At 43.4% G+C, this 122,502-nt stretch overlaps 2 protein-coding genes and 1 long non-coding RNA gene across 27 annotated transcripts; 1 reads left to right on the forward strand and 2 right to left on the reverse strand.

Annotated features, from left to right (window-relative positions):
* Positions 1-12,585: 12,585 nt before the first annotated feature.
* Positions 12,586-20,709, reverse strand: LOC135407226 (M-phase inducer phosphatase 2-like). 5 transcript variants are annotated; one of them, XM_064642107.1, is made up of 15 exons: positions 20,322-20,709; positions 19,969-20,096; positions 19,431-19,482; positions 19,179-19,220; positions 18,844-18,880; positions 18,599-18,706; positions 18,404-18,523; positions 17,988-18,062; positions 17,678-17,851; positions 17,465-17,560; positions 17,040-17,102; positions 16,839-16,937; positions 16,339-16,521; positions 16,117-16,228; positions 12,586-15,880 (listed from the first exon to the last, which is right to left on the reverse strand). In XM_064642107.1, exons 1-15 carry the CDS (start codon positions 20,429-20,431, stop codon positions 15,621-15,623), a joined length of 1,659 nt encoding a protein of 552 aa, XP_064498177.1. In that variant the 5' UTR covers positions 20,432-20,709; the 3' UTR covers positions 12,586-15,620. The 5 variants fall into 5 exon arrangements, with proteins under 5 accessions (XP_064498177.1, XP_064498179.1, XP_064498180.1 ...); XM_064642108.1 differs by having other exon boundaries at positions 15,631-15,880; positions 16,339-16,472; positions 20,322-20,708; XM_064642109.1 differs by lacking the exon at positions 17,678-17,851 and having other exon boundaries at positions 20,322-20,705.
* A 2,044-nt stretch (positions 20,710-22,753) lies between these two features.
* On the reverse strand, positions 22,754-84,442 carry CAST (calpastatin). 21 transcript variants are annotated; one of them, XM_064642106.1, is made up of 30 exons: positions 84,306-84,442; positions 79,436-79,501; positions 68,266-68,337; positions 52,123-52,179; positions 47,798-47,848; positions 47,416-47,472; positions 47,146-47,262; positions 46,281-46,373; positions 45,625-45,723; positions 44,754-44,837; positions 44,614-44,661; positions 43,944-44,039; positions 43,702-43,797; positions 42,930-43,028; positions 41,704-41,787; positions 40,881-40,928; positions 38,321-38,425; positions 37,937-38,038; positions 37,489-37,590; positions 36,418-36,492; positions 35,691-35,738; positions 35,434-35,529; positions 34,812-34,910; positions 33,529-33,630; positions 32,646-32,738; positions 32,109-32,162; positions 31,567-31,656; positions 25,163-25,237; positions 24,113-24,181; positions 22,754-23,975 (listed from the first exon to the last, which is right to left on the reverse strand). In XM_064642106.1, the coding sequence occupies exons 1-29, from the start codon at positions 84,345-84,347 to the stop codon at positions 24,131-24,133; spliced, it is 2,301 nt and encodes a 766-aa protein (XP_064498176.1). In that variant the 5' UTR covers positions 84,348-84,442; the 3' UTR covers positions 22,754-23,975; positions 24,113-24,130. The 21 variants fall into 21 exon arrangements, 20 of the variants coding, with proteins under 20 accessions (XP_064498176.1, XP_064498158.1, XP_064498159.1 ...); XR_010426770.1 differs by lacking the exon at positions 46,281-46,373 and having other exon boundaries at positions 25,163-25,242; positions 31,567-31,616; XM_064642088.1 differs by lacking the exon at positions 46,281-46,373 and having other exon boundaries at positions 25,163-25,242; positions 52,123-52,176.
* LOC135407227 (uncharacterized) lies at positions 63,368-67,689 on the forward strand. The gene is made up of 2 exons (XR_010426772.1): positions 63,368-63,456; positions 67,559-67,689. It is a non-coding gene; the product is annotated as an uncharacterized LOC135407227 (long non-coding RNA).
* Positions 84,443-122,502: the final 38,060 nt, after the last annotated feature.

Raw genomic sequence — 122,502 nt, forward strand, 5'->3', positions numbered from 1 at the left:
AACCATTCTACGAATCTTTGAATTTGAGCAACGAAAGACCTACTAAGAATATTTTCTTTGTAGTTGCTTGTGTTCTTTTTTTCCACGATGGGAGATTTTTAAAAGGGAAAGGACTGATAAGAAGAAATACTTCAGATGATTAGAGTTGGTCCTAAAGGAACCTGTAATGACTTATTGCTCTCTTATACACTGGGAAATTGGGGAACATGACAGGAACATGTGCGATTTCTTGGAAGCCCTTGGGAACCTGGATCCTGGACAAGCAGATCGTCACTGGTCACTGAACTAATGTATGGGCAGAAACGCTACTGGCAGGATGCTAGGGGACAGAGAGTATCTTATAAGTTAAAGCTGTTAGCATATTTTAGGCCAAAAAAAGAGGTACCACAGAAAGAAGACTCAAAAGAAACAACGGCAAGAAGTTGGAGAAGGGGAAAATACTTCAGGTCCCTAAAACAAGAATGGATCAACTTGGGTAATTACAGAATAACTAGAAGTTGCATTTAAATTGTGTCCACAGAGAATGGTGAATTGGGTGCATCTATTTGTCAGTTTTCTTTAAAACTGAGGTTAGAAATGTAAGAAAGGACTTTTCTCCAAAGCTATTTTCTTCTGGCACCAAACATACTACTTTCTTACATTTAACATCTGAAGCATAAACCAAGATTCAGCCCTACCTAGCCACCTCCTAGAAGCACTTGTTTCCTTGAGACTCATGAGAATTAGAAAGTTAATATCTTATTCTTCTTGCTCCAGGCATGCCATTGTTGTATTTTCTTCAAACAATAGTTGGACCGCAGACTTGCACTCATTTGCAGTGCCAGATAAATCTATGTATTGTGAGAGGAGGAAGCAGCAGGTTGTTGCATTTCTGTATGGATGAAGGCTTGAAAGTAGTTAAAACTCTGTCTGAAAAACCAAGCTAACTAAATAATAAGGGAGGAAGGAGGCTATGGATGGCCTTTATTAGTATGTTTGCTTTGAGAAGGGATGGACCCTGTGACAACTGCCTACAGACACTGGAGTTGCTTATGTACAACTCAGTGTGGCTCTGGCATCAAGTAACCTTTCTTCTTGTGCAGCTCAAAGTCACTGTGACTTTGAAGAGGTCTTTTTTTGGTGTTTAAAAAAATCCCACAGGGCCACTCACTCCCACTACTGACTTGGAGCCCTTCTGTGTTTTTTGAGGGTACATATGGACATGTACAAAAGCAAGGAGCAAGTCCCAGACAAACTAACCCAACAGGCTTCTCACTGATGCAGACTTTTCTTCCTGCATCATTTTTCTTTTTTTTTTTTTTCTCTCTTTGAGAAGAAGGTCAGAAACCATCAGCACAACCAGTCAGTTAGAGGGGAGGTCAGTGGAGCAGCAGAAAATCCTTTGTGCCTCGAGGTGCCTCGATGTATGGGATAGGAAACAATCAAAAAACAGCAAGGACTTCCCTGGCTTTCCTGCAGGAAACTACCTGAAAATAGCTGAGCTGGGTAGCAGCTTTTGTGGGCCACGCTCAGGGCTTCCTGGAAGCCACTGTGGATGGGCTAAGAGATCATGACAGTTCTTGATTATCGCTTCGTTACCTTGATGAGCACCAAAGCCTCAAAATTCAGTCTGATGATGGCTCGTTATACCAAATGCAATTAATGCAGTGTTTCTATCATAACTCAAGAAAACAAGTTTTGTGAAATTTCCTTCTCCCCTCTGACAATTTCTGTCGTCTCTCTTGGGGTGCTTTGCTGCATGTCAAGAAGAGATGACAGTGGGCAGACGAAAACAGGCTTTCCCTCTGTTCTTTGAATCAGTCACTGTGCTGAGGGAAACACAGTAAGGTTTTATTTATGTGCATGCAGAGAAGGCTGTGGCTATCAAATCCTCTTTATTATTTATTTTTATTTATTCTGCTTTATTATATTATTTATTTCTACAGGCTCTGCAACCATTTAAAATTAAAATCTACACAAACACATTGGTTTGCTGTAAGAATTGTGTGTTGTATACTTACTGTAGCAGAGCTTTGGGTTTTGGTGAATTTTCTTAGTAGTTCTTCCAGTTACAAAGGAAGGAGAGTAAAATCTGTTCTGCAACTTGAAAAACTGCTTTTCCTGCCCTGGAATGCACATTAAAATCTACTGCATTTCTGCTTTTATACACATATTGTGGTTTAACCCCAGCTGGCAACCAAGCCCCACACATCCACTCTCTCATTCCCCGAGCAGCAGGATGGGGGAGAGAAACAGAAGGGTAAACATATTAGTTTGGATTTGGTTCCCCACCAAGTCCTCAGGACCACAGCGAGACCTTTCCTCTCCTTTTTCAAAAACAGGGAAAGAGGGAGAAGGGAGAAAAAAAAGAACCAAAGAACTGAAAATAACAGAATTAAAGCAATATATATATATTTACACTTAATTACAGTTACAAAAACACTATATACATATAAGAAAAGAGAACCCCAACCCCCAAAAACCAGAAAAACAGATATGCCCAACTAATAAAGAACAAACCAAAATTTTAATACTTTCCTTAAGAAAACGAGAACCAGTCTACTAAATCTCTCGGATCAGAAGAACAACAGGCCTCACAGGCCTCACTCCCACACAAGTGAGACCGGCTGCAGGGAACCTACTGTCTCCAACTTCACAGGAAGAAATCTGACCTCTAACTTTCTTCCCCCTTGTATTATAACTTCTGCTTACATAAAGAAATAGAATGGAATACTGGGACATGGATATTTCCTTGGTTTCGACATGGTTGCCATGGAAGGCCTAGACTAAACCAGTACAGTAAAAGTGAGAAAACTTGTGGGATGAGATAAAGACAGCTTAATGGGTAAAGAAAAGGCCCTCACACAAGCAAAGCAAAGCAAGGAATTCATTCAGTGCTTGTCATGGGCAGGCGGGTGTTCAGCCATTCCCGGGAAAACTGTGTTCTGTCATGGGTTAACGAAGACTTGGGAAGACAAATGCCATTCCTCCAAACGTCCTCCCCTCCCTTCTTCTCCCCCCAGGTCAATATCCTGAGCCCAACATCATGTGGTCTGGAATATATGGTATATTGCTTTGGTCAGTTGGGATCAGCTGTCCCAGCTGTGTCTCCTCCCAGCTCGCATGAACCGTCCCACCCCCTTGGCATCAGAACAGTAGGAGAAGTTGAAAAGGCCTGGATGTTGTTCGAGCACTCTTTAGCAACAGCAAAAGCATCTCTATATTGTCTTGTGTTTCCAGCACAAGTTCAAAATACAGCCTCATACCAGCTACAGTGAAGCAAATTAATTGTATGCTGGTCAAAACCAGCATAACACACTAAGGCACTCTTTTTTTAAAAAGAAAAACAAACCCTAGAACTAAAACCAAACCAAACCAAAACAAACAAAAAAAACCTGAGACTTGAATTGCTCTTCATTTAGCGATACCCTCATGCCAGTATAAATAAGGCTGCAGAGGAAACTAAACAGAGATGGGTTGTGCACATTTTGGGTATGCCTTCACCTTCAATTTCACTTAACTAGTGTGAATTTCTTTCTTTTCTGACCCCTCACACTGTCTGCTGTGAAGAGGCTTCAGTTCCAGTAATTAAAGTCTTGGGTAGTGGCTCTTGGTGGCCAGACAGGCAAATTTCCTCAATAAGTGCTGAGAGAGAGAGAAACTCTTCAGGACACAGGATATATCTGTATAAGTAGGATATACCCATATACACAACTCAAATTAAGCAGAGCCAAAAAAGTTCTTGGGAGCTGCTGGAAAGAAACAAAAGACCCGTTACATAAAAATGTGTATATTGCTCAGGAGTCACCCATCCATGAAGCTGAAGTCTGAGTTCTTCAAATCACATAATTTTGTCAGTTTCTAAAGTTGCTCCTTTCATGCCAAAGCACCTGTTGGAACAAGCTTTGACCCATGTCAGAAAGCAGTGAATAAGTACATTTTCTCAGCCACTGCCTGTGAAGGCCTGGCCCGGAGCCATGCAGTCCTGGAGATTTGAGAAGCCCTGCAGCCAGCCAGCAGCAAAAAGAAGACAGGCAGCAAGGAGATAAACTGGGGAGGAACAGAGGCAACAGAAGGAGACAAAGCAGAGAAAAGAAGTTTTTTTTACATGGCATAACACCAAGCACACCTGGGAAAAAGGGTCTGCTGCTGTTCTTCCAGTAGAGAATGAGGCAGCAGGAGGTAAGAGGAGAGGAGGAACTATGAGTTCTCACCTTCAGGGAGAGATGTGCTGGTACACTCCAGTGGAGAGGCCAGTTGCAGTTAGGAAGAGAGGGAGCATAATTAATAAGGTTTTCAAGTCTCTCTACACTTTGCTGGGCTGTACAGTCGGCTGCACTCCTCTGGCCATTAAAGATTATGGAATACCACTTCTCTAACTTGCCACCTCCCTCTCCTTTATAAGAGGTTCCTAAAGCAAATTGTGGGCAAAGGCTTTTGCCTCTGTGGCAGGGGCACTGCTGGTGCCATACTGTTGTGGTTTAACCCTGTCCAGAAAGGAGCACCACACGGCTGCTTCCTCACTGCCCCACCAGAGGGATGGAGGAGAGAATTAAAATGGTAAAAGTGAGAAAATTAATGGGTTAAGGTAAGGACAGTTTCACAGGTAAAGCAAAAGTCATGCACACAGGCAAAGCAGAACAAGGAGTTTATTCACTGCTTCCCATGGGCAGGCAGATGTTGGGAAGACAAATGCCATTGCTCCAAACACACTCTTTTCCTCTTTCTCTGCCCAGCTCTATATACTAAGCCTGACACCATATGGTCTGGAATATCTCTTTGGTCAGTTGGGAGCAGGTGTCCTGGCTAGGTCCCCTCCCAACTCCTTGTGCACCCCCAGCCCCCTTGCTGATGGGTTCGTGAGAAAAGCAGAAAAGGTCTTCATGCTGTGCAACCCTCTTCAGAAATAAAAAAAAATCACATTCCTGTATTATCAGCACTTTTTCCAGCACAGATCCAGAACAGCCCTGACTACTCTGAAGAAAATTAACTCTATGTCAGTCAAATACAGCACACACTCCAGGTAGTGAGTGCTAGTGGATGGTGGGGTGCACCATGCGAGATACAAGGTCCCTAAAGCTGCTTCAGAGCCAGGATTAGCCGCTATCCTCTTAGTGGGCTCAAGACCTCCTAATCTCGATTTTGTGCTGCAGACTGGTTTCCCCTCCTCACCTGGGGCAGACCCATGCTCGGAGTGTACTGTTGTCTGCCACAAAGAGCTTTTCGAGCACAAAAGATGTGGTTATTTGGAGCCCTCCCCCCCCCCCCCTTCTGGTCAGACAGCTCCGAGCAGGTGGCTGCAAGTGCCCAGCTGGTGGCACTGTCTCTCCATCAGTCTGCCTGGTCGGAGGAGAATTCGCATGTGCCTGGCTGGAAAAACCTGCCATTTGCCGGCCAAATGAGTCACTTGCTATTCACTGACGAGAATTTATATTTAATAGTGGTTTTACCGGATCTTCCTGGGGGCATGTGCTCTTTTGAAACACCTGCAGTTTTGCTCAGCTTCAAACAGAAGTTTTTTGGGCACATTTGAAGAACTTTGCAAAAGATTTGAAGAGCAAAGACAAGGCAGAGAGATGGAAGATGTGAATTTGCCATGACCCACGTTATCCCAGGACTTCTGCCAGATCCTTACAAGCTCCCCCAGGCCTGGGTGTCAGCAGCACCTGTTGCTGTGCTCCCTGTCCCCACCTGTGCCACAGGCTCCCTTTTAGTCCCTGCTCTTGCAGGCATGTGTCTGGCCCTGTGCTCCACAGACCTCATCTCCCAGGAGATGCTGAGGTTCCGTATGGAAAAGACATCATGAGATCACCTGGAATCAGAAGAGCTTCCATGTATGTTGGCCTGTGTGCCCAGGATCATGGGGGCAGTGTGGAGTGTGTAACTCCCTCCTGTCTTCCCGAAGCGAGCACTTCAAATAAATTATTTAAATTATAACTGACCCCAAGGCAAATGCACACTCTAAAGCAAAGTTTCAGGGTTGTTTAGGTCTGGGTCTAGGTTCTGTCTCTGAATGAAATGTAGGCAGATTGCTGCTTGTATTTATGGTTTTGTTGCCTTGTGGAGAGTGCAGTGCCAACAAGGGACCCTGCATCTAGCACTTTCACCTTATGCTACTTGAAGAATGGAGTTCAAACCCACTACACATAAGGTATCAAATCCTTGTTCAAATAATTTTAGGGTGAAGAGGGTTAAAAGTACTTGAAACTGAATTTCTGTCCTCCTCTCTGCTTTTTAAGGGGGTCAGAGCCAAGTGCAACTGAAATTCCACCATGACATTTTGTACTGGAGTAGGACTCCTGGTTTACTACACAGAGAGAAGAACTGCAGTGTGGATGTGCAAGGAGGTAGCAACATATCCACTCTCTCAGCTGCCTGCAGTTAGCTAGAAAGCAAGGAGATTAAAGCTTAAAATAGCAGCATAACTACATGGTCATCAACTGATCCTGTAAAAGGTAGGGCAGAGATCTGAAGCCATTGCCCATCTGCCTACCTTAACTGAGGTTATTGAGGCAAGCCAGAGCTGCAGAATGGAGACAGCTTCCATTGCTCTGCCCCCCAAAGGTGGTTTAATCTGTGAGAGAGACAAATTTTATATCTAGCTTGACAAATGACAGAGTGAGAAAGGTGGAAAGATGAGGAACTTTGTCTCAGATTTCAGGAGCAGCCATGGCTGTGTGACACCTCAGTATCTGAGACAGAAGAGCTGTAGAGAGTCATGGAGGGAAGGTCTGGGTGGGGATCATACGTGGTGTATGATGTATGGGGGCTGGGGGCTTGATCTTGGAAAATAACAGGACAGCAGAAAATCAGAGGGAGGCACAACCAGCCAATGCTTGGGTGAGAGTGTGGGGGAGAGAAGGGGCTTAAGGCAGATAGTGGGGAAGGAAAGTGTCAGCAGAAGCACAAACTGAGTGTTACATGTGGTATGAAGCTCTCCCATGTGTTCAAAGAAAAGAAGAAATTAGGAATGCAGTGATTGAGGTGAGGTAAAAAGGGGAATCCAAGGTACATGAACCTTAAGGACAAAAAAAGAATTATAAAAGGGTTGAAAGCCACATTTCTGCAACTCTGTGAAGGCAGTGTTGCATATGCTTGTGTGTCCCCTTAGGAGACCAGCAATAGATGATGGATCTGACCCCTTCTCAGATCTTGCAGGGAATTCTAGCTGCACAGCAGAAGAAGATTGGCAGCAAGAAAAAAAGACACAGTATGGCTGGGCATGATAAGCCACTGACTCCATCCCCCTCTACCCCCACCCCAAGTGGGGAAGAGATCAGAAAGATCTTGTGGGTTGAGATAAGAACAGTGTGATGATTGAAATGCTATTAATTCTACTAATAATTGTTATGAAAAGGAGAAAGGGAGAGGAACAAACCCCTAGAGAAACAAGCGATGCACAGTACAGTTGCTCAGCACCCACTGATCAGTGCCCAGCCCCCAGCAGCAATCAGGCCCTCCCAGCTAACACTCCCCAGTTCATATACAGAACATGATGTTCTCTGAAACACTTGGATTGTTCAGCTCACCTGTCTGGGCAATGCTCCCTGACAGTTTCTTATCCACCTACCACTGGCACAGCATGGAAAACTGAAAAGTCCTCGATTTAGGGTAAGCACTTCTCATACTGAATCCAAAACACAGCACTACACCAGCTACTGAGAAGAAAATTAACTGTGTCCCAGCTGAAACCAGGACATTATTCACCCTTATTCCGTACCATTTATGTTATGCCAGGTCTTACACTTCCCAATGCATCTTTCCTGTCTTTTGATATATGTATATACACAGCTATCATTAGTCTGTGGACCATCTCTGTAAAATCCACTGAGTTCACTCAAGTCTGTCACCTTGGGCTCCATCTATCGTAACTGTTTCAGGGTAGGAAAGATGGTGTGGATTGTCATATGTTGATGCCAGTTCTGTTTCCATCACTCTTATCAAAATTCATTCTTCATTAATGTGACAATCAAAAGGGAGTCAGGTTCAGATCCCCAAATGTGGAGTGGCAGAGACAGGCATTGCAAGGCACCCAGGGTGGTGATGAGCATATGAGTGCCATGGAAATCATAATATGCAGTATTATACAGCAGTTAACATCACACATTTTGATTCATTGCCCATCCTTACCCAGAATCAAATACCCTTGAAGCACACACTGGACTTCCCCATCCTCCCACATGACCCACCAACTGCACCCACCCAGGTCCTTGAGCAAAAGTAGTCCTGTGTATGGACTTGCCTTTGCTTGAGGCAGGAATAATCCAGGTTGTTTTCCTCAGTATATTTTTAATGTGCACAACAGGAACTTTATTCCCTTCTGTGATACATAAGGGTTTTGATGGGGCAGAGCCAGCTTGACTGCAGATCCCACAGGCCTGATTCACCAGGTGGCTCTTGCTAAATATGTATCCCAGTGTTTGAGGATCCCATCGCCCATTGCTCTCCATGTAGCCTTTCACAGTTCCTTGATTTTCAATTTTCCTAGATGCTGATGCATGTGATATACTGATAAGGGAAAATATTAGTCTGCGTAACTTAAATAGTATAGTTTTGCCGTTCGTGTGCTGTTGCTAAGAAAGCAGCCATGTTGCTGGTAAGCAGCCAATAAGGAGCTGCCAATAAGCAGCCAACGGGAAAGCTGCATGATGGGGGAGCCAATGAGAGGGTGTGTAATGTAGCAAAATGCAGCAAATAAGCAGCCAATGAGGTGCTGAGCAGATGGGCAGCCAATGAGGAGCTGTCGCTGTGAGACGGTACTGAGGGACTGCGCGTGCTCCGAGAACAGGGTGAAAAGTTCAGAGAGAGGAAGAGTTCGAGCCTTCATCCCCACGACCACTGGAGATGACCACCAGAGACAAGTGCGCAGATGCCAGAAGGCGCGTCCCAAAATTTAAATAAAACATCACCCACTCTCGGAAAGGTCATGAATATGTAAAATATGCTATGAATACATGAGCTAACTGTATAAAGGAGAAGTTGGGAAGGGGGAGCAAGTGTGTGTTAGGCAGAGCTATCCCCCACAAATCTGGCACTGAAATAAACAAATACCGGCCTAATAGCACGTGTGCTATTGAGTTTTACCACTGCCACTTTTTCTTGGCATCAACACCCACTCCAGCCACTTTCTTTGGCCCAAGCGTCTATAAGATTGTTTTGGAAATGAGTCCTGTTGTCTGACTCAATTCTTTCAGAAATATCATGTTTCAAGACCCAGGACACTGTGTTTCCGACCATCCAGTGATTGCTTCTGCTATTTCAAGCATACGGCACTTGCTTTGGTGGGTTTGTGGGAGTGTGAGATAGTCAATCTGCCAGGGCACCCCATATTTATATTTCAGCCATAGTTCTCCATAGCAGAGAGTCTTTAAACACTTGACTTGCCTATCTGCAGTGCATGTTTCACATTCATGGATAACTTGCTGTCATGGGTTTACTCTAGCCCAATTTTTCAAACCCCCACAAAATTGCTAAAAGGTTGGGAGAGGTCCACAACAGGCAAAACAGACTCAATGTGAGGAATAATATTAAAATTTATTGCTAACAGAATAGAAACTAAAAAGTCATGAAATATACAGTATTAAACACACTTTTACCACCCCTTGGCCCCCTGGCCAATGCCGAAGGAGAAACTCTCAGGGCAATAGCTAAAGTCTCTCTTCCAATAGGGATGCAAGGGGTCTCCGCACCCCCCGAGGTCCTTTCATGGGCTGCAAGGGAACAACTCACTACACCATGATCTTCACCACGCATTACAGGGAGTTAAAGCTCTGAGTCTTCTCCCTGTTCCATGGGGTCCCTCCCAGGGGAATAAGCTCTCGGAGGACCCCTCCATGTCAGGTCTGCCCCTCCCCTGGGTCGCAGGTTCTGGGGTTTGCCACAGTCTGGGGTAGGAAGGGGATTGCGACAGCCAGTAGGTTCAGCCGAAGTAAAGGATGGACACGCACTGTCACATGGTGGAGCAATCACGATGCTATCGCACTTTATTGAGGCAGGGGTTGAACTTATATAGGGTCAGGATGGAAGGTGCTGGAAAGGAGGGAGGAGCATGGGACTGGCAAGGGAAACAGCCAATCAGGGAAGGAAGGAGGGAATATGGAATCAACAGGAGCCAATGGGGAGAGTATCTGCAATGCTGCAGATGGGAACCAGTAGGAAAAATGGAGATATTTGTGAGGGGAAAATACATTGAAATTGGAAAAACTTGGAATAAAACTGTCCAAACAAGTTCTTTGGTAAAACCTGGTAACAATAAAACAGTCCTTTTCTGTATTAGTCGTTGGTAACAGTGTCGCATAGTACCAATCCCAAGTAGGTGCTTGGCCATTTCTGCTTCTTCTGCACCTGCCTCAGCTCCTGTTGCCATCTTTCCAACAGTTGTTCTTCTCAGCGAGTGCCTTCCTCAGGTGTTCATCTCAGTCTCTTTATACCCTGATAATTTTCACCAGAGTTCCACCCAGAATAAACCTGCTCAGCATGGCTTCTTTCTCTCTCTCTCTCTCTGTTGCAAATCCAAGCGGTGGTGGTAGCTGTGCTTCTCTTCTTCGTTCTGCTCTGCTCCGCTCCCGACATGCTCCGTGCCATGCACTACTGCCGCTCTGGGCCTGCTCTGGGCTGCTCTGCTTCGGGTCGTGCGTTGCTGCTGCACCAGGCACCACAGAGCCCGGCCAGGCTGCCACCACCTCTCCCCGCAGTGGGGGGAAGCAGGGAGGCTGGCCGGAGAACTCCTGGGCAGTTCTCTGGAATTTCTCTCTCACTCTCTGGAATTTCTTCTCAGCTCTGTTGCACGTCTGAGCCAGGGGCCCGGCTCGGCCTCAGTGCCACACCTGCTCCTGGGCCAGGGCCGGGGGGGGGCGGCCCCCACGGGGCCTGGTGGCCCCTCTGCCAGCTTAGTGGCTCTAATTTCTTCTGCACCACAAGCCTTCTCTTCCGGCTACTTAAATATGTAATTTGCAGAGGCATTACTGCAGCTTCTCATTGGCTCAGCATGAGGAAATCCACCTGGAACTAAGCATCTTCAGTTCCAGGGGAGGGCTAATAAACCCAAGACACCAGTGTGATAGTGTCCATGGTTAAGTCCACCCCTCGATCATGAGACCATTGATATGTTGCATCTCCTCCTTGATGGCCCAAGCTGTCACAGGGCCCACTGAGACAGAAATTACTCATCCTTATGTTGCCAATCCAAATCCACTTCACTGTTAGCAGCAGGAGACACCTGTTGATTAATCGGGTATTCTTCATTGACTCAACTCTCGTGTACATGAACATGATTCACCTTTACAAACAGGTTCTCCACCCAGGCAACAATATCATGCCACAATGTGCCAACCCAGATGCATTTACCCCTTGTGCTGGTTTTAAAACTCAGTGGGAAAACCAAGCCCTCTCAAACTGCCCCATTTCAATACTGGAGGAAAAAATACTAGGAGAGATTATAAGATGGGGTCACAATTTGCTGAGAAAATTGCAATAAACACAACAATAATAGTAAAAGCATTTTCCACAGCTTATACAGCTACTTTCACTCTCTCCTGCTTTCCTACAGTACGAGGATGCGTCATTAAGCAAGGCATAATGTTTCTCACTTTCAGATTATTTATTATATCGGGTGGGTCTTCAGCACTCTCACCTCCTCCTCTGCAAAGAGCACAAGGATGTCATTAGTCAAGTCGATGTCACAAGTCATTCTCTTCCAATCGCTTTGTTGATGCCTGCTTCCCTAGAAAGTGACCCCAGCTGCTTGGCTTCATTATCCTCTGATTCCAAACCACTAGTCACATTATCCCACCATCAGAGCAGCCAGGTGACAATGTGCTTTCCTGGATGGTGGCTGAAATCTTTCCATCTCTCCTGCAGCTCACTCAAGGGTAGGGATCAAATGGATATCTCTTGTTCTGCCTCTTCCTCCTGCTCCTGTGATAGCCTTGCTTAGCCTGCCTTGTCCTCCTTTACTAAATAAGATGCCTTTCATGTCCATTTCTTTTTGTGTACAGAGGCAACTGATAATGGCACAGTGGTTCAGGTGCAGGGGCTGTAGCTGTGCTGGTCAGTTCCAGAGATTTTCCCTTACTCCCACAGGCCCTAAGCGGGGCTGAACAGGACTTGAAAGCCTGGGCCAGGCCCTAACATGGTGCAATGACTTGTGTGCCTCTGGAAGTGCAGTTGGACTCAAAGCTCTTAAGGGTCTTGGCCAACCTCAATGATTCTGTGGTGTTACCTCCACTTGGGACCTCAAGCCAACAGGAGACTTGACACAGACCCACTTACTGACACTCACACACCCTTTCTGCCTCCGGAAGGCTTTGGACAAGTGGATGTACAGTTCTGCATATGCTGAACTGGCAGAAATATGGCCCTTGTGCCAGGCTTGGTGCATTTGCATGTCGGAGTAAGAGAATTCCCAAAGCAATGCTGTAAAGACTGTCTGTGTAAATTCACACAGCAGAGAGCTGGGAAAGAAAACTTCTGTTTTGGTAGCTAATATGCAAAAATAATTTTGCCAGGCAGCTGAATGAAAAATGACCAGACAATTGGCTTCATAGCTCAGCGATGGCTTTAAAAAATGTTAAGAGGTACAAATAGAGAGACACAATAGACAAAAAGTTAAAAAGAATGACCTCATGATTTTTATTAGAGGTTTTAAAAGGGTTAATGGAGTCAGAAACAGTGTGTGTCACACTTGCTGGGGGGAGACGATAAGGAAAAGAAAATTACTTCAAAATAGAAAGTGAGTACTACCAGCATTAGAAATTCATCCTTTTAACCTCTGTAATGAATACTTCGAACACTTGGGAGGGTGGGGCTAAGTTGATTTTGTGGCCTGACATTATGTTTTTAGCCATAATAGCTTTTTAGTCGTTCCAGCCTGGAATTGGAACTAGATATATCTGTCCAAGGATGAGGTGATGTTTGGTTCCATCACTGCACACTTTCATGTCATGAATTTGTGTTTGCAGAATTCACTTCTGCACTGGGTGCACAAAGTCACCTAAGCAAAAAATCACTGTGCTGCTCACAACAAAAATGTGCCCCTGGAGTGAAATGCAAATGGTCAAGTATAAATTGCAGTGGTTAAAGGTTCAAAGTCTATGAATATCTACGGCAGGGAAATTCTACTGTGCATCTTGAGAATGAAGAAACATTTGTAATTTTAAGTTTCATAATGCTGAATTAAGTTTTATTACCCATTTCTTGTGATGTTACATATTTTTCTGTAATACAAAGTATTCAGTGATATTATCACCCTTTTACTACAGCAGAATATGCAGCTGGACACTCTGAGGAAGACAAAAGCTTAATGAGGCTTTAGTATAGGCTGTAAAGACTCCTGGAGAAAGAGTCAGGCTTGGTGTGTTGTTACTTTGCTGTAGACTCAAAGAATATAGACCCATACTAAAAATGAACAACTAAATAACTAATCCTTCATAATTAGAAGAGTGGAAATGTACTGTTTGACAGCCAAACTGGTGTGGTAACACTGACTTTATTGAAAGTTAATTCTCTTTGATATTATCTTCTTTTTAATCCATATTTTAACAGATCATTAGGTATTGTATATAATTGTATTGTATAATAACCCTTAATATTTAAGCAGTGCTTTCAGATTGTGAACAAACAGCAAGTTTTCTTGTAAATGCCCCTGGCCTTGTACATTACCATCAACTGCTTCTAAAAGGGTTAAAGATCAGTGTGAGCAAGGCTTTGCTGATGATTAGGACACATTAATGGAAAACAACCATTATCACCTCTGAAATGTACCTCTACATCATACTAATGCATTGTAATTAAGTTATACGAGCGGAAGATTTTCAATTTTATTATAAACATCCATTTTAGGACGCTGCTCAGCAGTTAAAAATGAATGCTTGCATATGAAAGTAATCAAAACCCATAGGCTGAATCCTGGAAATAAATTCCAAACCTGAGCCCTAGTTCCATTCCATGGTATAATCAGAAAGCTGACAGATGAGGTGCAAGGCCATGCAAGGTGGGAGGAAGAGGAGAAGGTTCCACATTATGGTATCAGAGGTGGATTTATCTCTCCTGTGGAACATGTCGGCCTCCAGCTATGATGCAACCCCAGGGCAGTGCTGTCTCTCTTATTTTTTTAAAGTCATAAATATAATAATAATAAAAAAGAAACCCATACAGAAAAATAAAATTATTTTCTTAGGTGTTTATAATTACAATTAGTTTCTTTCAATAAATATTAAGGCTACTGCAAATCTTATCATCGACATCAGCCTGAAGGCTTTGACAGAGTTATTGTAGCATCAAAAGTTTAACAATCCCCTGCTTGGCTCTGGGGAAAGCACTTTCCAGGCTGGAAAGATGCGTACACTGCTTTTTGTGAAGGAGAACCTTTTCTGGGCTTAGTGCAGCTGGCTGGCACAAGAAAGAGCAATGGCTACACTCTCCATTATTTAAACCATTCAAGGCTCTAATCCAGAAAGCAGAATCATTTGTTTCTTCATGGTATATAAACATATACCATGGTATATAAATCAAGAAATATGGCTTTTGTATTATTCCCTGTGCATATGAAAATTGCTTGATGCCTGATCATTTTGTAGTTCCTGTCTGTGAAATTAAATCTAAAAGTAGTTGAGTTTTATTTGAATCTATGTTGTTGTTGTTATTAATATAAAGGAATCTAGTTGCTAGATGCTTAAAATTTGTTTCTTGTTTGAGAGGTTTCTTTTGATCATTTCTTTGTTTGTTTTTCAGGGAAGCTGCATTAATAAATGCTCCCCTAAAAAAAACCCATAATAATAAGATTGAAGCCTAGAACCATATTACCAAAGGAGTGAGATCTAGCTGATCCAGGAAGATCTAACCATAAAATCTTCGTTCCTCTGCTGTTGAGGGGAAGAAATGCATTTTCTTCAGCTGAAAATGTAATCAATTATTTTGAAAAAGAAACTTCTCATACACTCTGTATCTGGTGTATATGCAGTAAGAGCAAAGTTTCTATAGCTTGCTATAGCTGTCCTGCTAGAAGCAATAGCAAAAGTCTTTTCAAAGAGAAACAAAATAAAAATAAATCTCTATTATTATGATGTTTATCCATTCTGACAGTGACATTTTCTCTTATGTTTTGGCTGAAATCATAGTATGAAGAATTTTGTGCCAGCAAATTTCACAGTAAGAAAAAAGCAACCATATTGGAAACCAGTTGTGCTGCTTGTCAGTACCACCCATTTCCTTGGGGGTGACTTTTTATCTCTGAAGGACATGGAGAACCATGGGACACCTTTACTGGATTGTGGTTAAAGTCATTGCCACATTTACAATAAAGGAAGTAATTTGCTGCTATGAAGGTCTTTGTGCATTGATTTTGTACAAAATAAAGTAGTTCAGAAATATTCTATGTAGCTAATTGAGTATCCTGTGTTTTTTCCTTCTTTCCTTCCACCTTAGGAGTTTGATATCAGAGACTATGAAAAAACAATCTTAACAATAAACAAGACACAAACAAAATTCTAACAATAAGCAATACAACAAACCAACCCTAACAATAAAGAAGGCACAAACCCCCAATCTGAACAATAACTAAGACATTAAACCACTCCCAACAATAACCAATTAAACCAATCCTAATAATAACTAAGACATTAAACCACTCCTAACAATAGCCTCTACATTAAACCAATCCTAAGAAACCAGACCAACCCAAAGCACATTGCCCGGCCAAGGGAAGCCCTCGCAGCCTCCAGCTCTCCCATTGCCCACGGAGGGGCTGCGGGTCCCCGAGCGCTCAGCGGGGCAGGAGGCGGCTGCAGAACTCTCGCCGGCTGCGCTCTCCCGCCCGGAGCCTGCTCTGGCAGCGGAACTGGCGCAGCTCCTCCTGGAAGGCCCCGTGCTCCATGGGCCGATAGTCCTGGGGTTCGCAGTGTGTCTGGGAAGCCACGGCCCTGTCACCGACCGCAGCGCAGCCTCCGGCCCCCACCCAGCCCGGGGCAAACCCAGCGCCCCCGGTCCCCCGGCCCTGGAGATCCTGCCCTCCCGGAGGATGCTCAGAGCCAGACCTCCCCCTCCCCGCTGGGCTGGGCAGGGCACACGGGGTTCCAGGGCGTTCCCCTCTCATGTCCCCAGGCCTCGCCCTGCTGACAGGGACACAGTGGGGGCACTCACCGGGTACTGCAGGAAGAAGTCCCGGTACCCCCCCTTCAGAACATAGAGCTCGGGGTAGTGGAGCTGGGGGTACTCGTGACAGGAACGATCCTTTTCCCTGAGGAACCGGCACCTGGGACACAGGGAAAGGCCACGGGATCATCGCGTGCCGGGATCTGGGCGTGCCTGGGGGGCTGGCAGAGCCCAATGCCTTCCCCCTCCCCCCCTCGTTGCCCCACTCACATTTTGGGCCCGCGGTGAGCAGAGAACTCGCAGTGGAAGATGATGATCACCCTCTTGCTGGTGTCCAGGGACAGGATGGGCTGGTCCAGCAGGAATTGCTCCACATCTTGCTGCAGGGGCAGGTTGACAGCACCCTGGGGAGGGACAGGAGGCACCTTTTTCCCCTTCTGCCTCCCATTTCATCTGCAGGGACATAAGGATGCTGCCCCCAGTCTCCCCCCACCACCACCATCCCCCAACCTATTTGGGCACCATCCCCCTCCTCCTTCCAATTGAGGATCAACCCCTCCAAGTGGGCTTGGCACTGCTGAGGGGCCTACTCAACCCCTCTGGGGAACCCTGGTGACCCCTGGGGGGGCTCTTTAACCCTGTTGGGGTAGTCTCAGCACCTCCTGGGGGGACTGCTCGACCTTAAGTGGGGGTCTCAGCACCTCTGAGGTTTGGTGGGTTTCAGACACCCCCTTCCTCCCAGCCCCAGGGGGCACAGGAGCCATTCTGACCTTGATGTGGCCCCCCTCGTACTCATAGGGGTACCGACAGTCCACGGTGATGCTGCTCTCGATGAAGCTGCTCCACTGCCCAGTCAGTACTGCCACCAACTGCAGGGGGAGTCCGTCACCAAGGGGGAACACCTGGGGGGTGGTGAGGGAGCAGGCAGGCAGCCCCACGGGGGGGCTGGGCAGAGGCTGCTGCCCCCTTACCGTGTCAGGGGAGATGTACTTCAGGCTTGGGTCCTTCCCCTTCACCGTTGGCAGGAGGTGAGCCTGGAGGAGACCATGGGCTCTGTAGTCATATCCATCCCAGGGACACTTCCTAGAGGGTGCCACTTGTTCCCCCAGCCCAGAAGCCCCCCCAGCTGCCAGCTCTGTTCCCAGGGGAGGGGGGCAGTCTGCCCAGGGCAGACGTGCCTGTGGCACTGGGGTGGCTCCAGAGGAGCAGGGATTGGGCTCTTCATCCACTCTGCGGGCTGCAGGCTGGGAAGTCACAGCCCCAAGGCCCCATGTCCCCAGGCAAAGGCCGCCAGGTCAGTTTGGGCTCTTGCACCCATGCAGGGCTCTGATGGTGGTCCCTGTTTCAGATTAAGGTGGGCAGCACCCCCAGACCTGCCCCATCCTCGTGGCCCTACCTTGGAGAAGTCCCCAATGAGCTCCTGATCGTTGCTGTCTGGCAGGCTCCTGATCTCTTCATGCTGGGCAGACCTGGAATGCTGCAGCCCCTCTTCCTGTAGGGATACAAAGCAGAGCCCCCCTGATGTGAACAGGGGCTCCAGCAGAGCCGGGGCATGGCACAGTCCTGGATCCACAGGGACAGGCTGGATCTCCCCACAGGGCTTCCCCACCGGCTCCAGCAACACCTCCTCGCGGGGAGTGCTGGCCACCCTCCTGTGCTGCTTGGCCTTGACAGGGGTGTCCCCATCACAGGGGTGTCCCTGCTTCAGGATGGGCCTGATGGCCCTGCTGGTCCCTGAGGGCGAGCAGAAGAGCTGCCGGCACTTGTTGCACTTCCCTCGACGCTGTGGAGAGAGCACATGTGGCTGCCTGGGGGTCCAGCAAGCCCCCAGCACCAGGAGGGCAGGGGATGAGACCCCACCTGGAGAACCCTGTGGGTGCAGCCTGGGGCTCTGTTCAACCCCCAAGGCTCCCACTTACCAGCTCTGCCTCCTCCTTCCTTGTCATCCTCATGGTCAGCACGTTCTCAGTCCCCTGGGGCATGGTGGCATCACTCTGCCAGGGCAGCAGCTGAGGGAGGGACGGGGGAGAGCAGAGGAGATGGTGAAGGGAAGAAGTCCTTCTGGTTGCTTCCCAGCCCCAGGCAGGGATGGATCCCATGCCCAAGGTCCATCCATCTCCACAGGCACAGGAACTCCGTGAGGAGCTCAGCACTGGGGCCAGCCCCATGCCTGCCCAATTTGGAGACCGGGTGTCCCTGTGACCCCCTCAACCCCTTCATCTCCAACATCCACAGGTCTCCAGGGCAGGTGGGGAGGTTGGAGCAGCAGCTCCCATCTCCAGCCCCAGGATCCCCCAGCCCTTCAGTCCCTCCCAAGCCCTTCAGCCCCTCTCACCAGCAGGCTGGATGTGGAGCAGGGTCTCGTGGCCAGGGAGTCCCTCCTGGCAGCCCCATGGCCGGTGGCCAGCCGGCTCTGCTGATCCAGTGTCGGCAGCTTCTTGGGGACAAAGCCCTCCTGCGGTGGGGGGGCACAACGTTAGCGCCCCTCTGCCCCTGCCCTGCACTCCCCAGGCTTTGCTGCCCCCCTCACCTCATCCTCAGACTCCCTCCGGCCCCTCTGCACTCTGCCTCTGCAGATGTTGAACTCCCCGGAGTGGGAGATGTCCTTCAGGATCGTACTGGATTCCAGGAGGCACGGCTGTGGGACAGGGGAGGGCTGAGAGCTGCTGCACAACCCCCCCACCGCCGGCTCCATCCTGCTCCTTCCAACTCGGCCAGGGATAGAGCAGGATCCGGCCTCCCTGTGCTCAGCCCTGCAGAGCCTCCAGGACTTACTGGCAAGGAGCGGATCCTCTGCAGATGGAGCTTTGTGCTGCAAGAGCAGGGAAAGAAAAGGATTCAATGAGAGCAGGTGTCCTGGACCAGCAGTGTGCCACCCCTCTGCCATGGTCTCCTGTGTTCCCCAGGTCCTCCTAGAGGGGTGAGACCTGCCCAGGACTGTCCTAGCTCCCCAAAGGGACCCTGGGACAAAACCACATCCAGGCACTGAGCAAACACCGATGGACTGACCGGGGCTCCAGGAGGGGAATGGGGAAAGCCTGGGTTTTAGGTCTGGGACAGGGACAGCCTGGCTTTTGGGACTGGCACAGGGACAGAGCCCCTTCACTTACCCTTGGAGAACTCTCCTGGAATTCAGGATTGCTTTCTCGAAGCTGTGGGCAGAGGAGAGCTGGGCTTAGGGGGGGGTGGCACCCCACATCCCAGCCCAAGCAGTCCAGGTTCTCACCCCCCAGAAAGAGCCTGGGGGAGCACAGCTGGATGCTCAGGCCCCCAGCAAGGCTGAGCCTGGGCACTGCTGCCCGTGGGAGGCAGGGGAAGGCGAGGGGGTGTCCCCGGGGGGGACGTGGGGATGGGGCACTCACGCTTCCTCTGCCGCCGCCGGGTCGTGCTGTGTGGGGGAGTCCAGCCCCAATCCTGCGGGAACAAGGGGCAGGGGTAGCCCCGGGGTGGGGATCGGGCTCCTGCCGCCACCCCAGGGCCCTTGGCAGGATCCGGCCGGGCAGGGAGCCCCCCATATCCCAGCTGTGCTCCCTTCTGTTCCAGCTAGGGCCGGAGAGGGACCACGGCCAAGGGCAACGGCTGTGCCCTCACGGGGGGCCGTCAACCTGCCCGCCAGGATCACAAGGCGGGTGGCACCGGTCCCACATGGAATGTGCCGTGTCCTCCTGAGCAGGGACCCCAGTGGGGTGCTCCGTGGCTGAGCCCCAGTGAGCAGAGCTGGCGGCTCTTGCCCATCCTCCCCCAGAAGCCCCCGCCTCAACCTCCCTCTGCAGCCACTCGGCCAAGCCCTACCTCCATATCCAGGGACCCTCTAACACTCCCCCCCGCACCCTGTGCACGACCCCCGGCTCGGGGGGTGGTAGGGGGCCGTTGTGGGGGCGCAGCAGCTCCATCACTCACCGGCATCCGAGGGCTGGGAGCAGACGGAGTCCCGGGCACAGGGCGAGGCCACCGGCTGCGGGGACAGGGTGGGCGAGAGCCGCGGGAGGGGCAGCCCCCCGCCTCGCCGCTTCGAGGTGTCCCAGAGCCTGCGGACGGTCGGGAGGGGAAGGGTCAGTGCCCCGGGGTGCCCGTCCCTTCCCCGGAGGAGTGAAGGGAGCGGGGGTTCCTAGATCCTCCAAGCGGCCCGGCACGGTGCCCTCCATCTCCGAGCCCCACGTGGGGGCAGCCCATGTCTCCCGTGTCGAGGGAGTCCCGCGTGGGGCGGGCGGCCAAAGCCCCTCGCAGCCCCCCAGCGCGCCCCAGCCCCTCACCTGCCCAGCTCCGCCGGGTGTCCCGCGTCCAGCGACAGCGGGGGGAGCGGTGACACCCCCGGGGACGTGCCCACCAGCCCGGGCAGCCCGCGGCCGCCGCATAGCGCCATGGCAGGGGAGGGATCGGGCGAGCGAGTGTCGGTCTCCGGGAGCGCCTCGCCGGGAGCGGAGCGCGGGCTGTGCCGGGGCTGCGTCCGGTCCAGAGCCGGCAGGGGACAGGGACAGCGGAGAGTGACAGGTGACAGGGGAGAGTGACAGGTGACGGGGACAGCTCAGAGCAGGTGACACGCTCAGCTCACACTCCTCTCACACTCGGCTCACACCCCTTTCGCTCTCGTTTGGAACAACAACGAAACAACAACAACGAAATAACAACACCGGGGACGCCGCAGCCAATGAGAGGCCGCGCCGGGGCTTGAGGGCGTGGCCACGGCGGAGAGGGCGGAGCATAACGGAAAGGAGCGTGCTCGGCCCGCAGGGGGCGGGGCCGCAGCGCCGGGGCCCGGCCGCGGGTTCAAGGAGCCGCTGCCGGGCTGGAGCTGCGGCCCTCCCGGCTTTGGGGCTCCGGCACAGCCCTTCCCTGCCCACACCGGTCTTTTCTTCTACTTTCCCACCCAGCCTGGATGTTCTGGGCTGGGACTTACACTAAAAACGCCCCATTAGAGCTTTCCAGCCACGGAAAATCTGTTTTCTGCCCTATGAGGCTTCTATGGCAAAGCTGGTTTTTGCCAAATCCTTCTTGGCTGTTGCTGGTTATTCACAGGGGTTGTGTCTTTCTGCTAGGCATCGGGTAGGCTTGGCAGGATTCCAGTATTCCAGGGAAGGGATGATGCAGGGAAGTGGGAAGCAGGAGTCCTGTACTGGTGCTGGCCCCAGGCAATCCTGAGGCAGCATCATCCTTGGCCTCACGTGTTGCCTAACACTGTAATTCAAGTTGTTCCTAAGGGTCTTTCTATCGCACCTGTTGGATAATAATGAGAAGGTAACTGCTCTGCGAAAAATTTGTATTTTGTCCTTGGAAGTGACTGTTACTCAAGAAAGCAAAGCTGAAATCTTGGAGGTGGAATTTTTTTTCGTGGAGTTTCTTTTTTTGTGAATGGTCTTCTCTGTTTACCTGCAGAAAACTTTCAGTTCTGTTCTAAACTTTAAAAAGAGAAGAAAATCATCAAACTTCCACATGTGCCTAAATGTACTTCATTTCTTTGCTCTTGCTACTGTGCCCTTGACACGAGGCCATGGTGTTTTACTTCCAACCTGCCTCAGTTTCCCCACGGAGATGCTGAAGCAGCTGGAAACTTTTAACAAAGTGAGCAAGTTTGAGCTGGCTTCCCACCAAGTCTCCAAACCTCAGTGAAAGCCCCTCCCCTCCCTCCCTCCCTCTTTGGGCAAAGAGAGGAAAGGAAAAAAAAAATTATAGAAACTGAGAGCAACCCAGATCAACCGGATTATATAAAAAATATATATTTGCAATTATATATATACAATTTGAATATATTATACACAATAGGGAGCTCCCAAGGAGGAAAACAGAAAAGGGAGGGGGAAACAGGGATAAAAGAACTAAAAACAAATATCTTCTAAATATACACCTTCAATAGAGAGCTAGCGAATAAATACAAAAACGAATTAAATACTTCCCTGAACAGGAGAGTAGAACTAACTCCCCACACCTCCCAAATGGAACGGAGATAACGGCAGGTCGGAGCAGGCAGGCTTTGGCCTATACAAGCAAAACCGTCTGCAAGAGGGACCTGTCGTCTTCAGCCACCGGAAGAGCGAAGAGAGTGAAGGTCTCCTATCTGCGCCTTTTATATGCTGTGTTACGGAAAGGAATGATATGGAATACTTCCTTAGATTTCTGACCCCGTTGCCAAGGAAGGCCTAAAAAATCCAAGAAACCAACCCACTACACAAAGGTAAAGTCTTTGGGAAAAATACATAATCTGGAATCAATCCCAAGTATTTGACTGTGCCTAGCTCTTCACTCACCTGGAGATCACACCTGCCCAAGACAGGGGGACACGCTAGTGTCTCCCAAGGGTGATGGTTAATTATTTGTACACTGCACATTTCAACACAAATTCTAACTGGAATTTTCTCCAGCAAAGTAATTTCTTTTCTGAAAACTCTGGGCTTATGTCTTGATCTTTTAGCTACTTCCCTTGCACAGTGGGAGTCCCCAAGTTAGATCTAGTCCTAGTTAACTCAGATACAGCTTTGAAATCCAAAGGAAAGGGGGCAAAAACTGCAGCAGGATTTTGATGAGTTTGTGAAGGCCTTCACAACTCTTCAACACTCAGGGTGTTTTGAATTTTCAATTTTAATATGTCAATGTTTTGGAGTTTTTTGATTATTTCTAGGGGTTTCTTTTGCCTTACAACAGCTGTTAGACACAAGCAAGGGATAAATGAAAAGCTCGGGAACGACACAGCGCATCCTTAAAAACTTTTATTAGTGTGGCACGGTGCAGACTGGAAGCAGAGTCACGAGTCTTAAATATCCCCAACTTCAGTCTCCGGGCTGTCTCTGCCTCCTGGGCCACACCCCAGAGCCGAGTTTTGGTGTTGGTAGGAGACCTTCCTCCGGCAGCCGATGGGAGGAGCTGTAACACGTGTAAGGATGTGCAAAAGGATATTCTGCAGAGGAAGAAGGCAGAGGGAAAGCCACGGAGACACTTGTCATGACAGCCCTGGCTGCAGCAGACCCGTGAGACGCGCCTGCCTGTGCCTGTTCTCTCGCAGGGCAGGAAAATGGGACTGTTCCCTGCAGCGTTAACTTCGGCCCTATTTCTGTATTCCCTGCTGGAGTGCGAGGAACAGACTAGAAACAGTGCAAAACAAGATTTAAAAAAAAAAAAAGTCTGCCTGTGGACCTGAACTTTGATTTCGGCCAAGACTCACTGCCCCTTCTCAATTTTCCCTTCTGTGATGGTAGCAGCATCACTGTTACACTAAGACTTGTGTTTGTTCAGTCCAGGAGACTCCTGAAATTATAACAGTACAGATACAATTGGGGGAATTGGGGGGGGGGGGGAAATAAAAAATTCTGTCCTAGTGTATTTAACTACAGTTAAGGCAGCATCCCAAATACCTGCTTTATTACCAGATGTGCTGGAAGAAGCAGCTAATCCCCAGTTTCTCAGCTTTTATCCAACCACAGATGACCTGTGGTTTTCCTACCAGGATCCGGCCTGAGCAAAGCCTGCCAGCCCCAGCTGAGGATAACTAAAGCTCACTATATTCCAGAACACTTAAGGCATTCACCACAATGTTAAAAATGCTAGCACATACAAACTCTTCAGAGAGTTACAGGCACTATGTGGAGATTATGTGCAAAAGTCTGCAGAATTTTTTTTTTTTTGGCATTGCTCTTCATTGATGGAATATATTTCTTGCAAATAGAAGCATTCTTTCCTTCTGAACACTAAAGGAAATTAAAAACCAGTCAGACTATAATGAACTGACTGGGTAAGGGAAAGAAACAAACCACCCAAGCCTACTACTGGGGAAAAAGGAAAGATGAAAAAGAAGTCCAGCAAGTATCGCTGTACAAAAACCACCCAGAATAACCATGCGCTTTCAGCATCAGCTTTTGTTCTTCAGGAGTAACTATCCACCCACAGAAAGAAGACATTTTACATGATGTGCCAGGATCCTGGGGGGAAGAAAGCCAAAGAAAAGTCAGAGTGCTCATCTTCTGTGACCTGGAAATAAACTTCACAACATAAATCTAGGCTTAATAACATGAACATGAGTTGTCCTTGTAGTAGCCCAGAGAAGAAGAAATCTCACCTGATAATGTTTTAATGTTTAGCTTGTTTTCTGCCTCTCAGATTTGCTGCTGGAGGACTGTCCCTTTGCCTAAAGAGAGGATGAGACAGTGAGGAACTGTGAACTAAGCTAAAAATCTGAAATCAAACAGTGACAGACACTCATCAGAATCACAGTTCAGACATAAATATGATCTCTGAAATACAGAAAATTTAGTCACAGCTCAGAACACCCTCCTGAAGAAGAGTTAGAGACATCCTCCAATTTTACAACCAGAATTCTAAGTCAGTCAGTTCTGTTGTTACACAAAAGACATCTGTGGCGATTTCGCAATAACAATGAGAAATCTCATCACTTGGCATGCGAAACTTAAGATTTCCAGACCAAATCTAACCATCTGGTTCAGGCATCTATCTGCATATCCTTGTGAGAGAACAACGTGATGGGAGAAGTTTCACCCTTACCTGAATCCTTTTTCTGTACTTTGGGATGACAAAAGCCAAGCAACCCTTTTAATCTTTTTTCTCCTTTTTTTCCTTTTTTTTTCTTTGAATACAGAAACAGCTGCCTGCCCTTTCTCATCAGATTCACTCTGCATATTTATTTATGAATGTATGTAGGTCTTCATTAATTTAAAAAAATAAATTATGATAGTAACTTGAGTGTGGTTGCAGGAGTACTTTCTAATCACTTTTGGAATGCTTTTGCTCAGAACTGTCAAGGAAGAGAAGTGATGAGGATCCCACCTGAGGCAGCTACAGGCATGTGAAGTGGGACTCTTAGATCAGCAAATTGGGGAAGGAGAAGCCTGTGGAGCATGCACTGCAGAAGACCACATCCTCTGAAAGATATATATTTTTTTGCCCGTTTACTGCCAACTTCCCTTGAAACACACAGGAGCCTTTCTCCTATAAGCATGTTTACAAAAATTATTCCATTTCGACCTATTGATGTAATATCCTCCTCAGAATAACAGCCATGTGATATGAATCTAAAATCCAGCTGCCCACCTCATATGTTTACAGCGCCTGGTAACCATGACTGTCCACACTATACTATGTGTGTTTATACCGTTTTAGGGTCTCTGGGTTTTCCTTTGTCCTTTGAGGTTGGTTTAGTCGTTGTGGTTTCCTTTCCGCTTTTGTCCTACACTCCAAAGAAAAAAAAGTAATTACAGTTACAAAGAGAATAGAGTATAAAAGCACAGCTAATCATAACCAACACCTAAAAATGGACAAACTCCTAATTCTTGGTGCCTTGCAGTGTAAGCTTAAGGAAGCTGCTGCAGAATTTCACCTGGGAACTGGTTACGTTTCCATAGCTCCATCTGACCACAGGATTTAATTTTTGGATAGCTACTATACTGGTTTGTTCAAAGATCTGTTGAATTCAAGCTTTGGTAATTCTTACTCCTCACAGGAGAAGCAGGAGGTTGTAGCAAGAAATCATGGTAGTTGTAGTTTTCCAGGCTCTGACGCATGCTCAAACAATACTTGATTGTCATTGGTTGGAAGATCATATGACATGTTTAAGTGCTGTATTTAAACCTAAGTGTTTTGAAATAAACCTCAATTCTGCCCTGGCACTTGGTTGTATCACCGGTGGGGTTCATGCCTTAACAACACCTCAGATGGCTGCCCGCATCGAGACTTCACCAGACACCAGGAACCAGGAGCATTAAGCTCTGGGGTGCCTGCCGGAGGTGTCCATTTCACCAGAAGAAAAGGAAGAATTTAGCCTGCTGGTTTACCTCTGCAAAAAAGGGACAAAAAAGGAAGAAAAAAGGACCGGAAGAAAGGACAACAGAGCTTTAGCACACAAAGGTAACCAAAAACTGGCAAAATGGGAGGGATGTTATCCCATAAGGGGAGGTTTCCCTCGGAAATTAAAAAGACAGCTGAAGCTATCATCCATTTTTTAAAAGAACAGAACAGAAATATAGAAAAAAATAGACTTTGGGACTTATTGTATTGGATTTCCATAAATGAACCAGCTCTACCTTTAACTGGCATTCACCAAGTGTTATCTTGGAGAAAAATAGGAAGCAAGTGGTAAATTCTGCAAGGCACGATTCTTTCTGCGTTGCCTTTTCTCTTCGAGAGTGATCCTGTGTGCTTTCTCAAAGACATCAGCAGCGTTATACATGGTGTGTTTCCAGACCTCCCAGTTGGAGGCCAGAGTAGACCAGTTATGGTGGTCAATATGGCCAAGGCTGAGATGTTGTTTCAGGGAGTCCTTGTATCTCCTCTTTGGGGCTCCTCTCATGCGGCAACTGGTGGCAAGTTCACCATAAAGCAAGATCTTAGGGAGGCGGTGGTCCTTCATCCTGGAGACGTGCCCTGCCCAGCGCAGCTGTGTTCTCAGCAACATGGCCTCAATACTTGTGACTGCTGCTTGTTCTAGAACAGATGTATTGGTCACATAATCTGACCAGTGGATGTTTAGGATTGTGCGGAGACAACGTTGATGGAAGTGTTCTAGGAGTCGCAGGTGGTGGTGGTAGATGACCCATGATTCGGATCCATATAAGAGAGTAGACAACACTATGGCTCTGTAAACACTGATTTTTGTACTTTTCTTCAAGTGTTTATTTCACCAAACTCCTTTATGAAGCTTTCCGAAGGCACTGTATGCCTTTGCTAACCTGTTGTCTATCTCTCCGTCAATTTTACTGTCCGAGGAGATGATGCTACCTAGGTAATTAAACTGCTGGACTGATTTGAGCTCTGATTGGCCAATGGTGATGTGGGGATGATGGAAGGCTTCCTGAGGTGCCGGCTGATAGAGAACTTCTGTCTTCTTCAAACTGACTTCCAGCCCAAAGAGCTCAGCAGCATCTGCAAAGCAGGATGTTAAACGCTGCAGAGCTGCTTCTGTGTGGGCAACAAGGGCGGCGTCATCAGCATAAAGCAGCTCCCGGACAAGATGGTTTAAGGTCCTGGTGTGGGCCTTCAGTCGCCTTAGGTTGAATAGGCTTCCATCAGTACATTATTGAATGCAGATACCGTCCTGATCCTCGAGGTCTGCCGTGGCCCTTTGGAGCATCATCCTGAAAAAGACTGTGAATAGGGTTGGTGCGAGAACACAGCCTTGTTTCACACCATTAGTTATTAGAAAGGGCTCAGAAAGTGCATTGCCATATCTGACTTGGCCACACAGATCCTCGTGGAGTGAGATGATCATTTTAAGGAACTTGGGGGGACAACCTAAGCATTCCAAAATCTGCCACAGACCTTTTCTGCTCACAGTATCGAAAGCCTTGGTGAGGTTGACAAAGGTTACATAGAGACCTTTGTTCTGTTCTCTACACTTGTCTTGCAGTTGTCTGAGAACAAATACCATGTCTGTGGTACTCCTGTCGGCTCTGAAACCACACTGGCTTTCAGGTAGAATTCCTTCTGCTATAGCGGGTATTAGTGTGTTCAAGAGTATTCTTGCCAGGATTTTGCCAGCAATGGAGAGCAGAGTAATACCACGGTAACTTGAACAGTCTGATTTAGTACCTTTCTTCTTATACAAAGTGATGATGACTGCATCTTGAAGGTCTGATGGTAGTTTGCCTAGTTCCCAACAGCGCACCACAAACTCATGAAATTTAGCATGGAGTGCAAGGCCCCCATGTTTCCAGACTTCAGGTGGAATTCCATCAACCCCAGCTGCCTTGCTAATTTTCACCTGCTGTATGGCCTTGAGGGTTTCTCCTAAAGTAGAGGCAATATCCAATTCATACTTCACTGGTTGTTGGGTGATGGACTGAATTGCTGAGTCTTGGACTACGCGGTTGGTACTGAAAAGAGTCTGAAAATGTTCAGACCATCGATTCAGAATGGAGGTTTTATCTGTAAGAAGCGTTTGACCATCAGCGCTGAGTAGAGGGCTTTGGACTTGGTACGTAGGCCTGTATGCTGTTTTCAGGGCTTCATAGAACCCTCTGTGATCACCTGTGTCTGCGTATAATTGTGTTTTTTCAGCTAGATCAATCCATCACTTGTTCTGGATGTCACGGAGTTTCTGGTGGAACTTGCTGCATGCAAGACAAAAGGCTGTTTTTCTTGCGTGACAGGATGGCAGTGCAAGGTGTGCTTGGTGAGCAGTTCTCTTCTTCCTCAGCAATTCCTGGATCTCTTGATTGTTTTCATCAAACCAGTCCTTGTTCTTCTTGAGGGAGAACCCTAAGGTTTCTTCAGAGTACTGCTGGATGCTGTTTTTAATATGGTCCCAGAGTGTTACAGGAGAGGAATCTGCAGAATCTATGGAATGGTTATCAAGCCTAGTTTGAAGATTAGCCTGGAATTTGTTTCTCACTGTGGCTGATTGGAGATTGTTAACTTGGGAGTCTCCTCCTTGGAATGCTGCCCCTTTTAGGTTTGAATTTGAGATTGAAGTTAAGTTTACCAGTCGATGGTCTGTTTGGCATTCTGCACTGGGCATCAGATGGGTGTGGTTGACATCGCGGACATCTCTCCATTGCACCAAGATATAATCAATGAGGTGCCAGTGTTTGGATCTGGGATGCATCCATGTTGTCTTCAGACTATTTTTCTGCTGAAAGATAATGTCAGTAATGCTGAGCTGTTGCTCTGCACAGAATTCTACCAGAAGTCGACCATTATCGTTGCAGTTTCCAACACCATGCTTGCCTAATACTCCTTTCCAGGCTTCAAAATTCTTACCTACTCTGGCGTTGAAATCACCAAGGATAATGATCTTATCATCTGCAGGAATCTTCTGGGTAAGGAGGTGCAGGTCGGTGTAAAATGTATCTTTTTCAGCAGGGTCAGCTTGGAGAGTTGGGGCATATATACTGAAGAGGACAACGTGCTGCTTGTTGTGTAGTGGAAGGCGTAGGGAGATAATGCGGTCAGAGTGACCTGTCAGCAGATTTTCGAGTTCAGGAACAACAGAGTTTTTAATCATGAAGCCGACTCCCGAGAGATGCCTTTTGGTTCTGGGCTTACCTGACCAAAAGAGTGTGTAACCGGCACCATGTTCTCTGAGGCTGCCTTCCTCGTGAAGGCAAACTTCACTGAGAGCAGCTATGTCGATGTCGAGACGTGACAGTTCATGGGCAATCAGGGCAGAACGACGCTCAGGACATCCACTATCCGCCGAATCGAGCATGGTTCTGATGTTCCAGCATCCTTGAGTTAATCTGGCTGCACCTTTGGAGGCAGGTGTATATGCCTTTGTCTTTTGATCTTTGTGTGACTGCATTTGTAGAAGATGGCCGTTTGGCTTTGCAAATGTGGGTAAAGCCTTCAAGCCTGTGCAGTGGATTTTTTGGTGAGACACAGCATGCACGGAACTGAAGCCACCCTTTAATCCTGAGGTTCATCTGCCAGGGCCGAGCGAGCTTGGACGGTGGCAGCAAAGTCCTCAGGACGTAGGTTTAATTAGAGTGACCTTTTCTTAGATGGATGGCCTTACAGGGCTGAACGAGCTCCATCTTCCCGGGTTTGGAGATGTCCTTCTCATCTGTGTGTTCTGGGCTCCCCCTCTTGTCTCCCACGATGGCACAGTCCGCACCGGCGAAGTTCCCCCTCTCTCGCTCCTTTCTGCGCCCAGGGCCCAGTGCTGGGCCCAAGCGTCTGGGGCCAGGCCACGCTGAGCGCATGTGCCCAGGGCCAAGCTGGGCGGGCTGTGCCGAGCGCATATGGCTCCAGTGCATTTACATACACTAATAAAAAGCCATATAAACACAGCCTTGCTATATACAAAAACCCTTTCACTAATGGTCAGGACCAGCAAATCTCATAACTTGAGGGAGGATATATGCCTATGTATCCAAGGGTACCAAATTACAACAGATCCCTTCTAAATGTGTCAGGCCTTATATCAGCCCTCCCCCACAACAGAAACAATCACCAGAAAAAATGAGTAAAGAAATTGGATTTGAAAAAACATAACCGACAATAGTAAAAAGAACACATGACACATTGAGAAACAAGCTATAAAACCACAAAAAAGGGGGGGAAGGAGACATGGGTCTAGTCCCTATATGTGTAAATCTACATTAACACTTCTTCAAAACAGGAACAATCACAAAGAAGTAATAAATGATACAAGAAAACCAAAAGAAACACACAAACAGTAACCAATACAAAACCAAAACTCCATGATTCAAACACATTAAAGGGTTTAACAATGCATGTGTGAGGAGAGAATGAAACGGTGGCCACCGGAGTATGAATGAGAAGGTTGAGTGGAGATGTATGTGTGAGAGAATAAAAATACACTTTATGGCAAAACATCTTAAACACTACCTCAAACACAACATTTACAACGCAACACATTTTCCTTTCAAATAAAGATGAAGTCATTACACAAAATCACCCTCAGATAAAAAGTTTTACACATCTACAAACCCTGGTAATTTAAGGTTGCTTGAATATTGCACAAACCAATAAAGTTGTAAACAATTCAATAAAGGCCTTGTGACGATAGGCCCTGGCTTTTATAAACAGTTAAGATAAGATTGGTTACATTAAGAATGCTTAAAAAATGTACTGTTTTACAACTTGTTAATTATTTAGGGAAGGGGGAGATGTAGCAAGGAATCATGGGAGTTGTAGTCTTCCGGGCTCTGACGCATGCTCAAACAATACTTGATGGTCATTGGTTGGAAGATCATGTGACATGTTTAAGTGCTGTATTTAAACGTGAGTGTTTTGAAATAAACCTCAATTCTGCCCTGGCACTTGGTTGTGTCACTGGCAGGGTTCGTGCCTTATTCACCACCTCAGAAGGTACTGCAGCGGGAAGCAGGGAGGGGTGAGCTGGGAGAGGCCAGCAGAAGATGACAGACAAGGGCAGCTGCTTTGCTCAGCAGAGTACAAAAACTATTATGAATAAAAAAAATGCAAACCATTCCTTCTGCCTGCAGGTGAGGGACCAGGGCATGGGCTAGAACACATTACAGACATGCTGGGAGAAGTCTGAATGCTGTTTGTTAGTTGTGTTTAAGAGGATTATATGTCAAATAAATGCTCTATTTCTCATTGCAAGACTTCTCTAATCCATACCTTCTGCATTTTTCTTGACAGCTCTACTGTTTTCCCTAACACACCTAAAACTCTCTCCTGTTTCCAGCATTTCTCTCTACAAAACCCTCTTGAACTGCTGCTCAGCTCCAGCCTACAACCATTGCTAGGTAGTGCATCCCATCACTGATGAAAGGTTTCTTTGCCTCTCTACAGTTGGTGGATACTCTAATCTATACAAAACCTGTTATCCTTCTTCTCTGCTCAACTTACCTCTCCAAGCCTGTCTTACCTCTCTAGAACACTCTAAACACCACAAACCTTCCTTCTAACAAATATTTAGTACACAGCAAAATGCATCAAATCTCCATTTCCAGTAGTAAGACAATCCCTATATCTGCACAGGGCTCCTGTAAACCTAAAGTGAGCTATTGCATGAACAGTGAGGAGTGAAAAACTGTTTATTTTTCAAGTTTTTAGCAGAAAATGTCCTACCTTTGAGTGCTGTGGTGTAGCAGGAGCATTTGCACAAGTGTCAAAGTCACCTGATAAGGCATCAATAGCTGCATTGTCATCTCCAGGCTTCTGCAATAATTTTGAAGTCACACAACATGCAACACTTCCCACAGTCCAATTCATGATTCAGAAATTTATGTCTGCTTTAATTATCCCTTTCTTAAAGAAAAGCACACCTGAACTCTACACATATGTTAGAGAGATGTCTATTTTGAGGATTCCAAAAGGCATGATTTCTCTGAGTACTGGACCTGAACACTCACAGTGAAGTTGTACAGAAAAGCTATATTTATTGTGAAGAGTTGCTCCTCACAAAAGTTTTACTGCCCACAGTATTACCTACTGCATTCATGAGCATTTATGAGTATCTGCAGTGAATCACACCTTAAGCCTACAGTGACGCAACTTTGAAAAAAAATCAGAGCCCACAGCCTGACACAAACACAGAATAAATATCATGAATATATATATATATATATATATATATATAAATCCTCAATAAAACTCATCATAAGTGTTACCTTTTGTCCTTTGTGGTTTATGTCCTCCTTTGCTGTTGGCTTTGCTGGTTTACCCTTGGGAAGAAGAAAGAGTACATCCTTTATTTTGAACAGGTCAGATTAGTTTAAGACAAGTATTTACACACAGCACTGGGTGTTCACAGATTATCAAGAAAGTTGCACCACTCTGAACTTATTTCTGTATTTCTCCTGCCATGTATTCACAGCCAGTTCACACAGTGCTTTCATGGCTGTGTCACTTTAACCCTCCAGGACACTGATTGTTACTGGGTAGTTCAAAGTAATTATTTGTTCAGACTGCCCAATTAAAAAAAAAACAAGAACAAAACAACATTTTTTTGTTGTTGTTTTTAGACTTACATGCATGCAAGGCTAGAGCTATCCTAGCTACAGGATATTTCCATGTTTAGCCCTAATACATAAATACAGTACAGGCACTTACTCACTTATTCATCTTGTAGTTCCAAAGAGGACAGAATGGCTCATAAACTCAAATTTCCAGTGTTGCAAATAAAAACTACTAAGGCTTTTCCTTACCTGATCACCTGACTCCAGAAGTTTTTGATAGTCAGGTGGGATGGTATCATCTCTTTCTCCAAGTTTTTCTCTGTGTTCAGATTTAACCTTTTCCTGAAAGCATTTAAATTTTTTAACAACTTTAATACTCACGTTAGAAATAAGTGAGAGGGCTTCTTAAACTGGGGGCAGATGCCCTTTTTGACTTTAAAATTTTAAAACTACTGGTGAAGAAAGCATATATGGATTTCACTATGAAGTGAAGGTGGTTTTGTTTTCCCTCAGTAATGTTCTTTACCTTAGGTATTGCAGATTACAATTGACTACTACTATTACACAGAAATTTATTTTCTTATTAACAGAAGGGTCTTTATAGAATTTTATGAAGAAAGACTGAATGAACACAAAATAAGCAGAAACAAGCAAGTTTACAAATATGAGTGACTAAATGAACACATCTGTGGATGAACTCGGTATTTGTGGATATAGAAGTCAAAGCCTGATGAAAAATTCAGCCAGAAAATTAATTTTAGAAATGGAGGCCCAAGAAGACACATGAAAAATGATGAGAATAATCACAATAAAAGGCATTGAAATAAAATAGTTTCAAATTCCTGTAACACTTCAACACTTGCCTCCAAGTGGCTGAAGTATGTTAACCAATTCAGTATTTTTCACAAAACCCACAAGTAATCCAGCTGACTGAAGAGTGTTTGGTATGTCTACATGTGGGAAACATAAGAGTATGGAGTTTTTTCTAATAGCCTTACTCTTACTTCTAAAATCCTATGCCAAATACTCCTACAGGTATATGAGAAGTATTTTGGGGTTTTCTTGTTGATCTGGTTTATTCCCTCCCCCACCCCGCCCCAAATTGATCAAGTTTCAGAATGTCTTCTGTTACCTTTACTTTATCCACAACTGGTTTGTTCTCATCAGGGTCAGGCTCCCTCTGTCCCAGGGAATCAGACAGGAGATCCAAGGCTTCATCCATCTCTTTTCCTCCCTAACAAAGTGTAAACACATTTGTGAGTGCAAATGTGCTGCAAAAATAATTTGATTCATCAAGCTAATTAAGTCCTGACTAATGAGCTGTCAACTTCAATGAACAAAGAGCTCTCCCTTTATAATTGCAATGTTGTGCAGTAGCTGGGGAAAAAACCTGCAGAATATTTAGACCTACAGAAAACATTATTTTAAGAAGGGCTTATGGGATTTATTTTAATGGCTTTTGTTATATGTAAGCCTAACCTCTGTAATGAGAACAGATCTATAAAATGATGGTTGTTTGGCAATTGCCATTCACTTTGCAAACATCAGTTTTTATTCAAAACCTAGTCAAGAAAAAAAAGACCATAAAACCAACTAAAACACAGTTACGTGAAGCTTTATATTCCCCCTCCAAATCAGGCTGGAAACATTAGTGGAAGATCCCTCTGCATGGATCAAAATGGAGAAGGAATGAGCAATGTTACAACAAATGGCGGGAAGGGAGGTTCTCTTGGTATTCAAAGGGGGTCATGGCACTGCCTGTTCCTCCATTAACCTTGGACTTCTCCTTTTATAGGCTTGACTTGGCCACTGAGGTGATGACTATGTTGGGATTATTTTAAATGTTCTCATTACCTAGGTGGGCAAGGGGGAAGAAAAGGAAGGAGAAAGAGGAAAGAAGAAAGGGGAAAGAAAGGGGAAAGAAGAAAGACAAAAAGGAAAAGGAAAAAGGAAAAGACAAAAAGGAAAAGGAAATAGAGGAAAAGGAAAAAAAAGAAAAGGAAAAAGAGGAAAAGTTCAGTCAAAGGCTCAAGCCTAAAATTGAAACCACCTGCAAAGAGGTGACTGCCTGCATGGACCTGCAGAAAGGAAAGACACATCTCCCAATGTCCTCAGTGACCCTGAAGGACTGGGCATGGGTCGGGAGCTTCCAGAGGAGTCTGAAATGCAGCAGTGACTGGAACGTGGGGAGAATGGGCAGGCCAGTCCCTAGTCTGTTCAACGTGGAGTGTCCAGAAAAATCACACTTTTTTTTTTTTTTCTCCTCAGGGGAACATTCTCCTTCCCTGCAGCAGCCAGTTATCAGCAATAAATGACTGAACTTTGCAACAGCCCATAATAGTGGAACTGGCCAGGCCACGCTCCTGTGTCTTCTCATTTGTTTGGGGGTAAGGACCTACAGAAGGGGTTGCTTACTGAGGCAGAAGACAGAGGAGCTGCGGAGTGCACTGCCGAAACTGTAGCAGCAGAGATAACATCCGAGGAAACCACGGGCTTCCCACCCTCCTTGGTTTTCTGGAACAGTACACAGCGCCATCACAAACATAGGAGGAAAACATGCATCGAAGTCCACACATCTAAAACACAGTGCCTATGCAGTTTATTTCTAGGAGTTTATTTTTCTCAGCAGCTTTAGTTATTTCAGATTGGAATCCACTCCACTCTGCAACTTTTCTGCATCTCACTTTGTTCATCCATCTCAACTACTGGGTTAAACCTTGGCACAGCTAAATCAGAGGTTTAACATGGCTCCAGAAGAACTAAGAATTCACTTAGGCCATCCACACTCCCAAGTAACACTTCTAAAATTCTCAGTTGCAAAGTATTAGTTATGCAAGCAATTGATAAAAAGATACGACAACTTGACTATTTCTTTTACCTACTCTTCTATTATTTTGCTGCAAAAGTATTTTAAATTTTTAGTTACTGGACTTTATGTAAGAAACTTTACATAAACTTTGAAGGAAATATGTAAAATGTCAAGATTATTCAAACAACTTGAAAATAAAACCAATTTTCAGAAATCAAATATACTCACCTTTTGTACAGTTGACAAAGGCAATGGTGCAGGTGGTGATGGAGAACAGGAAAATCCTTCTGTCAAACCCTCTAAAAGATCATTTTCACTCATAGGCTATCATTGAAAAGGAAAAACAAAAGAGGCTTTAAGTCTCTTTATCTCTTAAAAGTGAGGAGGTAGCCCAGTCCATTTTTAAACTGAATACTGGGTATCGTTAGTGACATTTGCCAGTAATTCATGAATGAAACAGTTATTTGCATATTCACTTTTTTTACCTGGGGCTTTTCTTCCGGTTTTGGTAAGAGTCGTTTTCCATCTTTATCCTACAAAGAGAGATCCCTTGCATTAAACCAAGCAGTCCTTAAATAACTCTGCAATACAGGTACTCTGGAAGCATTCACTGAGCAACACAAACAGTATTACACAAGAAAGTGATCTAAGTCACCTCTTGCACCTACTGTTGTTACTCAAAGTGCCACTTAAAAAATCCGAGTCCTGTAGCTTAAGAACACCTGAATGCTGAGAAGTGATTCAGTGCGAGGGACTCTGAGGTTCCCTATTTTGTGTTCCCATTTCCACAGAAATAAAACAATTAATAAATAAAATCTCAGCTGTGGCACATGTTGTGAAAGCCTTGGCAAGACCTAAACAACCCATTTATGTCAAATGTATGTGGTGATGTTCGCAAAAATATCACCTTGAAGAATTGCTTTGGGTTTTTTAACAGCTTTAACCAACCACAATTTATTAAGTTTTAAAATACCAAGAGCTACTCTGCATCAGAGTAATCTCAAACAGAATTATTCATCTGCATCTAAACCACCTGAACGCAACTAATGACAGATGTCAGATATTTGGGAACAATGAACTGGAATTTCTGAATACTATAAAACTGGCTGAAATGAACATCAACATTTCAAAATAAAATGGAGTCCCATTTCATCCACATATTCTAAGGAATGAAGGGAAAGTAAGACTAAGACAACACTTTAAATAAATTACTTTAGCTCCTGTTAATGAAGGAATTGTTTCTTCATCTTCACCCAGTTTTTTGTGTTGTTCTGTTTTGGTTTTCTCCTATGAAGGCAAAATAGAAATCATAGCAAGAAAAACAACTAATTACATCCCAAAAGAAATGCACATGAGCTGAGCAAGCTTCTAGCTTTCAGTCTACTGATTCAATCCAACTACAAATCTTATGAAAATTAAAAAAAAGCATTTTCTCTTGAGAAAGCCTTAATTTCTCTGCCTGTTTCTTCCTCTGTAAATCATAAGCAGTTCTACCTATTTCACTGAAGGTGACATAAGTAAGTTAATAGACAGGCATGGACCAACAACAAAACACTGTTAACACCTCTTGAGTCCTAATTCTTGACTTTTTTGGAAATCAACTCAACAGCTACCTGGGCTGCATGCAAACAAAGGCTGAACAAAGAAATCAGTAGCCCACCTCAAAAAGGAGCAGCCTCCTCAAAGTTATGCTGGAAAATAACAGCTAAGGAAAGGGAGTAAAGCCAGTTTTGTGAACTTTCACTTGACAGAATTGCAGAAGGGCTGCTTTTTCTGGTTTTTGACACCAGTCAATTCCATCTGGGCCATGGTTTAGCATGGCACTGGGGGCATTCAGACTATGAACAGCATCCATAGACAGAATACATGTATTTCAGTGACTTTCTTATGACTCCCAATTTAAATAACAAGATCAAGGGCAAAGCCCAAAGTTTCATGCATCATCCATCCCTAATTTAAACTACTCATAATAAATTTGGTTCCTTTAGGACAAAGACCATACTGTGTGCTACCTCTGTGTGCATCTTAACTCTGCTTTGGTATAGCATAAGAAAATGCAGGAACTACTTTAATGCCATAGTCATAATTACTAAAATAGTGCAGTCGCTGTGCTGAAATACTACTAGTACTTCCTAAGCAGAATTAAACTGGTTTCAACAGTAATTTTATTTTAAAAGTGAAAATATTATATCTATATTGTATGTAGCCTGAGGAAATACAGTAATTGAAGGCAATTACATCAACAGTCTATTTTTTGAGGTCTGATTTTTTTTTTTCCTCTACCTTAACTTTGTCCATAGCAGGATTTTTTTCACCTGGATCAGGCTTCTTCTTTCCCAGGCTGCTGGACAAGGCTTCCAGTGCTTCATCTGCTACGTGACCAACCTGTGTGGGTGTTGATACAGAAAAAACAATTCTTACTTTGGAGTTCAGCTGCAGCTAAAGAACACTGTTTTTGTTTTTTCCTGCAGTACATATCTGGTTCACAAACAGCATCCTCTTTAGAGCATTAAGAGGTAGAGGAGACCACAAGAACTGTCAGTTTGTCTTCCTCTAAGAAGAAGGTCACTGACCTTCCCCACACAGTTCATTTTTTCTGGAAACCACTCAGCCTTTGTGGAGGAAGAACATGCGATGCTGAAATGAGCATCTTGACAATATGTTCTGCCATTCCATAAAGGAAGTACTGAAGATTTGTTTTAGCACTAGCTGAAGTAGCTCCACCACTTACTGCAGACAGGGCTGGTGGAGCTGAAGACTGCACAGTGCAAGCTGTGGCACGAGGGACTACTTTATTCTCAGTGATTTTCGCAGACACAGAATCTGAAGGCTTCTGAAACAGAAAAATTACACTGTAATTTACTGAATATGCTTAGAAAGACAAAATGTCTTTTTTTTTTCCTAAACAGAGTACCGAACAAGGCAGAAGAGTCCAAATTTAAAGGCAGAAGCTGCTTGATTAAGAGCTGAGTGCCAATACTGCATATTCCAACAAAGGCAATAGGGAAGGAAAAATATAAAGAGAAGAAAATATTTTTCTTGAAAGAACAGTAGCATTACCCAGTCTTAGCAAAACTATCAGTTTGAGCATCTTCAGTGAACTAGAAAGACATACTTTGGATATGCTGCTGGGCTTTGAAGGTTTGGGTTGTGCTGCAGGCTGTGTGGGGAAGGCAAAGTCCTTCGAAAATTCATCGACAAGATCAGATTCACTCAGAGGCTGCAAAAAAACCCACATGGGATACAGGTGACTCACTGCCTGTTTTTAATTTATTTTTTCAAGAATTGTATTTCAACTACTCAGAAAGAAGGAAAACATTTGTAGCCTACACTGAAATAACCTTTCACACTTATATGCAACAAAACAGCATGAACTTCCCACTGTATAAAATGAAGAAAACCACATTTTAGAATAAGTCAGTTGCTTTGTCATCAAAAGTCAGTATAAGGTAGAGAACTGTAGAGATAACATAAAATATAATTCAGAGACCCAGATACATAATGTTCAACATTGTCTACAGGGCTACTTAAAAGTACCACCTCTTATAATAAATACAACCTCTTAAGTACAACCACTTAGTTACGAAAAAAATGCTAATATTTATCTAGTATTTACTATAACAGCATCTTGCTGTTATAATACTTCAAGTATAACTATATACAGGTAGTGGAAAGCAGCACCATCAACCCATTTTAATTTTTTTTCTCCAGCAGAAGTAGAGTTCCTTCAGGGGCAATGTCACCTCAGAGATCTGCTGACTGCTGACACTCAGCAGCTTTCACTGTGCATGTTTTAGTGAATAAAAAAAGAAGTTTTAGTTTCCTACAGTGTGTCTATTACTGTATCTATTGATATTATGTGATCTAGTACTATGCAATCTATATACATATACCTGATGCTCCTGGGATCCTCCAAACTACTGTTCACAGCTGAATGTTTAAATCTTTGCTAGCAGTGGTGACCATTCACTTGCTACATGCAACTTAAATGGTTAGAGAAAGATTCACAATGGAAAAGAAGACATTTGTGAAAGAGTCTCCTATTTTCCCTCCCTCATTCCCTCCCTGAAAGTCTTTACAAAATGCCTCAATACATAAGACCTCACTTTTCATAATGTCTTAAATCCTCTCTCAGACACTAAAAAGAGGCATTGAGGTAAAACCAATTTTTTTTTCACAAAAGTTATTCCACTGCATGTGCTTGTATGCAGAGTGGAGCACCAGAGCAAGACAAGCCCGAGCTGAAATCCTGATGGAAGGACTTTGCGTTCACCAGAAATCATGGAACAACTGTACGTGACTGAAAGTATTCAGATATTAGCATAGCTCTTTTTTCGTTTTTCTGATTTTCATTTCACAGATGTAAATTAGTGGTGATACCACAGGAATACTGGCAAATACATCTTGCTCAAAGCCACTTCATTTAAATTACAAGCAGTGAAGAGATGCTCAGAAAAATACTGCAGTACTCCTGTGATTCACTAACAGAACAGATATTCAATTGTATTTGTCTCTCTAATTGAGAGAAGCAGAAGAGCATGGGAATATTATTTTTCTACCAACCACTTAAATTCTTCTGGCATAAGACTACTAACCACTTAAATTCTTTTGGCATAAGACCTCATGATTCTGAGCTTGTCTTCTGGTTTTATACAGGACTTTGGACAAACTGTGAACCGACCCCCCGTCACTCATGCCACATTCTCTTCTGAAACTTTTCTTTTTTGTGTTTGCCATCCTGTTTTGCTCCCTGTGGAACAGGAGGACTTGTCTCCTGACAGCAGGGCCATAGCTGCTCACTTTTTATATCATGACGTGCTTGGCAGGTGTTCCTCCTGTGCAGCTCTCACACATCACCTACTCAAGACTTGTCTTGTCTAAGACCTGAACACGCAAATTTTTAGAGACAAAAATCTTTTCACCACTGCCTTTGGCATTCCTACACACCTTAACCTTGAAGGAGGTTCTCACTGAGATTGGTCCTGACCTTCACGCTCGTTCCAGAAGAACGGAGGTTTCCTGTACTTGTCCAATTTTTGGCAGCACTCCTCAACTTAAAAAACAGTATTTCCAAAGTGAAGCCCTCAGTTTCTTCAGTGCACAGTTCCTTTGCTTTCTTCCTGTCCCTTTTAAATTAATCTTTGCAACTTTCTCTTTCAATATTTTAATTCTCTCTTGCACTTTTCTAGGCCACGATGGATGCTCTTTGCAAAGTACAAGTTGGTCTTTGTGATTAGGAAAATGTTCACAGCAGCTTTTTTTCCTTCTTTCCAGTCATGTTTCTTTATATTGATCACTAATGAAAGGAAACTGTCAAGAAAACACAAGATTTTCCTGCTTCACCTCTCTTTGTCCTTTAACAGCTCCAACAGCCCTCTACAGAATACCTTGTGCTAACTCCCCATACAGCCTTTCTTTGTGTCAGCAGTAATTTCAGAAACTCTCTCGTGTCTTAATAGTCTCTAGACTTTTTTCACACTATGAGCTCCTCGTTCACAGCCAATGCACTTCAATAAAAACAACTTCCACTTGACACTTCAGATCATCAGGTTTTGTGGAAAGAAGCAAACACACAAGACTTACATAATGGCACAGAGAGAGACTAGGTGACAGAGAGGGAGAAAACAGGAAACGAATATCCAGTCACGCTCCTACAATATTGTCAGTTTTCTAACCTTTGGTTTTTCTTCAGGCTTCGGTAATATTGGTTTTCCATTCTTATCCTAAAAGTGAAATAAGCATTACTGACATTTCTCTATTGCTTTAAGAGCCATACTCAGTACCAGCAAAATAATGCAAAATAAATTCCACACACAAGATTAAACTAGTGACACAGTAACAGGAATTCCCCTAAATGTGGAATCTTTACATGGCCAGGTAAGTGGATAAAAGAAGCAAATATGATGTCAGCACAATACAAGAGACCAGTGTTCATTCTTTTTGGTGTCAACATGTAGCAAGAATTAATTCCACAGTAAACCAGCAGGTATTCATCCAGTAGTAAAACAAGCTTTGACTAAACCTTTGCACTTGAACAAAGAGGGAGTGAAACCCCAGGGCTGCAATTGGGCAGTCCTGAAATCTCTAAAAAGGGGTGCTGCACCTTTCAACACCCAATATTAACATTTAGCTCCAGCAAGGCCAGTTTATACAGCATCACAGAAACTTTCAACTCTGAACTTTATCAAAAACACGTCTCAGTTCTGTTGTTGATCTGCTTAACCTTGAACAAATACCCATTCCTTGAAGCAACAATCCATAAAAAAAGAGTGTACTTTTCCTACCATTTCACATTAGTGTTTCAAGGTTACATTACAGAGTGATCCCAAAGAGGACTGCTGTAAAGTGATTTACTGAAATTTAGTGTAAGAAACAAGAAACACCACTCTTGGAGAAGGAACGTGTCACCTGGGAAGATCAGATCTTTGCTCAGAATGCCTGAAAAACCAGTCATGCCCACAAGGGAAGGGGAGGAAATTAGAGGTACTGAAAACTTACCAGCTCTGGAGTTAACCTGTATTCTGGAGGTATCGTATCATCACGTTCTCCAAGCTTTTCTTCTTTTTTCTCTTTAGCTTTTGCCTTAAAAAGAAATAACAAAAAAAAAACCACGTAGAAAAAATTAAAATAAAAACCCCAAGTACGCTCAACTTCACTATCAAGATTCTTCACCCTACTGTGTTCAGAAGAAGTAGCATCAGATGAAATTATTCCATATATCAAAATATTGAAATTCCTCAATTTATTCCTACCAAATGTCTGTGGTAAAATCATAATGGTTTAAACGTCATATGAGAATATGGCTGCATTATTTTAAATCCTAAGAAAACTTTAGACACTATTCAGAGCTCTAACTTTGTGGCAGGTACTTTTAGAATTTTTGTGTGCACAAAACCCTCAGGTTTTCTTGCGTTTCATCACTCTGATTATGCTAGCCATAATTCTGTATCTTTTTCCATCACTGGCAATGAAATTCAGCTTTTAATTCTCTGGACCTCCTTTGTGAAGCAATGCATCCATTGAGTTACCAGAAGGCCTAGACTGATTGAATCTGCAATGAAGCAGCTCTTCTTTTGTCAAAACTGAGCCCAGCAACAGGAGATTTTTTTACTATTTCCCTGTCATTTGTTTGCTCTGAGCTATTGGTGAAGACAGGAGAAAATCTGCTATTAGTATGGTTATAGGCAGAGTCTGCAAAACTAAACTAAGAAGTGAAAGTTTAACATGCAAACATAGGATTACTGTCAAAAATCTTCTGAAGAAAAGCAAAACTCTTAAAAGACAGTGAAAGGCAAGAGTCAGATGAGAAAGAAAATGGGGTTTTATGGAAAAAAGGAGTACATGCACTGAAAGTTAATTAAAAATCAAACAGTAAATACATGCAAAATGAAAGCTGGCTATAAATTGTACCCAGTGCGGGGGGGGGGGGGGGGGAATACAGAGCAATTATATTTACCACAGGGGAAGGTGCATGTACGTATGCTTGTATAGCCAAATGATATGCTTATAATTTCCCAGGCCATCTGATTATGTTCTATTCTATCTGTATCCACTTGGGATTTCTTAATTTTTTAATTTTCTTAATCCCTTAAGACTCACACATTCCTTAGGCCTCTGATACAGGCCTTTCTTGTTATTTTACACATTTGTACAGGATTGAACAAAGAGGACTCAGGATTCCACAGGAGAGTCTAAAAACTAGGGTAAAAAAGGAGTAACGTTACCTCTGACGCCTCTACAACAGGCATGGGATCTTCCTCTGGTTCAGGTTCAGGTCCTCCAAGAGTATCAAGGAGAGCTTCCACTGCATCTTCTTTAATTTCCTGTATTTAAGAAAATGTGCGAACCATTTAATTATCTCTTTAAATTTACACAGGTTTTACCTTATGTATTTTTATGCTTTATGTGAAGCAAACAGCCAGCACCAGATTCATCATTCTGGTTTGGCTTTACCCAGTTTCCTTAACATCAGATTCTGTGACACAATTAGCACAGTCTAATCAAGATGTGACTTCTCGTGAGAAGTAAAAAAAAAGGGGGGAGTGTAAAACCCCACAGTGTCATAATTTCATGTAACACAACTGTCATGTGGTTTGACATGGCAAACCAAGGAAGTGTAAGGTTGTACTTGCTCTATACAGCGGAAAAAATAAAGGTTTGTAAAATATGGGGAAATTACATTGTATCCAAGTTTTATACACCTTATTACACAACTAAGACTACTTTTCTAATTTTTCTACGCCTCTAGTCATAAGAGCCACAGTCATTCTAAAGAATCCGGAAGGAAAATCATCTGACTCACTAAGGCCAAATCTTTAAGACAGGGGATATCTGAGCACTGGTAATTCCTGTTATTCCTATTGTTTCTATGATAAAGAGGATTTACAACTGAAAAATGAGAATGATGAGTATCTTTAAGGATCAGGCACACATGATATGGCATGTGCCTGTAAATTTTAATTACACATTAACTAGTGGAAGAATGGCTATGTGTACCTCGTTTGATTTTGTTTTCTTCTCCTTAGGAGGAACTGAGGTCTTGACTGAACTTGCTGCTTGTGCTTGCACGATTTCTCCTTCCTCACTTTGTTTCTGTGAGAGAAATGAAATTACAGGCAAATTTGCAAAAGTAAAAAGAAGTGGAAAATTGTCAATATCAGTTTATAATGAAATATTAAGACCATAATGGCAATGTTTCATGCAAGAAAGGCCTGCAATGGCAGGAAAAGTATCAATACCTCTGTCAGACTGGTCTTCTTTTCTTGAGCAGAAGCAGTACTACAGGTAAAGTCAGAAGACAGGGTCTCAGCAAGCTCATCATCTGTCATTGGTTTCTGAGCAAGAAATTGCAAACCAAGTTATGACTATTAAAGTTCAAATATCAACCCTGTCAAGCTCTGTTTACAGTCTGAGTGTGCCCCACGCTTACTCACACAATGACCTCACTGGCACGTGTCCCTGACACAAGAAAAAAAAAGGTATTTTCCTTCACTGGTTGATTCATTTTTCAGATAAGGTTTTATTTTAGTATGTTAAAGTTACAGACAGCAAAATTAAGCTGGCTGGTAGAATTCTGTTTTTTAAGTTAAGTGCAGAAATCCAAGTAGTCTTTGCTAAAGACATTACAGAGAGACTCTTGCATGCACAGTTTAGTATTTCTCCCCTTTGATCTTATTATGACCAATATCTCTGTAAGCATTTCTTTGAATTGTTTCAGCTTCAGTGCCCTGAAAATTTCTTACACTTTTATTAAAAACATCTGTGCCAAGTTCTATTTAGTTTTATCAGTAGCTATGTTACCTGGCACTCCCACTTCCTAGGATTTTTGGAAAACAGTTCAACATTTACATTTTCCTAGGAATCCAGCGGTTACTTTCACCTTCCAGTACAAAAAAAAATAAATCTTACTTCGTTTGGTTCATTTGCTTTTGGTAGGACTTCGTCTTGGCCTTTGCTCTAAAATGAGAATTAATTTTGTAAATGGGAAGCAAAACCATACAAATACGAAAGGAAACACGCATGAATAATGTATCTTGTAACTCACTGACCTTCAACAATTTAACATACTCTGGAGGGAGACTACCCTCCCGTTTACCCATTTCTTCCAAGTATCTTGAATATATATCATCTTCCTGTGAAAAGAATGCACGCATTAATGTTTGTGCACTGCTCTTTACTGAAATAAATTTCTGATGTAGAGCTACCTACAGTGATACTTCTGGAAAGAAAATGCAGGGGGTTGGCTTTGTCAGAGGGCCAAACCTGGACTGTGACTACGTAGTGTCTTTCAGTATCTAGTATCATGCACATGCTTCAACATATGCTCACCATCAAGCAGAACTCTGCATGTCCATTCCCAGATTATTCTGCATTAATTTAAGCAATTTCAGTATCTTAGACCAGAGGATGTATTGCTGTACTTTGTCTGATTTTTATATATATTTATAAATTCCAAGATTTTTATCATGGCTGAGTACTGTACTGAACCACTGAGCTTGTAATAGTAATCCTTCTCATGTGACTCTCCAGTTCAGACTCAGAAAGGTGTGCATTCCTTTCCAAACTCTCAGTGTTTTACTCTTTCTCAAGCAGAAATGAAACCTCTTAGGTTGTTGTTTACACTCTCATATAGCTCCCTCTGTCACTGCCTTTTGTAAATCCATTGCAGACCATGCTTTGGAGTCAGCTCAAAAAGCAACAACCTTACTTTGTTGACACTTCCAAGTGTTTTCTATTGCAGTAGATCCAAAACTGAATAATTTCTGTATATACCGAAAACAACAATAAAATGTAACTGTGGATACTCTTAACTCTTAGCAGATCACAGTGACAAGTACTGGATCAATGTAGTACTGAGCAACTACAGTCATAATTTGGGTATGGATCTTCTAAGAAGTAAAAATGCAAAGTGTAGAATACCGTAACTTCTGGACCAGTGTAAACAGGAGTAGTGGGCACATCTTCAGGTCCACCCAGGGTATCTATTAAGCTGTCCAGTGCTGATTCATCCATACTAGCCTACAAAATAAGCAAACCATCATAGAAGTTACCATGGCGTACACAGTAAAAAAAATAAAAAAATAAAAAATAATAATAATAAAAAAAAAAAATCCTGAAGCATCTGGTGAATCTCCAGAAGACCCCTGGAAACCAAACCAAACCCCTTCTTTCAGTAGGACACGCACCATGTGTGCATTTATAAATCTATAAATTTTTCAGTCAGAACTGTTTTAAACTTGTTCTCCAATGTCAGTTAAAAGATAATCTGTATTTATATATCAGCTGATATAGATGTACATATATGCAAACATAACTGAAGAGAGTAATTAACTTTAATTGAAAGTTGTGGTAAAAGTGATTTTAAATAAGTCCTATTTGACAAAACCTAAATGACATACCAGTAGTTTTTTACCTATTCTTTCAGCTGGCCCTTCACCATCGTACTTAACTACTATGTATAAATACTTCAGCAGTTACACATTTTTTTTTCTGAAAGTGAAGTGTTTCAGAGACAGAAGCATCCTCTGAGACATTTTTACAAGGGAAGCCATTTGCCTGGGACTGTGTTTACCAACATCAGTACTTGATTTATCAGCTGCAGCAACCACACTTGCACCAGCTGTGCCAGCAGAAGCTGCACCAGCCACTGTGGACATCTCAGATTTAGGCTGGAGAAATAAAGAGAAAAACGAAGACATGGTTTATTTCATGGTCCTATGTTAAAAATGCTAGAGACAAAACAAAATAAAACAGAGATCCTCTACTCAGGCATCCACATCTACTGTCCTTCTTATCTACACTTGGAATAACAGTGATTCTGCTGTGGGAAAGAAAGGATGCTATTTTCAGTACTCTACCTCTTTCTTTTACTTTGCCAGTAGAAGAAATCTGCAGTGCAGAAGGGCTACAAGGCCCCTTCCAAATCTCTCTTGAAAGCCTTCATTTACTTCTGGAAGCTCTCAATACACCACTAAAGCCAGAGGAAATGGTGCTCGAGCAGGTGGGGTGAGAAATGCTGCAGGGAATCAGGTGCAGGAGCAACACCACACAAAATGCAGAACTTCTGCATTGCTGACACTCTCATTTACTGCAGTAAGTGGGATGTAGTAGAGCTACAGGAGCCCTTCATGCTACCCAGACATGTGAAGACCAAAAGATCCAGACCTTGACTCTACCACATGCTTTTGCTTCGTATTTTTTCTCCACAAGTCCCCCTTTGAAATTACCTTTGTGACAAAAAGCGTGACATTTCTAGGTCCCAGGTTTTAGAGCAGCACAAGGATGTTTGTCATACACACCTTCCAAACGCAAGGCAGCCTTTGTGCTTTTCAACACTGTGGTTTTTGGGGGCCCAGTCTCACCTGATAATATTCAGCTTAAGAATCCACCTTGATGTGGATTTCAACAGCACGAATAATAAAAATTGGTTGTTGCTTGTACCTTTGCTGCCTCTGTGGGGGTTGCTTGTGGAGGCTGGTCAGCCTGAGTTGTAGTTCCTTTTTCTGCATTATTTCGTTTAGAAGCTGTTGTCACAGAAGGTGAGGTTTGTTTTTTTGCCTGTGTAAAGATAAACTGCTATTAGATAGGGAGGGCTGGCTTTTCATTTCTTTTTAATTATTTTTGAAAATGAAAGACAGAAGAAAAATATCAGACACATCCCTCACTAAAAAAATAAAATTAAGGGAGAGAGAAAAAAATTATACAACTTACTTCACTGGGTTCCTTTTGCTTCTCTTCAGACAGCTGTTTATTTTGAGAGTCTGTTGGCTGTCATGAAATAAAATATTGAGATTATTCACCCTCTCCACCGTTCAGTGCTATGGAAAGTGATCAATGCTAGTTCAAATAAACACAAAACAGATTTAAAGGTGGTTAACAAAAGATTTCTTTGGTTGTCCTGAATTAATAAAGCATCCTGACTGTTCCCCCCAAACACCACATTTCCACCCAGCAGCTCCCAGCTGTTTTGTGCACAGGAATGTTACCAATCGCACAACAGTTTCATGTGGCACAGTAACAGCAAAGTTTTGCCTCTAAGTTAGTAAAAGACCAAAGTACAACAACTCTGCAAAAGTGAAAGTTAAGTACTTACCTTGGCTGACTGGGTGTTTTTTTCAGATCCTGCTTTGGTTGTCGGTGCTGACTGAAATATAAACAACAGGCAGAAATTAATATGCTTGATTATTTCTAAAAGGTTGGCTTATATAAAGCAGAATATCAGACAGGTTCACACTTGTGAGCACACATGCTGTGTAACCAATACATAGGGCTTTGATCTTGCAGTTTACAATGTCCTGGCAGAAGCTGCCAGGCCAGGGATCTGTGAGCATTCAAATGTGTAGAAACACACACTCGCACACACTCCTCATATGGGGGATTGAAAGGAGAAGGAAAGAAGAAACTAAATATAATGAATGAGCAGTTTGACTTACTGACCAAAAACCCCCCAAATTACCATTACCAAATTCTGAAATCATGACAAACATTATTTAATAAATAATTTATTATTTTTCAATAAAATAATTATAAAAACACACAGTCCTTATGGAAAAGACATTAATGACTTAGATTCAATAGGGTATACACAGAGTGGGATAGATATATGAAATCAGTATCCTTATACTAAACACAACAGAAATTTGTATTTTTCCTCTCCTCTGTAACTTCCTAATGCTCATATTTTACAACACAACTGAACAACCTGGCTTGGATAGTTATTACATAATTGCACTTCCAGGATTTACACCTGAAAATTTTCTGCAGCAATGCCACAAAACTAATTCCTGTGATTCACCTCAACTCAAAGTACAGTGAGCAAAAAATTACTACTACCAGAGACATGTAAGAACTAACACTGAAAAATTAAAGAATGGTTATAAGACAGGAAAACAAAAATGCAAGCCTCCTCACCATTCTTTTCTTATCATTAGGTGGTAATTTAAATTCTTTCATTGCTTTAGTTCTAGGGTAATCAGAGGTCTCTAGAAGAGACCATTCAGTCCAACCTTTCACAGCAAAAGCACAGTCTAAGCAAGATGGCTGAACAATTTTCTGCCAAATTTTCATTACCATTCAGACACATCCAGCTTCCGTTTTTCATACCTGACAAAATAAAGAAATTTGCTAAATTCGTTTACCACTTGTTGGGCAAGTGTTCATACCCACATACTGAACTACAGACAACTTGGTTGGGAAATCCTGAAGATGCATTAAAGCTGAGATGCTGTAAACCACAGTAAGGAACACATACAGACACACAAGTCAGTCACCACAGGAAGAACACTGATGGAGAGGGGGAACAAAAAACTCACAAAGTGAGGAAAAAAGTTAAAAATAAGTTTTAAGAAAATCGAAATAATTACTTAAGCTCTCAGACTCATCCCTCCTTCGCCCCCAGATTGCCTGTTTTGTATTTTCTCTTGATGCCTAACATGATTAAAACACAGCACTTCTTGGATTCAGTCATACTCTATATGCTCCCATTTGTCCATCCTCTAACTCAAAGACACACACATCCATTTTTGTACCTGTGCATTAAACAATCCTACACTGAAAGGTAATCCTAAATTTTCACAGTTTTTAAGCTAAGTAAGGTTGGATGTATTTCTGTAACATCTTTAGCAAAGATGAGACATGGGATGTCCTTCAGCAGTAAGATTGCAAAAAATGGGACAGAAATGCAAGGATGAGGTTCAAGAAACACAGAGTTTGATTTTTGCTGCTGTGGGACTGCTGCCTGATGAGGACTTTAGGTACCCTGCTGTCAGAGCACAAATTCAGGTTTTCCTTATATACTTTTCAGAAGAAGAAGACCAACACATCTTTTTTTTGCAGGACAATAAAATATATGCACTTGCATTTCTGCCAACACCTTACAAAACCTTCACAGAACATTAAATACAAATTCTCAACCTGCCAAACCAATTATAAGCAACTGCAAGTCTTTTTTTTATAAATACTGTAAATATTTTTTTACTAAATACTTAATGCACCTCTTGTGCATGGGGTATGCATTACTTCTTATTCTTCTTCTATCTTTTAAAATGTTCAGAATTGCTTGTACTATAAATTTATCTATGACAATGCTGAATATATGGACCCATGTGGGGGTCCACATGCTTTGTTTCAGGACTTAACACACATGGGGATGCTAAGGCCACAGTAAAATCCATGATTTTAAAATCCACACATGCTCCTATATACAGACACATCTATTTAAATACACTTTTAGCAATGACAAAGTTCAAATCCAATTAAAATCAGCAGGCAAGTAAAACAATTTTAGTAGGAGACTACACATTCAGAGGGAACTGTTCAGTCATCCTTTAAGAAGAGTCAGCTGTGAGCAGCTACAGCCTGAAGCCATAGCATCAGTTGACAGTGTGCACTGAATTCCTATGGAGAAAAAGATGTTTCACCTCCCCTTCAACTGCCTGCTCCCATCTGCTCTGTGCCAGGATCTGAGAGAAGGCATTTTAAGCTGACTCGGGAAAGTGAAAGCCTGAAAAAGAAAATAGTATTTTTTTACCTAGTTCCCTACTTTATACATGTAAAAGAAAGAGAGCTGAACAGGATGTGGTTTTGGCAGAGGCAGCACCTGCTTCCTCTAATCCCCCTGCAGGGGTGTCTGGTCCTCCAAAATCTCCACCTAAACCCAGGCTTTGCCTACAGAACAAGAAGTTTCACATTCCTTCCTCTGCTGCAGCAGCTCACAGCTTTCTCAGAGAGACATAATACTGAAGTTTCATTAGAGACAAAGGATATACATACAGAGAAATGAAAGCTAAAGAAAGGTCCAGAGCACGTTTAAGAGTAGTGGCACACTAGAAAGACTCTAGAAAAGGCAAATGAGATGTGGTTACAGCAGGCAGTTGGGAAAGAGTTACCAATTTGCAAGAAATTTAGGACTAGATATTAAAGTGACTCAGCAACCTTACCTCTTTTCAAAGAAGTCTACTGTCAAACACACAAGTGACTTGCTTAATCCAGCAGGAGAAAGACACCAATAATGCAACAGACATTAAAAGAAAACACTAATTATCTTAACACACGCAAATGCGGGACACTGTTTCAAAGGGATTCGTGTTTACCAGTCTTACAGTGCTGAAGAATGCCTCCACTCCTCTATTTTTGGCTCATTTACCATGTTCTTCTGAGAGTTATTTTAAATTTCAAGTAGGGAAAGACCATAACTATTTTCAGGTAGCAGTCTGGGCTAAACCATATGGAGAACTGCAGCAGTAACGAACATGATACAAATGAGTTTACCCACAAACATAACACAAGGAAGAAAACAGAGACTTGCAGATACCTTCATTTATGAGTAATGATGATTGTACACAAATGGAAAAGGCTTAATTGTCATCCAGCTCGCTGCTACCAGTCTAAGTCTTAGATGTGTGCATGGAGGAAAAGAGTTTTACAAGGCTGACGGAAATGTAATGATTAAGCTCAAATGCAGAGAAGGTGGAGATAGGTGCTCCACCTAGATGAAGTCACACGTCAGAACGACCAGAGACAAAAGTTACAGCAAAGAAATTTCCCATTTGATAAATGGAAAAAAATCATCATAATGATGCCACAATCTGGCTGCCCAGATACCCTGCGTAACACACTGGAGTGTTCAAAAGGTGTTTGGCAGTGCCATTTACCTGCAGAGTTGGCTCTACTTGGTCAACAGGACCTCCAGGGGTTCACCCTGACCACTCAGGGCATCCCTTTATTGGCCCTTACACAAAGTGCAGGCAGCCCTAACCTTTACTGCCATGCAAGTCCCTGCTGGCCTGCTTTGGTATTCAATGTTTTTGTTGGTCTCACTGCTAGGATTGTGGAAAATGAAAGAGGGGGAGAGTCATTAATCATTTGTTTAAACAACACAAGTAACTTCTGCTAGGCAATGGAAGTGTAAGGGAGGATTATGACTGTCTTCTAACAAGTAATGCACATGACTGATGACACAGCTTTGACCAAGGAAATTCTAGTCATAAAACAAGACAGAACAGGCACAAAGGACAAAGACAAGGGAGCCATCAGACAGAGAAAGACGGGAAATTAGTGAGGAGGTGCAATCGCATATATAGAAGAAGCTGAAGCTCGTCCTGAATTTGCTGAATATGTGAAAAATTATAACCAGGTAAATAACACTGCAATTACACTGGAGGGAGCTATATACATGTTACAAAGTGTGACAAAGCTAAAATTAAACACTGTCATTAACATTTTGTTTTTTACTGCTATCATAAAAACCTCTGAATGCTCTGAATAGCATTTATTAGATACCTTTTGCAGAGGGAACTAAGCTGCAGATAAGAAATACGGAAAGTAAAGTCACTCAGTATCCAAGAACTAAAAAAAGAAATTGCACGGCTTCATACATTTGTGTTTAACTGCAAGCACAATTTTTTCAGGAATTCTTACCCTGGTTTCAGACGGCTTCATAATTTGTGGTTTTGATGCATCCGCAGAGGGAGACTGCTTTTGAGAGAAAAAAAATAAATTAAGGAACTTTATCTTTGTTATACATTTGTATTAAGCAAGCATAAACAATCTGAATTCATCAGTTATCCAGCTAAAAATTAAAAAATAGAGTTATCATTTTAGATCTTTTGCTTTGCCTGTATTTCTACAATACATACATGAAGAATTTCGACAGTGTGATGATGCCCACTGACACGTAATGATAGCAAATTCTGCATCACGTATCAAAACAGACTCAAATCCTGCTCTCACACTGAGGCACACACACTTACTGTGCAGGATTTGTCCACACTTATTCTTTTCTTTTTAGCAAAAAATGTACTTTTGGATTCACTAACCTGTCATACAAAATATTTAATACTGAAGTAGCAAACTCAAATATGTTGAGATAAAAAGGAATACTTAATACCTATCTAATACACACACACACAAATGTTTCTACATGTCACGTGACCCTTTTGCAACTCTGCAAAGGACATGGTTTGTTTCCCTAATTTCTGAGATGCCAATTCAAGAAGAGCATGTTGTACTTCTGTTGTGGCTGCATCAAACTTCAAAGCCCAGATATGAATATTCCAGTTGTCTCATCAATACTTTATACAGATGTAGTACTACTCCTCTATTCCTGTTTTGCATTCCTCTGCTCAAAGCTGTGTTTTGCAGTATTTTGTAGATGCTCTAAGGTGTATTCTATGATTTGCCATCTCCATCACACTAACAAAAGGTTTTCAATAACCCTTTAATATATTTCTGTACCATCAGGAAAATCTGTAGGCAACAAGGTATTTTTCGTCATTCACTCTTTGTTAGTTTTGCCTCTCCTTTTCTTTCTTCTCCAAGAAATTAATCTGAATTCCTTCTACATGACTAACAAGTAGGTATCTGCTCTACACCTTCATATTAGTCATCCTAGTCCCTGTCTATTTAATAAAAACACTTATCTGAGCCCTTCTCCCTTCCTCCCCTCAGAAAACTCCTACCAAACCACTGTCTTACAAAGCACTGAAAAATTCCTTCCCAAGTCCCAGCACAGCAGCACCACTACAGCCTGCAGAGATTAGCAAAAACCTCCCAAAACCTCAGCTGCTTCTTTCTGCCCTGTTCAGCTGGAGGGCAGTGACTAGGAGAAACAAAGAGTGTAAATGCTCGTGGAGGAAGAGAAGTGGTTTGAAAGCAGAAAAACAGTTCAATGCACAGCTGCTGATCAGTGGTTGTGGAGAACACTGAGCCCTGTGGACACTTGGGGTTGACTCAGGGAAACAAAGCCTTGTCCTGGGGAATCAGAAAGGGGAAGGGCACACAGGGAGCACCGTGACCTTCCATCACACCACCACAGAGTGCCTCGCCTCACTTACTTTCTGTCTGAATTCCACAATACTCAAGACCTCCAATTTTCCACTCTGTCCCCCAGAAAAGCCACTACAAGGAAGAAGGGGCTCCTTGTTCTTCCAGCCCTTTAGCGAGGGGCTTGTGCAGCCATGCTGAGCCTTGCAGGCTGACAACCAAGAGGCTGCTGAGGTGCAGTCCTTCATCTGGTCACCCTTGTGCCACTTTGCCAGTGCCAGCCTGGCTCTGGGGGTCATCCTCTTACCAAGGGATGCCCTGGTCCTCTCGTCCCCAAGGATCCTGCCTTCCCACCTGTTCTCTGCAGTGTGCTGCAGCACCACAGCCAGGCTGCAGAAAGGGTGAAGCAACACTCAGACGTGTGTCAGGCGTGGAGGTAAATATTAAAGTGCTGCCTGGCAACCAGCATAACAACAGCCTGACGCAGAGCTGCTCCGGCCCGGGCAGGCACACCCTGCTCGCTGCCATGGAGGGGAATCCCACCGTGGTATGGGCCAGACACCCCCCACTGAAAGGTTGGGATGCCAAACAGTGAGGGATGGACTGATCAGGAGGCTGGGGCTGGGCAGAGAGAGAGGGGTGTCCTTTGAGCTGTCACGGATCCCTGAAGGGCATAGCCAACAGCAGAAGGACAAACAATTGTGATCAGTGCTGATTCCTGCTCTCTTGCCTGGAAAGAAGCATGGGTCCTGGAGGGTGTTGTGCCAGCCCTGGCCATGACCCACAGTGGGGTCCCAGCCTGAGGGTTGTCTGTCAGACAGTTCTTCTACAAGCTGGGAGTGGAGGCAAATCCACAGCAAAACATCCAGGACCACAGGTAGTCCACAAGCAGGGAGGAATATGGAGATGCTCCCTGCATCAGACTCCCACAACCACCACAGAAGGGACTTGAAAGACAGAGAAGAGGTTACAGGATAACAGTGATTAAATAAAGACTGATCCCCTGTTAATGAGTTGTGGAGGAGGAAAACAGTTTTCCCCCTGAAGCTATAAAATGGTAAACCCCCAGGGGGTGCTGACCCTTGAGGTTTGAGTCAGTGAGCGCTTTTGCAAAATATAAACATATCACACTTAGACCGGAAAAGAAAGTAGTTGTAGTTGTTGTAGAAGAAGGAGCCATGTTGTGAAAGCCACGAGCTGAGGGGCCCCCAGTCCCAGCTGGGGGGGCTGCAGGGAGTTGGAACAGTGTTAAACTGGGCTAAGTACCTGTAGCTGAGAAAGCTGAGAGTTCTTCTCCACCATGAGTAGGCAGACGGAGCAGCGGCAGGAGCAGTGTACGGAGGGCAGAGAGCCAAGAGATAAGGGAGAAGCAGAAAACAAGCATGCAGCCGAGCAAGAGACACACAGAGTTGTCTGAGAGAAAGAGAGCCAGCAGCAGAGAGAGCAGAACTAAGCTCCACACAGAGAGAGAGATTTGGGGTAAGAACTGAACCAAAACCCCCCAAACTCCTTTTGTGACCTCTCCTAAGTGGAGAGGATGGACTCCTACTGAATGGAAGTCCTAAATGCAGCATGCACTGCAGAGAGGAGCTGAAAAGCTCAAGGTTTTCCCAGAGCTGGACTGGGACGGCCAGAAGGAATGCAGAGGGGGTGACCTTGGCCCCCCCACTGCTGCTGCCAAGCTGGCAGTTTTGAGACAGAGCACGGGAGCTCTGCAAAGGGGGCTTGAATCCCCTGAAGATACGGACCGTCACGAAGGCTTCTGCACTTCGTTGACATGACGTGGTGAAGTGACCTTTGTCCGGGTGAACACAGCCCATGGAAGAGAAGACCCTCACTTGGAGACGAAGAGCCGAGATGGCTTGGATACCCCTCGTGTGTACTGGCAGAGATAGATCCAGCTACAGCTGCTGCATGAAAGAAGAGAGCCTGCTGCCTTAGAGACATTGCTGCTCTGAAAGTAGAAAGGATCTCTTCCTTCTTCCCTCCTGGACTTTTATTTGGAAGGAAAAAGATATTTGATCCATTGTAAATACTGTTTTATCATGGTAGAGATAGTTGAGATTGTGTGTGTAATGTATTGTAATATTTATTTTGTACAGTCATTGTAATATATTCCCTTCCGCCCATTTTGAGTCTCGTGTGGTGTCTGGAAAACCCATCTCACACTGGGTTGAGATGTGGGAGGGGGGCTAGGACTCAAGAATTGGATTTTGGGGCTCTCAAACCATGACATTACCCCACCCTGGTGATGGGCAGTGTGACAGCTGTGGGGGTCACAGCCCGTCCTCTCATCAGCCCACACAGCTGGCAGGACAGGCACAGGAGCTGACCAAAGGACCTCAGGTGTTCTTGAGCTAGAGAATGGCTTTCCAGGAAGAGCTGATGAAGAAACCTGGGATTTAATCTGAAATTTGTCTTAATGCTACTGTTGAAAGAGAAAAGCCACAGAAGCCAAGAAGTGGGTTAGTAAAACTCCACAAAAAAACTACCCAAAATTGGTTGTCTAGTCTCACTGTGTGTACCTCAGAAATCTGCAAGTAAAAAGGAAAATGTGACAAGAGAAGAAGAAGAAGAAGAAAGAAATGATGACAAATACCAAAAGGTAACAATTTTAACTGCTCAGACGATTGGATGTAGATGCCTTTTGGAAAAAGAAAACAGCAGGTGAAGAAATTCATGACAGGTCTTGGCTACAGACAGATAAAAATCACTGAAACTACCCCATATGCAACACAGTGAGAGATATTGTCAACTAAACTTTAAATTCTGGAAATTCATGGAGAAGATTCATCAGACTGAGGATGGTCACTGCTCACCCTCAGAAAGGAGCACAATGCACCTGACGGAGACCTTCAAAACCACAAGAGATGCTGAAAACATTTGCCAAGCAACCCATACAGAAACACTTAGATGATAACAAGAGAATAAATAAGAATGAACAGTTTGGTCAGGAATAAAGCAATGAACCTTCAGAGGACATGCTGTCAGTGCAACTTTTCACAGTACTTGTGGTAGTATTTTCTCAATGAAACAGGGAATTTTGTCAGCTTTCAGCCTGAAGGGATCTCTGACACTGGTGGTAGGTTGAAGACAATCAGATGCAGCAACACAAAACCCCCAAAGCAGCAGCAATACCGACAAAAATATGTGAAGGCTATTGTGCCATAGACTGAGACACTGTTGCCAAAAACAAACAAGGAAAGAGCAATCTGGGGGAAAATAATATGTTACCGTGACAACATAAATGTAAATGTGAAATATAACTTTCAACCTTTTTGACGTGACCTTCTCTAGGTCAAATGCTAGGACAATTTTGGCCATCACATTGAAGCACATATGGATAAAGAAAGATATGAGGACAGATTTAGGGGGGAAAAAATGAAGAAAAAGTATGTATGAGGGACAGCTTAGTGACAGGAAAAGCAAGGCAGCACGTATCTTTTGTATGCTGGTCAGGAAGCCGATAAAATGGGAAACAAAGAAAAAACTGAATTACTCTTACTCTTGAGAGAATACTTAATCTCTCAAGTCAGAGCTGAAACATATTCCTCCTAGAGAGAAGGAAGAATTCCTTCTGTGGCAAAGACTACTTAGATGATGCCTCTGGCCCTGTCAGCCCTTGAGAGAGTTTATATAAGTCTTTTCTGAGTGATCTACCTGAACTCAGACTAGAACAGAAGACTGAAGAGCCATCCAAATATTCTTTTGGGCTTAACATAGCTTACGTATGAATGAGCTAGGACAGCTTCTCAGGCTCAGAGTCGACATCAACTCTATGATTCTAATATGACTAACTTATAGGGTTACCTCACACCAGCTGTGTAATGCAAGGGAAAACCTAATCTGCTTGATTAGAAATGGTTCTTCACATGAATGGTTCTGATATTAAGCTTTAAGATGTGTGCTTGTAAGATGTGGGCAGCAAAAGCTCTTCTAGAGAACTACTGTGAAAAATAATGGGTTATTTCACTGAAGTGTAAAATAGCACTTGAGCTGCTACAGGTTAAATCTCTCACTTGGTTTGACAGCATGTGCTAAGGGCTATGCAGTTCTGTGATCTGTGGCATAAACAGAGTTTGATTAATTTTCCATTAAGCCCACAAGGAGTTGTGAGACACTATCTGAACCAACATCTGTGCGTGTGGACATGTACAAATAAATACATAAAGATATAAACATGTATATTAAGGCTATGCAGCAGCTAAGACATGCAGTGACTTAAAAGTGGAAAAAATTCAGCACTAGCTCTCTATAAATTTTACTGTAGCGGTATCTATAACAGCTGACTTAAAAACTACAAATTTGAGTGCTTCTGTGTCATTTTCCATCCCAAGTAATTTTGGAAATATCCTTTTACTTTGTAATTACTGTTCTTATATGTAGCTGTGCTATTAAGTTGTTACGAAAAACAACACCTTTTTAAGAGAAAGGTAAAAATCCACACACAACCAAGAAAACAGTGTTCTTTTCAAGATTTCAGGCTCTCAGTTAATTGTGTGGAAGTTTAATATTAAGAACTTAACGAAACGGAGCAGCAGGATACAGGTTTCCAACTAGCACCTGTGTATTACTCAGACACTGGTATATTTACATAAAACACTGCTAATATACAGGCTATTATGTTGTCCCGTTGTGATCAGTTTCTTTGCAGAAGTGATCAGAATGATTCCTAAACAATTTACAGTGCAAATTCTAACGACTGACTTTGCCATGTGCCTCTTTCATTTCTAAAGCCCATTATCGTTACTGAAACTCACCAACACTGCATGTTATAAACAAAGCCTACTGCCCCTCTCCGCCACTAAGGGGAGGGGGGGGGGAAATCCTTGGAGGACAGTTGGTAGTTACTTTTTCTGTAGCTATGATCTACCTCAATCTAAAATTCTTTGCTAGAGTTGTTACTTTAGGCAGTTTTTTTAGTTCATGCTATTGTAGATCAATTCATCAATATACCTGGTTTTGAATACCTGTCTTTAAAAAAAAACAAACTAACAAGAAGAAACCCTCTCTCTACAGATGCTTCCTGTGATTTTATCATTCATGAACTCAGCTGTTATGAATATAACTGAAAAATGCATAAAATCTATTATTATAGATTATATTATATAATTAATGGATTATAAGGAATAAAATTATCATACATCAATTATTATAATTAACATTAATTCTATTGATTAATATAAGTATAATTATAAACATACAAAATAAAATAAATATAAATATATTAATTATAGATATTATATATTATATAAATCTATTATTAGAGTTTAAATTTCTACAACTTGATAAAGACAACAAGAAAAGTAACTTTAGAGAAAAACTGACTGCTCCTTAGAGCTAAGAAACTTACGATTTTGCTCTGTGCCAATATGCACTCACAGCCCATCGCAAATGTGAAGAATAAAGTGCAGTACAGTTGATGCACACGCATCTGCAGAGGACACACAAACCTCAAAGGGCAAGTTCAGAACAAAATTAAACTGCACTGAGACTCAGGGAACAGCGTCCGTGTTTGAGAAGATGGGGGGTGGGAGGGGGATCACGCCTGGAAGAACCATCAGGAGAGACTCAGGATGTTCCTGCCTGAAGTGCCATCCTAGGAGCCCTCCAGAAGAGGATTTGCTGTCTGACAACCTCCAAACTCTCCATATGCACTCTCCTGCTAAATGACAGTAAAACTAGTAACAAACAGTAGGATTATGTCAGCGCTTCTTTTCCCCAACAGAAAGTCGACTGCAGGAAATCAGAGACCAGACCAAAAGACTGCTGATAACACAGGACTATGTCTCTCTGCAAAACTCAGTTCAGAAGATGATCTGGCTTGCTACTGTGGAAAAGATTAATCCCACAATTTCATCATTCCGCAATTTTCTCACCACACAGAACAAGTATTTGCAGCAATTATTAGTCTGTACCCAGGAGCAAGATTAACCATCACTGAGAGATGCTGAAAGACACATAGGAAAAAAAGCCATTTTCTCCTGAAATAAAAACATGATAGATTTTTATAAGAGACTGGTCTGAACCCGGAAATTGAAAAGCTGATTAGCTCGTAAAGCCTTTTTACAGCCTCAAGTGCTGCTAAATTTACTGATCATCATGGAACATTGAGCCAGACAACTTCCATAACACAGACTCACTCCTACTGGTTTCTTCTATTTTGAATACTAGAATAAAATTTCTGCTGTTTTGGAACAGAGAAGAAACTTGACAATATTTAATCACTGAACGTTATGTATCAGCTAAAGCTGGCTAACCATACTGCTTAATTTTAACATAACAGGTTTTTCAGCAGTGGTTTTTGAGACAACCTATTTGAATTTGGTGTACGCTACTTCAAATGTTATCAAGCAAATCAGTGAACGAGATCTGTATCATATTTACCACACAGTAGAACAAGGCTTCACACCACCTAGAAATTAACTGATCTGCCAAACAACCTTTCAGTTAGATGTCTGTTTTAAGATGTCTGAATTTCAGCAACCTAATTCAAGTTCAAAGCTTAATACTGGCATGTTTGCTTTTCTTTATTTCATTAACTATTAAGACTCTGAAACAGCTTTATGCTTAAACAAAAAACAACTGAGGACAGTGAATGACAATTCACTCTAAACAATTTTTGTACCATTTGACTCTTTCTTAAACTTCCAACACCTCTGTTTATGCTACTTACATGCAGGAAGTTAGGGTTGTGTAGAAAAATTTAGAATTATCCCACAGGTAATAATAAGAAGCACTGTGCATTTGTTTGTGGTTGTTTACTTCTTCTGGAAGCAGGAAAAGACTTTGATAATTGGTCAGAGATCATGCACACTACCTAAACATGAAGAACCCTTACATACTCACAATGCAACTTGTGACCACGAGAAATTACTTAAACTCCAGTGTGCAGCATGGCTACTGCTTTAAAGGCTTTACTACATACGAAGGCAAGTTCTATGTAACGTCCTGTCATGATGAGGGAAAGAGATCTGGACAGAAAGTCATTACATGCCAAGCGGGTAACAGACTTCATATGCTGCCTTCACATCTGTGTGTCTGCAAACAGACCATGTCAATATCACAGGCTGCACACTCCTTGTTCCTTTTAAATTACATCAATAATCTGCCTTAAACACACCATTCTTACTTCTCTTTAAAAATGTGCTCCTCAATTACCTCCTCTTGGAAACTTCCTGTTTCTGCGTCTATAAATTCAACAAGGTGGTGCACACTGAAATTTCATTTTCATTCAGTCATATTCAAATATTAGAAGCAGTGCTCCAGTCCAGTCACGGCTCTTCTCAGGTTCCCACTCTGCACAATACAGCATTACAGTAATGTATGAGCTGGTCACTGCAGACAAGCTGCCTTTTTCTGTAGGCAGCTCAAAAATCCTTTTTTTCAGTTCTACCTCCTGCACACTGTTAGCATTTAGCTACAGCTAACTGCTTCCATTTCTGTGTGTTGTTTCAAACACGAGAATGTTCCACACCTATCTGCAGCAGCAAACTGCAGCCTGATAAGTAAACACCATGAAAACAGGAGATTAGGTGCCAGCCACATGCCATACAGCGCTGCTGAGCTCAGCTGGGATTTGTGTCACTTGGTCTGCAGTGTTGCAAAACCCTGCTCAGCAGAGCTGGGATAGAACCAGGGAATTGCAACCAGAACCAGTACTCTATAAAGGCGGTGGGGTTAAAAAGACAGAAATGGTACGTAAAAGAGGACTTCATTTTATGACTGAAGATCTCCGAGGTTATGAGCTCGATTACTTCAATTTACAACAATGAAGCCAGGGCATGCTCAAGCTGAGCAGTACTCTGAATTAGAAATTGCAAGGATGCAGAAACAAAATATTATTCATGAAGCTGTATGAACTGATACACACACAGTCATGGTGGCACTGGTTACCAAAACGAATGGAAAACAATAAAGGAAAATAAACAAAAACTACCAAGTCAAGGAATCTTAATAGAACTTTGCTGTGAAAAGATCATCTAGGGATAACACTGCATAAATAGGGGTGGTGGTGGTATGTTGTTGGGATTTTATCTTCAATCATTTTAGAAAAATTCAACATTGTTTTATCATTTCCATTTAAAAACAGGCAGACTGGGGCACTTCTTGCTTCAGCAGTGACTTCCCTCCTGGGGATCAAAAATGTTAATTTTCTAGTTGGTCCAAGCAATCCTACTAAGCATGGCATAAAGGCAGGCACAGACCTGACTTCTTCCAGAACCAGAAGGGTTTCTGAGCCTTAAGGAGATCCCAAGGAGTATCCAAGGCCACTGACCTCTTGTGTCTCCCTGTCAGGCTCTTCCTTTGGCAGATGAGACTCAAGTGTTAGTGAGTGGAGACATTCTCATCTCAGGATAACAAAGGGCAGAAATGGTGAGAATGCAGAGGCTGGAGAACTATTCACTGAAAAAGAAGTTCCTTTGCTTTCTGGACTCCTCTATTGCCACTCTGCATCCTCCAAGAGCCACCATCTTCAGAGCAGCACAGCTTTGCCTAGATTTCAAACTAGGAGTGTATGCCTAAAGTGCAAAGCACTAGATGTGAGAAAAAGTGGTCATGGAGCTCGTTTCTGCAACTCCAAATCAGAAATAGAATTTTCTTCAAGTTCAACATACCCTGCATATCTAACCATTCAAAAAAACCCCAAACCAACCCCCCAAACAAAAAAACAAAAAAACCCTCTAACAAAACCAAAACCCAACAAAAATCCCAACCCCCCAAAAAACCACACGACCCACCCCAAGCCCCTAAACCAAAAAAGCACCATTCTATACAAAAAGCTGACAGTAACAAATAAGCTAGTCTACTGTGTGTTATATATCTATCTAAAAAACCCTAACACTGAGGAAGCTAGTTGTCAAAAAAAATAAAAAAAAAGAGATCAAAAACTCAGCAAAGGTGTCTGCAATGTTCAAGAATTCTGGGCTATTTAATGCACTATTTTCACTTTCTCCAGAGAAAAGAGGTGTAAGTATTATACTACCAACAATAAGCAAACAGTGGCATACCTTAAGCAACACCCACCTACCTAATTTCTACTACTGCAGAAAGAATATAATTTATTGAAAAGTATTATTTTTTCCATATGTGTGCTGTATCAGATGTTTCAGCATCTTTTAGGTTATATATTTTTAAGAATATTAAAGTATTGATACCTAAGCACAGTTCAACCAAGACGTTGCTCTTACAGATCACCACACCCTGACTATGCAATATGCTGTATGTGCCACAGGCATATAGGCTCTGCATTTGTATGCCAAAAAAATTATATGGGTCTTGGAAGCAGGAACAGCGTGGGCTGTGAGCAAGAAAAAAATGCCAACCACACCCCAAAACAAAAACATAAATACAACAGCAATATAAGAACAACTTAGACACCACTTTAAAAGTTTGTTTCTCATTCCCTCTCTACTTCCAACTGCTTATGTCAGGTGGTGTTACAGCGTCTAAAAAGGGTGTTTCCAGCATGTTAAAATAATTTTAGAAGCTAATTAACTACACACAGCTCGCTCTGGAGCGTTTCAAGTCTGCTGACAACTGAATCACGTCGGAAGCCTTGAAGTTGGCAGCCTGTGTTACTTCAGCTCACAAAACTCCAGGAAGACAGGGAGGGGGAGAAAGGAAACAAAAATATAAAAAAGGGACTGCAACACGAACACAAATGACCTCAAGCAGAAGCAGCAGGAAAGCAGAGTCAACAAAAATAGCTAACTCACTTTGGATAGACGTGTGCCTTCTGTTTCCAGCAGGAATGGCAGGATGCGGCTGCTTTTCCCCCAGCGCTGGAGCAGCTGTGGTTGTGGCTTCCGGGAGTGCAGGCAAAGCCCAGCCCATGTGCTGAGTGGCGCAATCTCCACCCAGCAGCACGGCTGCCTCCCTGCCAGCACAGCCCCACGGGGCCAGGGGAGGGGACCCAAACCAGCTAGCACGGGGGAAGCGAGATACCACAATGAGCAAACCTGCCTCCCAGTCTCGGGGTCACTTCTGGTAAGTGGCTGGACCAAGGTCCCCCAGCAGGGACAGCTGTCAGCAGGCTGACACTGCGAGAGTCACACAGCAAAAGCAGGGGTGAAATGCCTGCTTGGGATGGTGCAACATTCAGCTTTCAAAAAGCTGTGTTCACCTTTCGAGTTATAGTTGCACTGGTGCCACAGAAAGGAAACCACTCGTTTCCCCTCAAGAGACCAGCATTCCTATTAGAAGTCTACAGGATACCCCCCTAAATTTGAACTGATTAACCAGGCTCCCAGAGTACACAAATGTTACTAACTGAAAGTCATTATCATGATTTGGACCAGTTAAGGACATCAAAACTTGACTGACTAGGAATTTTTTTAAGCATAACAAATATAAATGATTTATATTAATTTATAAATTAAAAGGTTCTTCATGAAATACCCATAGTGACCTGCTCTTGAATTTTTTTTTTGGGCTCTATAATCAAATTCTCAATACTTGTCATATGGGATTGTAACTTGAGATACCTTTTACTCAAAAATTATTCCTTTACAAGGTGCCTCTGCAAAGGTCACCAAATAAAAACTGGGTGACAATTAAATAAGGTATGCAACAAAAAGAAACCTAATCAGTAAATATACTGATAGTAGGAACAACTTTTGATGATAAACTAGATTAATTTATCCACTGCAGAAATACTGGCACTTCACTCAAAGGTATTTAGTAACTGCCCTTTTTTATCTTGTGTTCCTGTTCATTGTATAAGAAAGCAGACTGAATGGCCCCTTAAAACAGTGATAATTTGGATGCCAGTTGAAAGCAAGTAGCCTTAAATTTCTTAAATCATTAAGGTCAAGAAGCTTTCTGTGAAAATCTGAAATCAAAGTAATTCTTACTGAATTTCCACTGTTGTTGAGCTCTTCCAGCACTGTTTAAAAAATAGTCCATGATAGCAAAATGAGCAAAGACTCTCACTTCTCTAAGCTATGGCAGCCAGCCACAAAAAGAAAATTATTACTTGTTAAGAGCAATGCAAAAAATCTGCTACATAAAAAGCAGCAAAACTTCATCTGTTATCAATGGAATTACCACAAAAGAACACGAAAATGCAAGAAAGGTGGCTGGATCCATCTGTGTTCAATTATCAGTGCCTTCTATTAATAGCTATGATTGAATATTAAGCTAGAAACTGGCTGTGGAACTGGCAAAACCATCATTAAAGGCTGTAAAAGAAAACGAAGCAGAACTGGTAGGGGATCTTCTGCAGAGGGAGGAGGTTGGATCAGATTTTCCTCCTCACTGCTGGCTGATAATACTAGTAAGCCATGACCTCCAAAAGTTTGGGCACCTTTGCAGTTAATGTATAGAAGGAAGAGGCTGCTCATAGGCAACCAATAAATATTCCTGATGATCATAACCTTACCTGAATCTACCTTTTTAGTCCATTTATCTGACAAGGCAGACAAATGCTTACTGAAAACACCTGCAGTCAAACAGAACTCCACATCGAAGAGGAAAGAAAGGCCTGTGATAGATACAAAGGAGTCAAAACATCTGTTTCTGTTAAACACCTTTAAATTATTAATTTAGATTTGAGTCATGCAGAAACTAGGCACATCAAGGTTGCCATAGGCAGCCAAATAACATCCCTGCACATTGAGCAGAAGCAATGAGTACATACTGGCTGCAATGCCAGGAACTCGAGAGTGACTGAACGAAGAGCACAGGGGTAAAATGAAGGCACAAAGAACTGTTCAGATGGAAAGCGCAATGAAAACAAAGCTGGACAGGGCAGTGCTGTCCCTTAGGAGTTGTCCATGTGACAGGTACCATCACAGGACAATCAGACTACGCACATCCACGACACAATGACAAGGCGTCATCACACACAACTTCCTGCATCTTAAAACTCAGAAATGCAAGTGACCCAAGAAGGAACAAGCCATCAGTTATTATTACTTACTGACTAAAAGGAAAAATTATTTAGACCTAACATGAGGCAGCAAAACCCCCTCTGGCTGTTCAATTCAGAGTAAGTCATTTCACCAGAGGGTATGAATATGTTAAAAAAATAAACAGCTTGAGCTGGAGCAACTAACTATCCTACTTCCCCTGCCTCTTCTAAGGAGTTATAAATTTATCTGGGATAAAATGCATCAATGACAAGTATTATTGACCAACAGAATTACTAAAGAATCAAAAGAGGTTTTGCACACAGGACACATTAAAGCTACATCAGGGGAAAAAAAAATAAAGGAAGAAACAGCAGTTCCAAATTGTCTAAGACCTGGTGGAGTATTTCTGATTGCATTAAAAGATTTGATCAGTTTGCAGCAAAAGAGAAAGGGCTGCCTTGCCTCTTCAAGATATACTTCTCTTCCTGTAAAATTTCTATTTAAAAAAACCCCAAAACCTCTGCAAAATTTTTGCTTCCAATAGATATTTTTAGAGACCAAAATAAGGGCAGAAAGAAATACAGCAAGCCAAATAAAAAAGCTACAGGTAGCACAAACTACAAGAACAATACATCTCTGAGTTTTGCTCTATTTTAAATAACACTACAGGCTCACAGGATATTATTAAAAAGATATAAAGATATAATTAACAGAAGATTTAGCCTAAGTGAAGAAAAGCAGAAATGGCTGAGTGGGAACTAAAATGGGTAAACTTAAAATAACTATCCAATAACAGTCACTATTAGATAGCCATGAGATAAGTATTGTCATACTATATAATCTTTACCTATAAATATTTTGGAATGTCAAAGAAACTGGGGAAACACCCAGTACTGATGAAATACATAGCCTAGGTTGTCATAACCTAATATAAAGCAATTCCTGGCAATTGCATTGCATTATTTTCATGACACTACCTTCCAGTTCTTATCCTTAGTAGCATCACCAGAAATCGTGCCTTTCACCCTTAGGGTCGAGGACACACTTATCATAAAAAGAACATTAACTGAAAAAAAAAAAAAAAAGAAAACTTAGAGATGTGTTAGTTAGAAAATTAGATATGTGCTTCCACGGTACTGTGCAGCTGTAGATTCTCATGCAGAAGGATGATCCTTGAGACTGTGTCACCTGTCATGAGAACTACATATGGACAACTACATCCACCTTGACTAGCAGGCAAAAGGCCCTGGCAAAGTAAAAGCAATAGAAAGATGAGCTGGGGATGTCTTTATAATGATAGACAAAAGCATTGAAAGTAAGTGACAACAGCATTTATACCCTTGTCTCCTCCTTCCTTAGCCAGAAAGGGAAAATAATAACTTAGGTGGTTTAGAGAAATCTTTAGGAGTATTATTTTACAACAGCTTTGATTAAGAAAATAAAAATCCTACTCAAAAGCAGAAACACTTCCTGCTGATAGGATCCTTCAAACAATGGGTTATCTCCAGATATGGAACACTGGGGTGGATTAATGGACTCCTTGGAGTAATCTGTAGGAGCAACCAGCCTCACATCCGTGGTGTGAACTGATGAGCTGGACAGCCCCTGACTCACATACAAAGGAATGAAAATGTGTTGAAAAATATGTTACAAAGTGCTTTTGAAACCTGAAAGTGGAAAATAATGGAAGTGCAGAACAAGGTGCTAGAGCTAAAACAAAGACATCAGTCTTGTCTCTACTACTGACCAGCAGCCAAATAATTCACTCTGCCATCACGATGGGCCTGATTTGAGCTCTCCCTGAACTGCAGCAGCATTGCACACCAGGGACCCTTCCCCTGAGCAGGGAGGCCTCTTGAAGTTTGAGATCCCTCACCTGAGACAGAGATCCTTCCTTACCTGTGGCAGAGAGACCCCTTACTCACAACAGATCCTCAGTGAGTGAGTGGTAGTGTGCTGAATTAATGCTATGAAACAGCACCAATCCATATATAGTTACTCAATACTGTTATAAACATTATATGGATAATTCCACTAGACATAAACCCTTGTCCGAATCTGAGACTAGGACTGGACTCAGCCACACTTAAGGTTCATCAGGAATTTAGAAAGCAAGGGGGTCTACTCTGAACTTTGTGACTCAGCGGGAAGGTCTCCATTACCCTTTTCGTCTCTCTGTGTGAATCATTCCAACTCAATTCTAACTCAATTTTCCTTTTTATGTTTCTTCCATGCAGTAATTAACGAGATGAACCTGGCAATCAAACTTACAGAATGTTGTCAAACCACTGTTAATCTTCATTAATTTCCATCAAACTGTCAAATTATTAATTTACCTCAATAAAACATATTGCTGCTTCTCTTTCCAGTGAGCTGCATTTCAGTCATCTGTGACAAATAGCACTACCAAGTGCAGCCATCAACCACCATCAGAAAGAGTATTTTCAACACCTTCTTTCAATACTCTGCAACACCTGAGCACCCTGTTGCTCCTCAGAGTATCATCTGCACTCCTTTACAACTCAGCTTTATAATGCCTCTTGCTCCAGGGACAATGAGAGCAAAGACAGTTTCTCAGTGCTTCAATCTCACCAGGTTCCACCAAGTAAACAGAATCCAAAAATACAACAGCTAAAGGTGAAAAAAGAACCACAGGGCTGTAAAAGTCAAATGAAGTTTGCCACTCATATCAATGGGACCAGGATTCTTTAAAATAACTAGGACACTAACAAAGAACACATGGAAGGGGAGAATGCTACCACATCTATTTCCTCAGGAAGTCAACAGTGGCTTCTGCTCCCCTTTCATTTCAATTTACTATGATTGAAATGAAGTCATGAAGAGCATCCTAGTGTTGTTGAACAAATGGTTTTCTGTGAAGCCACACCATATTCTCTTCACTGGTAAAATGGTAAAAAAGACCACTTCCTTAAGTATACATTACCTTAGCAGCAGAAGGTGCTCCCCTTGTCTGTGTTTTGGGGGGTTGGCTGACATTAGCAGTTGCTTGTTTTTCCTACAAAAAAAGAAAAGAAACACATAGTAAAGATCAGAAATATTTATGAAAGGGGAAAAAAAATCAAAAGAAGGACACTAAAAAAAATGTCAATTAGAACATTTTTGCAAGGCAAGTCATCAAAAAATAAATTCCCCTATGTAACTTTAATTCACGCAGGCACATTTCACACAGTGTTGCCCAGCCCAGAACAGGCTGAGCTCTCTTGCACTGTTTTATGGCTCATATATCATGGCCAGGCTTCGCAAAAGAAGCTTTGGGGAGGGCTCTACCCATGTTTGTTACAAGCGCGCTGGTGGCTAAAGAGGCCAATACAAGATAGGCATGTCCAGTTGCAAAAGGCACAGCAGAAAGACTCCTTAGGTGGTATATTCTGCAAGGCACAATTCTTTCAGCATTGTCTTGTTTCCTCAAGAGTGATCCTGCATCAGCAGCATTATAGATGGTGTGTCTCCAGACCACCAAGCTTTCCGAAGGCACTGTATGCCTTTGCTAACCTGTTGTCTATCTCTCCGTCAGTCTTACTGTCCGAGGAGATGAGGCTACCAAAGTAATTAAACTGCTGGACTGATTTGAGCTCTGATTGGCCAATGGTGATGTGGAGATGATGGGGGACTTCCTGAGGTGCAGGTTGATGGAGGACCTCTGTCTTCTTTTAGCTGACTTCCAGACCAAAGAGCTCAGCAGCATCAGCAAAGCAGGATGCAGAGCTGCTTCTGTGTGGGCAACAAGGGTGGCATCATCAGCATAAAGCAGCTCCTGGACAAGATGGTTTAAGGTCTTGGTGTGGGCCTTCAGTTGCCTTAGGTTGAATAGGCTTCCATCAGTATGGTATCGAATGTAGATAATGTCCTGATCCTCGAGGTCTGCCGTGGCCCTTTGGAGCATCATGCTGAAAAAGACTGTGAATAGGGTTGGTGCGAGAACACAGCCTTGTTTCATGCCATTCTTTATTAGAAAGGGCTCAGAAAGTGCATTGCCATATCTGACTTGGCCGTGCTGATCCTCGTGGAGTGAGATGATCATTTTAAGGAACTTGGGAGGACAACCTAAACGTTCCAAGATCTGCCACAAACCTTTTCTGCTCACAGTATCAAAAGCCTTGGTGAGGTTGACAAAGGTTACATAGAGACCTTTGTTCTGTTCCCTGCACTTCTCTTGCAGTTGTCTGAGAACAAATACCGTGTCTGTGGTTCTCCTGTCGGCTCTAAAACCACACTGGCTTTCAGGTAGAATTCCTTCTGCTATAGCGGGTATTAGTCTGTTCAAGAGTATTCTTGCCAGGATTTTGCCAGCAATGGAGAGCAGAGTAATACCACGGTAATTTGAACAGTCTGATTTAATTCCTTTCTTCTTATACAGGGTGATGATGACTGCATCTTGAAGGTCTGATGGTAGTTTGCCTAGTTCCCAACAGCGCACCACAAACTCGTGAAATTTAGCATGGAGTGCCTGGCCTCCGTGCTTCCAGACTTCAGGTGGAATTCCATCAACTCCAGCTGCCTTGCCAATTTTCACCTGCTGTATGGCCTTGAGGGTTTCTCCTAAAGTAGAGGCAATATCCAATTCATACTTCACTGGTTGTTGTGTGATGGACTAAATTGCTGAGTCTTGGACTACACAGCTAGTACTGAAAAGAGTCTGAAAGTGTTCAGACCAATGATTCAGAATGGAGGTTTTATCTGTAAGAAGCGTTTGACCATCTGTGCTGAGTAGAGGACTTTGTACCCGGTATGTAGGCCCGTATGCTGTTTTCAAGGCCTCATAGAATCCTCTGTGATCACCCGTATCTGTGCATAATTGAGTTTTTTCAGCTAGATTGATCCACCACTTGTTCTGGATGTCACGGAGTTTCTGTTGGAACTTGCTGCATGCAAGACAAAAGCCTGTTTTTCTTGCGTGACAGGATGGCAGTGCAAGGTGTGCTTGGTAGGTGGTTCTCTTCTTCCTCAACAATTCCTGGATCTCTTGATTGTTTTCATCAAACCAGTCCTTGTTCTTCTTGAGAGAGAACCCTAAGGATTCTTCAGAGGACTGCTGGATGCTGTTTTGAATATGGTGCTAAAGTGTTTCAGTAGAGGTATCTGTAGAATCTATGGAATGGTTATCAAGCCTAGTTTGAAGATTAGCCTGGAATTTGTTTCTCACTGTGGCTGATTGGAGATTGTTAACTTGGGAAGTTAAGTTTGCAGTGCACAAGTTGATGGTCTGTTTGGCATTCTGCACTGGGCATCACGCAGGTGTGATGGACATCGCGGACATCTCTCCATCGCACCAAGACATAATCAATGAGGTGCCAATGCTTAGATCTGGGGTGCATCCAGGTTATCTTCAGACTGTTTTTCTGCTGAAAGATAGTATTAGTGATGGTGAGCTGTTGCTTTGCACAGAATTCTACCAGAAGTCGACCATTATCGTTGCAGTTTCCAACACCATGCTTGCCTAATATTCCTTTCGAGGCTTCAAAATTCTTTCCTACTCTGGCGTTGAAATCACCAAGGATAATGATCTTATCATCTGCAGGCACCTTTTGGGTAAGGCGGCGCAGGTTGGTGTAAAATTAATCTTCTTCAGCAGGGTCAGCTTGGAAAGTTGGGGCATATATGCTAAAGAGGACAACGTGTTGGTTGTTGTGGAGTGGAAGGTGTAGGGAGATAATGCGGTCAGAGTGACCTGTCAGCAGATTTTTGAGTTTAGGAACAATAGAGCTTTTAATCATGAAGCCAACTCCCGAGAGATGTTTTTCGGTTCTGGGCTTACCTGACCAAAAGAGTGTGTAACCGGCACCATGTTCTCTGAGGCTGCCTTCCTCGTGGAGACGAACTTCACTGAGAGCAGCAATGTCGATGTCGAGACGTGACAGTTCATGGGCAATTAGGGCAGAATGACACTCAGGACATCCACTATCCACAGAATCGAGCATGGTTGATGTTCCAGCATCCTTGAGTTAATTTGGCTGCACCTTTGGAGGCAGGGGTATATGCCTTTGTCTTTTGATCTTTGTGTGACTGCATTTGTAGAAGATGGCCGTTTGGCTTTGCAAATGTGGGTAAAGCCTTCAAGCCTGTGCAGTGGATTTTTTAGGTGAGACACAGCATGCATGGAACTGAAGCCACCCTTTAATCCTGAGGTTCATCTGCCAGGGCCGAGCGAGCTTGGACGGTGGCAGCAAGGTCCTCAGGACGTAAGTTAATTTAGAGTGACCTTCTCTTAGATGGATGGCCTTACAGGGCTAAACGAGCTCCATCTGCCCGAGTTTAGAGTTGTCCTTCTCCTTTGTGTGCTCTGAGGCTCCCCCTCTCATCTCCCACGAGGGCACAGTCCACGCCGGCGCAGCTCCCCCTCTCTCACTCCTTTCTGTGCCCCGGGCCAGGGACCGCCCGGGGCACCTATGGTTCATATATAAATCTGTGCTATTTTCTGTGGCAGAGTGACTCCATTTTAAGTAACAGTTAAAGTAACAGAAACCATATATTATTTAATGAAAGAAGTCAATGAAAATAAGAAGGTCAAGCTATTGCTGTGCAGACATAATTTGAATGATAACCCAGAAAGTAACATCACCCTCAGGGAGGGAGGTAAAGGTACAATGCTAAGATCAAAATTATAGTTTTTCTAAGAAGCTTAAGATTCACAACACAATTAAAGCATTCACACTTCCAGCTGCTCTCCACAAGCAGGGAAGGCTGCAGAAGGACAAAAGATTCCACCAGCGAACTCAGTAGCACCAGTTTTTAATGGATTGGGCACTAGATATTGGAACAGACTGGGGGATCTGGAGACCTCTGTCATTAAGGCGGAGCATCTGTTCTCTTTCTGATTTAGCTCAAAAATTTGGAGATCATCTGGAGTAAACAAAGCTGCACATTCAACAGTCACCTCCAGTCAGAGCCCACGCAGCGGGCCACCCACTGTGGCCATTTACCTAAGATTAACATCACCAAAATATGGCCCAGAGGTACAAACTGAAACAATTACAGACATGTACATCAAGGATGTCACACTTAGTACTGGCCATACTGGAAACAATGACATCCCAGTAAGACTTCACAGGAATGTTCCAAAAACCAAGAGTAAAAGTGATTTTTCCTGCTATAGAGGACTGTGGCTGCCTCCTCCTGGTGTCCCAGCCCAGGACCCTCCTGCACAGCTGCTAAAGTCCAGTGTTGCCCTGTAGAGACCAGTACTATCCAGTACAGACTCTGTAATCCACAGATCCTTCCACTTCTAATTAGGTTGTCCAAGTAATTAAAAATTTGAAGTGCTACTCTCCCAATTTCAGAGAGAAAAGAAATAAAAAAAAATCACCAAAAAAAAGAGCAGACCTCTGAAGAGCAATCAGTATTCTGGGTATGCCTTCAGTACCATAGATCTTGACTGACACCTCAGGCTCAGCCTTTGGTTCAGGGTCTCATGGTTCATGGTTTTCAGGACGTACTTTTGGTACTGAAGACTACGGTGCTGCGATGCTCTTAAAAATCTCAGAATCACAAAATAACCACAAATCCATACATAAAGTACTGTTTTACAGAAGGAGTTTTTATGATACCTACCAACACTCTCAAAAATTTCAAGCACAAGGCTAATTTTCCTCATCCCCACCAAGCCTGAAGTACAAAAAAAACCCCAAAACCAAACAAACAAGTAACAGAGTGAAATAAATCCTTGCCCTGAGTATGAACTTATTTTAACCCATTAAACAGAATAAAGAAAAAATTGTTAATGTAAATGTTTCTCTGTTTCGTGGTAAGCAGAACAGAAATAAAGGTAGGAGAGAGAGAAGAAAAATAAGCAAATACATTCTCCTCTTGAGTAGAGAAAGATTACCTAGCGATAAGCTACATGGAAAGTTAAGCCACCAGATCAAATGAGTATTTACTGAGTACTGTCCACAACACGCTAAGTAAAGTAATAGGTGTTAGCTCCCAGGATCATCTTTCAAAAATAACCTCTTTGGTACTTAATACATTTGTAAAAACACAAAGATTGGCCACATCATACTATTAGGTTCATCCTTCTTTCACTCTTATTAATATAATGATGTTATATGTTTCCCAAAATGCTCCCTCCATGCAAACCAGCTCTGACACCCTTTATCAACAAATACATCAGGGCTGTTCCCATCTTCTCCCCTCCAAGAAGTGGAAGAGTATTTTTCCTCTGTGAAAGTCTCAGACCCAAACAGCTGAAGAATTACCTTGCAGCTGTACTCACACCTCACCTTTCAACCTGATAACAGAGCCAATGCATTCTCAAAGCACAACTTCTTTATGAAATTAATTAAATGAATCACAAGCCTGTAAAGAATTGTGTGAGAAGAAATAAACGCTATGGCATACAGGTACTTATAATCTACTCTTCATTATCAGCAGTGGCTTCAAAACAAAAAGACAAATACTGTTTCAGAGTGGGATATTAATTCTGCAGGTTTAATAAAGGAGAAATGAAATATAAATCCTTTTGATATGCAGATCTTCCAAGGGAAGACATGGTACAGTCGGCTTAATAGAAAAAAAAACAAACCACACACCAAACCACAAAAGGAAAGTATGTGCAATCTCTTTTCTGAAAATGTCTCTGACAACCATCAGCAGCATTTCAGTCTCCCCCTATCAATCCTTCATTCAAGATTTGCTTGAGCAGCAATCACACTATGTTTCTTCTTACATCAGAAAGAGCCTCACATCACAACAGCTCTCAATGAGTACCAAAAATTTAACTGAAATAATGTTATTTTTCAACTACCCTTGAACCACCAAAGAACCACCAAAACAGAAAAGAGAGACAAAAAAGAAGCTTCTCAGAACCCCTTCCACTGAGGGTGGACCAGGGCCACAATCCCCTGTGCCAGTGCCCACAGTGCTGTGGGGTACAGGGGCAGAAAGAAAACACACAAACAATGCAGTTTAAAGTAAATAATTTGGTACAAAAGTAGAAAAAAACCCTCACAAATGCTACAGTCAAAAGTTACCTATGCACAACTCAGACCAGCAGCGGGCACTCCAACAGACTGTCACCAGTCATAATTAATGCCTTTACTCGGCACTATGGCCTGGGACTCTGAGTGACTCTAACGCTTTTCTGGATAAGGAATCCTGAATGACAAGCATCAGGATTAAAAAGCATCACAGAAATCCTGGCTTCAGAGCAAAGAAACAATTCTAAAAGGACAGGAATGCTTCAGCGCCAATTATCACTGTCATCCTCTTAAAGTAAAGAATGTATTTCCTGCAAAGTAAAGTATAATGAGCTGAGCAAGCAGCATGGATTTTGTCTACACTGTTGTGAAGCATGGCTTGGAATGTCAGGACACATTAGAGAGAGGTCACACTGTAAAACGTGACCTCACTCTAAGCTGGGGCTTCAAATTCCTGAGATATATGGCTCTGTCTGTCTTTTAATACCACATTTTCACATCCTGACAGCAGCAATGCACAGGCTGGGCTTTTACAGGGATAAAGAACCTCTCCCTGGTATTTCGCTCTACAACAGCAAAAAAAGAATAGGTCTTTCCAGATCACGTGCAGTTATTAACTCGAGCCTGCATCCACTCAAAACAGAGCAGAGGGGTTTCAGAGCACAGTCACACACAACAGGAGCACTAGTTTTGCCTTGATCTTAGGAATACAATGTGGTTGGGCAGCAGAGCACACTGTGCCCCAAGGGCAGCCCTCTGACAGGGCAACACTGAACATGGTGTGCAAGAACAGGACAGCAGGACCATGCAACCCATTACAATGCAAGACCTGCCCTACTGGGTTTGGATGAGCTTCACTTCTAATATTTCCCTGTCTCTAGCAGTAGTCTCTAGCAGCTGATATAAAAAAACCTAAAACCAGTGATGTAGAAATAGGTCAGGTCCATGTCAATATTTCTTCCTAATACTCTTGCAGACTCAGATAATGTGTGGGCCAGGAACTTCTTAATTTCATTATATTTTATAAACCATACTGGGTTTCTCTTCAGTGATTTTGTCCCATCTCCCCTTGAAAGAATTTATCTTTTAGTATTCAAAAGCTTCTAGAGCACCAGTCCCCTCATGGGCAGTGATCTGAAATTGATAGAAGGGCATATGTAAGGTGAAGACTGTGGGGTAAGGAAAAACCATACCAGCTGTCCCTCACATGTTAACAAATTGCTGAAAGCCCTAGAACATCAGAAGTAAAGGAGAAGAAAGGAAATTCACTGTTTCATACACTTTGCAATGGTATGCTGTAGTCGTATTGACTCAGGTCCATTATGTCACAATAAAGTGAGAAAACAGGGGGACAGATATGAGGAAAAGTGCAGCACATCACTCACTTCTACTGGATGGCAGCTGCATCCCAGCTGCAAAAACATGCAACAGCTTCAAGTGCCTGAGCAACCACTAATTCCCACAATGATAATTTTGTTTCTGTTAACATCTACCATACACACAACCATAAGGAATGAAAACATTTCATTAAAGCTGATGTAGATTTTCAGTGAGTGTCTGATTCTACTCAGGACGTGAATTCAACAAATGTAAAGGTTCTAACAACCAAGACATAAAGATACAAGATGTATCCCTGTGACTTGAGCCTTTGTCCTCGAGCAGTGCCCAATACAACATAAAACATTCTGTCAACTACACTGATGAAGAACTGCCTCTACCTTTTTCCAATTGTATTTTCAAACGCACCTGCAGTTTCCACCTTTGTCCCTCTGGCACATCTTTTGCCTATTTCTACAAGGCACCATGCACAGATACACACTCAGTTGCTCACCATTAGACTGACTATGTGTACCTCAACCTAAAGCTGACCCTTCCCATTCAAGTAGACCCCCCCCTCTGTTTAGGCTGAAGGCTTGAGCAGCACTGCTGAAATGATACAAACAAGTACAGCACTACCTTTCCTTTGCTAACATATTTAGGTAATGAAGTGGATGAGATCATTCCAAGAGCAATGGTATCACAGTTCTATCCCTTCCAAAACCTGTCCACAATATTTCTCTCCTTTGCTAGATGCAATAACACTGAGTGTTAGCACAACCAAAGGTCTTCCAAGTAACTACCACAGGTTGTTGTGAAGGATCAGTGTTAAGGTAAAATGGATATTACAGCCTTAACGCCACATCTTAGTTTTTATTTTGAGAAACTGGACAGACTATAAATTTAGTACTTTAGAAGAGTTGGAACCTTAGTACTGCAATAAGCTGCTGCTTCTGGCAACAAAGCAGAAGAGGCGAGAGTGGACCCTTAGGAAGAGTTAGAGAGGGACTGTTTTGCATCCTTTACAAGCTATAAAGACACCAAGCACAATGGAATCTGCTGGAAACAGCTGCTGAACACACCTGCTGTCTGTCTCTTCCAGCCAGTCTGCAAGCTACAGCTGTGTGACTTCAGCATCAGCCAGGCCAGTGTAGTGGAACACAAGGGATTGTAGAAAAGTTTTGAAGTGACACAGGCTGCAGCTGTGCTACTCATACACGCAGGAAGGGTAGCCAGTTCCAGGATTCAGAGGGGAAGGCTCACTGCCTTCAGTGAGTTCATGGCTTTCCCGCTGAGCTTTTATTTGTGCGGACCAGCCTGCTACTTTGATGACCTGGTTCTTCTCTCTCATGATGAGCAGCAGGATGACCTTAAGTAAGGCAACTCCAGCTCTGTGCTTCAGCACCTCCCCTTCCCCACATTTCATCTGTGTCACTCAGATAACATGTCTATTCTCCTTTATACAATGCTTCAAGATCCAAGGATGAAAGTACTGCCTGATAGTTAAGCAGAAAATCACTGGGAACCTCAAAAGTAAATACTTCCTGAAGAAACAATCCTATGAACCAGTGTCTGTTCGCATATAATAGATAAATTGCATGTACTCCCTGCAATGAGTGTATGTAATTCCAAAACTTTAGAGTTATTAAAGAAATCATCTTCACACTGCTAACTCCTAAATCTTTTAAAGTATTATTTTATATAACTGGATTGTGAGGCTAAAATTGGAAAAAGCCTATGGAACCATTTAATCTCAGGAGCTCTGCACAAGGGCGTATCTTACCAAGCAGGTTTCTATCTACAGTAAGCCTGCTGGTTTTTTTAATCTACTTTTAAGTTTCCGAGGAAGAAAAGCTTAAGAAGCCTGTTCTACACTCTAATATTATTCATTTTGCACTCTCCTTGATGTCGTGGCTGATTAGCATCTCCTAGCGTCAGACTCTTCCTACCTCAACTTTTTAAAGCTTTACTCTTCTTCTCCCACTCCTTCAGGACTATTTACCCAAAAATCTGAGAAACAGAGTTTTTTATCGTTACCTTTAGTTAAACAATAACCATATGGGATTTTACTATTTTCCTTTCAATATGGATATAAACTCTTCAAAGACTTTCCTATTTCCTTGTCAATTTCATAATGCATTATCAAACCTTTTCTAGTAGGCAGGTGAACAACCTTGACATTATAGACAAGATTGCCCAAAGCTGCCTGCAGATGGATTATAAACTTCTGTTTCAAAAAATCAAAGACTAGGGAAAAAACTTCTGACTTTTAAACAAAAATGTAACATTGCAGACTCTTGGGAGCTGTGTACAACTATTGTGATTTGCTACCTCAACTGCTTAACAAATCAGAGTGTTTTGGAGGTAGGTGTGAACCACAGTGGAGCTGATGCTGTTCAGTGGGTTTATGGAAGAGGGTTTTGATCTGCTTTCACTTTTAAGCACTGCAAAGTCAATGGAAGGAGTGAAATATACAAAGAAGTTCACAAGAGGAAACACACACAGTATTCTAAGGACTCAAAAAGCAGAAGTATCCAGACAATAAATTTAGTAAGAGTCTTCTGCTGCTGGAAACAGATCTTTTCAGTGAGAGGTCAGAAAGAGCAACTCCACAACTCCAACCTACAGGCCTCAACTCCTGCCCTTCCCACAAAAAAGTCAGCACTTCTCTATTAAGAGTAAAAATGAGCAGTCCAAGAATCTGGCATTAAACCAAGAATGTATAAGTGAACAATGGTATTTAAGAAAAAACTAAAATATCTATAGAAAGGAAAGGAGGAACATGTTCCCAGGCTAGAGCAGCCTTCCTTGCTTTTCTGGACAGGAAAGAAAGGCAATTGCTTAAATCATCTACTTCAGAGGGTTGCAATAAAAGCATTTACTAGCCTTTATTTGCAATGCAGTTAAACAAGCTTAGATGAAGCTATTTCCCACATAGGTTCTCCTAAGGATAAAGCATCAGGCACATCTATTTCTGGCTTCCCTGGACCAATGACTAACATTTAAAGACAAATAGACAACTTGTAACAGTCATTTCTACAAACTCTTCTCTTTTTTAATCTGCTGTTAGCCTTCCTTGGAATAGCAGAGGCTCCTGGGGAAATGATCACTGCTGGAACTCGTGACCTGGCTTGGACAACACCTTCTCTTTGCATTATCAGCCTGACTCACTGTAGCACACAAGGACTTACCACCCAGTGGCTAACAGGGAGCTTCTGGGAGAGAGATGACCATTCCAAATAACTCTTCAAACACTGCCTGTGACCTTTGTTGCCTTCTGATGGTGCACAAGAGGTGCTGTGCTCCAAATGTAAAGTTGCTTGTGTAAACTCAACGTAATAAACTCAACGTAAATACCAGCTCCTTAGGAGGCAGTATCTTGAAAAATAAGTAGCTTTTCTAAAATACAGCACAGACCATATATTTGCAAGTGTGTCAGTAGATGACCCACATGTGCAACATCTATGCATGAATTTGAATTTCCGCCTGTGGAAGAAAAGCTAGAGTGCAAACAAGGTCGAAAGCATCACAGTGCCCTCACTTCACCTGTACCTCTGGGAAACTGAAAAACCAGGTCTGTCCCACAGTGTCCTGGCACTGCACAGCAGATACTCTACTGAGATAGCTTCCATGGATACTAACATGAAATATTTGGGAAAATATGAACACAGCAAAGAAATATTCCCAGTAAGCCTCTAAGCAGCACATGACAAAATTATACATTCCTGGAATGAATAGTGAGTGGCTGGAGTCACCAGTTAATTTCCTGAAAACTCCCACTTTGCTATCAAAAGGCAAAAATCTGTACAGGAGGAAATTTGTTACTGACTTTTCTTCATAATATGTTCAAACACTTGAATTTACCTCTGTCACTTCTGCTTTTTTCTCTCCTGGCTTGGAAGAATCTCCACTTGCCTTCTTGTCACCATGCTGTAAATAGAGAAAATAGATGTGTAGTTAGTAAGGCCTTAAATTATACTTTCTGTATAGCAAAGTTGCCAAACATCTTATTGCCAGTATGATTCCTTTCATATACGACAATATGACAGAAGGAAACATGAAGGTTTTCTTCTCACTAATAGATTGTATTTCTAAATGACCTGTTGGGTAACTTCATGTGGAATCAGCCAGAAGCTCAGGACTTCCACGACAGTATGTGTAACATGATTGCTCTTGTGAAAAGCTCTGGAAGATATTCAGCTTATCACTCATTCCTCACCAGCACAGCACTCTCCAACAGCTTTGGAAATGCTGTCAGTCCCACAGGCTTCAGCAGAAACTGGAACAGCTCCCAGGGAGACCAATGGGGTGCGTGCAATCCTCTCCAATACCTGAACTTCCCTCAGACACACTAAAATGCTCATTATGCCCAGCCCTCCTTACCTGAAAGAAAGCTGTTACCATGATTTCCATAATTCTGGTGCTGATATAGAAAAAAATAAATGCTATAACAGTTCAGGCACAGGTACACGTTAGGAAATAAGAGTTCTTCCAGGACTCCCAAACCTCCTCAGTCTTTCATCTACTCCAAGACTCTAAAACCCTTCCTTTCACCTAACCTGATGTGCAACCCCATTTGCTTCCCACATGCAGCAATGTACAGACACAGTTTGTTCATCACACGTTGCAACTCTCTGCATTTCTGAAAAGTGGTGAATATGGTCCTTCAAAAAAACCTTTTTCAAAAATAATAGAATAAAAGTAAAAAGCAAGAAATTAATATAAAAGGCAACATAATGTAGCTACTATTTAGTATCTCAGATACTGTAACTTCCCACAGCCAGTGAGACATCTGGGAGCAAGGATTCCCGTCAGGTCTGTTTTGTTAAGTAAAGACAGGAGATGATTCAAGACTCAATTATTCCCTTCTGTTTTGAGGACTGAGCAGCAGGGGGTAAAGTTTCCTAATCCACTAAGTAATGAGTTCCTACAGATTTTTCTTTACATAGCTATAGGGAGAAAGTAATGATCCATGTATCATTGCACTATGTTCAACAGAAATCTGTTCTAGCACATCTGCAGACAGGCTGGGAAAATACTATAGCTGAATGAAAAAATAAAACTAGAAATAGAAGCGTAGCATGTCTCTAATTGTTTCCATTATACTGGAACACAACAAAAATTTCAATAATTGTTTTGAACAACCTCTAATAATTCCAGTTTTTAAAATTAGTTTGGGCATTATTAAGGTACTTGACAAGTTTTAAAATTGAGAATGCTGTTCTCATATTTGAATTGTGCCTCTTCAGAGGAAAAACAATCCCCGTAGGTAGTCTTTTCACGTAAGAGATGAATTAATTCACTGCCCTGTAACAGCACTTTCAGTATAGACACAATTAACCCATTTATCTGTGCTTTTTACTGCTACAGTAAAAGCATATCACATACATACCAGTAAAAGCAACATCAGTGAGTGCTGTTGTTGATAGAACAGTAATTCCAGAGACAGCACTGCTTTAAGGCTCAGGAGCTGCAGCTCCTGGCCAGCAAAACTCTGTCGATGGGGCTCTCTTCTTGTATGGATACCCTCAGCATCACAACTCTCTAGAAGCCAAATGCTACTCTGAATCCAGCTAATTCAGCTATTGAAACAAGCATGTCTTTCCACGCGCCACATGTATTTCCTTGCTTTCATTCACTGTCTTCTTCAAATTCAGACATGGTTTTAAAAGCATCAACACCAAGCAAAGTGCAAGTTTTTTAGTTTTTTAGTTTTTTATTTTAGTAAACCAAGTCAGAGAATGTAGGAACTAAATACTTAATTCCTACTGAGTGTGCCAGACTTTCACCAGGGGGAAATCTGGTCTTACCCTTCTTCCCTTAGTCCATCTCCTCATCTTCATACCAAAGAAACCCGCAGCAGACAGGAGCATGGCATCCAAAAGGGCACCCAGTCCCAGGACTATGAAGAGGAAAATATGGAAGGGGGCTAGCAGAATGTCAACTCTATGTCCTTGAGGGACCCCGGGGCAGCTTTAATGTCCAGGGAGGACATGGAATGGACCAGGACAAGGACCACTACTTTGCCACCCCTAATCTCAAGTCAGAGAGAGATTAAAAGCATCCATCTTCCCTCCAGAATGCTGTGTCAGACTATACCTATAATAAAGAGACTTTGACTTAGAGGCCCAATACTGCTTATTCGAACGGAGAGAACAAAGCATATACAGTCTGACCAAGGTAATTATTTTACCCGGTAAGCTGGAGTCATGCGATGTGTACACACCAACCGCTAATACCCTCTGGCCTCAGATAACAAAACACCTTGTGAAAGTACTGCCTTGCAGGAAAGTCTGCCATCCTGAGGAGGAAACCTTGGAAAGCACAGCTTCCTAATACACCTTCTGAGGAGACCATGCTGGTTCCCTGAATAGTTGATGTGTAAGATATGAGGAGGGACCCTGTTTCAAAAATGCCCTTCAACAGCTCCTTCCTTATCTGTTATTTTCAAGCTTTGAATCCTTCAGTAAAAAAATAAATATATAAATAAAATAAAGACAGTAAATCAATCTGCATGGCAAGAGGCTAAGCTCAGGTTTCCTTGGACAGTGTGCATGCAAAGCTCCTTCATATTCACAAGCTGATGACACGAGCTGTCTTCTTCTCTTGGCACTCTTTCCTTTTCTTGTTCATCTGTCCTTACAATGCCAAAGATACACATCCATAACCAAGCCAGTGGGTCAGAGCATCTCCAGCTCTCTCACACGGGCAGTGGGCGTACTGCTAAAGTTACATGTCTAGTTTTACTCAAGAGCTAAAAACAATTCTTTGTATCTTTTAAGTTGGCCCAAAATATTTTCCAGCATTCCTAACTAAAAAAAACCAAACCCACAAACCCACCTATAATCACATGCTCACTAAAATATAGATGTATCATGAAGAAGAAAGTTTATCCTGAGACCTTCATCCTGTTCCAAAGTGCACAGAAAATGTCACCACCTATTATTTTGAGACACGCTTTTAACTTCTGACTCAAAGAGCATTTATAAACTAGAAAGTAACTGGCCTGGGTGAAAAGCACAGAGCAGATTACTAACAACTGACTAGACACCTCTGTGTGCAAAAAAAATCCAACCTCTTACTAAAGGCTTTCCTTCAAGAAATTCATCCTACACCTCAGGAGCCCCGTCAGCATTAACGAACCTTCACTTCAACGCCATTGCGCAGCATCTCAGAGGATGCACAGTAACTGGGTGAGAAGTGAAGCCTCCCTGCAAGACTCTCAGCTGAAGTCAACCAATTCTGTAGATATTAAATGAGATGGGAATCTGACCTGCCTTTTCATCTGAAATGGGGAAGAGGAAAGATCTTTGATGCTGGTCAGAAAACTGACAGATATAAAGAGCTGCCAGGGAAGCTACAATCAAGCCATGTAAGAAATGGAAAGGTGAAACCTGGATTCTTCTTACAACCCATTCTGCTTTAAATATACCAGTCAGTAAAAACCTTGCTAGAGGAACATGGGAATCTCCTTGGTGTCTGGAGACAAGAGAGAACTCCAGTCCCATGTGTTCCCACAGGTGCTCTTCTGGTGCCAAAAACCATAATGATGGGTTTCCAAAGAGCAGACGTAGGAGAAGTTTCCTTCTGACTACAGGTGTCATATCTTAGCATCTTTTCTTACCCTGGACGCAGTGATCCAGAACTATCAAAGCCTTTAACACCCATTTCATCGCTCAATGCAGCAATTTCCAAACCTTCCTCCTTGTGACTTTGTGTCACCTCTACCACAGTATCACTGATTTGACTTGACAATGAATGATACCTGAAAAGTGCTAAACATAGATCCGAACTACATGGAGCAACTTAAAAGTACAGTTATAAACTTAGCAGGTTTCATCTACCTGATTATATATTTAGGAAATACATTTAAGTGATATTTTCTTTTGCACAATGTATACTTTCTGTAAAACTTTAACACAAACTTTTCTTCCCCACTACTCCATACAGAGACTGTTTCCTCCTATGACTAATAAACCATAAAGGTTTTTTAAAGGCTTTTTAACGCAATCACAGGCTCGTCACAGCAACGAGTAGGGACCCAAGTCCATCCAAAACCGCCTGGAGCCATCAAAGAAATGTGGTTTACTCAGGGAGGATCTGGCAAGCGCCGGCTCTTCCCGGCAGCGCCGCCATCCACCTGCAAGGAAGAGCATGCCTCTAGAAAGAAGGCACAGTGAGCTTTTCCGAAGAGCAGGCACAGACGCACATAAATCGTGGTGCACTTTCGTCACTTCTCGATTTCGCGTTGTGACGAAAAACTTCCAAGAGCACCAAAACACCTGGTTTTCAAGTGTGCACTCCCATCTGACCTGAAGCACCGCTACAGGAACTTTTAAAAAAGACATTGGCTCGCCTCCAGCCACCACAACCCCCTTTCCTTGCGCCTTCTCCAGCCTGAATGCCGGGGAGCGGAGGGAGCATCCCGGCCGCCGGAGCCCTCCGCATCCTGCGCCCGCCAACGGGGCCCTCCCTGGGGTGCTCCGGTCTCTTCCCCGCCCCCCCCCCGCACTCACCATGGCGTACCACCACCGGGCGAAAGCCATGGCGCTGCCGCTTCTGCTCCTCGCCACCCTACCCTGCCCCGCACTGCCCGGCACGGCCCGGGACGCGCCCCAGGGCGGCGCCCGGCGCGGAGCCGCTCCCACCGCCAGGGCCGCGGGGCGCGGGGCAGCGGCATCTCCGCCCTCCTCGCACGCACACATCCCTCACATCCCTCCCAGTCCCGACTCACCTCCCCGGGCAGTGGCTGCTGCCCCGTCCCGCGCTCCGACATTGCTGGCGGGGCTTCTGCCGCCGATCCCGGGGAAGAGAAGCAGGGGCGGCGGGTAGCTCCCGGCTCCACGGGCGGCTGGAAAGGCGCTCGGTCCCTCCCCTTCCTGCGGGCGCCGAGCCGGGACGGGGGAACCGGGGAGGGGGGGCACGGGGCCGGGATGCGGCGTGAAATGTCGAGTGCCTGGCAGGACGACGCTCAGCTGAAAAAAGTGTGGCTTTCCTTAAAATGAGGGGGGACAAAAAGCGCATAGACATTTTCCTTCTCGTGAAAGTAATTTGGGAAAGTGTTTGGGTGTGGACAGCCGACCCTAGGCTGGCTCTAGACTCCAGAGCAGATTCCACCGTGGATCCTGCCCGTCACAACTTTCTTCACCTGGATGGAGCCTGGCAGTGGGTGCTTGAGACTGCTGCAACACCCAGCTCCTGCACCAGCCCTGATCCAGCCTTGGCATCCTGTCTGTTCCATCAGCCTCCCCGCCAGCCTTGGCATCCCGGCTCCTTTACCAGCCTCTGTCCAACCTTGGCATCTTGGCTCCTTCACCAGCCTCCCTCTCTAGTCTTCTCATCCCAGGCTATTCGACCAGCCTCCCTCCAGCCTTGGCATGCTAGCTCCTCCATCAGCCTTAAACCTTGGGCCTGAACTCATTCCTAACACACAAACACCCCTGGTTTTGAAGACAGTCTCATATCCTGTGGATTGGTGTGGTGTTTAGCACTCACATTTAGAGGATTTGCTGTAGCTCAGGCTATGAAATGGAAAACACAAGAGCTTGTGTGCAGGAATGGGCACAGCTCACCAACTTTGTCTTGCCCAAGAAGCAAAAGAAGAAGGTATCTGGAGTGTACTGTGCCAAGGGATCCCAGCTTCAGGCTAGATATCTGCTGGATGAGTTGTACTACTCCGAAGAGGTAAGAACAGCAGCAGTTCCTGAACACATGCACTTGTGAGGAGCCCCTATCTGTCAGCAGGAGGAAAGAAAAGTGCCCCAGTCTTTAGGGAGTGCTCATCTCCCGCTCCCTAATTCCTTGAGGAAGAGGCATTAGGACTAAGCCACTTGAACCCAGTTAATGCCTATGCCCTTTCCTGTCAAAATGAAGGAGACAAGTGGGCGAGAGTGAACCCCTCAAGGCCTTGGGGAATGGCTTTAATCTGCATAGAGAGAGGATGGTTCAGACATGCCGTTTGCATAAAGCCGCCCCTGCCCATCCTTTCTGATTAGCTTTGTGCAGATTTATGGCTGGTCTCTGTACTGTTTCAGCCTGTGACACCTATGAGTTTTCCATTCCGCTTGACAGGTCACCTGCCTAAAATTTCAAGTACCCAACCTTTACCTGAGCTCTGCATTGCATCTGGCCATGACAAAGCAGTTGCAGAGGACCATCTTACAAGGATGTGCATCAAGGCAAGGAGCTCCAGAGGAGGTGGAGGTGAGGGCCATGTTTAATGCATGGCTTTTACACAGGGCTCCTGTGTGTGCTCTTTTACCGGGGTCACTCTGACAGGTCTAACAGACTGTGCTGCATTCCTCGGCTGCAGGCAGCAGACCCTCCCTCCCTACTGGCACAGTGCTCGAGGGAGCCTTCAGTGAGCTTCACCCCTCTCACTGCTTTGTGCCTGATGACAAACAACTGGAAATTACAGTAACTGAAATAGTGGAGCTCCACAGTAGTGAGGTAGTAATAAATGAAACCCTCAGTGATGTCAGTCTGTATCATGCTGGGCATTCAGGGTTCTCCTGACCCAGAAGCACATCATCAGATCTAAGATCTCCTAGTGGGTTAGGTTTATAGCTGCAGGAATGAGGAGAGCTGCCTAGACACTTGCCGCAGTTCCTGCAGACACTGCAGTGTTTTGGGAACTGACTGGGCTCCATCCAGCTTTGCAAGGAAATCTTGCTTTAGGATAAAGGAGTTGGCACTGTTGTTTCTATTAAAAGGCTCCTCTGTTTTGCCACTGCTTCAAGAAATCATTGTTTATGGGCAATTTCTGCATAAATTTACTCTTAATGAGTTGAGATTACTTTTATATGTAAAGGATGTAGGTAGCCCACATTTACCTGGGGATGGAAAAGCAAGTCCTTGTTCCTCTGACAGAAGTGATGTCAGCTGATGGGTGCCTGAGTCAGCCTTTTAAGTGCTGCAGGCCTAACCACCCAAACACTTTGCTCATTTGGGTAAAGATTTGGGTATTTGATTGAAGCACTTGCTAGTAATTATCCAACTATCAGTTTGTTCAATTAATGCTGACTGGAGAAAGAGCAGGACACACAGGTTCTTTACTCTGGTGATGTGTAATGTGAACAAGTATTCAAAAAAGAGCTTGTGTACTTTTAATAGTCATTTATAGATAAGCATCATGGATAAGTTTCCATGTAATTCAAGGTATTAGGAGTCTAAAACTGGAATCCAGAATGACAGACCCATTTTCCTCACCAAACCTCATCTCCAAAGGGCACCAGTTGACGTCAAATGCTTCTGAATAAAAAGGTGTTCAGAATTCTGGCAAGATCGGAGGGAATTTTTGCCAAGCATACATGTTTTATTAATATAACTTGCGTAATAGTATGACTGCAAGTTTATGAGTCATTCTCCAAATTTACAAAATAAAGTACAAAATCTCTTCTGTAACTGGATTTTTATCTAGAGTAGTTTAAAAGAGGTCTGAATTAAGTATGAAAACTTTCCTCCTCTTCTTGTAGTTAACAAAGAGACTCATCCCAAGTTTTTGTTCTGTTGTCTTCCTCTCAAAACCAAAATCATCAGGATTTACTTTCTTTTTAATTATTATTTGGTGCATTCAGTCCTACCCTGTTTTAACACACCCATTGTAACAAAGACAGATGTTTCATTTTCTTCTTCTTCTGTTTTTGTTCACAAAGTGTTCAGTAAATGGAAATTGGAGTTTTCAGTTACGGAAATCCTGTCTGTTGATAGGAATAGTTTGATAACATCCTTGCTCTAAAAAGCAGTAATTCCAATCCTTACTATTGAAAAGAAAGGTTTCTTTCCATATCTATGGATACCTATATTTTCATACATGTTAGAAACATGTTCTCTTTCAAGTGTGGTCTGAAGATTTCCTGCAGGACTCCATCCCACTGCTGAATGGGGATTTCCTTTTCACAGACAGAATTCATAAGCTTTGACAACAACCAAAGAAAATTAGAGTATTCCTTGAGAATTGAAATTTTGGAATTCCCATGTATTTGGTCCTCCTTTCTCTCCCCAAGCACTTTCTGTGGGGAAGCCAAATGAAGCCATCAGTTTTGGCAGTCAGCAGAGATTTGAGGCAGCTAAGGTGAGACCACACTATCCCCAGTATAGTTCTCACTGTTGATTTGAAAACCGCTTAGGAATGTTGTGCTTCCCATCATTGACTTGCTTCATTTAGCAAACCACAGGCATTTCTTTGGACTGGATACAGACACAGATGAGGTTATGACTCCAAAGTGAGTCCAAAAGGAAGAGCAGCACAATGAGCTGGGCGTTACCCTAGTGAATGTCAAACATTGCAGCTATGCAGGAGTGGCTAACCTGCAGCTCGTATCTGTCTGCTGGTTTTATCTAAAAAGAACTTACCTGAGATGAGGTGTATTCTCTTGAGTGTAAAACTAAATTATGAAATCACAGCAAAATGTATTAGCTAGGCCTCACTGATTTTTATTAACCTGATTTGCAGAGATTTATACATGTGAAAATTACAATAGCATTTGTCCTGCATTCTCGAACTGTAGGATTAGATTAGTCTGTAAATCCAAACTGCAGATTGGTGAGGTCTGTTTGATAGGTGAGACAAAAAAACTTTGTGTTTCTAGAAGTAAACTTTAAAGTCTTTGTACACCAGAATTGCAAAATCAATAGAAATCCATGCTAATAAAATAAAACACATACCTTTTAAGTACAGTTTACATTTCAGCATGCAGATCTTTGGAAAATGCTTTTATCTGTGTCAACCCTATACAATGCAAATCATAAAATGCATGCAAGGGATTAAAACTTGCGTGTACTTCTTGGACATTTTCTCATTTAATATCTGTTTGCTACAGAAACAATGATCTGCCTTAGACTGATAGCATTCCCTCCAGTGCCACACTGCACTTATCCCTAATCATCCAGGTGCACAACGCTTCCCCAGGGCAGTTCTCTCCTTCAGGTGAAATTAATCCTTAGGTTCTTGATATTAATAGAGGCTCCACAGAGGAAGGGTTGGGAAAAAGAGATGTGTTTTTTTGAAATGCACCCAGGAAAACAAGCTAAAACCTGTTTGCTTAGGTTTGCAAAGATGCAGTAAATCATTTACAAGGGTGACTTTTGATCCCAGGGTAACAAAAGAAGAGGTTTTACATGACACCACATCTCTGCTTGAGTTTTGGTTTATATTTCTCCTTTTCTCCTACCCATGCAGAGATACACAAGCAATCAGGGCTGAAAAGGCCCAAGCCAGATTGAAAGTTAATAGCTAATACAAAACCAAAAATAAACTCAACTGCTTAATATATAGTATGTATGTACCTTCATACGTACATGTCTGTATGTCTGTCTTGCAGCTATTTGGTACTAATATATGATGTAGTGCACTATAGCACTAGCTAATATTCCCATGATTCGCAGGGAAAATAAAAGGTAATTTAGACTGATGAATAATAACTGAAAACAGCACTGGAAGATATAATTAGTTTACACTGAAGATATAACAAAATGTTATGTTTAAGAAAGAATTTTGATAGAAATCTTGGAGATCCTTTATGGTGAGGAACATGAGAAAAAAATCTCTTCCACCTGCCTCCACTCAGCCTTTTTAAGGGGTATCTAGAGCGTCAGCCTGTAGTTGGATATCATCTGTAGCTATCAGTGAGAGAAGCATCACACAATGGCCATACCCCTTCATACAAAAAAGATCGTCACTTTTTCAGCTGTTCCTTGTCGCCTTTAGGGACTGTGCTGCTGGGACAGTACTGGACACTACTGGTTTTTATAAAACACAAAATGCTCTTTTGCCAGCACTGCTAAATATTTTTTTTGCTTCCTGCTAACGTTTGAAAATTCTTCCTCGATCCTATGTTGTAGGGAGAGGGATGCTGGCCATGGCAGTGGTGGAATCGCCATCCCTCAAGGGATTTAAAAGACATGTGGATGTGGCACATGGAGACATTGTTTAGTGGTGAGCTTGGCAGTGCTGGGTTAACATTTGGATTCAATGATCTCAAGGGTCTTTTCCAACCTAAATTATTTTGTGTTTCTACGATTCTTCTCATACTCTTTCAGCAGCTGCCTGTGAAACAAGACATCAGTAATTATTGACAGTACTTCCACAGTGTTTCCCTCTGCAGTTGTGACAGGTTACAAGAAAAACCTCTGGGAAACAAGAAATTCCTATTGAGACAGAAGGAAATTAGCTCTTCTCCACTATTTTTAGCTGGGTGCAGCCTCTGCCTCAGTAGGGTTTGAAGACCTCAAGCTTCCATTCACATTTTGGGAACAGGCTGTTGCCTGTGCTGCTGGTAAACTTCGTTGGGCTTAAACATGGGGCTATATCAGCAATTAAGTTATTATATAGCTTGTCCTCTTTGATATGCTGTGCATGAGAAACAGCTGTGAGTTCCATCTAAGCATGAAGTCGTGTGTAATGGCCTAATTAGGTCTGCAAGATGTGTTTGCATGCAGATGCACACATTGGTGCAATCATATGCACATTTAAAGTATAAACACATTGTATTAATTACACTCTGGAGTTAAAAAGAAAAGATTGCTAAACACTTAGCCAGTCACAGTTGCATGATAAGCCTGGAAACAGGGATAAGGACAGGCAATAGCATCCCTTTGGAGAGCTTCACATGGCTCAATAGCTGCAGATTGGGTGTGGGGGTTGATGGGTGTTGAGCATTTAGCAGCCTTGTCAGCATCTGGTTCATCCTGTGCTTAACCTGGATTGACTAGTGCCTTATCTGAAAGTGACACTAACATGTTAAAAGCTGCATTAATATTAACAAGCATTATAGCCATCTGCTGCTCTGCCATTGCTTCCCTGTTCAGATATTTTTTCAGTTCAAGTTCATTTTCAGTTCAAGTTCTTTTCCTTCACTGGCAACTGCATGCTCCCCACAGACTAAGTTTCACAGGTCTCTTCTTAGATTAATACCACATTTGGTGCCTTTAAGAAGCACAACTTCCAGTAAAAAAAACAGAAGGGAAGCCAAAGTAAGGATGGGCTGGTAGAGAAATGTTTTACAGAAAACTGCAACGCTGCTTCTCAGTAAATTATTTCCTGTTTCAGAAATGTGCAAAAAATAAGGAACTGGGATTGCTTGGAAGGGAAACATGGGTAACATAGAAAATATTTTACAGCTGTGTGTTGCTTTGAAGGCAGTATACATTTTTCATAGTTAAAAGAAAGCAAATTGAACTAACATTGAGCCAAACCAGAGATAAGTGAGCACCAGGACCACAGCACTCAGTGAAGCTTGACTTGATGTTTCGTTCTGAGCAAGTTAAAAAAAAAAACACCCTCACCTTTTACTAGTTCCACTGTGTGCTAAAGAGATCACTCCCACCTTGGTCACTGATTGCAGCTATTTTGTAGCTGCAAAATAGTACAGTAATATAAACCATTGATTCACTTGAGTGGCCAAACTCAAGGTGAGAGCCTCTGCGATGCATTGCTTTAGGACAAGCCTGCTTGCAGCAACTCCCCTTACTGCCCACACTCCTCTGAAAACAGACATGTGGCATTAATGGGGCCAAAGCATGGATAACTTCCACTCAGCACACACCTCTTTCCCTTGGGAGTAGTTCTCTGCTCTCCTTTCTGTTTTAAGCTGTGTGTTGGTTTTGTGTTTACCCTGAGAAGTGCAGTGGGGTAGCCCTGCATTGCAGCAAAACCTGTTTTCTGTGCATGTTCAGCACGAAGCAACAGCACAGGAGTGCAGAGAACTTGATTTGTGGTGAAACCGCTTGGCAGGACAACCCAGCACAATTTAAATGCTGCAGATGTGCAAATCATTATAAGCTGTAACAGAGGGTTGTTTTTTTTTTTCTTTTCCACGTCACAAAACCCCAAATCTGTCACTTCTACCCAGAGGCACATACTGTTTCTCTGAGACAGGCTGATGGAGCCAGGCAAGCCAAGGCGATGAGGCTCTGCTCCCTCTGCTGATGATCTGCCCCAAATGTTGTGAAACCTGAAGTGTTTCACCATGGGACAGGAGAGCAGTAACAGGGAGGAAGTTCTATGAGGAAATGCATTTGTTTTGTGTGGAATGACTCGTGATGACACTAGCCAGGACCTTGCCCAGGCTTGTGCTGCCAAAACCAGCCTGGCCACCCTGTCTCATGCTGATGGTGGGCTCTGCCCTGGCACCAGCAGAGCACCCCTACCTTCTGTCCAAATCCCCAGGTGCCCAGGCTACCTCCAGATTTCCTGGATGACGAGCAGAGAAATCCCCTGTCAGGGGAACGGGGCTGAACCTCTGGAATCTGTGCTGGGAAGTGAAAGACACTCTTGCCCTATGCCTGCTGCTCCCCTCATACCTCTGCTGTGACTCACCCACAGTGAGCAGGATGACAGAAAGCTCTATCCTGCTCTGCTCTCTGAGGCCTCAGGCCAACAGCAGAGTGGCTCTGGGGTGGAGCAAAAAAGCTAAATAATTAATGTGCAATAATTAAATGTGGGAAAACTAATGGCCTCAAGTGAGAAAAACATGTCCTGCTACTAAGACCCTGAAAATAGACAACATTTTTGCTAACAGCATATTATGAGTACAAGTGCCCACCTCCTGTACCAGGCATCAGGGAAATTAAAATCCTCCTCCTCCACTCAGAATTTGGCATAGCTGGAGGAAACGTGGTCACTTATGCTTGCCAGGGACCTGCTTCAAAGCTCGCTACAAATAATGGCTTCCCACTGTCCTGGGTGAGTTTCAGATCAAGTCTAAAAAAAAAATATTTCTGCAACAATAAAGTGTGGAGTACTTTGCATGAGCTAGGTTAAGAAATCTTCATGTGTGAAAATCCCCTTTCCCCCCTGCAGGGGAAAAAAAGGAAAAAGATGGATAAATCAGGGCACCAAACTCTGTTAATCATTTTAAACAAGACTCCAGCATTGCATACTGTTGTCAGAAGATACTAGATCCTTTTAAGCAGCCAAACTCACTGTCAGTGTATTGCAAGTGTGCTGATATGTGTGGTGAGCAAACAGTTAAACAACCAGTGTGCCTGTGTCTATGCAGTGATGCCAGTGCAGACATTTCCTCCACATCCTCTGCTTCTCCTGCCAAAGCACGAGGTTTACAGCAAAAGTCAGGGAACAGGCTTCTCAATGCCAAAGAGATAATCCCGGGGGAAGCAGAACATCTCTGGGGAGGGAAAGACTAAATAAAGCCTGTAGAGCAAAGTGCAAAAGGGACTCCCACAACAGTGTGGAAATCATAGCAGTGATCTGAGGTGGGGAGCAGCATCACTCTTTGCTTGGAGGATGGCATATCTCTGGGGAGAAGGCAGTCCGTGCCATGTTTCCAGGGTTGGATGGAGCTAGTGTGTGGCTACCAGTTGATTTTCTTCCCTCTGTCCCTCTGACCGCATCCTGCCCTTCTCTGCTCCTCGCTCTCCTCTGCTCCTTGCTGCCTGTGTCCCAGAATGTTTACTGCAGAGCTGCAGCCCAGATCTTTATGAGATGCAAAGAGCATGACTCACTCACAGCAGTGCCCAGCCTGTGGCAGAGCTGGATTGTAAAACCCAAAACTTTCCTGTCTGTACCTCAACTCTGCAGATAAGCTAGGCTCTGCTGCACAGACCTGTTGACATGCCTGTGCTTGTACTCTTTGTTTTTCTTGTTCATCTTGCCAGAAATCTTGCATGGAAAGGTTTTCAAGAGTTGTTCTGGCTCGGATCTGAATTTCTGATCATGTTTGGGACAAGTCAGATACTTTCGTACTTGCGCTGTTGGGGGGATCTCACCCCTGTTGGTGGGTCTGCACTGCCTCCCCTCCTCTCCATCTCCCCAGCACTTTTTCCAGGGCTCTGTAAAACGCCCAAAAAGTCATCAGCTATACCACATACCCAGGAGGTACTGGATTTTATACTCTTGCAGTTGCAGATGTCTGTTAAGATTATTGTAGACTTCGCCAAATAAATTTCATCACAGTGCTTTTCACATCTTTTTGGACTGTTGGGTACTTAGAATTGTCCCACTGACAGTGCAGGTTCTTTCAAGGTTGCGCATACCTGAGTTTGCTGTACACAGGCTTGCATCTTCTCAGCCCCTGAATCTTCCAGAATGTGTCTGTGAGTACCCTGGTTTCTACCATTCACACTGGGAATCAAAACAGCATCTACTAAGCATCATTACTTTGTTAAATTGTATTATTCAACTTTTTTTTTCTGATACTTTGATGACATCTGGGAGCCTCAAGAACCTCCCCATACTCAGAAATATTGAAAGCCAAAAGACAAAATTGGAGGAGTTTTAGCCCTTAGACCTGCACAGCCCTTTCAGCTGCTCAAAATGGCTCTGAACATCAGTTGCATGATGGTGGTAGGTTCTACTGTCCAGTGGTACTCTTTGCATCTCCTCCTCTTCAGGGTGCCCCAGAAGCACAGCAGGCTTTGATTTTTGCTGCCTCTTCTCTGGGGAGCTCCCTTAGCCCCGCTGAGGCCATGACTCATTTCCTCCTATGGCTCATCTCATCTTGTCTGCTGCCAGAGCTCAGAGCTCACTCTTCCCCTCTTCAGCAGCAAAACTTGTCACAAAAACAAGTGAAACTATCACGTTGTTGGAAATCTGATCTTTTTTCCTGCAACAAGTAGGGAACCTTGTCTGTGGGCACCTTGGTGAGGCTTCATATACAGTGTGATATGTAGGCCAGGTGGGGCAAAAATCCAGCTGTCTCCATATAGACCCATTTTGTATTCCTGTTGTGCAAATGTGCAAGGAGGCACTGGCAGTAATAACTCAAAAAGTAGTATCAAGCTTCAGTCTCAGATTTGTTAGTATAAATGAATAGCTTAACTGGAGAATAAAGGCAGAAACTACCGTGTTGGCAGTGCCAACTGCAGGAGTTCTTGTGGGGAGAGGCATCCTGAAAGTGCCCTAGGTGCAGATGTTTTTCTCCTGCTTTGTGGGTGAGATCCTTCCTTTGTACATGCACGGTGCAGCAGAAATTCTGTCTTTATATTGCTCAGGTTAGGTGATCCTTTCTTTGCCAAAGAAAACAATCCTTTCTGGGATTGAAAACGTGAAAATTTTAGTTATTCTCTTGCCTTACTTGAATTTGTTTTCACCTGTCACTGATATGGTTTGTGTCATTATTTATATAAATTTTAGGACAGAAGGAGAAGAAAACTGAGTGGTAGGAGTCTTAAAATTATTCAGTCTCTGTTTAGCATAATTGAACTCTGGGATTTGGCTTCCTACAACTATAAGGGAAAATAAGGACTTTTAGGGTGGGGGGTTTTTTCCAGTTCTTTATCTGTTTGAGTAGCCCACTGGTGATGTGCCGGTTAGTTTTTTTGCTTCTATGAAGGGTTACTAGACTTCAGCACATCCAAAGAGATGAGCTGATGGATCTTGCAGCTGGAATTGAACCATTGTCATCATGTTGGGCCTGAGATAGAATTCAGCAGGGCTGTGAAAAATGCAAAACCAAAAATCAATCTGCCAAGTCAGTGTCCAGGCTGATCTCAGGTTGTTTGGAGAGAGACACACTGAGAAACTACCAGTCCACTTATAGCTGAGAAAGAACAAACTGCTGTGGACTCAATCAGATACATCCTAATTTTTGCAGACTTCAGTTCAGTTTTAGAAGGTGAAAGGGAGCTCTGTATCAGTGTTAGGTCGCTGCTATAAATGAAAACACCAGGGTTTCAACCTAAGAACTGATTGCAATTAAAATTTGATGCACAGACAATATTCTGCCAGTATACACAAGAAGACATAGCTGAAATGCCAGTAATGCAGAGCCTGTTTAATTTTTTAATTTATTTTTTTTTAATGGATTTGCTACTAGTTGCAAACATGAGCCAAACTGGATGAAGAAGGTTATGGTCATGTGGGCATAGTCTGTTGGTTCATTCCTTATTTTCTTTTGGCACACTGAAGCGTGTGCCATCTGATTAGGTCAGAGGGTATGTTTGCTATTTTAAAAATTTTTTTAGCTTTTTTCCCTTTCCCTTTCCTTTTCTTTTTCTCTTTCCCTTTCCCTATTCCTCTTCCTCTTCTTCTTCCTTTTCCTTTCTTCCTTTTATTTTCCTTTCCTCTTCGTTTTTCTCTTCCATTTCTCTTCCTTTTTCTTTTTGCTTCCTTTCCTTCCTTCTTCTTTCTTATTTTTCTCTTTCTTTCTCTTTGTTTTTGCTTTTGTTTTTCTCTTTCTTTCCATTTGGAGGCAGAGCAAACAGCTGAAACCCACCCCATGGCCAAGAGATTCCTATGTGCAGCTGTGTATGTGGATACACTTCATCCCTAACACGATGCTTTCAGTTCCTTGCTGAAGCGAGCTGTGAAGGCAGAATTAAAGGCAGAGGTGAACTATGGAGTGAGTAACGCTGAGACTGCCAGCTCATGCTGGGGAGTGAGGCAGAGCTCTGGCTGGGGCCCAGGGAGACCCTTACTGTGCTTCAGCTCTTGTGGTGCCCAGGGGATGGAGATGGAGACACAGCTTGTTCAGTGCTGGGAGCTGAACAGGCAGTGGCCTATCTCCATGTCAGTGGGACAAAAGCATTCCAAAGAAAGTGTAGTTGAAAGGAGTGCTCATTTCTTCCTCTTAACAGCTGAGGATGACTTCACTTTCCTTTTCCAAAGCCCGCATGCAACACCTGGGAGCTGGGAGCCCTGGAGCATACCACCGCCTTTCAAGAGGTCGGAGCTTCTCCTACACTTTTCCAGTCCACACAGCTCCCGGGATAGGTGTGGACTGGCATCCAGGCCAGACTTCATCTTTGCCCCCTCAAAGCGGCTCATTTTGTAGCCATGGGAACTCACTGCTAGGTGCAGACAGGCCCCAGAGCTGGCACTGCCTGAGGCTTTCCACCCGCAGGGACCTGCAGCAGCCCTGGTACTTCTTGCTGTGGGATGCTGGCTGGCCAGGAGAAGGAAGCTTCAGGACTCTCCTCAGTTGCTTATAATTGGCTATTCTGGTCTCCCAGAAGACAACTGTGAGGTTGAAATCATAATGAGAGTTTGTGAGCATCCCTTCGTAAGCCACAGCTTTCTTTTTTGAGCTGCAGTATCCCTTTGTGAGGTGCAGCATCCCCTCAAGGGCTGCAGCATCCCTTCCCGTGGTGCTCCCATATCCACACCAGGGATATGGAGCTGGAGATGTTGGATGAGACTCCTCCTTAAATCTGAGCAGGGGAACAAGGCCGTTCTCAGAAAGGCCATTTGGGTTTGCTGCTGTCACAGAGAGAGCCCTATGCCACAGTGCACCTTCTGTCTCTCTCTCCATTAAGGTGTGTATTCTGGGGTATAATAGGGATTTGATCCTGCTCCAGCAGAAAACTCCTAAAGGAATTAAAGGGATGGAGTCACACAGTCTGGGATGTTTTCTCCTCGACTTCTTGCTGTTGTTTGTTATTGCAGACATTTTTTATATCTTGCATGAGTCAGGTTGTCCTTTAAGATACATTCCCATAGCAGCAGCAGCCTTCCCCAGTGAACATTTCTTTATGAAGATTTCGTAATGAAAACCTTTACTTTAGTTTACTCTTCTGTATTCACATGGGCAGCCCAAACCCTTTCCTTTCATTGGCTTGAGGAGTTCTCCTCCTAAGGCTCTGAGGAAAGAGAGGACATACAAACCTCAACACTCTCTTGATCTCGACAGCACCTTCCTAGAGCTGTGAGGGGAACTAGAGACAGCTCCTTCAAGGCATCACTATGGGTGGAAATCGTGGGCACATCCTGAGCAGAGCCGGCACAGGAGCAGTCTGGTGGGAGGCATGGCTCCATCCTTGCTGCTCAGCTCCTACAGTTCATCTCCTGCTACCCAAAAGCATTGCTGTAATCAGGAGCTGCAGCTCCAGAATTCTGATGCTGCTCCCTGGGGAGCCATTCTGGCTTTGCTGGAAGAGGCAACACTGTACCTGCAGAGCAACATGTTCCGAAAGCCAGCAAAAAGGCTGTGCAAGAGGCTGGGATCTGCATTGCTCATATCTGCAGTGCTGGTATTTCTGTGTGCTCATATTTCTGCCCCACCCCTTGGTTTCTCACCAAGTATTGTTTCTAATGCAATGATTTCCCTGGAAAAGGGTGAATCCCCAATTTCATACATCACTTATGATGGTAGAGATGGGTAGACGGGACTGGCTGAAAAAAGATAGCACTTGAAAAACAGAGAACATAGGATTTTATTATACCAAGGAGAGGAGGCTGTTGGCAGATTATTAGTGCCATCACATAGACACTTGTTTGAATCTTGTGAAGGTGCGCAAATGAATCATAGAATCATAGACTAGAGGCTACAGCACCAGGAAGCAATCAGCCTGATTTCAACCTCTGGGAGACCAGAACAGCAGACTGTAAGCAACTGAGGAGGCTCCTGAAGCTTTTCTCATGGCCAGCCCACAGCAAGCAGGACCAGGGCTGCTGCAGCACTCCAAAACCGCCAGTGCTGCTGCAGGGCAGAAAGGACTTCTGCCACACACCCTGCTCCTCTCCTCAGTCTCCTGCAGCAGCCAAGTCATCTCATGATTCAGATATTCCTCACACTCCTGCATCTGCTTGACTGTGGCCACATTGATCTGGTGCTCCTGCTTCAGGCTGGGCAAGATGGCCAGCAGAGCCAGGGCCTGGAGGAAGTGGGAAGAAAGGGGGCTCAGAAGGTCTGGGTTGGAGGGAACAGGGAACTGGGGGCACCTGGCACCACTGAGAGTCTTGAGCCCATTTGTCCCCAGCCCCAAGGGCAGTACTGTGCCCTGACCTGACGGGCTTGACTCTTGCTCTGGGTTAGAAACCCTCTGAGTTTCTGCCCCAGCCCCCATTCATGCCCCACAGCCACATCTCCCAGCCCTCAAGCCCCAGCCTTTTTCCCCACTGCCAGGCTCAGCAGGTCCTGGGCATCCTCACCCCGAGTGCAAACCCAGTCTCACCAGCTACTCGAGGCTCTCTTTGTGAGGGGGCAAAGATGAAGTCTGGCCTGGATGCCAGTCCACACCTATCCCGGGAGCTGTGTGGACTGGAAAAGTGTAGGAGAAGCTCCGACCTCTTGAAAGGCGGTGGTATGCTCCAGGGCTCCCAGCTCCCAGGTGTTGCATGCGGGCTTTGGAAAAGGAAAGTGAAGTCATCCTCAGCTGTTAAGAGGAAGAAATGAGCACTCCTTTCAACTACACTTTCTTTGGAATGCTTTTGTCCCACAAAGCTGTAACTGCAAGGAACATGAGGACTGTAGGTGGAAGTCCCTGACTTAGATAGAGAGGTGCGATATTTTCTGTGCCATGTGATCTGACTCTGAGTTTTCTTGCAAAGAAGAGTTGTGACCTCCTGGGCAGAGACAAAACTCTCCTCCTTCCTCTCCTCATGTACTCTTGGATTCCTTCTGCTCTTGTCACTTGTTACCTTGGAGAGGAGAACAGTCCTCAGTTTGTTATAACCTCCTTTCAGGTAGTTGTAGGGACCAATAAGGTCTCCCCTGAGCCTTCTTTCCTCAAGGCTAAATACCCCCAGCTCCCTCAGCCAGTCATGTAGCTTACCCTCTAGATCCTTCTCCAGCTCCGTTGCCCTTCTCTGGACATGCTCTAGCACCTCAATGTCTTTCTTATCATGAGGGGGCCAAAATTTGAACACAGGATTCGAGGTGCAGCCTCACCAGTGCTTTTCCCTCGTTGTCATAGAAGGAGATCAGGTTGGTCAAGCAGGACTTGCCCTATGGTCACAGTTCTCCTCGTTGTTTGTCAATGCATTGAAACTAAGTCTGTATCTAGTTTCATGAAACAATTTGCATGCAATGATGAAACTGATTCTTTCATTCTGATTGTGTTGTGGTCACACTGGAAGCACCAATGTCATTCCAAGTGAGACACTTGGACTCCCGTGGACACATGGCAGCTCTGTTGGGTCATGATCATATGCCAATGGTATCAGTGTTTGTGCCTTTCTGGCAATCTATAGTTTCTAAAATTTAATACATGCTACAGGCTTTTTTTTTTTTTGGCAACTATTTGAATGCTTTGAGAACAAGGGTCTACATATGTAAGGATTTTGCAGCTCTTCTCCAGGGTTTGCATATTCTCCTGGAAAGCAGAACAGCTGAATGAGAACAAGCCAGCCACCAACAAGGGAGGTGGATTCCAACATGAAAACTGCTCTCTTGCACAACTGGTTCATACCTCTTTTTACCTCCTTACACATCCAACCCAGCAGAGTAACATGTGGAGCAAGGGTGACATGCTGTGATGATCCAGGAGAAGTACAGGGGTGTTTTTGTGGTTTGTCCATTGTTCCCTCACTGTTCAGGGTGATTTCAAACCCACAACAAGTGGACTTCATTCATTGTGGCTCAGGGCCAGGTGAATGTTCTCCTCCCAGGGTCTGTGACTACCCAGGGTCAGCAGTTCTGTAGTAACAAGCTCAGTCCCAAAAGCAAGTGAGAAGACAACACACTGGCCAAAGCACAAGCTCTGTTCATCTTAGCAAGACTACATACTTCTCTTAAGGAAAAGAAAAATAATTTTAAAACTAAAGGCAAATTTTTCCAAAATAAAGTCCGGTTGAACAGGTTGCTCCATGATCCTGGGAGCGGAAGGTGCTGTATTCTCAAATTTTGTGCCTTGTATTTCTTTCCCACTGACTTGCAATGAGGTTGCAGCAGAGGGACCTTCCTTGATAGATGTTCAGAGATGTATACGCTGAAGGTGTGATGAGACACATCTTGAGAGGCTTCAGCCTGTTAAGAGACCAAAAGGCCTTTCTGAACGCAAAAAAAAAAAAAAAAAGTTAAGAAAGAAACTAAGCAGAGCGCCCTCCAGTGTCTAATCATTTGCGAACGCTGAAGGAAGTTTTCCTTTCAAATAATACCAGTTATAACAAAACTGGGAAAAGCACAGCGTTATTCCTAGTATGGCCTTGTGTCTGTTGTGCTTCTTGTACAACTAGGAAAAAAACTTAAAGTAGAGTTTCACAGGGCCTAAAGCTTTTTAGGAAATTCGGCTAAGAATGCAAGATAAATTTTGCTTTAGGAAAATAACAGCTTGGGAAATAAACACAGTTAGTAATGATGACTATCCTGGACAAGATGTAGCTGGTTTCCAGCATTGCTTTGTGTATTGCCTGTCTTTAAGAGGAGGCTTAAACTGGTATTTTCACCATACATGAACTCCCTGTGCTTTAAAAACAGCAGGTCACAGAGCATGGCTGCTATGACCAAAGGTTTTGGGGTTACCGCTGAGAATTCAGCAGCTTGAATTTTCATGAGACTCTCAGAGCAGAGACAGTGTATGCCTACCCCAGAAGGGCCATGCTTCTCAGCATTCTTGTTGAGAAAAGCCCCTGAGCTGCTGCAGCTGGATGATGATAAAGTAGACCTGCTCATCTCTCAGAGCAACACATCTCTGGTCTTGGTGCTGGAGCTACAGGATGAGTGATACTACCTGATTTCTAGGATTTACAGAAATGCTGAGGTTTTATGGACAGAAAAAGGCCACCAATATGTGGTAACACCTTCCTCTGCATAAGCTTAATTTTTCAGAGGTTTTGTTCAAATCAGAATGAGAAATCTGGTATCAGTTCTGATCATGCCTTCCTTGAAAAGTCGAAGCTTTCCCACATAATGTGACATTCATAATGACGTATAAATAGTTGCTGTATCTTCACTCTGTATCAGCTTTGCATTATTAACCATTGTAGGTTTTATTGTGAAGCTTCATTGATCATTTGCATCTTACAGAGGCAACACAATTGGAAAGTAAATGGGTTTCACCACTGGCTCTGCAAGTGATTTGCATTTTGCAGCTATTGGGACGGTAGTGCAGAATAAATTTTATCCTGAAATCCTTTCTTCAGGGCTTTTCACTATTAAATGTGCCTTTATCTTTTTCAGCACCAAGTATTTCCCAGCAGATGTTATGTTATATTTCCTTTCCAATTTCTTCTCCACTTGTAATATCTTCCATTATATATGACTATTTGGAGTGGCTGATCCCAAACTGTAAAATTTTTTCTTTATCCTGCCCTGGACCTTTGCAAATGCTCCAGACTATTGTTAGAAATACACCTTAAACTATTCATATTTTTTCAATAGAATATGTTATCCGGGAAGATTGAAGCTATTACCTCCCTGCTGTCATACCTTTGGGATGACGATCGATTTGCTAAGTAGGAAGAAGAATAACCTGTTCAATTCATTGGTCTTTTTTTAATCAGTGGGTACATTCATGGCTTGTTAGCAGAGCACTGGCTGCTTCTCTGCAAGCTGCCAGCTTGCCACAGCAGATTCTTCCCCATCCTTTTCCCTAAACTGCCATGGAAGAGCTGTTAATGAGAGAGGCCAGCTGGGTTATGTGATGTGATGAACTTCTCTGCTGAGTGCAAGTCAAAGGATGTAGCTGTTGCACAGGGCTGGCTACAGCCTTGGGCACAGCCAGGATGATGTGCAAACAGCTTTTCTGTTAAAAAATGGGCCCTTTTTAGCCTCCCTCTGTTGGAGGTGAAGAAATGAAGATTGAAAGTAGAGCACCGAATTCAGCATTCTTCCTGACCTCGTAAGCAGATGTGGACTTTCGTGAATTATTGAAGAATACACATTTTGAATTTAATGTTGTGTTTCACATTTTGTTGTATAATTCCCCATATACTATACCCCTGATGCTGGAAAATTCCACTTTCCCTCATGGCCCTAAACCCTGTCCTCCCATTGGTTAATTTCTACTGTATTGCAGTATTTTCCATATTTAGTTAAATTTTCCTGTTAATTTGCATGCTCCGCCCTTACTGCTCCCTAATTCCACCCACCTTCCAGCATGTTCTTGCCTTACCATATATAAGGTGGGAGCCATTTTGAAGTTCAGTTGGGTTCCAGTTGTCAGTTCAGTATAATAAAGTTCCTTGACCATTTCGCATCTGAACCCTTGGCGTATGCAGTCCCTCATTTCCTGAGTGAACCGTGGCGTCTCTCCTGTTACATTGGCAGCCAGACCTCTGAAAATAAATCAGAGAAATTTCAGCAGCTGGCACAGAGGACTGATAATGTTGGGGCAGCCCTACTTGTGGTCGGACTCTAAGGGCCAGGCTCCTCCTGGTATCAGGAGACACAGCCCTGCTGAGTTTCAGTGGGCATTGGAGGGACTTGGAGAAGCCCAGTGTGCAGTGATGTGGGTTTTGGTCCTGCCATCTTGTGTGTAAGCATGTGTAGATCTGTAGATGTGGCGCTTGGAGAGATGATTTAGTGGTGGGCTTGGCTGTGCTGTGTTAACTGTTGGACTCAATGATTTTAGATGGTTTTTCCTGCCTAAACGATTTCATTCTTCTCTGAGACTATGATTCTATGAGCATACACATAGTGTGAGCAGTCACACTGGGTAGCTCCATCCAGCCCTGATTAAGATATCACAAAACTCACTTTTTCTATGCCGAGATGATGTTTACCAAACCCCACTTTCTCTACAGCTAAGCCTGGTTTTAAAATGGGAGCTGTGGCCTGACTGAAGCTGGTGAAAGGTTTGCTTCTCAACTCATGGAGGCAGTATTTTAACATCATGCTTCAGAACACTGAGATACACCTTCCAGCACTGCCTGTCCTATCTGCTGCTCTTCCGTTAATTCACTTTTTACCCCATTTCATTTAAGGTTTGCTCTTCTCTCTACAGAAAACGTTTTTTCCCAGTAATCCTATTTCATAATCCCTTCCATGACTGTTTGATTTATATTACCTCGAATCTCCCGTGATCTTCTGCAGAGCAGCAGCCAGATCTCTCTGCAGGCTTGTCCAACTCCATTCTCTGCTCTGTCAAGCTGCAACTATCTCAAAAACATTCCTGTCCTTTTCTACCCTCTCCAGACGTGGTTCAGACAGAACTGCATAATCTGACAGAGCACAGCCAAATTGCACTTGTGCCATGGAAAGGGTGCCCACTGTTTATTGCTGAGTTGTAAACCTTGAGAAAAACTGGCTCTGTGAAATCTCTACCTCACCACTGCCTTTAGGAGGAACAGGAGGACCCAACAGGAATTGCTGCTACATTTCTGCTGATGTTTTCCAAATGTTGCCTCTGAGGCATGGTAGCAAAAGACAGTTTTATAGAAAAGTCTTTAAAAATCAGGTTAGGGAAGTCCTTCTTCCACAGGAGGTGATATACTCTCTGTAGTCTGTTTGTGAAGATACTGCTGCAGCATTTTGGAGACCCCACCTGGAAGAGACTAAATTGTTTTGCAAGCACTAATTTTTCTGATTTGTGCCTTAGCAGCATGGACAAACTGTCTGAGCCATCTCTCTTCCCCAGCCTCTCCCAGGAATGGGAAGAGCAGTGGCTGAGGAGCTGAACACCAGGACTTCAACTACAGCCCTGACTCTTTGTTCAGCCTGGGGAAGGGGCTGCAGATCCAGCCCCCAGTGCACCCAGGAGCATCACTGTGCTCCCAACAGCAGTGGAGGGGTTTCTGCCTCATTTGAATAATGGGTTAATTTATGCTCCTCTGTTTAAAATTGCTCCATTTCTGAGTCCATCAAAGTCTGTGAAAGCTTTGTCATGTGCTTTATGGGGATTAGGAGGCAAGATAATTTATATAAGGTAAGGAAAAATGATACAGGAAAAGGAAGAAATTATTCCAGAACAGAAGCCATTAGCACAAACAGTAAGAATTACTATTTTTAAAATTCCTATATTAAGGATTTAGGTATGTATTTTTGGGCCTCATTTTCACTCCTAGCACCATGCAACATCATTGCAGGACCCAGTTCCATAACAGGATGCACTGGACTTGGTGTACAAAGTCTGGGGTAACCTGGAAGCATTATTCTTGCAGAGCAGGTGGATGCTGGCAGGAAACATCTGGCTCTGTGAGTTTGTTCTGCAGCAGCTTCAACAGAAGAGAGGAGGAGGAGCTCTGTTTGAAGGGTCTGTGTAGGTGGTGCAGAGTGCACATCTCCATCTTTTTTTTCCTGAGAAATAAGTGGAAATAAATAATTCATCAGAGGGAAAGTCATAGAGAGCTGGGAACTTACTGTCTAAATGCATGAAAACTTATTAGAAGTCCAATCAAATATATTCCTAGTCCATGCAGGACTGAAAGTAACTGTGCATGGAGTCAATACAATGTTTTTATAAAATAAAGATATAAAATGATTGGTTCATTCAATCTGATTATATGTTCAATTTGATCATTCCCCTGTGGTATCAATGCAAGAACAGTGTCTGTGGGCAGAGCAAGAGCACCACTGGCAAGGCAGGAATTGCAAGGCAAGGGACAAACAGAAGAATCATAGAATCACAGTATTCTTTAGGTTGGAAAATGCCTCTAAGATCATCAAGTCTAACCATTAACCCTCTTAGCACTGCCAAGTCCACTACTAAACCATGTCCCTAAATGCCACATCCACATCTTTTAAATCCCTCTAGGAATGGTGACTCCACCAGTGCCCTGGAAAGCCTGTTCCAACACTTGACAACCTTTTTGGTGAAGAAAGTTTTTCCAGTATCCAAACTAAACCTCCCCTGGTGCACCTTGAGTGGGAGCATAGGCTGTCAGATTGTCTGGTTTTCGGCCACAACAGTAAAATCTGATGTTAATTTGTCTTTTCTAGGGATCAGAATTTTGTAAAAGTACCCTTACACCATTTCTTATTTAAAAAATTGCTATTGAGCAGCCAAGTAACAGCAAGGTCTGGGGTCAGCTAGCAATTACTTGTGTTCCCAGTTATCATCCTGCATCAGCATCTGATCACCACCTTTTCCATTTTACACCAAGGTTAATATACTGTACTGTCTTGGAACTTTGTCATGAGGGCAGATATCCCACTGACAAAAAGATAAGCACATCTAAATGCATTCTGTGGGCTTTCCTCTTTGCTCAGCTCATTTACAGGTGTCCATACAAACCTGTTTGTGCAGCTGCAGTTATACTTACCATACTTATACAAGGACTAGTTACAGCATGAAGAAACAGAAGCAGCAGGAACACATCTTGGTCTTGTCCAGAGCATGTCAATGTCCCAACTTTATACCTCCCTTCTTTCCTGGCTTTGTTGTGGCTACACACCACAAATTGATACCCTGCACTAATCATCTTCTGCTGCAATGTGAGGCTGTGTGAGCTGGGACTCTGGGCTGCTACCAGCTGCCGAGTTGGGAGGATCAGCCTGTTAATCACAACAGGAGATGCGGGAGTGCATCAGTCATTCAACCCCCCCTTGACACAGGCTCGATAGCACAGGGATTATCTCAAGACACAAGCAACTTTCATTACCTTGTAAACCCTGGCTGCCAGTCTGAGGCATGATTCCTTGTTTGCAGAGGTAATGTCAATGACTGGAATAATCATTGCCCTGATCCAGATGGAAAAGTAAACACTTTATTTTCATGGCTAGAGCTGTGCTTGCTGAGCAGTAGTGCCTGTGACACACTGGAGGATGAGCTCACACCCTTGAAATATTTCTGTTCCCACTTGTATTGTCCCTTGCAACGGAAGCTCTCACCTCTGTTTTTTACTATAAAACCCTTGTAGGAGAGGCATCATCTGCAGTTCTGACTCAGACCATTAAGAGCATGTTGAGAAGTAACTTTGGTTTCCCAGAAGGCTAATTTACGTCAGCAAGACAAAAGATAATCAGAGTCATAAATCCTTATCCGTGTCCATATCTCCTGATTGCTTTAAAAATATCAGGACAATGCTTGCTATACCTTAACCAAATGCAGAAATTTGACTTGGTTTTCCTAGCATCTGAAGTGCGTGGTAGTTACACTGCCTTATAGTTGCCTCATTTCCAGCATGCTGGAATTAAGCATGGTTGTAAATTATGCATGACTTTTTAATGTTCATGAATTCCCATCATTTTACTTTATTGATCAGTTCTTTACCATAATTGGCAACAATCCATGAGGAAATGCATGTCCTACATCAGACAAATGGGAATTTTATTGATGTAACATTGGGAAAGCAATAGACACACTTAGCAAGCTGAAATGTTACTATCCTTGACGCTTGTTTGAGAGCTCTGTTGGTGTCCTTCTGCCCGCATCTTCATGTGAGTTAAAAAAGCTTCTCTATTAATATTTATAGGGAAGCTAGCTTACCCACCTAGCGCTCTATACCATTAATAGTAATGAAGGTAAACATATAAGTTCTTTCCCTTCGATGAATATTAAAGAAAATGAACACATATATCAGTGTAGGGATTCCAAAATTTTTCATTACACCTTTTTCCTTAGGATTAGCAGTTAATCTTCCCTTCTCCCACTCTCCCTCCCTTCGTTCCACACTTCAGTCCTAAGAAAGCACACATGGCCAACTGCAACACAAGGCTGTTCTGCTGATCCCCATGCTCAAGGCACAATTTTGCAGAAGGAAATCTGCCATGAATAATCTGGTTAATAAAGTCTGTGTACTGAAATATGACATTTTCCCTTGTGTCAGTTATAAATCAGAGTCACAGAATCATTTAGGTTGGAAAGACCCTTAAGATCATGAAGTCCAACCAGTCCTCCAGCAAGGCCAAGCCCGCCCTGTCCATGTCCTCAAGTGGCACATCTACATGTCTTTTAAATCCCCCCCCCCAAGGGATGGTGACTCCACCCCTTCCCTGTACAGCCTTTCTAGAACCTGACAACCCTTTTGGTGAAGAAATTTTTCTAATATTCAAACTAAACCTCCTCTGGCACAACTTGAGGCCATTTCCTCTTATCCTATTGCTTGCTACTTATGAGAAGACGCCTACTCCCACCTGGCTACAACCTCCTTTCAGGTAGTTTTAGAGAGAAATAAGGTCCCCATTGAGCCTCATTTTCTCCAGGCTAAACAAGCTCATCTCCCTCAGCCGCTCCACATCAGACTTTTACTCTGGGGCCTTCTACAGCTCTTCTGCCCTTCTTTGTACATGCACAAGACATAAGGCACATCAACAGCAACCAAAGTCAGTGGCCAGAGAGGAGCCACGACCATATCTCTGCCATCCTTATTTTCATTCATTGCATTCTGCTTTGAGAAGACACCTGATTATGTTGTATATTTTGACAAAAGTGATTAGCAAAAAAGAGTCAATTCTATGTCAGCTATTGGGTGTCTGTAATGAGATAAATTTGCTCGTTTGATTGCCTGCTCATCAATCAACCTTATGCTTGTTGAGTGTAACTGAATTTGTGTCCAACAGCAAAATGAAGATATTTAGATTTACCATAATAAAATCTTGTACTGAGGTCTAATTAACCTGCAGAGAAAAATGGGAACTGCTTTAAAGCATTTTAATTTGAAGTGTGCATATATTAAAAAATGCTCCTTGTTCAAGCATAACTTGCCTTTTACTTTTCATTTTTCTCTAGAGTAACACAACTAGAATGACCTTGAGTTTGGATTTGTGGTGGGTTTGTTTGTTTGTTTTGTTTTGTTTTGAGGTTTTTTGTGGTTTTGGTTTGTTTGTTTGTTTTTTGTGGGTTTTTTTTTTGGTAGGTGTTTTTTTTTTTTCAGGGAAAGGGAGGGAAAGCTTCAAAATAGTTGTCAAAACCCTCTTAACTGTGCTCTCAGAGGGTCTTGAATGGTCTCACACCTCATACAAAGTAAAAGTATCAGTAATTTGTGTAAAAATAATAAAAACATTATTAGGAAGAAAAAAGCCATTGCCCACAAATAATCCTTAAAGGAAAGTACGCGATGCATCTGATATCTATACTAGCAGAGACAGCTGGTGTTATCAGACAGATAAAGCATTTATTCAAAAATCCTGGAACCCAACAGCAGATCATATAGCAGGTTATAATGAAGTATAATAAAGTAATAAAGAATATACTCTCTAACAGGTGTGAAAAACCTTTGTACCCTAAGATAACTTAGCAAATAAAGTCTATAAATGAGAAAACCCCCAAAACAGAACAGAGAAGGGAAAACCAAAACCCAGCCACGTTTGAATTTCGAAGTTTGCAGGCTGTTATTAGTAGTTTGTTCTGGCAACCTGTCACCATACCATGAATATGTACAGTCTTGGGCCAGGGGGATTGGTTTGAAAGCATGATCAGACTTGTTGGGAAAGCAACATTCACAGAGCAGCTTTTTTTGGAGTCAAATCAAATATAACTTATTGATATATAACTTGTTGACCATTAACAAATGGCTTATAAGAAAATGATTCTTTATTACACACCATGTGAGAAGACATATGTCTTTTTAATTGATATTTTGAGCAGCCAGGGAATGCAGTCACCATCTAAATGAATTACTGACTATATCCTCTTGGATATGGGGAGTTAAAACAATTTGGTTTTCATGAATAACCCTTTTCCAATAGGATTACCTGACATTACACAACCACAGCATCAGAGTGCACTCACTACACTGCACACTTTTTCCAATACATTTGATCTTCACAGTAACTTTGTGACTATGCAGAGCTCTTTATAAATATTTAATTCAAATTATTCTACAGCACAAGAGCCAGGGAAGAGTGAGAAAGTGACTCACTGTTTCTTAATCAGAGATGAGTGACAAGGCAAATCTGGCGTTGCAGTGGGAGACTGCTTTTGGTGCTAATTAAATCATCCAAGGACAGATCCCATGTGAGCCTATGGATCTCATCCTGGCTCAAGCAGGTGGCTACCCAGGCTGTAGTGGTGTGCACTGAGCATCTGTCACCTCCCTGCTACTGTTCTGGAGCAAAATGCACAATTAGTCTTGTTCTTTGCAAGCAAGGCATTTTGATGCAGACCTCCTACCTTCCAGGCACATGGTTTCACAATTGCAACCAACAGACACTGTGTTCCTATTCGTTCAGGAAACAAAAATACATTTAATTTAAAAAAAATGAAATCTGGATAGAAAAAAATGTTTCTTCTACCATCAGCCAAGAGTATGTGTGAGAGAACAAGGCACGACTGGTCTACTCTAAACTAATAAAAATAATTATAGCAGTAAAATAATGGTAAAAAAAAATAGGAATAATTTCATCATAATTTCAAAAGTAGTGAATATTTAATCTTTCAAGAGCTTTAGCCATGACATCATGGATGGAAATAAGAAATTAAAATTGATCAGACGCTAAAATAACTGATTTCTCATTAAACCCTTTGTGCAAGGTACAGCCATTCCTGTGCCCCTCTGGTACAATTTAATTGACTTCTGTTTGTGCTCACATTTTTCTGATATTTGTTTTCACTGATTTAGTGGCCGATAGCAAATTTATCATATTTGGTTAACTGCAGGAAGGCTTTGAAATAATACCAAGGATGAGCTTTGCTTTTTGAGTTTAGCTGGTTAAATGGGAGCAGGTACTGTGAGTTCCTGGAGAGAAAATTGATAAAAAGACATTTAAATGGCACTTTCCAGCTGGATCTTCTTTGAGGGTTGTTTGTCCACAACCTTCCAGACTGGGGAAGCTCACCCAGAAACAGGCTTGTGCTCATGGGTGTAGGTCACCCAGCTCTGTTCTCTCTTTGGCTGTGCAGGTCTGTGTGCCTGTGTTTGTGTTCTACAGGGGTAAAGGAGGGATCTGAGCTGCCACTGGCATCATCCTGCAGCGGCGGTGCATCAGCTCCTCCACCCACATAAGCTGCAGGAATTTCTTTGCACACAATCCCTGCAAGGGTGAACTTGTACCATGTACTCATGGTCACCTGGATTATTCCAGGGTTTGTGTAACAGGTGGAGTGTCCTCGGGATATGGGGCTTTATGTGCCTTTTGGATGTACGTGGCACTGCTGTGCTCCCACTAGAGGTCACCAAACTCTTCATGAGGGCTCCCATCCCATCCCATCCCATCCCATCCCATCCCATCCCATCCCATCCCATCCCATCCCATCCCATCCCATCCCATCCCATCCCATCCCATCCCATCCCATCGCCTGGATGAGAAGGTTGCAGGCCACATTCACTTGAGCCAGATACAGAGGTGGCTAAGTGGTCTATGAAACTGCTTGGGAAACTTACTTACTATTCATTTTTAATGTAAGCAGGAATTCCTTTTTTAAACAAACAAGCAAACAAAAAACCCAAACATGTCACCAAATGGCAGCTGGTCAGGGAGTGCTGCAGGACAGCAGACTGTGCCCCCTCAATGCTGTATTTTGTGAATTGTTCTTTAAACATTCTTGAAAATGACTTCAAGATGATTTTAGCTATATTTTTTCCCAGAGTTTGTGGAAGTTTCCACTCTGTAGCACAAAAAAGATTTTATTGAAAAATTGCTATGAAAAGGATATCTGAAAAATGACTAATCATCATTGTGTCAGTCTCCTTGACTTCTCTTCATTACATGGTACTTATTTTTCCTGCGTATTAAGGTTTTTCTCTACTTTACATACCCTGGTAGTAAATTCTGCCTTCAAGCAACAGTTTGAGCAACAGCCCAGGAGATAAATGAATATATGGTAAAGGTGTACCTTGCTAGAGTAACCATATGTTTCTATTTTTGGATAGGCTACATTTTGAGTTGCAGCACCACCCTGGAAGTGATGACTGTTGGGTGACACTTATCATTATGAATTGCTTTTGCAGGTCTTCCAAGCCTGCAGTGTGCTATCAGTTCACTGGGAAACACTGAAGGGCAAATTCTAGATTAATTCCCATTTTAATTTTAAATTAATAGTATCTTTATTTCATGGAACTGCACACTAAATGAACCTCCACAATTTCATGAAAAAAAAGCCCCGTTGTTTCCGTTTCTTGTTGATCCTGCTGTCATTTGTCCTGCACCTGCACCAAGAGACAATTTTTATATCTGCTAAAATCCTTATTTAGTTTGATGCTGTAATATCACCAAGGCTCATTATGTACAGCTGCATGACATTGCTATATGCTGCTATGGAACCTTGAAATGGCTACAAAAATCAGAAGAACGTTGTCCATTTTGAGTGCGTTGAAAGCACAAATATTTTTAACTCTTCAGGAGGCAGAGGAGCCTGAGCAGCAACAAAAAAAAGGCAAAATTGCCTGGGCTGTTTTACAGTCAAGGTACTGCTGTTTTATTCCCTGAGCAATGCCAAAGGAGGGAAAAAAAGCATTATAAATAGCTGCTGGCAAATGAGAAGGCTGTTGTGCTCAATGCCAGTTTTATGATACTGAGGTGAAGCTGGTATGTCACTCCCATAACTTACATGGACACAGACTTTTGCCATTCAATTTTTATTTTTTTTCATTTATCAGAAGTCATAACTGCCCCCCTGAAAGTGTGGATAGACCTTCTTTTCCTACCACTTAGTCTCTTTGGCATTTTTGGTTTTTCCAATGCATATGGTCCATCTGGGCACTTCTCTGGTCCTTATTAATCTTGTGGTTGAGTGCTCACAAGGTTTATAGATTTTTTTCAGTGCATATCTCTTCTTGTCCTTGGCAATTAGAGACCGAGGGAGTCAAAGCACCAGATCACAGCCACACTGACGCTGTACAGCACAACCAGCAGCAGCATCAAGGCAAGGTGTATGTTATTTTCCAGCTGCAGGGTCAAGTCCATGCTGAAGCTCAACTTTCTTTTCAAGCCAGGCTGCCTGGAAAGAACCATGATATTTAAGAGATCTCAAAAACAGGGTGGAGAAGAAAATCTGGGCATATTTCACCCATAAAATTTACCAACTTTTCTGAGCAAAGTGTTGTATCTTAGGACTAGCACTGCCTAATAGTATTTCCATAAATACATTTTTAAAAAAAAGCATTTCTCCATTTTGAAATATATATTTACCTTATAGGGGAGGTGTTTAGTTCATGTCAGAGATGAAGATTTGAGCTTTCTGAGCTCAGAGTGGCTTTCCCACCACCTACTATGAGGGTAGAAGAGGACCTTGTCCCAGCTGGAGCACCTACCTGCTACTTCCTTTCACAAGAAAATAGGAGAAGCAGATATCTGAAGAGCATAGAAGTCTTTTATTGTGCGTAGAAATACAGAATATTTCACTTATCTTGACAGCCTTGAAGGTTAAGTTTTCCAACAAGAAATTGTCACTGGTCATGAGGCAGTGGGATTACTAACAAATTGCATGTAGGTAGCCCACACTCTAAACCAATAACTTTTATTTTATATATATGAATATATATATGAATATATACACAGACATATATATATATATATATATACACAGACATATATATATATGTACACACACACATATATATATATATGAGCCCCCGGCCAAGCCGGCCATGCCAGGCGGGCTCCCCAGCGGCCACCCCGGAGGAGGGGAGTAGAGAGGAGGTACTTTGGAGCGCACAGAGGTTTGCCAGTCCAATTTGGGGGGGGGGTGAGGGGACGGGGGGGCCAGGGGGAGGGAGGGGGGAGAGGGACGGGGGGGGGGAGGCCGAGAAGGGAGGGGAAGGGGGGAAGGAGGGGCAGGGAGGGGGGAAGGGGGGCGAGAAGGGGATGGGACCTCTCTGCCACTGTTCAAGCTCGCTCGGCCCTGGCAGATGAACCTTAGGATTAAAGGGTGAGTCCAGTTCCGCGCATACTGCATCTCACCTAAAAATCCATTGCGCAGGCTTGAAGGCTTTACCCACATGCAAAAAGTCCTGCAGCGACGGGCGAGGATCGAAACAGCAGGTGAAAGGTGCACTGGAAGCCACAGACCCAACCCTACATGCAGGTGGTTCAGGATATTGGTCATTTGAGACTGACTGGAGATGGCAGTCTCTTGGGGCAGCACCCTGAACGACCAAGCAGCCTTTTCAAGGACAGCACTGCTTGCTCCACTCGGAGAGGGGCCTAGAAAAGGTGGCCTAAACAAAGCTCATCTCCACCTTCACCCGGTTGGTTAACCACAGGTCAACGGGCATCTTCTTCCAATGCGGTCGCACAAAGATCAAAAGACAAAGGCATACACCTGCACCTAAATTAACTCTTGCATGCTGGAACATCACAACCATGCTCAATTCTGCGAATAGCGGACGGCCTGAGCTTTGTTCTGCCCTAATTGCCCATGAGCTGTCACATCTTAACATCGACATCGCTGCTCTCATTGAAGTTCGCCTTCACGAGGAAGGCAGCCTCAGAGAACATGGTGCTGGTTACACACTCTTTTGGTCAGGTAAACCCAGAACTGAAAAACATCTCTCAGGAGTCGGCTTCATGATCAAAAACTCTATTGTTCCTGAACTCGAAAATCTGCCGACAGGTCACTCTGACCGCATTATCTCCCTACGCCTTCCACTACACAACAAGCAACACGTTGTCCTCTTTAGTATATATGCCCCAACTCTCCAAGCTGACCCTGCTGAGAAAGATAAATTTTACACTGACCTGCACCGCCTTACCCAAAAGGTGCCTGCAGATGATAAGATCATTATCCTTGGTGATTTCAACGCCAGAGTAGGTAAGAATTTTGAAGCCTAGAAAGGAATATTAGGCAAGCATGGTGTTGGAAACTGCAACGATAATGGTCGACTTTTGGTAGAATTCTGTGCAAAGCAACAGCTCACCATCACTAATACTATCTTTCAGCAGAAAAACAGTCTGAAGACTACCTGGATGCACCCCAGATCTAAGCATTGGCACCTCATTGATTATGTCTTGGTGCAACGGAGAAATGTCCACAATGTCCATCACACCTGCGTGATGCCCAGTGCAGAATGCCAAACAGACCATTGGCTTGTGCGCTGTAAACTCAACTTCAATCTCAAATTCAAACCTAAAAGGGGCAGCATCCCAAGAAGGAGACTCCAAGTTAACAATCTCCAATCAGCCACAGTAAGAGACAGATTCCAGGCTAATCTTCAATCTAGGCTTGATAACCATTCCATAGATTCTACAGATTCCTCTCCTGTAACACTTTGGCACCATATTAAAAACAGCATCCAGCAGTCCTCTGAAGAATCCTTAGAATTCTCCCTCAAGAAGAACAAGGACTGGTATGATGAAAAAAATCAAGAAATCCAGGACTTGCTGAGGAAGAAAAGAACCACCCACCAAGCACACCTTGCACTGCCATCCTGTCATGCAAGAAAAACAACAGTGCCTTCGGAAAGCTTCATAAAAGAGTTTGGTGAAATATCATCATCATCATCATGGCTGGGCTTCGCGAACAAAGATTTGGGAAGGCTCTATCCACATTTGTTACAGGCACGTTGGTGACTTATGAGGCCAATACGAGACAGACATATCCGATTGCAAAAGGCACAGTAGAAAGACTCTTTAGATGATATATTCTGCAGAACGCGGTTCTTTCTGCATTGTCTTTTCTCTTCGAGAGTGATCCTGCGTGTGTTCTCAAAGGAGACAGCTGCGTTATAGATGGTGTGTTTCCAGACCTCCCAGCTGGAGGCCAGAATAGACTAGTTATGGTGGTCAATATGGCCAAGGCTGAGATGTTGTTTCAGGGAGTCCTTGTATCTTTTCTTTGGGGCTCCTCTCATGTGGCAACCGGTGGCAAGTTCACCATAGAGCAAGATCTCAGGGAGGCGGTGGTCCTTCATCCTTGAGACGTGCCCTGCCCAGCACAGCTGTGTTCTCAGCAACATGGCCTCAATACTTGTGACTGCTGCTTGTTCTAGAACTGATGTATTAGTCACATAATTTGACCAGTGGATGTTTAGGATTGTATGGAGACAACGTTGATGGAAACGTTCTAGGAGTCGCAGGTGGTGGCGGTAGATGACCCATGATTCAGATCTGTATAAGAGAGTAGACAGCACTAAGGCTCTGTAAACACTGATCTTTGTACTTTTCTTCAGGTGTCTACTCTCTTGTATGGTTCTGAATCATGGGTCATCTACCGCCACCCCCTGGGGCTAGAATGCTTCCATCAACGCTGCCTCTGTACAATCCTAAACATCCGCTGGTCAGATTATGTGACCAATACATCTGTTCTAGAACAAGCAGCAGTCACAAGTATTGAGGCCATGTTGCTGAGAACACAGCTGCGCTGGGCAGGGCACGTCTCAAGGATGAAGGACCACCACCTCCCTAAGATCTTGCTTTATGGTGAACTTGCCACTGGCTGCCGCAAGAGAGGAGCCCTGAAGAAAAGATTCAAGGACTCCCTGAAACAACGTCTCAGCCTTGGCCATGTTGATCAACATAACTGGTCTACTCTGACCTCAAATCGGGAGGCCTGGAGAAACACCATCTATAATGCTGCTGATGCCTTTGAGAAAGCACACAGGATCACTCTTGAGGAGAAAAGACAACGCAGAAGAATTGTGCCTTGCAGAATATACCACCTAGGGAGTCTTTCTGCTGTGCCTTTTGCAATCAGACATGTTTATCTCGTATTGGCCTTTTTAGCCACCAGCGCACTTGCAACAAACGTGGGTAGAGCCCTCCCCAAATCTTCGTTCGCGAAGCCTGGCCATGATGATATATATATATATGGTTGCTGCTCTGCAAAGACACCAACCACACTGTGCAGCATCATTTATTGCTTTTGCAGTGGAGGCAAAGATGACATTAATAAATGACAAAGAAGCAGATTTCAGGTGTGTCCTAGTGGATAGAAACGGCAAGATGGGCAGTGTAGGGTATGGGCTTTGGCAAATGAGTTTAATTTTCCCTGCTTCTTTATTCTTGAATGATGGATTAAAAAATATAGATCTTTTGTAAAATGCCCTGTAATATCAATTACTAGTATTACTATAAAATGCACCATGAGAAACGTGACTGCTGTGTCTATGGCCCTTTCTTTTGCCTAGGACATTCACAATAACTTTGATTCCAAATAATGCTGCCTGTTTTAAAGGCTATTTAAAATCTTCTTTTTCTCATTCTCTGTAACAATCATAATTTCAAAATGCTTCTTCTCTTACAGCAGAGCATTGAAGTGCTCTGTGCATCAAAGATACTATTGACATATTCACTGGGATATTTTTAGCATAATGGGAAAAATAAATTCTTGAGAAAGGTCAGCTCTTTCACAGTGCTAATTAAATTTCTGCAGAAGGAGATTATATCATGATGGTGACATGCAGGCTCTTCAGAACATCACATAGCAGCTTGAAGCAGGTAGCCTTTGGTAGCTGGGGTGAGAGGGGCTGGCAGGGATGGACATAAATGCTTGACAGATCGCCTCTGAGTCATGTAGCAGCAGATTTCCTTCTCTGATGTTTTCATTTCACAAGACAGGGCAAGCAGATGGATCTCTTAAAAAGAGATTTCCTATTAACTGAATGCAGCTCTGTGTACATCCTCTTTAGCAGTAGAATGTGATGATGATGAAGGGATTTGCACAAGGTGATGGCTGTCCATTGCAGCCATCAGGATGCTGTGCTGTCCCAGTGTGCTGCTAACAAACCTTTCAAAAAAAAACCTGAGGCTCTGTCGATTTAGAATGGAGATAAGAAGTTTTTTACAATGAGAGTGCTGAGGCACTGGCACAGGTTGTCTAGAGAAGCTATGGATAACCCCCCTCTGAAAAACACTGGTCAGGTTGGACAGGGCTTTGACCAACCTGCTCTAGTAGAAGGTGTAGCTGCCAGTGGCAGGCAGAGGGGAACTGAATGATCTTTAAGGTCCCTTCCAACCCAAACCATCCAGTGATTCTATAACTCTAAGATTCTATTACTTGATGCTTCTGTGCTTCTACAGTTCTACGATTCTATGATTTTGGAGGGAGGAAGTCTAATCTAGGGCCAAATTTTGCACAAAATGATGTCAACATGACCAGAGAGAGGTGGGACTTAGCATATCTACCTTATTTTATCTCCTGCCCTTAACAAAGCTTAAAGAAGATTTTGAAGGAAATCCTAGAAATTGGGATGCAAAGGTACCTAAATAATAATCCTAGCTGGATTTATGTTCAGCAAAGGAAAGCCCACATTCCTGCCCCTATGTCTGTCACCAGCCAGGCTGTGTCCATGGTTCCTGTGTCCCTCTGCTCATTGTGGCAGAGGGAGTAGGCTGTGAGAGTGGCCTGGGAGACTGTGGTCATCTCAGGCCTGAGCTGACTCAGATCTCTGACTTTCTCTCCCTTGTCAAGGAGCTGTAGCAGTGAACTCTGTCAGAAGCTGTACAACAGGTCTCATCCCCCTCCTCCACCACTTTGCCTGAGTAAACTGGGAGGGAAACTTACAAAATAAGCTTGCCCATGTAAATGTAGTCTGTCATTCAGATTATGTCAAAGCTTTCTGTGTATCATAACAAATGTGTCTTCTGCAAATTTAATCATCTCTGAATTTTTCAGTAGATAAAAATGCTTTTTTTTCCCCTCCAAAGTTGAATATATTGCTGCTGTTTTCTGGACATTTGTTCACTTTTATTTGGTATCAGCAAAATGCACTGTAGAGCAAAGGGTATTAAAGTTTTGAGCAATGGTAGATTGTTGTTTGTCAGTAAATAGCCACCTACTCCTTCCTTTGGAGGGCAAAGATAACTTTGTCCAAGTGGAAAAATTGAGAACATGTTAAGTAAGGTGTTTCAATGCTTGAAAACTAACTTCTAAAGAATATGAGCAATGAAAACTACTCTGGATTGGGTCTGTTAACACACTGCCTGGATGAGGCAAGGCAATGTCCAGAGTATCTGCATCAGGAGATGATCTGTCTGCTGCAGAAGACTGAGAGGAGCAGGTGCACAGCAAAGCCAGCAGCTTCACAGTCACCAGCACTGGGGCTCAGTCACCCACGGCCTGACTAGTCATGCCAGGCTTTTCGTGTCTGTACCCCTGTCACATCTCAAAACTTCACCCAGACACCCTGCCACCCTTGCACCCACTGGTGACTGCTGCCACATCCATCCTGTGGTCCTGCTGCGGCCAGCACAGCTCTCTTCATCACTCCTGGCTAGGGACAAGCAGAGGCTTATTTTTCCGAACATGTTCACTGATCCCCTGCAGAGTAGTTTAGCAAAACCTTTGTGGCTGAAGACAGTTTTGGTTGGTTACCAGTTGATGGCACAGGGGCTGTTCCCCCTTCCAGTCAAGAGACTGTCACTTCCTAGCAAGTGTGAACCCATCTTCACGCTTCCATGAACAGACAGTGCAAGTTGCCTGGTTTGTGTCTGTTCAGTGGGGGATCCATCCTGAGGGGTGAAACTGTCACCGTCTTTCAAGACACAGATTTTAATACAAACCTGCACAAAGCATTTTAGTTCTGAATTGAATGACTGCTTTGAACAGAGCAATTAAGAGGATGAAGGAGGGGGGAGAGGGTAGCCTGTGTATCCTGTTGTCATACGCTTCCCAGGGTGGGTGTGATGAATCCATGAGCAAATGAGTCTGTACAAGAAAATCAACAGAATCAAACCAGGTGCTACAGTCATGGACCGAGGAATGGGAGGTTATAGCTGGGGATCCCACAGGGATTGACTAGGACTTCATTTGGGAAGATTAGATTTAGGATCATTAATTGCTTATGAAACCCTTGAACACGTTATGTTTAAATTCAGATTAATTGCCCCAATCTGCAATTAATTTCAAAGCTGCTGATAGCATTTCCTCACTGACACAGACATGAAGGAGGCTTCTGAAGAAAATGTCTGTGGCTGAGCTTTCACCCCACAAATGATGAAGCATCACTCCCAGAATCACGTCATTGGCCTCTGTCCCCTCTAGACATCTTCTCCTGCAGGCTTTTCAGGTTGGATGTGCAAGAGAATTGCAGCCCAGCGTTTCTGAGAATGTTTCATGGCAGTGATAATTACATGGTGAAATGCAAACTAACAAGCTGCATCTATTTAGTATTAAGGATTAATGATCTCAGCTTTAGTCTTTTCTTCCCTGAAGGGTGGCAAAATCATGCTTCAGTAAATACAAAAATTGTCATACACAGCTTAGGCAGAGTGTTTATACATAAATAAGGTTCTTACTCTCCTCACCCATCATCTGGGACCAGACCTAATACTCTGTAGCTTCTGTTGCCTGAGGCAAAAAAAAGATGCAAACTTATAGAGTCATGGAATCACAGCATGTTTTGGATTGGAAGGGACCTTAAAGACTATCTAGTTCCAAACCCGCACCATGGGCAGGGACAACTTTCACTAGACGAGGTTGCTCAAAGCCTCATCCAGCCTGACCTTGAACACTTCCAGGGATGGGGCAGCCACAGCTTCTCCGGGCAACTTGTGCCAGGGACTCACCATCCTTAGATTAAAAAATTTCCTCCCAATATCCCATCTAACCCTACCCCCTGTCAGTTTGAAGCCATTCCTTCTGGTCCTTTCACTCCATGCCCTTTTCCCAAGTCCCTCTCCATCTCTCATGGAACCCCTTTAGGTACTGGAAGGGGTTCTAAGGTCTCCCTGGAACCTTCTCTTCTCCAGACAACACCCCCAGCTCTCTTAGCCATCACCAGACTTGCCATCACCTGCAGCACAAACACTGCTATGCTCTCCCCACTCCAGGGTTATTTATCTCTGTTTCCAAGCTGCCTTCACCTGTTCTTTATCATTGTCCCTTGTACACATTTCATACGGGTCAGATGACGGTTCCTGGGCACTGTGGGCCACACCACACAAAGGACTCATCACCCAGTGCTTTCCTTTTGAGTCGTCTCCATTTTGCTGCTTTTTATAGCTAAGATGTCGTGCTTCACCCACCTTTGGTCATGACCAGCTGTCTGTGTCTGGACCTTCTCTCTGAATCAGAACACGCTGGATACCCTGTCTACTTGGTCTTTTGATCTCCTTGGCATCCATCTCCCAACTGGCTGCTGATGGTGGGCTTCTCTTAAGCACCCTGGGACCAGCTGGAGAAGTGTCAGGAGGCAACAAGCTCAAGTGGCAGACACGGGCAGGGACTTGGCTGCTTCTAGCTCAATTTGTCTTCGTGTCCAGGTTTTCAGCCTTCTTTAAAGCTACATGCGGGTGCAACATTACAGAAGGGAAAATGTGGTTTAATAGAGTATGTGCAACAGAGGTTATGAAAACAGCTGCCATCCCTGTGGAATTTCTGGTACCCCCACCCCTTCCACATCGCCTCTGGTAGGCAACGTGTGTGTAGTGGTTGCTTCAGACCATCATCAAGAAAGAGATCCAGTCCCTCATTCAGTTTGATTTCAGTTTAAAGAGACTTGAAACTTCAAAGCAAGCCTCAGTCTCTGTTTGGGGTGACTTGTGTTGGACACCTACCAGAGATGGCAAATCTGTCAGTGCTCCAACACACCTGGGAGCTAGAAAAAGACTTCAGAGAAGATTATCAGCTCTAATCAGAAATGCAACCAAAACCTTTCAGGTAGGGTTTTGCTGGATATTTTTTGTGAAAGCTGCTTGAAAACACTGTTTTTTCTTCTGTCCCTTTGGTAGCCACTGCATGGTGTATTTTATTTTCATGAGTGTGGAACTGAAGCGCCCCCATGGGGGTTTGTACATGCATCCAACTGGTCCAGCTTCCCTATACCAGCTCTGTGGGAAAGGTACACACACTCAGACCTCCTGACAGATCCAGCTTAATCATCTGCAGCCTGTTTTAGCAGGAAAAAAAAGGGTGGGATAAAGGAAAAAATGAAATGACAAAGGAAAAGAGATGTGTTGCCTGCTTCATATAGGCAGGAAACACCAGATTTGCCTTGGATGCCAGATTTTGGAGTCCCATTGAGTAACTAAAGAAGAAGTGGATCCCTCCTCTCTTGGAGCGCTAGCTGTCTTGTCAGGCTGGCTCCCCAGCTAGGATATCTGTATTCTGGAAGGACGCTAAAGGTTCCTTATTATGTAGTTTCTGTGGCTGCTTGTGTGAGTAAATCTTGTAGTCAGGTGATGCCTGAATAGTTTGGCACATATAATTTACTCAATGTATTCAGATGTAGTGTCCTGAATACTAAGCACAGTTCTCTCACCAATGAAAAGGACTCATTTTAAATGTTGGGGTTTTTTTTAAATTTTCCTTGGCAGTGGGGGTTGTATGTAAATCTTGCACTTGCATGTATGTATTCAAATAAATTGTTCTGGGTTTTTTTTTTAGAAAAAGAAATGCTCCAGACTTGCAATGAGACAACTGGCCTGTCAAGTCAGACTCCAGGGGGAAATATGGGAGGAAATAAAAATGTAGCTCTGAACTGAAATGGATGTGTAATCCCTTTCCTAAAGTGTGCTCTGTCCTACCAGCCCTTGGAGGCAGGGTATTCGAGGTTTTTTCAGACCGTGGGAGGCTGTGCCCAGTCTCTGTCACTCATGTCCAATTCTGTGAACCATCAGTGGCATTGTCATCAACGTGGGAGTGCCCAGGGCTCCTTTCCTTTACACCACTGTTAATCAGGAGCAAATTCACAGAATGAGTGGGAAGTGAGGAATGAGTACAAGAATCAAGCCAACATAGTTTATATGGGAACCTTGATCTTTATGTTGGCTTACTCTCTCTCTAATTTCATTCTGGGATCATTCCCCTTGGATTCATATAGTGGCTGAGCCCCCCGAGGATGCAGCCCAGCATGTCTGCTCAGAGAGGCCTCTTGCTGTGGGTACCAGCAGCTCTGTGGGATGAAGCCCACGGGCAAACACATCCACTTGCAGGTGCCCAAGGCGTGACCTCCCAGTGACTTTAGGAAAGATCTGCCCCCATGGCCATGTCTGGCAAGACTTCTGCTCCCTGTCCCTGAGGAACAGCTAGAAACATGTCTGCATCTGCACTGAGAGAACTGGAGGGTGTTTAGTATGCAGAAAGCTTCGCTTAGTTTCTTTTTTTTTTCTTTCTTTTTTTTCCCCCCTTTTTTAATTAGAGAGCTGGAGAGCTCTGTAACACTGAGCAGCTATTAAGGCACAGCCTGTCAGCTGTAGCACTGGCAGGTGGGTATCTACGGGCTGTGTCTTGGGTTTGCTGATAGGGACCTCGCACAAAGAATATCTCCCACCTTCATCAGTCCCTCTGAACCAGCCTGTCAGCTCAGGAGATAGGGAATAAGGCTCAAGCTGTGATTGCAAGCCACTAGCTCCCTACCGGGGAGCAAAGAGGACAGGAATCTAACCCTGGGCTGATTTCTAATTGGTGAGACAAGAACACATTTGAAATGAGATAGCTGCAATTAGCATGAGAAGCACTACAGCGATCAAGAGAAATGCTTCGCAGCAAGAACAAGCTGTTGCTTCTCTCAGGGGGGAACAAGCAGCAGAAAGGTAACCTGCCTGAAATGGGCTAGCTGCATCAATTAGACAGCAACTATACAGCCAGATGTCTCTCTCTTGAAGCATGCAACTGAT

Source organism: Pseudopipra pipra, chromosome Z (assembly GCF_036250125.1).
Source record: "Pseudopipra pipra isolate bDixPip1 chromosome Z, bDixPip1.hap1, whole genome shotgun sequence".
Classification (NCBI taxonomy): Eukaryota; Metazoa; Chordata; class Aves; order Passeriformes; family Pipridae; genus Pseudopipra; species Pseudopipra pipra.

Excerpts from the sequence above, each read along its gene's own strand:
- CAST (XM_064642106.1), bottom strand. The coding sequence starts at position 84,347 with ATGTCGGAGCGCGGGACGGGGCAGCAGCCACTGCCCGGGGAG. Across the intron at positions 40,929-41,703 it reads ACAGGTTAACTCCAGAGCTG|GATAAGAATGGAAAACCAAT; the intron begins GTAAGTTTTCAG and ends TTTCACTTTTAG. Across the intron at positions 33,631-34,811 it reads CTCCTCTGTCTTCTGCCTCA|GGAGGAAAAGAGATGGATGA; the intron begins GTAAGCAACCCC and ends ACACTTTGTTAG.
- LOC135407226 (XM_064642107.1), bottom strand. The coding sequence starts at position 20,431 with ATGGCGCTATGCGGCGGCCGCGGGCTGCCCGGGCTGGTGGGCACGTCC. Across the intron at positions 18,524-18,598 it reads GGAGGGAGTCTGAGGATGAG|GAGGGCTTTGTCCCCAAGAA; the intron begins GTGAGGGGGGCA and ends CCCCCACCGCAG. Across the intron at positions 16,522-16,838 it reads ACGAGGGGGGCCACATCAAG|ATGAAATGGGAGGCAGAAGG; the intron begins GTCAGAATGGCT and ends ATGTCCCTGCAG.